The sequence below is a fragment of the Numida meleagris genome, chromosome 2 (assembly GCF_002078875.1).
Source record: "Numida meleagris isolate 19003 breed g44 Domestic line chromosome 2, NumMel1.0, whole genome shotgun sequence".
Lineage (NCBI taxonomy): Eukaryota > Metazoa > Chordata > Aves > Galliformes > Numididae > Numida > Numida meleagris.
In genome coordinates, this window is record NC_034410.1 from 46,334,861 (window position 1) to 46,479,039 (window position 144,179).

At 41.6% G+C, this 144,179-nt stretch overlaps 3 protein-coding genes across 17 annotated transcripts in view; 1 reads left to right on the plus strand and 2 right to left on the minus strand.

The window, feature by feature from the left end:
• LOC110394614 (probable G-protein coupled receptor 141) lies at positions 20,556-24,925 on the minus strand. Of its 3 annotated transcripts, XR_002435743.1 has the most exons (4): positions 24,487-24,925; positions 23,852-23,983; positions 23,447-23,640; positions 20,556-23,059 (listed from the first exon to the last, which is right to left on the minus strand). XR_002435743.1 is itself a non-coding variant. In XM_021388565.1 (2 exons), the coding sequence occupies exon 2, from the start codon at positions 23,030-23,032 to the stop codon at positions 22,169-22,171; it is 864 nt and encodes a 287-aa protein (XP_021244240.1). In that variant the 5' UTR covers positions 23,033-23,059; positions 24,487-24,868; the 3' UTR covers positions 20,556-22,168. The 3 variants fall into 3 exon arrangements, 1 of the variants encoding a protein (XP_021244240.1); XR_002435742.1 differs by lacking the exon at positions 23,447-23,640 and having other exon boundaries at positions 24,487-24,883; XM_021388565.1 differs by lacking the exons at positions 23,447-23,640; positions 23,852-23,983 and having other exon boundaries at positions 24,487-24,868.
• Positions 39,719-64,302, minus strand: GPR141 (G protein-coupled receptor 141). Of its 7 annotated transcripts, XM_021388176.1 has the most exons (5): positions 63,971-64,302; positions 63,035-63,214; positions 49,816-49,976; positions 43,368-45,229; positions 39,720-43,274 (listed from the first exon to the last, which is right to left on the minus strand). In XM_021388176.1, exon 5 carries the CDS (start codon positions 43,269-43,271, stop codon positions 42,327-42,329), a length of 945 nt encoding a protein of 314 aa, XP_021243851.1. In that variant the 5' UTR covers positions 43,272-43,274; positions 43,368-45,229; positions 49,816-49,976; positions 63,035-63,214; positions 63,971-64,302; the 3' UTR covers positions 39,720-42,326. The 7 variants fall into 7 exon arrangements, with proteins under 7 accessions (XP_021243853.1, XP_021243851.1, XP_021243847.1 ...); XM_021388172.1 differs by lacking the exons at positions 63,035-63,214; positions 63,971-64,302 and adding an exon at positions 58,429-58,535; XM_021388173.1 differs by lacking the exons at positions 63,035-63,214; positions 63,971-64,302 and adding an exon at positions 58,277-58,534 and having other exon boundaries at positions 43,368-43,433.
• Positions 127,558-144,179, plus strand: part of ELMO1 (engulfment and cell motility 1) — a 302,503-nt gene continuing 285,881 nt past the window's right edge. For 3 of the 7 annotated variants that reach the window (XM_021385867.1, XM_021385872.1, XM_021385873.1), the window contains exons 1-2: positions 127,961-128,020; positions 128,373-128,443. The gene's annotated coding sequence lies outside the window, so the exon portion shown is untranslated. Of the gene's footprint in view, positions 127,697-127,960; positions 128,082-128,147; positions 128,291-128,372; positions 128,444-144,179 lie in introns of those variants that run through there. The other 4 variants (XM_021385868.1, XM_021385871.1, XM_021385869.1 and 1 more) reach the window with 4 other exon arrangements.

Consider the following 144,179-nt stretch of genomic DNA (forward strand, 5'->3'; position numbering starts at 1 on the left):
TCTTAAAAAGAAATCATTTGTTATTTCATAACTTGGGGTAAATACATATATACTTTTAAGAAAAGACATCCTGGAAAACATTTCAAACTATTCTCATATCATAGATCAAAAGTAATCATCTTGGATACCCTTATAAATAAATGAAATAGAGTCATTTGCCATCCATTAGATTGTGTTTAGCACTACTTGCAAGCTTCCTCTGTACAGTGTCCATCAATGACATTAGAATAATTGAGATTTTCATGAATAACACTTTCTTTTTATGAAGTAACTAAACCAATTACATAAGCCTGTTTTGTTTTAGAATGGAAGTAGATACATTTAGATTGTCTGCTGCTCCAGCAATTGTCAGAATTGCTGGAGATGACTAGAGCACTCTGCAGCAATTCAGCTGCACAATGTATGAACCATGGGTCCATTGAAAGTGTGTAAGGGTGTCTTTCAAGAGCAGTTTTATAGGGATGGTGCTTATTATTACTGCAGGTTTATCACAAAGTTCAGCTGTACCACCATGAAAAGCTATGAAGGCATACTGCGAAAACATTTCTTTTTCTTGGTGCTAAAACATCGTATAGAATTCCCCAAAAAAGTGTTACAAAGCATCAGATTGATTAAGCAGTCGATAGGCAAATGAAAAATTTGTGTCAACCACAGAATTAAAGCTTTTGCACCTTGAGATTGGTCACCTGATATTCTTACAGGATATTTTTGTTCTTCAAATGGTAATTTTCTGCCTCTATTATATATTCAGACCTTTCTGACCTCCTCAAAAGAGTTGGAAGCTACTTGGAGATTTTGCTCACTACTTGAACAATCTTTCAAGGTGCTCTCACAACTTTGGCAATTCATTCTCAGCCCTAATGGAGTACAGCACTGAAGCAGATCATTGTGCCATATCCTGTTTCTCACCACAGTTTTATGAAGGAATCGGCACCAATTAAAGAGTGGCAAGATTGATTTGTCATCCAGAATCTTGAGAAAGATAATAATTCCCATTGAGTAAGGGATCTCTTGAAGATTCTCCCAAAGATTATCCCCTGCCATACTCTTTGAATGTGTCCATTGTTGGCCTCTCTGTGACATCAGCATAGGAGGTAAGAGTTTTCTACCGTAAAGAACCATATGAGAAGACAAGAATATATTCTTGGTAAAAAAATAAAGCAGAAAACTATTGAAAAGCAGAAAGACAAGTTTACTCCTAGTTGACTTATCAGTTAAATAAATATGTTCTTCAGTTCCAACGCCTTCACTTGCTGTAAAGTAAGAATCAAAACACTTTACCAAGTGTGTTCTGCATTAACTAACATTTGACTGACGGTAGATGTTTCAGTATCTTTGTGATTTCATCTACTGATTGCTTCTCCTTGATCTACGTGTTCATCTTTATATCTTCCTGTGAGGTTTCATGTTTATATTCATACTCTATTTGTGTTCTTGCATTAAACTCTCAGCTTTAGCAATAAGTCATGCACTCAGAGTTTGCTGCTGTACCAGCAGGAACGTTTACCTGATGTTCTATACAATATGTTGAGTTACTAAGTACTAGATTATGTATTTCGCATTAAAATTAATGCCTCCTATTTCCATGGAAACTACAACAGATACGAAGAGCACAATAAAACTATTTGATAGAGAAAATTCATACATACAAAACACTATTTTTCACATAATCACCACAATTAGTCATACATTTTCAGACAGTGATGAACAAGAGCCTGTATGCCATGCTTGGAAAAATCTGCACCAGTGGAAGTGACACACTATCACTGTCACCACTGCTGAAATGCATCACCCAGTGTTTCACTGTGCTCACATCTACAGTTTGGTCTCCATAAATGTTCAGCAAGTGTTGATGAATGTCAAAGGGTGCCATTTTTTTTCTGCATGGAGGAATTTGATTTCACACCTTTGCTTCATACCCACTTCCATGTCAGATACCACTTGGTCAGACTGCCCCTCTGCTGCCATCTGTCACACAGCAACAAAATGTAATGGAATACTGATGAGAAAGTTCAACCTCTACTGCCATACCACCATCATCCACCTCTGATGTTGTGGGCCAATATAATAAGTTAGGAGGTATTGCTTTTGGAGAAGCCCTCATATATAAAAAAGCCTCTCTTGTTCCAAAATTGAAATAATTTCAGATCTTTGCTATGCATTCAGACAAACTCTGTCAGATCATGAACCTCTTCTGCACACTGAGTGGTCTTGGTGCACTTCCTCGTTCTTGGATAGTGCAGCTCAAAATTACATGATAGCAAAGATACAAGCCTGGATCTGAGAAGTATAAATAAACCAGTTACCATTCCTCTTATCTGCCTCTCTCCCTGCTGTTCAAAACTAATTTAAATGAAGTTCTTAAAGCTTCTTTCCTTTCATACTTTGGAAACTTTTCACTCTCAGTCTTGTGTTGTTTGGTGTTGCTTTTTTTTATTTGGGGGGGAAGGGGCCTTGTTTGTATTGGTTGTTTATTTTGTTGTTTTTATTGTTCTGTTTTTCCTACAGATGCAGAAAAGCTCTGTCTCCAATTCTGTGATCATGGAGGTACTATCTATCCTAGGCAGTAGCAACAAATCTCGTGTTCCACCACTTTACAGGACCTGTATGCATTCATCAGTTAGGGTTAGGACAGTCAGACTCCAAGGAGCGACATTAGACCTTTTCTGCTCTGGAACAGTATTGCTTCTTTGCAAGCAAATCTCTCCATTAAGTTCTATGGTCATTAGTGGGTACAGGTGAACCCTTCTTTCTGAGGGACAGGGCTGTAGCAATTTCCTGTCTGCCATAATGTCCTATCAGTTATATTCTAGCACGCATGGTGCTAGCACAGCCAGTATGCTAACAACATCAGTCCTCATGTTCCTACAGTAACTCTGTGGCATAGAGTGATGAACAGAAGCAGGCAGAGTCCTGTGGCAGAGCCTGTTGAGTGTCTGGGGACTGCTGGAAGAGCTGGTGCTTGACCAGTGCCTACTAGAGTTGCCTAAACAGGTAGCAATACATCATGTGTGCCAGAGCATGCTCCCTCTGCAGTGCTGTATGGACACAGCCGGTGTAAGGCAGAGACAAGCTCTATGCTATGTTTGTCCTCTTGGTTCTGAGAACTGCAATCCTGAGATCCATCTGAGAGTGCTGAGGGAACTGGTGGAAGTGATAGCCAAGTTGCTTTCCATTATCTATCAGTGTTTCTGGTCAACTGGAGAGGTCCCAGAAGACTGAAGACTTGCCAATGTGACTCCCATCTACAAGACGGGCAGTAGGAGGATCCAGGGAACTACTGGCCTGTCTGTCTGACCTTGGTGCCAGGGAAAGTTATGGAGCAGATTGTCTTGAGGGAGATCACACAGCATGTGTGGGACAACCAGGGGATCAGGCCTAGCCAGCATGGGTTTGTGAAGGGCAGGCCCTGCTTGACCAACCTCATTTCCTTCTATGATCTAGTGACCTGCCTGTTGGTTGACTGTCAGTGTGGTTTACCTAAACTTCAGCAAAGCCTTCGACACTGTCTCCCACAGTATTCTCCTGGGGAAGCTGGCAGCCTGTGGCTTGGACAGGTACACTCTTTGCTAGGTAAGGAGCTGGCTGGAGGGCTTGTTTAATGTCTTTACTGATGATCAGGATGAGGAGATTGCATGCACCCTCAGTAAGTTCGCAGATGACACCAAGCTGGCAGGAAGCGTCGATCTGCCTGAGGGTAGCAAGGCCCTGCAGAGGGATCTGGACAGGCTGGATCGCTGGGCTGAAGCGAGTGGGTGAGGTTCAACAAGACCAAGTGCCAGGTCCTGCACTTTGGCCACAGCAACCCCAGACAACATTATAGGCTTGGGGCAGAGTGGCTGGAAGATTGTGTAGAGGAAACAGACCTGGGGGTACTGGTCGATGCTTGGCTGAACATGAGCCAGCAGTGTGCCCAGGTGGCCAAGAAAGACAATGGCATCCTGGCTTGTATCAGAAATAGTGTTGCTAGCAGGAGCAGGGAAGTAATTGTCCCTCTGTACACAGCACTGGTGAGGCTGCAGCTCGAGTACTGTGTTCAGTTTTGGGACCCTCATTACAAGAAAGAAACTGATGCCCTGGAGTGTGTCCAGAGAAGGGCAGTGAAGCTGGTGAGGGGTCTGGAGCACAGGCCTTGTAAGGAGCGGCTGAGAGAGCTGGGATTGTTCAGTCTGGAGAAGAGGAGGCTCAGGGGAGACGTTATTGCTCTCTATAACTACCTGAAGGGAGGTTGTAGTGAGCTCGGGGTCAGCCTCTTCTCCCATGTAACTAGTGATAGGGCTAGAGGAAACGGCCTCAAGTTACACCAGGAGAGATTCAGGCTGGACATTAGGAAATACCAGTTTTCTGAAAGAGTGGTCAAGCGCTGGAGTGGGTTGCCCAGGGAGGTGGTTGAGTCACTGACCCTGGAGGTGCTCAAGGAACATTTAGACATTGTGTTGAGGGGCATGGTTTAGTGAGAACTACTGGTGATAGGTGGACGGTTGGACTGGATGATCTTGTAGGTCTTTTCCAACCTTGGTGATTCTGATTCTATGATTCTACAGACATGCCTTGTTAATACCTCTTGTTAAAAACCCTTATTTACATAGTTTACATACACTTTGGAATAACTTCTTCAGTGGGACTTCCCTTGGATTTGCATATTCTGTCACGCTTTCTTCTCTCCCACTGGTATTTTCATACAACTGTAGAAATTTTGTCCAGACACATCTAACACAACACTTACCACTCAGGTCAGGATGGTTTAATGCAAAACTAGCCTGTTTGCACAGTGGTGTTGATTTCTACTGCCAGGCTGTTTATTGAGACAATCTGTAAATGTTAAGTTAAAGTATTTCTTTGGAACTCCTATTTTATCATAATACCTACTTTAGAATTTACTGAAGTGGATAGGATTTGCTGAACTTATTCCCGAGATCTCAGTGCTGAAATCTGTACTGGAAGCTGTAAACCAGAAGGTGGCATTAACTGCACTGGAGCAAAGGATCAGAGACTGTTTCCTTACAGGCAGAAGTTGTAGGAACTTGCAATGCACATTTTTTCATAAACAGATGGGTTGTGCACGATGATGTTACAGTGCTTTGATACATACTTCGTGGAAGTCACTCCCTTCTCTGGCACGATTAAAATTATCCTTTAAGTCAAAGACGTCTGAGGTCAAATAGAGTATGTTCTTTCCTGTATACGTTATCTCTTTGAACAGTCAGATTTGAGAAAAGTTCATAATCTTTTTCTATCTACAAGGGAAGCCTGTGTATTTTTCTTTCAGATATAAACAGTAATTTTTAAAATAACTGTACAAATAATATATAAAAAAAGAGATGTATCTACTGTGCAAACCCACATTCTTCTCATATTTCTTTATTTTGTCACAAAATAAACTTTCAAATATTGCTTCTTGAAAAAGTTGCCACAGTGTGTGTAATTTATTTTGTGGGCAAATATTCCTTCACCACTCTACCTTTTTTTCACTCCAGTCTCTGTGTTATGTTTTTCTCACATCTTGATTCTCATTCTGTTCTGAGTTTGGACTGTATCATCGTTTCATGTCTTTCACACACTGGAAACCATGCTGCTGCACTGGATTTCGGTCTGCGTAGTTGCAGTTCATGCAAGTCTACTTCTTGTCTTGAATTTTTGTTTCAAGAGAAAGAATAAGTCACAACTGAAAAGAGGGGTTTGCTTTTTAAAGAAAATTGATTTATAGGCAGTTTCCAATTACAAGTTCTGTTTTTCATTTAATTCTTTATTCATGACTCACTGAAATGTGTCTTTTACTAGTAGCTACTTTCAGCATAATCAAACTTTCTGTCATCAATCACATTGTCTGTTCAGCCAGCAGGGAAAAATGTAAAGAATGATAATATTGCAGTAGCATTGATGTAGATTCTCAGGGCTTTAACAGGATAAGTGTCAGTACTGATGCGCTTAACATGAACTACTGCAGCAAAACTGAAAAGTGAAGGAAGAAGACAGCCAAGTTAGTTGACATTTATGATTGTATCGTTGTACAATCGGCTTAGTATTTGCTCTCAAGTGAAAGCAAAAGTGGATAAAGGAGAAGATTATGTAAAGTGAAGATTAGGACTCTGAAACCATCACTTACTGGTTGAAAATTATTCATCTACCTTTTTTTGAGGAAGGGCAAAAAGACCGATGCAGACATGAGAAATTGCTGTGCACTTTCCTAGTTGATTATCATCTGGGGGAAAGATGGGGTAGGGAAGGAATAAATTCTTGAAGTGAAAACAACACACAAATCAGCTCAATTACTTATATCTCACCTCTGATACTGGGTTTGGTGTTTGTTTTTGCTTTTATATGTAACGATGTTCATATCAGACTGGTTTCAAATGTACCCTGCCTCTTGTGATATATTGTGATTACTGATTAATGTTGGAGTATATATAACTAGATTACACCTCACTATCAGCTTCAACGTTATGCAATTAATATTGCTTACAGATTCTGTGTAGCTCCTTTCAATGAGCTCTGATAATTCTTGACAAATTTAGCAGCATGGCATGCATCACTACAGGTTTGGGGCTGATCTGCTGGGAAGAAGCTCTACAGAGAAGGACCTGGGATTTCTGGTGGGCAGCAGTGTACCCTTGTGGCCAAGAAGACCAATGGTATCCTGGGGTGCATTCAAAAGAGCATGACCAGCAGGCTGAGGGAGGTGATCCTCCCCCTCTACTCTGCCCTGGTGAGGGCACATTTGGAGTACTGCATTCAGTTCTGGGATGCTCAGTTCAAGAAAGACAGCGAACTTCTAGAGAGAGTCCAGCAGAGGGCCACAAAGATGGCGGCCTGGAGACCACTCTGATGAGGAAAGACTGAGAGACCTGGGACTGTTCAGCCTGGAGAAGACCGAGAGGAGATCTTATTCATGTTTATACAAAGGCTACTCCAAAACTAATGCTCCCTATTTTATGTCAGTCCACAATATCAGAGGCAGATGGTGGTGGTATGGCAGAAGAGGTTGAACCTTCTTACCAATATTCTGTAACATTTTGTTATTGTGTAACAGTTGGCAGTGAAAGAGCAGTTTGACAAAATGGTGTCTGACATGTAAATGGGTACGAAGCAAAGGTGACTCATTTAATTTCTCCATGAATAAATAATTGTACCCATTGACATTCATCTATGCTTGCTGAAAGCTTATGGAGACCAAACAGTGGATGTGAGCACAGTGAGGGGGTGAGTGGTGTGTTTCAGCAGCTGTGACAGCGACATGAAATACAAACCATATTCCAGAGAGCCATAAAAATTTTTACAAACATGACACGCAGGCCGTTGTTCATCACTGGTGAAAATGATGGCGGTGAATATATTGAAGTATAATATTTTGTAGGTGAGAATTTTCTCTAATAAAATAGTGTTATTATACTCTTTGTATTTGTTGTAGTTTCCCCAGAAATAAATAGGAGGCATTACTTTCAGAGCAACCTACATAAACACCTAATGGTTGGGAGTCAAGTGGATGAGAACAGGCTCTTTTCAGCAGCGCCTAGTGACAGAACAAGGGGCAATGGGCTGAAATGGGTTCACAGGAAGTTCCATAAGAACATGAGGAAGAACTTCTTCACTGTGAGGGTGGCAGAGCACTGCAACCAGCTGCCCAGAGAGGCTGTGGATCCTCCTGCTCTGGAGATAGTCAGAACCTCCTGGATGCTTTCCTGAGTAACATACTCTAGGGAATCAGCTTTAGCAGCAGGGTTGGACTAGATGATCTCCGTCTTCCAAACCCTATGATTCTGTGAATCTGTACTAGGCAGTGTAGCTTGCTTACTGTAAACATTTCCAAGAGATTACAAAAAGGTCTAACAAGGATATGAAAACTGAATTGTAAAACACTACAAATGTAGTCAACTAAAATCTTGACACTAATATGTGTAATGGGAAGTGCAGAAAGCTCAGACATTTGGCCTAGCAGAGGCAGAGGGGGAAACTACAATTTTTAAGACCTATCAGTTTGGTTGTTAGTCAAGTGTGGATAGAGATCAGTTGGGCAAAAGCTGACTTCCCTTATAATGTCAGCAGTACGTGTATTTTCCTCAGCTGGTTTCCAGAAGTTAGAAAGAACAAAGGAGATATCTGGAAACCTTCAGTAGATCAAGATAGATTGGTGCCTTCAAATTTTAATTCTCCTATTTATCTTAAACACTTATTTTAGAGAGGGTTAGACTGCCTGCTGGAAGTACCTATCTCTTCAAGACTGGCTAAAACTATACAGCTAACTTTTGGGTGGCCACAGTTAGCTGCAATGAGTGATTTTGTGACGAATGGGAAGTTTAAACACTGGAAAGACAAGGAGAGATAACACCAACCACAGTGTGATTCATTACCACCAAATGGAAAAAGATTTTGTAAGCTTTTCTAATCTTTTTCAAAACACTCTGTTAAATGTTATGCACTGGTACTCTTTTTCAGTGTGTGCTTTTCAAACAGAAGATAACCCGACATAATTGTTACATGGCATGAACAATACTCTAAATTCAAATGTCTTTTAGTGGCTTTCTTATCTAAGCATGTGAGTGTCTGAGGGGTAGCAAACAGGCAGCCTATTCAAAGGCCACCCCGGCTCATTGGTGAGGCACCAGACAGACCTGGACATTTAAGAGGGACTAAAATGTAGGAAGCACAGAAACTGTCCAGACAAGTTAAATAATGTCACATGGTGCCAAGGATAGTGCCGGGAAGGAAACACAGCTGCAAGTGTAAAAGAGGCTTTCCAAGAGTCTGACAAGTGGGCAGATACATCTGAAGACACTGAAGAAGGACGAGAAGGCAGCACTGATGAGTAATCCTGCTTAGATCCCACCTGAGTCTTTCATGGCACTGACACCAACAAAAAAATGTCACGATACCATCAAGTATCATAATTCTGCTAAAGAGAGTAGAGAAGAAATATGCCAAAAAGCTTCTAATGGTGGCACATTTTGAGTCATCTAACACAACTGATTATGGTATCAAACATACAAAGCAGTTATTGGAAAATGTGTCTGAATGACTTGACTTAATAATTGCATTGTTATGAAAGCTTCATAATGTGGCACTCTTCCTGCTGTCACAGCTAGTGCCTATGCATATACAACATTCTGCACAATAAAACTAGCAAATCGCTTATAGTGTCAAAGCTGAAGCCTTTTTTTGATGTGACATTACAGGAAAAATGACTTGATAAAGCAGGACTCAAGTCAAAAGAGAAAAAGCAGTTATGTGACTCGATTTCCAGTTGTTACAATGGTTGTGTCTAACCTAACTACTTTTTAAATCAAAGAACAAGTGTGATCAGGTGCTTAAAAGAAAGTTGGATGCATGCTAGATGGCGGATAAATCCAGAAATATCACACATTATCTACTGGAGATTTGACATGGGGCAACAGACATTTCTTTGGCACTGCAATTATTGGGGTAGGGGAGAGTTTGCTGCTACCTTTCCTCCTCATCAGTAAATCAAATGGTGTTGGCACTACTTCTGCCTTACTTCCAGCTGTGTTTGTATTGACAGAAATAAAGTGGCTTATAATACACTTTGAGATTTTAATTCCCAGCAGTGTAACCAAACTGCCTTTTTTTTTTTTTTCCTTAGACTTGGTGCATTTCAGCATGGTTTATTCAGTCAATCTTCAGAAATAGGCGGTTGGTTGTTTTTTTCTTTAGTTGTCTGAACTTTCTTCAAAGAAGATGCAAAGTTAGATTCTGACACACCATCATGACTTTGGCAGTTTTATAGTTGGAGAGAAGATATGGTCCTGCTAGAGTGCAAATGTAACCTTCTGATTCTGATGGAGTTTGACACTTCCAATGGCATGATGTACAAGGAGAGTACACATTTGAAGAGCTCATAGTAGAGTTGGTATCTAGCTAGATCCTGCTACACAGATAACCTCTTCACGTTCTTCTCTCTGCTTGAGTAACTAGTTGTATCAGAACTGCTGAGTCACAGCCTGAACCACTGATTGAGCACCTGGAGGAAAGACCCAGTCAGCCCAGGGAGCACAGGTGAAGGCAATTCACTGTGTGACCAGAAGGGGTGGAGCCTGCTTCTTAAGCCTCGTTTAAGGGCTGACTGCCCCTGACAAGGATCTCCTTCTGGGGGATTGCTCCTTGGTGGATCCTTTTCCCTGCAAACCCAGAATCTTCTGATACAGGTAAGTGATTACAACATGAAGTGCTATCAATTCTCGTGCTTCTTCTGCAAGTCTTACTTTATTTTTCAGGGTCTGGGGGTAGTCAAGAGAGTTTCTAAGTCAACAAATCTAAGCTATAGTTTTCCTTATCTCCAAAGCAAGAGGTCCACCTCCAGATGACCCCAATCTCTTCTAAAAAAAATTAATAAATTTGTATGTGCTTTTTCTAGCTGTTGATGTGGTCTGCTTCTGGATGTCCAGGAATGCTACCTGGGTTGAACAGTACTTCCACGCATCCTGAACAGCAGCATTTCTTTCCCTGTAACAAGTAGGTAATCAACAACCACTGCCAGAAGTATGTTGACAGTCCACTGGTTACTATATGTGAAGGCATTAAAGGAGACTAAAGCCAAAGAGTGGTAGGGGTGCTGTATGAAACTGGAGTTTCAATTCCTGGTGAGAACTTGTTGGTTGATATTTGGTATCTTTGTAACTTTCAGAAAGTTCTGAAATATTTATTTCACAATGAAAATCCAAGCAGTTTGTTCTAGGTGATGTTACTTGTGTAGCTGGTCTAGACCACATGACCTCCAGAAGTCCCTTCCAGCCTCAGCTGTTCCTTAATACTGTGATTTTTTTTTTCTTCTTGCCAATAAAATCTGTAGAAGTGTACTGGGAGTCAGTGGGTGTCATGACCCAATCAGATCAGGGTTCTGGAGGTTTTGAAGTTCTCTCAGGTTAAGTTAAGGTGAAACAACAACCAACCAGTTAAATGCTTATTTATTTCCCACTATGACATTTAGCACAAGATGTGGAGTAGATATATATTTACATATCTGTACCTTACTGGCAAGAAGCTATGATTGTGTTACTTCTAATATCTCTTGTCGAGAGAGCGAGAGGAAAAGAGACTGGATATGTGGGGAAGGAAAATCTAGATCACCACTCTTGATTCCACTATAGGCTCTGGTCTGGTAATATTCAGGTGGTGGATGCACACCCGATCATTGAGTTGCATTCTTTTCTATTTACTGCAAGAAGTTAGTGTTTTGCATATGTGTCTATGGTTTGTGCCCAAGATGGGAGTAGGTGGGATTCAGCATTTGCACACAAATAGGGGGGGGGAAGGATTACAATGACTCTTTCCTCCGACTGAGTTGAGGGTCATGGAGACCATGTTCCTTATCACATAGGTCATGTAGGTCTTGCAATTGGGAAATTTGCATCTGGAGAAGGGAGTAGGGCCATCCATTCTCCAGTGTACTCTGCACCCTCCTCAGCAAGCACTTTTAGTTCCCTAATTCCAGCTGCAAGCAAGTGCACAATTTCTATTTCTTCTTTACTGTTAAGCAATGCACTGATGGTTGGGACATTGAAACGCTTTAGAGGTTTTCCCCAGGACTTTACAGTGGGATAAGTTCTGTTAATCCTTTGTGCCACTTACTCTTCGCTGATATCAGCACAATTACCAGGCCAACGTCCTGCCAGTCTCGCCTTCCTAATGTTGTTGCTCCAGGAGTATAGTATCCAGTCCATCTCGCTTGCATCTGTGGCTGAGACAAGTAGAGAAACAGTTGCAAAATGTCTACCTTCCCTCAACAAGCGGGGAGAGGAGCTCTAAGCATTAAAAATTAAAGAGAAATCAAAATAGGACCGTTTTTTCCCATTGTTGTAACAGAATTATCATGCATCTGGAACTGCTCAGGCTTTGGTGCATGTTGAGGCAGTGCTGAGCTATACAAAGTAGAATTATGTGATAGTAGCGCAGTGCATATTGCAGTAATGGCCGTGCCTAACAGTAGTCTTCCTCAATATCATTTAGAATCAAACTACTATAATGCTAATATGTGATGCAGGAGATCTGGCAAGAGAGGAAGGGGGAAATTGTCTACAGCTGTGATGGATAGAGACAAGAGATGTTAATCCTGTAAAGAAGTCTTAACCTTTAACTCCACTGAGTGTCTTGAAAATTGATTTTTTTTATGTGCATTTCCATACTGCCCACTGTTTTATCTGAGGACATGCAGCACTGTAACAGGACCCCATTTAAGTGCGGTGAGTCACAGAATGACAGGCTATTGGCATGGTATTGTGATGTGGCACAATTGTTCCTCAGTTCAGTGGTTAATGATTTCTTTCCTCTAAGTCTAATGCATGCTCAAAGAGGTGATTCCCTGAGCATCGAGTGTAGTTGTTTAATGATTTAAAAAACTGAGTCTTTTGGTCATTACTGAGTCTATTTGAAATGTTTCAGCAGTACCTCTTCTAAATCTACATATATCTTTCTCAGGTTACCAGATGGATTAATGGCTTATTTTGAACTCTCTTCTAATTTACAAACTCAGCAGAAAAAAACAAACTGTACCTTTAGCTGCCTGTGTACTGGCTCTTTTCTTATGGCCCCAAGAGGCTTTGGAGATAATGAGTCTGCAACCTGACTGTGCAAAGAAGCAGTCACTCACTTACAGAGAAAGCATAGTCTCAGGCATGAGCCAGATTCCCAGAGCAGGCAATATCCTTAAAGTATTGTATCCATTGTTGTGGTTCCCTTGCAGTTTTTTTATGTGTCTTGAATAACTTTTCTAAACTTCACAATTTCTGGTTTTCCCATCTGATGAGTGACAGAACCAGCGAATACTAGATGAATTCTGATTTAATTGGATGATTTAATTGGATGATGTAAGGGCCTTACCCCTCTCTAGCCCCACACTTTGCTCCTGTGCTGTGATCCTACAGGTGGAGGTATTGCAGGCATACTGCTGCACTGTGTGGTTATATTACAGAGAGACACCACTGGAATGGAAGTGTTTCTGTGATACTTCAGTGGTAGTGCTCTCTGATAACAGCAGTGCAGGGAAACCTCAGCATGAGGAGACAGTACAGCAGCTGAGAGCCTATTATCTGTTGGCAGACAAGGGAGGATGCTTTGATCAGACTCCCACTGGCTTATGCCACCAGTGTGTGTAGGAATAGAAGGTGAGCTGAGAGCTTTTACCCCAAGAGCTGCTTTATCAGAAGCAAGCTACTGCAGAAATATCTGAAAATGTATTGCTTTCTTGTTAGATTATTACTGTGTCTGATCAGGTGGGATCTAATTAAACAGATTTTATTCCATCTGATAATGACAGAGAGCTGTTCTTTTAAACTGAATTCCTTTTCAACATCTGTGAGCAGTAGTAAAAGAATAATTCTTGGAGAAAGCTAATGGAATTGGGTATGTTATATTTAATAGAGATTACTCTGATTTGGGGTGACTTTAGGGAGCAATTCAACTTCTGCAAGTGTAATCCATGGCTTTGGTCTACTTAGATTCTCCTGAAAATGCTTTGATTTTTTTCTTAACAGTCAGTCTTCACCATTACTGCTTTATTTCAGTTGCCTCTGCTTATCAATCAGCCATGGTCTTTAACTTTGAACCATCAGATTTTGCTAGCTTGCTTCAAATATATATTTTTGGGCTATCTCTTTTGTTTCTTTGCTTTTTAAATAGCTCTTTCTCTTAAACTCTCTAAACTTCATCATTTTAAATATGCAACTCAATGATTTATTTGTTTCCTTCTCCTTCCACTCTCCCTTGCTTTGTTTTGTTTTGATTTAGAATGATCTGAGTTTTGTAATTGAGCTGTTTCTTTTATAAAGCATGAGGTGGGTTTTTTCCTGTTGTTCATTCTTGCAGACCTCTCAAAATTCATTCACTTCCGCTAAGTTGCTCGAATCTTGCTCTAGTGCTTAACATGAAGATACTACTATGTGAGATCATTTTGTAAATGTTTCTTATATTTATAGAGCCTTTATTGTTAGAGGAAACAACCATCAACATTGCTCAGTTCTGATTTAAAAAAACATGTTTCTGCATAAAGATTTCCTCATGAGCCAGAGGACCATGTCCTTTGTATGTACGATACAGTTCTTAAAACAGAGTTATCTAGGTAAGGTATTTGCATGGTGGGGTACTTCTTAAATGGCAAGTTTCTGCTGTATGCCAGAGAGAGCAAAAGGGTAAAATTTCAAGGCAAGGAGGAGTTTGGGATAAAAAACATTAGCAGTTTTCAAGACCCATTTTTCTGAAATGTTTCTTCTTTGCAGAGTTCTAGGGCTTAAAAGGAAAGATTCCTACTAACTAGGATAAGTGTCTTTTTACATGAAGAAATGTTTTTAGTGTAACTGTAGAAGATAATAGCAAAAATAAAACAGGAGTGTGCCTAGTGACTTAAGTTGCATAGCTTGTTCATGGGAAAAGGCTCTTCTAGTCTGCACACCTACACTTCATGCTTTTATAGAAGAACCAGAGGACAGAAAGGGAGAAACAAGGAGCAGCAGATAAGTCGTAGAATCCTAGAATTGCGTATTGGGTTGAAAGGGACCTTAAACCCCTTGCTGTGGGCAGGATTGCCTCCTACCAGCTCAGGCTGCCAAGGGCCCCATCGAACCTGGAAGAAACAGGCCAAAAAGCTTCTAATGGTGCACACATGAATGCCTCCAGAGATGGGGCACCCACAGCTTCTCTGGGCAGCCTGTGCCTCACCACCCTCATGATGGATTTCTTCCTTATATCTAATCGAAATCTACCCTTTCAGTACAAAACCATTACCTCTTGTTCTATCACTACATCATGGACATCATGATGTTCATCATTCTGGAAAAGCCTCTTCCTGAATTCATTTCTTCATATGCTCCATCCACAACATACAGGAAGTCACTTGATTAGGTTAAGCTTTGGGAAGGGAGGCTGGTATGCCAATGCTAGGGGTAAAATAAAGCATGGTGCACAGGATCAACATTATCCCTGACTGCTGCTGCTTAAGAAGTCTGTATTTCTCCTGGCTTCTCTCGGTTTTACCAAGTTCACTGGCTCCTATAAAATGCTGAGACTAGAAGAGATGTTGCCAAGTTCCAGTTACTTCTGTAATCTGAGGTGAGCTTGATTGTTTTGTTGTTTTTGCTTTTCAGTGTGCAGGCTTTTTCTCATTAATCTGCTTGCTTTTATTGCAAAATTTAGGTGGGGATTTCCACTGAGAGAGGATATGAAGGTGAAAGAGGAAGAATTGCTATAGGAAGAGGTTTTATTAAAAAAATAGCTGAAGGGCTTTTCATCATATTTTTGAGTAAACATTGTCAGGGTAGTGACAGAGTATGTGTCACTGGATTTACTTAGCGTAAGACTGTCCTGCCAAGTAAAGTATGATATGAAAGCAGCATGTATTTTTTAATAGAACATAAAGAGTAACTTATTGCAGTGACTTTATTTTCTTGTTGTTTGATGGATTGATGCCATTTATTGCCACTGAGTAATGGAACCTACATTGTGTTTTACACAACAGTAGAATGTCTTGGGCAGCATAAATCAGCCTCACCAAGTGTTCAAGAGAAATAATGAAAGAATTGGCATGCAAGGGAAGGGTCTTCTAGTTTGTCTCCTGCAACCTTCCTTCCTCTGAAACATTCATCATCTTTGTTTGTTTGCCAAGATCTAAAATCAGGCAGATAGTTTCTTACTAATACTAAGACAGGGCACTGAGAGCTGCCATCACATCTTTCTTTAGCAGAGAGAAAATTACAGCAGCGAGAGCCCAACTATCTCCCGCTGTTCGTAAGTCTGGTGCTTCACAAGCTACATTAACTGGCTTGTATGCTATGTGCACCTCGATGATTTTACAAGTATATGATCAGTTATAGTAAAACATATGCTTAAAGCAGGAGAGCCTCTGCAGGCTGGCATAGAATCTCAGTCCCAAATGGGTCAGAAGCTAGGAGGTATCTAAAGGGGTAAGAGACAGCAAGAAATGCAAGGGACAAAAACAAAGCTACCAAGGAGCTGATTTCATGGAGAAATGAATTGATTTGTAAGGCCTTCACATGCTTTTGGAGAGAATTTCTTGGGACTGGTTGTCAGCATACCAGATGAATCAAAATATGAATCCTTTCAAGAGTCTACATGGAAACCATGGAATCTAAGATTCAGAAATAGAGCTGCTCAAGGCACTTGATTTCGTGGTGTCAGACTTTTTCTTTCCCAGAACTCTCAAGAGTTTTTGTTGTCTTCTGTTCAATACAAGGAACCTTTTTGCTGCTAAGGAACAGGTGAAGCAATTTGCTGGCAGCTCCTTACCTTGCCTCTTGTTCTATCAAGATAATGCCAGGGCATAGATCACTTAGAGCAATTACAATCATCAGCAACTGAATTTAGAAATAGCATTTTTGCTGTTAAACACTTGTGGTTACATTATATGGCCTCTGCAATGCAGGTCTTTCTGGTACAACACCAGCACCTTCCTCTTTAGCTATGACTCCTGCCCTTTCCTTGTCAGTCTGGTTCATCGAATTGCCAATTGATGTACAAATGCTCTGTGCATGACAACAGAAGGTTATGCCTTACTATATATTCATTACAGCAATTAACCAATAGCTGAAAATAATGTAGTAAAAAGACATTAAGAAATTTTGTTTTCTGATAGCCATTTGTACCTTGAGGAGGAAGGGGAGTATTTTATTGTTTTACTTAATTCTTTTTTTGTATTTCTGTGTATTTAGTTCTGTCTGATATCTATTCCTTGTGTAACAATCATAGCTATAAATGCTGCCCTCTCAGATTTGTGCAAAGTTTTCACCTGTTCATTTATAAATAGAAGTCATTTTCAACACAAAACCCCTTTCACAAACTTACTCATGTGTGGTTGTTCTCTGTGTGCCAGATCACTGCTCCCTGGCTTATGTTTTATAAAATGCCATGGCACCGAGACCCCAAGATGGATTATACATGATAAAAGGCAGGGGCTGTAGTTGGTCTCTATGTATGTGCTGTAGTGGAAAAATACATGGTTGTGAAAACTGCTGCTCTGAACAAGAATACCCTGCTGTAAGTAAATCCTTGGTTTGGGGACCAGTTCCCTCATATCAGAGAGTCACTCTGAAACATGGGGTATCAGGACAGCCAGGAGAAGGGATTCAGTCTCAAACAATGAAAATTCAAGGCACTTGTGAAATTGCAAAGGAAATGATCTTCATCTATTGCAGACAGCAGAATGGGCAATGTAAACAGTAACGAGCATCCTGCTGTGAATGATCTTGGCAGCTTCTGAGGCAAATAGCGTTACCTGATCATGTTGTTTTCTCCACCGAAATCTGTTAGTGCTCAAAATACTAATGCTCATGTGGAGAAGAAAAATAAAGGAAGAGGAGGGCTGTGTTTCTTCCTAATGTATCTGTTCCTTCAGCTTGTTTACAGTGAGGGCCATTCTTGTCTGACAGCATCATCAATATGCCCTTACTGTATAAGCAAGCAGAAGGAATAGATGCACATGAAGGTAATGGAGACTTTTTTCATCTAATATTGTCATGCTGGATACTAGCAGATTAGAATCACAAAAATATACGTCCCTTATGCAGTTTGCCTGTGAGTGGGCTCACATCCCCCTCAGCTCTTTTTAAAAGGGGATGTCTGAGCTAGCTACAAGAGGCCAGCCATAGCAGCTCTGTAGCTGTGACAGGAGGGAGTTCCAGAAACGCTTGTGAACATTTGGGCATGTGTAGTAAATGAATTTTTATTGTTTTCTACATTCCATTGAGATGTCCAGAGTAATCTTACTACAGAAGGCAGCATTTATGCTCTAAGTGTTCAGCGGAACTAAGGCTGATGTGGATGTAAAACTAATTGAAGTCAAACTTCTCATTTCTCAAAAGTGCCTGGACTGTTGGTCTACCAGTTCTTCTAACATATACTATAGCAGAGAAAATAATTTACTGTGTGTGTTTTCTAAGCACACTTTATCAGAGGGAATGCAACCTCTGGGAGAATAAAATATATACCCAGAGTCCTGTTGACAAACTACTTCTTGATAGAAAGCTGTAGGCAGAGCAAGAGAATTCTTACTATTACCAAGCTAATTTTGGAAGTCAAGGTATACAAGTGGGCTTTTGGTTTTGTCTTGCTTACCTGTTATTCTTCAGGACAATTCCATGCAAATAGCAACATCAGAAGATGCATTTAGCAGTTTGATATTCTTTCCTTTAGAAAGTCTGGGGATTTTCCCAATGTTCGTATGAAAGCATTAAAAATGAATGGGCTGACTAAATGGTTTATAATTTTACGTACTCAGTTAACATGAAGGCAATTACTAATGTGTGTAATTATCTCCAGAATTACTTGGATTGTATAAACGGCATTCAAATCAACAATTTTAACTGTTTTCCAGGGGATGTCATTACATCTTACATAGTAAGAACAATCTCCTACAGTCTGAGCTCAGTTCTATTGCCCTTTCAGAATTTACTTCTCAGATTATTCTACTAGAGAATAACTTCCTATTTTAATCAGTGTTTAGAGTGCGTACTGACTTCAGGGGCTGACTGGGTATTGACTATGGCCTATCTCTATCACATCAATGTGAGTCTCAAAGCTAACAACACTGGTATCAGTGCTCAAACCATTACTCTCTGAATTAAGAGAACGATATTGAGATCAGTGAGTGGTTTGACCTTACCTGGTTGAGCCCTGGTCAGTGAGATAAGAGACAAAGTGGCCGAGCGTGGAAAAAGTGGGTTAGGTTAAAATATAGGACAGATCCTTGGTGAAGGTCAAGAGAGAGGGGAGTGTTATCTGTGGACAGGATATGATGTTATATGGTATGGAACATAACTTTGGCAAGTTTGGGAGAGCTATCCCATCTGTGTCCTCTCCCAGTGTCTTGCCTAGCCCTAGCCTACTCACTGGGGTGTGAAGTGAGGAAAAATTGAAAGTTTTAATGCTGTGCAAGCACTATCCAGTAGAAGCTGAAACACTAGTGTGCTGTAGTAAAACACTTCTAGCCCCAAATCGAGAAATTAGCATCAAACAGGCTGCTAGAAACAATGTTAATTTTGTCCTAGCTAGGGCCAGTGCAACATGCGGTCCCATAGTACCTAAGCAAGGCAAATAGAGCAGGTCTGATGGTGGCCAGCTATTGCTAGCCAAATATGAAGTGATAATACAGCTTCAGAATCAAGCCAGGAAATTGTGTCAGTGGGTCAGGATTGTTTCAGAAAGTTTCTCAGGCAAGAACAGGAAAAAATCTCAAGCAAAAAGCCAAGGGCACGGCCACCAATTGAAGGTGGATAGGCCATGATGTCAAGGTGGGGAGGCTCCTAACAAGGTGCATTTTACAGCTCTTTCTCACACCATTCTGTTAATAGCAATCTGACCTAGCATTAGAGAGCGTCTGTGTATCACGTTCGGCCTTCAGAACAAGCAGCCAAACCTCTAGGAGACCATGGAGAGAGGTTGAAGAGCCTGTTGGTACACTCAGAGTCCTGTCACTTCTGTGCTGGTTTGAGTGAAGTTACTTCTGCTTTGCTTCCTTGCTCAGGTAAAACCTTTCACAGCTAATTTCATAACTGTACAAAATATTTGTCCTTGGAGTTACTCTACTGAAAAGATTTCATTAATTTTGAAGAATGGCTGAATACAGACATTATACGAAGGAATGTATTAGCAATTTAACTCATCAAATATCGTTATGAAATGCTTAGTGTGATTAACATTATACCAGCACATGGAGCATAGGATTCTTGTGGTCTTCTCAGTTGTGGACCTGAAAAGATAAATGATTAGTTTTGTAGAAATTTCAGTCTGACCAGAACTTAACACTTACACCATTGCCCCTAAAATCTAGGAAAATCTTGTAGGTGTTACATGGAATGTTACCATAGCTGAGCATGTGCATGTAATTCCTCTTTACCTCTTCTATACTTGCACAACGTTGTACTTGACCATTGTACTTCAGTGCCATCAGGCATACAAGCAACATGATATGACGCCAATCCTCGCCAGATAGGCTGGCCTGGAAACACTTATTATCAGCAAGAAAAGGCAGTGAGAAGGGCTACCTCTTCAAGCAACAGATCTTTTTGCTTAGTTACAGGAGTCCAGTCAGCAGAAAGGGGAAACAAGGTACTTATTGCACAATCTAGGGCTTTGCCAGTTTTCCTAAAGACTTTAGTAGATCCAGCTTAAACCCACCATTTCTGGTGGCAGATACACAAACAACTGTTCTGCAGGCCCTGTCTCTAGTCCAGTTTTCTTCAAAATTCTTCTAAAGTACCAAAGCTTTGTTTAAGGTCTTTCACCTTGAGATACCTTGAGTTTCTTATCAGGTACTTAAGGAGCATCCTACCCAGAGAAGGATTTCAAAAAGCTCATGATTTGGGAATCCTTTTTAGAATCTGGCCTTTTGCATTGTATCTATGTTGTGCAGTATTTTATTGTACCTCTGTCTGCTCTCTTTGAGAATCATGGACTGAAAATACTGTATATTGAGAACAGGAGTGGACCTGGTATCACAAAGGAAAATATGGGATTTTCAGAAGGCTTTGGGACTTGCTAATAGTCCCCTATTTAAAGTCCCCTGTTATTGAAAGAGGCAGAAAAGATCCTGGAACCACTGGGAATTTTAAACAATGTTTTTAATGGCAACGATTAAAAGTAAAAAATCTTTTCAGCATTGACAGAGTCAATCCGTACTCTTTTGTTAAAAATAAAAAATAAAAATGCCAGTCTGAGACATTACTAGCATTACTTGATAGATGTAGCTCTTTAACCCTTTCAAATCAACTTTCAACCTGATTGAATCCAGGCATCATAACAGTTCTATAGAAAAGATTGCTAATGTACAAATTATGACAGCTCATGGTGCTATGAAGAAGGAAATATACTCTTGGGTGAGTCCTGGGAATCTGGAATGGGAGAAATCTGGCCTTGGGCTGTTATGATGCAGCAAATGACAGTGGGGCCTTAGAAGGGTTAGAGACCTTCTACACTGAACAGAACAAGCATGCATGAAAATCTCTTGCACATAATGAAGAGAAACAGCCATTTCCATGATGGATGTAGTTCCTGAAGGAGCAAGACTTGAATGTTTAATTCCACTTTTTAAGGTCACAATAATATAATCAGTCTAATGGAAAAAATATACACTATCAAAAGTTTATATACACATGCAGGAACATATGTTGAACTGATTAAACACAGTTCAGTCAGTCTATTCTGGGTTTGCTTTGTTACATCTATAAATGGAAAAATATGGCACCTGATAATAAATAACATGCAAATGAAAGTGACCAGACATCAAAGATGTTTTCTGATAAAAGGTTTTTGGAAGTCTGATAAAATATTTCCCCGTGTCAGAGAGCAGATGATCATTCAGTGGAGTACCAAAGCCCCCAGTCCTGAATTCTAGCTCCAGTTACAGGCAGGGAACTGTAGTAGCTGTGATGGACTTAGGGAATAACAGCCACCGAATCGGTCCTGGTGGGAGATTAACCTAAGACAGTAGTTTTTTGTAACTTGTGACCTGTTCATTTCTTGCTCACTCTAGAGGCATAAGTACCATAATTCTGGAAGCTGCTTGTATTTCTGAAATGACGCAAGTAAAGATTGAGTTGTTAGAATTCTAAATACTTTCATTTTATTTAATATACACTTTATAGAGGTGAAGAAAAGCTTCTTCTAAAATATTCTGCTAAAACTTTTTGTTCATGCCCTGTTTCATGCCTTGAATGTGTTTTTTTATACAGTTTATGTCCTTGTTATCTAAAATCCCTTGTGGAAAAATATTGTAAAGAAATTTCTTTCTTTCCTCTTCCCTTTGGTATCACAGCTACAAACTAAGTTGTTAGATTTTCACAGTGGACAATTTATTAGACACAATAGCTTGTTATTGAGATGCGCTGAGGAAAAATAGATGAAGGGTCAGATAGTTGTACTGCAATGGTTAGAGAGAGACAGCTGAGGAAAATCTTAATGAAGATTCACGGCATGACATTTAGATCAGAGTCTGAAGCAAGGCTCTTCTGTCTGTCTTCAAGGGAGAAGGTGAAAAACAGTAGCTTCTGAAAGATGTATCTTTCTAGTCTGTGAAAGCCAGAAACTACTACAATCCTGTGTAGTTATGCTGAAAACTCAGCAGTCTCCCTGGCCCAGTAAAGTCCTGATGCAGTTTTATTTCTGCTAAGAGCCAGTATTGACACACTGTTGGTTGGATTCCTTGCTAGTTCTTGGTTCAGTGGGCTATGCCTGCTATGAAGCACAACATATCCAAGCAGCACATTGTTGTTAAAGCTAAGAAAATTTCATTGTACGTGAGAAGTTTATGGTCTTTATCCAGGTGGAAATTTTGGATGTAATATACTCTGAATATGTGATGAGGCATAAAGCACACTATTGTTACCAAGGTGAAGAAGAAACTCTTTGCCTGAGCCCTGAATTCCACATGGGAGTTGATGTCAGGCCAGTATTTCACAGTCAGTCTGCACATCACAGGTAACTGGATTATGGTGAGCAAACCACAAACTGCTAGCAGAACTCCAACCAAGCAGTAGTTTACTACCACCATGGGCATCTCTTCCATCTCCTTCTGGAACTGAAAGCATTGAGAGGAAGGGTATGTTTTTGAAGTACCATAGTAAGAGAGAAAAACAGGAGCAATCACCAGCGCTCCTAGCATCCAGACAGCAGTCACCCAAATTGAAGTGTAGCACTTGTTGAACTCAAGTTGGAAGAGGCGTATTATGATGATAGCAACATAAAAGGTGAAGCTGGTGTACATATGGAGGTAGATAATGGCACTTACTAGCTTGCAAGTGAATGCCCCAAATTTCCATTCCTGTAAAACGTAATAGCTGAGGCGAAAGGGGATGCTGAGTAGCAGAAAGGTGTGTAGCACCAGGAGGTTGATGATGATGATAATCATCACAGATTGGGATCTTCTTCGATACAACTGGTGAGTCATCACAATGACACCAAGAGTACCCCCAACTAGGTCAATGCTGTACAGGATTATGAGAATAAAGTGAAGCCTGTCAGAGGTGTCCAGCGCTGTCCTGTTGGAAAAATGATTCTCCTGGATTAAGCTGCTGTTGTGCATCCTCCTTAGCACCTCTTTTGAAGGTTACTGAAAAAGAAAAATGGGAATTAGTAAAATAGACATGTTTTGTTTGTTCCTTACTTTGTTGTTAACAAATGTCCCAGATTCATGAAGTAATATTTAAGTGAACTGTGTTTGAAATAACGTTATCTTATGTATGCATAAACTTAAAACAGTTGTCATGCTGTATATGACAGCAATAAGCTGCATCTCTTAGTGTTAAAACACAGTGTTTATAATAATGAAAGCGTTTTAAATTCAGTAAACTGCATGACAGGATATTTTTTCAATTATTTGCCTCTATCAGCCTTCTGAAGTAATTAAGACACTGACTAATCAAAAATTCCACAGGTTTAATTTGCATCTAAAATTGGAGGAGGGGAAAATAATGAAATGTAAAGAGGCTGCACATACACTTTATGCATAATTTATGAAGACGCCAAGGCCATATTTTTAGCATTTTGCTGGATGACTGCAGGGCACGTGTAAGGCAGCAACAGTTTCTAGATTTGTAGAGTGCACTGGAAATAAGGATTTGCAGATGAAAAGTCTATTTCTTCTTGCTTCATTTCCAAGACTCTTTGGTACAGAATTTCTCTTGCACTGCTCTATTATGAAAAGTAAAGAGAAGCCAAAAATATTTAAGGATTCTTTATTATTATTTTTTCAAGGAGAAAAACCTATTGGCACTTGTTGAACATAGCCACATACATTGATGTTCATATTTAGATGTAAGGCTTGCACACAGGTTTCTATCTGCACAAGAGTATATGGGTGTAGCATGCAGAATATGTGGATATTTTGCTAATGAGGTCTCACCTTTTAGAGGGTATCAAAGGAATGTAGTAACCGCTGAAAAATGGTGTCTGGGAGAGGTAATCTCTGATTACTCTTTCGTTTAGAATCAATAACATGGCTTTAATCGGCAGTTCTTAATTCTGTTGCACTCATCTGTGAAATGATTACAAAGCTCATTTCCATTATTAGGGTCATGCTTTTCCCAGTAATTGATTGTAACTGAAGAACACTTTCAGAGAGAATTCTTATTTATGAAGCATCAGTCAAAGCATCTTTAGAAGACCATTGGAGTGCTGTGTCCAAATCTGGTCTAAACAACTTCTGTTCTTTTAAAATGCATATTCTTAGAAGAATTCCACAGAACTTAAAATTTCTCATGCCCACTAATATTCTTGAGATAGACATGAGAAATTTGCTTCACTGTTGACTTTGCTGTAAGAACAGTTTTACGAGGCTTATGAAGATGACTTTCCGCTTGTGGTGTAAAAGAACATTCCGCTACATGTTAATATTTCAAACTGGCTTTAAGTAGGAACAGTCATTTTTTAAATTATAATAAACAGAATAATTATAGCCCAGATACCAACAGTTTATATTACTCAGAAATATATTAGCTTTTTTACACTATTTCGAGAAATAAAATTCTTAATTTTTACCTTGTAATGTCTTTGTTTGGCGATTTCTCCTCCCTTTGTTGCCATTTCATACACCCGTAGCATACTGCACATATAATCAGTGTGAAAAAAAAGAGCCCTGGTTGCTGCTATTCACCCAAGAGCAGCTGAAGGTTTTCTGACGTTTTCTCAGCCCACATACAGGAAGGAAGAAGTTGGTTTTTTTTCTTTGCAGAGATAGCAATCAAGTAAGTTCAGCTTCCAGTGTTACTCTGTTCATGCAGAAGAAGATGCTGGAAAGTTGCTGAGCTGTCGGAAATAGCCATTGTGCTTGGACATGTAGGACAGAGTCACGTGGCAGGACTGCTTCTGTCTACAGCTTGGTCAGTTTTAAGATGGGCAGTGATTCCCTCAGCTGTACAACTATTACAAGGTACTGGATTTTGCCATTAAGCAAGTAAGTGAAGAAATATGCATCTGAGTAGAGGATTTTTCATTATAAATGAATTTTATCCAGCACTCATTTTAGATTTAATAGTTAATCAAAAGGTGCTGGAATAGCAAAATGTTTAGCGTTTAAAAAAAAAAGACACCACTTGAACAGTTAGTCTTCAAGATTACAGGGGTGGCTACTCACTGCCAAGTAGCACAAGTAAAGTAACTGTCACATATATAAAGCAACTTAAGAGTTTCTGCTGTTAAAAAACATGGGCAGAGACCAGCAACTCTTGAAGGTTATTCTGAACTACATGAAGGCTGACCCCAAGCCAAAGCATGGCTCTGAGGTAAAAAGGGAAGCATTGAGTCAGGGATTTTCCAGAGACTGTAAAAAGCAGTTTATTAATTAGAAATGAAAGAGAAAACAAAATACATCATGATTTTTTTTCAATTAAATTTCTAAACCCCAGTCAGAATTGTCAGTACTCAAGCAAGAATGGATAATATACAAGGTCTTGTGAATAGTAATGTAAAGCCAATACTCCAGCAGGGCTGAACTAGCATCACTTCTGCAATTGTAAATGGTCATCTTCTGTGGACTGTCCCCTTTGGGACACTTCTCTCCTATTATTAAGTACAGTCATTAGGAAGAACAGGCTAGAGAGTAAATAAATGCAGAGACACACACACACACACAAAAGCAAGGGCACTAAAAGTCGGGGAGGTAAACTTAAAGAGTTTTGACCATGAGCAAGAGCACACAGAGACTGGTCTGTAGGACATCCTCAAGATAAACTATGGAAGCTTTGAGAAAGAAGTTAACATCTTGTTTAGACAAGGATTCGTAGCCCTTGTATTTCTGAATCTGAGATTCAGATTCTCCCCTGTTTTGGAGACGGCATGTATTTGTGGCTTGGGGATAAGAGAAATGAGTAACTGCTCCAATAGACAGAATGAGGATGGAAAACAGTTGTGTGAATAATGATACTCACCAGGTATGGTTCCAGCTTCTTAATACCACATAAGGACAGGCTGCTTCCTGACATAGTAGTAATAATGTTTGGACATCAAAATGACTGGCTGGGTCTGCAGAAACACATAGGGAAATAAGGAGCAGCCTGGGTGTCAGACACCAGTGCTTTTGGCAGGTTAAAGTGCCCATGAAACTACCTGCCTTCACAGTCTCTGCATAAAGCAGGGAAATGCATGCAGCCTTGTGCTCTGTCTACAGACAGCGTCTGGAGCAATCCACAGATTGAATTGCTAAGTGGTACTGAAGTAGAGACATGAAGAAACTGATTTGTTGAAATGACAATTATGTAACAGTAGGTGCTCAAGGCAGAGCCAAAACAAATTACAACATCAAGAGCGTTGCATACTCTCTCGCCTTACCCAATCAAGTCTGAGCTCTTTGGATGTATAGTAATTCCAAAAACTACACTTTTTTTTTAATAGATAATTCTCTTTTTTCCTTGAGAGGAGCACCTTTGGCTGACATCAAAACAGCTGGGGGCCGGAAACTGAACTTCCGAATTGATGTTTCACATCTGAGTTGCTATGTCCTTAAAGTGTTCCTTATATAGAATCATAGAATTGCTCAGGTTGGAAAAGACCTTCAAGATCATAAAGTCCAACTGCAACCTAACCATACTACTCTAACAACCCACCACTAAATCGTGTCCCTGAGCACCACATCCAAATGGTTTGTAAACATGTTTAGGGATGGTGACTCAACCACCTCCCTGGCGAGTCTGTTCCAGTGCTTAACAACCCTTTCTGTAAGAAGTTTTTCCTGATATCCATCCTCAACCTCCCCTGGTGCAACTTGAGGCCATTTCCCCTTGTCCTGTCACCAGTGAGAAGAGACCAACCCCACTTTCACTGCAATCACCTTTCAGGTGTTTGAAGAGAGCAATAAGGTCTCCCCTCAGCCTCCTCTTCCCCAGCTCCAGTTCCTTTATAGAATCATAGAATAGTATGCTGAAACTGTTCAGTGCGTTAAACTTTTATCTTCATGTTCTGCTTAGAAAAAAGGAAAAGAAATATAACGCGCTCAGTAAAACTAGGTCTTACATTTTTTGTCAGATTCTCATTAGGGTACAAAAGGAAATTGAGTCACCTCAGCCTGCATCAATGAACATTAAGATCTTACTTTTGCTTCTTTCGTTAAAGCATAGTTTGCCACTGGGGAGAATTAAGACTGAAAGAGAAGTGCATGTATACATGTCAGAGATCCAGGTCAAGACTAGTATCACAAATAGAATTTAAGGAGGGAAAGAACTGGTCATGTCTGGCTCCAGAATCAAGGAAACAGAGAAGACAAAGAGGAAAGGTGAGTTTTAAATTATTGAGAAAATTAGAAGAAGTGACAGTTGGGGGAAAAGGAACAAGACTTACTGAATGTTCAGAGACTGGATGAGTTCCTCTAAGCAATAGAATTCTCTGTATTTGATTTTATTGCATTTCTGTAGGATTGCCTCTACATTCAGTACCACTGAATGAGAAAACGTGTTTACTGGTCATTATAACAGCAACTGTAGTTTCACATATGAGCTCAAGAGCTCCTCTCTGTATAGGATCTACCATAAAGCTATGCTACCTTGTTTTACTGGATGATTTTCAATTTTAGCTACTTCCAACTTAGTGTCATAATTATATAATTTCAGCTGTTTGTTAATACTAAATATTCTATAGCTAGTTTGTTATGGAAACTTAGCTCCATACATGCCAATCATAACATCAGAAGGACAAGGAATGATTGTGTTGCGTTCCAACTTACCTCTTTTTCTATGACTGCAAGTGGTTCTTGCTGTCCCACTCCCAATCCATCAGAAATGAGTCACAGGTACTGGAAAATGAGCAAACCACACTCCTATGTTTTAGGATAGTTGCTTTAAATTGCAAATCCCACCCACTCATGCTTCATGAAGAAACGTATAATTTCAGTCAGTAACTGATAAGAAAAAAAATCAGATTTCAGATTCTTAGGCTAATCCTCTATTTATTTTGTTGCAGATTTCTGGAGAAGTCTCTCAGGCTTTGTCATGATGGAAGAGACTATCCGTCTTCTCTGTTCACTAGAAATAATAATAAAACAGTTGCCGTAGTCATAACTATTTAATATGCTCCAAAAATACTATTATGCTTTACATAACAAGACAAAGTATATCATGGAGTTCTATAGAGGAATTTGACAAGGTATATCAGAGGCAGGTTACATCTTGCTTTCTGAAACAAAACATGCTTCTTCAGTTTGGAGTATGGAGATAATATTTATTATTACAAGCTGAGAAACTTGTGGTCATTATTGTCCTGAGTGGTATATACCAGTATAGTAGTAATATAGAAGATTTATGAAATAGTCATGTCCTATTGTTTGGTCTGGCTGTTCTCAGTGCTTGTAAAGACAATTAAAGTTTTCTCCGCTTTGTGTTATTCTAGAAAATTGATCATGCTAGCATTAAAGCACCTTTCAAGGAAACAGTTGTGAAGAGCCACATGTGAGGAGGGCTCTGGCACTGACAGCATAACCTTTCCCTGGCCTAAACTTCTTTCCTTTCTGTTTGAACATGCTGCCACTAATCCTCCTCATTACAATTAATTTCTGCCATTTAGTGTCCTACGCTCTTTCTCAGAAGTCTGCTTTTTGATAGCCACACTCAATACTGCTGTACGCTGTTTCTCACGTTCTTCTACTTGATAAATACAGTCATACAGTCACAATAGTGACTTCAGCTACCAACATGCAGAATTCCCAAGGCCTCTACAGCGGTTAAATTTCTGCAATTTTCTTGACACAGAGGCAAACAGAAACAAAACATAAACCAGTTGACTCATTCCAGAAATCAGAGATCCTCACTGCACATACAGTAGTTTTCAAAGTATTACAGAAAGCATGGGCAGTGCTCAAAACAAAGAGGTGCTTTTTAAGGCAGGTTATGCTGTCAGTTTTGCACTTGTTTTATTCAGTATTGGGTTGTTTTTCCAAATTCCCACTGATTTTAAACTGTCATAGATCTTGCAGTTTGGTATTTGTGATTGCCTCCCACAAAAATAAGCCTTATCTTTTCTGAGGGAAGTTTCCTATTTTTCTGGAAGAAAGATGAGTTCTTATGTTCTGGATGGATCCACAGGGAGAGCTCTAGAAGATAGGGACTAGAACTCTGAAAATAAAAAATGTGTACTTTTTGTCCTATTTAATTACCTATAGGATTTCAAAGGAATCCCAGAGAAATCTGCGTATTTCAGCCAGTGACTTCCACCGCAGAAGCTGCTTCCTTCAATATCTTGGAAGGAAGGAAAGGGACAAGGTATAGAAAACCTACAACTGGGAAAATCCACAAGCAGAGGAACTTCCAAAGCTGAGGCTATCTGTGCAATGGACTAAGTCCTGTGTTTACAAAAACTGACTTCTTCATCATTAGAGTGCCTTGTACGCAGCATGGCCACTCTGTGTGAAAAGATTAAAAAACAGTTCTGTAATTCAGTGATGGAAGCGGTTTAGGAAACACAGCATTGTGCAGGTAGGAATAATCTGAAGGGATTTAAAAGGAGATGCTCGCTATGTATTTAAAGTATTCCTCCTCTTTGCCTTGCCCTGGAAAAATTTCTGTTGACTTCTTCAGAGGTATGCCAGTAACAAACAGCAATGAGTGTTTGAGCTGATTGGCTCATTACCCTGGGAAGAGCAGTAGTTCCAGCAGACATTCCTCAGGTCAGAGCTGTCCTTTTATATTCCAATAATAAATCTCACTGGCACAATCAGATCTAGAAATTTGGTTGTTTAATAAAAGACTGTCAAAGTTACCAAGCAAATTGCATCTCTTTTGAGGTCTCTTTATAGTCTTCATGCTTTTTTTTAGTCCAAAGCAACCAGTTTTTCATCCTCTCAGGAAGAAGTTGCAGACCTCTTAAACGACAGCAGTGAATACCTTAGCTGCTCTGACATACATGCAGGCCAGCACTTCTGCTACTTCTAATGCTGTGATAATGAAGTGACTGTAGCTTCCTTATAGCAAGCTATTCCTTTCACAGAAAACAAAAAATGGCATTTAAGAGGAAACAGATTAAAATCAGCAAAGCAGACAAGAAGACTGTATGTATATATAGGTCTTACCTGGGATTGCTGTTTAGTGAAATGTGAGGAAAATGTGAGGAATCATTACTGGAGAGCTTATCCCAAAGCAGAAAGGCTCTTTGTTCACTATATTAGATTATGTATTAAAATTTCTTTTTATATGGTACTTAAATAATTCAGCCACAGTCAGCATTTGGAAAAATGAAAAAACAATGTCATTTCTGTTGTTTTTATATTAATTGGGAAAGTTCCATTACCCATGGTGTTTGCAGGAACAAGTTAAAATGAATACCATGCCATATGCCTGTTTATATCCCATACTCTCACCACATTGTAAACAGAATATAGACAACAGATCAAAATCCTCTTTTACTGAAATGATCATGATCTCAATAATCATCAAACTGTCCACATCAATGGATTCAGTAGCTTTCACTGTTTCATTGTTTTCTCGGTTCAAGGATCTGAGAAATTACTGTAATTGTACGAACATTTTCACCCTCAAGCATAGCTGGGCCATGCAGCTAATTAACGTACTTTAAGCTAACTCTATGAGAATGAAATATATGATAGGTTCCAAGTGAATCATTTAGCAGAGTCCTGCTGGACCTATCTTTCCATGGTGACAAAAACAGATTGTAGAAAAAGGAAATGGGATGGAAGGGAATGTTCAAGTGATTGAGTAATTAACTTAATTACTTTTCTTTCAACCACTAGCAGTTCCTAGATGTGAAGTATAGGGGAAGCCTTTGTTAGTGCAAAAAACACTGGTCTTTTTTTCCTTTTTTTTGCACACGCAACATGAGGTTACTTTACATGGTCTTGTACTCAACTGTCATTTTTTGAATGACTGAAAGTCAAATGAATACAAAATGTCACAGTCTCAACACTTGAATGATTAAAGGCATCAGTTGCTAATTGATTTGAAGAACGGAGCAAGGGAGTCTAGACCAAATACCTCAGATCCATGTGTTGTCCTACTTTAGTAATCTGTTTTAGCTCATCCAGAAAGTTGATAGGTGAACATCCCTTGGTCCAGGAAGAGTGTTGAATCCATAAAATCTACAGCAAATAAAACACTTGCTAGTGATATGCTACATTCCTGAAGAGTAGAGGGGAAGACTGAGGTCTGTTCTCTGGAGAGCAGACTGCTAGATGTACTGTGGTTCCTGAGCCCAAAAGGAGAGATCAAAGACACAAGATGTTTAGAAATGGATGGGAATACTCAGCTGCAGGTATAAGATAGAGGAATGAGGGTAGAAAAGTTCTTAACATTGGACAAGACAGATGATAAAAGAATTTTAAAAAAGAAAGTAAATCAAAATAAAGTTTAATAGCATGTCTAAGAACAGTGGTATTTCCAGTGCTCAAGCAAGTGAGCGGAAATGAGAACTTTCCCTCTTTTATATCCACGTATAGCAGGAGACAGGATTTGACAGCACTCATATTAGATTGCTACGAGTCTGAAAAGGCTTTCCATGGTAGTACTTTTTCATCTACCGAGCAAATGCTTGTTCTGGCAAGAATTAAAAGGAAAAGCTTGTGGTTCTTAAATCATAGCCAGTGGGCTACTAAGATCCTTGCAAGCCTGCCTAGATAATCTCCTATTGCACAGTGACGCTGTTGTCAGTTGGCTTTTCAACCTCCAGGATCTCAGAGGGTACAAAGCTTTCTGAAGGGAATGCAGTCATTTGAACCATGAAATTATTGAAAGAGCCTGAAGTCCTTGATCTTAAATAAAAGTGAGAAAACGTAATGACTGTACTGCTGAAACCAGCTCAGGTTTTATAAATCACAACACTTTTATTTCCAGTATAAGTATTTATCTGAGATAAATAGAAGCCAAAAACCAGCACAAGAGTTTCTCCGCGCTGCGACTACGAGTTCTTTCTCAATAGAACTCTCTCCTTTGCACATTACAAAACCTTGGCATTATGTAGGCTGCCTTCCAAGCGTGATGGGGCTGGTGGCTGCTCCCCACAGTCATTACTGACCCATGTTACCCCAAGGTTTGTTTCTCAAAGAATTTTACTTTCAGGATGACTGCCACCACACACACTTGCACAAGCTGCTAACGCAGGACAGCTTCCCATGGTCCAATGATCATATTCCTTCACCTCCAAGCACATATAAGAAGCCTTCAGCAGCCACTCCCTTGCTCTGAGAAATAATTGCATGAAGAAGACTTTCCTTCCAAGAGGTCCTGTTTTTCCCCTAAGTAAATCCTGAACTATTGAGGAATTTATTTTTCTCATGTCTGAGAGAGAATAAAATGTCTTAATTGTGACTAATTGATGTAAAACGCAGGTGAAAATTGGGGATGGAGTTTATCTACAGGTTTCAGAGGTACATAGATTTATGTACAATTCTGTAGATAATGCATTTCTGTACATCTTCAATGTACAGAATAGCTGAAGTAATTGTGGTAGAAATGACTGTGTCTTTAAAAATGTTATATTCATCTGTAAAGCTGGAGGCCTAATTTATCTAAAAATTCGAAGTTATGTTCTTTGGCAATCAGAAGATGTAAAGTCTCAGAAGTAAATCCAGGGATTCAGTCATCATTTCAAAGGACAGTGGAAGAGGCAATTAATGATCTTGCTGCTATTTTGCTGCTGTTGTTTGGATGTTTGCTCTGTTTTGCTTTGTTTTTTTTTTGTTTTCTTTTGTTGTTTTGCTTTTTCAGGAGGGGTGGCTTAGGCATGACTTTCAAAGCTTTGTTAGTCAGTATTAATCAGTTGTTATCTGCAAAAGGCTGAAAATTTATTGGCTTCAAAGTTTCCTGTTAAATCCTTCTGATACTTGAAAATCCACCTGATTAAACTACAAATATATAACATATTTTTCCTGTTGGAGATTTTTGATTTTTTTTTTTGCTTGATATGCTCAAATTGAACAACTTGAATAAAAGTGTTATTGTATTAAAATCCAATTTAATTTTCTAAACTAAAGTTCTTTGGACTTAGTGCAATCCAAAGCACTGATTTAAAGAATTTAATGCTATTTTAATGCCTTGTTTAAAAATGTAGCTTAATTTGGAAGTGTAGTATGTTGTCCCCAGCTGGCTGCTGAATTTCCATCCAGTCAGTCAGGCAGTCACTTCCCACAGTAGGAGAGGAGAGAGACCTAGAAGAGCAAAAGAAATATATATATATACATTTTTACATATATATGTAAATCTTGTGGATCAAGATAAAGACAGTTTAATATGTGAAAGAAAAAAAAAAGAAGTGATGCAAAACCACTCAGCACCAGCAGGCCAGTATCCCGCTAAGTAGCAACAGCTACTTAGGAAACATGCTTCCCTCTGCAGTTTTATTGCTGAACATCATGTTGTGTAACATGGAGTATCCCTGCGGTCACTTTGGGTCATTAGTCCTGGCTTCCTCACCCCAACTTTTAGTCCACCCTATGCCCACTTGATGAGGGTTCAGGGTGAAAAACACAGAAGGCCTTGGCACAGTGCAAGATTGTCTCTCAACATGAGCTAAAACACTGCAGTATTATCAGCGCTGTTTTGTTTGTTAAGATATAACATAGTGCCATACAGACTGCTGTGAATAAACTAACTCCATCCCAGGCAGAGAAAAGAAAAATACAGTTTTGAAGAAAATAGCTGAAATATTTTGAAAATGTAACAAAATATTGACCATTTCAGAATCAAGGATTTTCTTGGAAAAAATTAGAGAGAAAGAGACAAATAGAGAAAGAGGGAAAGTAAAGTAGGAAGAAAGGAAGGAGGAAGGAAGGAAGGAAGGAAGGAAGAGAGAGAAAAAGATGGAAAGAAAGATGGAAAGAAAGATGGAAAAGAAGGACAGAAGGAAGAGAAAGTAGGAAGAAAGGAAGGAGGAAGGAAGGAAGAGAAAGAAAGAGAAAATACACATTCATTCAGAAAGTCTATTTGGAGTATGGATTATTACAGTAAAAAAAAAGGCATTTTATGCTGCAATTTTCATCTGAATGGGACATATAGGCTTCTGTTGCTTAAAGAACTATATACTTAATATTTTCCCTGAGATGTCTAGCTTTTGTGGAAAGAAAACGTAGCAAAAAGTCCTCTTACTGTTGTACTTTACTCTGCAGAGGCAGTGAGGTAGGGTACAATGACGAGTAATTACTTCAGTCACTGGAAAATGGGGTGTATCAGGTGAGCAAGGATGTCAGATGTGAGGTTCAAACATGGCACTGAAATACCACTGAACAGGATCAGATAGCAATAGGTGGCAGTCAGTTATAAGCAATGCTCCTCAGCGCTGGTTTTGATAACCTTCAACATAGCACAGGCTTTTTAACAGGATTTAGCAACATGACCTGGTAGTGATGGGGGACTGTGTCATACAGTGCTGTATTAGCCAGAGCATGGCCAGGCGATGGAGGGAACTGGGTTTAACTGGGAGAAAATAGGGCCAAGGGCTGAGGGTAGGTTAACTAGCTGTTGCCTTCCTGTGCATAAAGGGGCTTATAGAGAAGATAGAGCCAGACTCCCTCAAATCTAAATAGTGGGAAGTACAAGAGACGAGTCTTGAGTTGCAGCAAGGGAAACTGAATCTGAATGATGTACAAAAATAATAATGATAATAATGTGAGACTGTTGCAGCTATGGGTCAGAAGCACAGATAAGGTGTTTGGTTTCTCTGTCCTTGGAAATTTTTAGAATGCAAACAGACAGAGTCCTGGGCAGCCTCGTCTGACTTTGACTTTAGCCATACTTGACAGGGAATAGGACTACAGGACCTCAAGAAATCTCTTCCAATCTATTTTGAGTATGATTTTATAGTTTTAACTAGTCTTAATACAACAGCAAACTGAGGTGAAACTCCTTTCCACGCTTGTTTCTTTGTGTTCAGAGCTTTGTGATGTTTCAAGATACGAATTATAGTTAATAAATTTACTAACTTGCAGCAAATATTAATGGGGAGCATTTATTAACATAAACGTAAGTTAACATTTGCTCTTAAACATTCTGACCTCCAGAACAAGATTTTGTCCTTGCTAGTATTTTATCAGTTTGTGTTTTGTTTTTTTTTCTGAAATGACGAAAATAACTCTTGAAAGTATTTTAACCCAATGTGTAAATATATATATATATATAACATATATAACATATATGTTTATGTATTTATTTTTACTTCACCAGTAGATGCAGAGGTTTCACACTCCTCCATGCTTTAGTAAAAGATGTTGTGGTGATGTATTTCACATGCTGCGTTTTTGCATGTGCCTCCATTACCATTTTGTCATGTCCCTCATGCAGTTAAATATGCTCACCAGTGACCAGTTTGGGAAATTCAGCCAGGGAACAGCTGGTAATTTTCTTACAGATTCATTTTTGCCTTGCAGCTTGGCTTTACTCGTTTATTCGTGAACTGCTCGCTGCCTAATTTCACTTGTCAGGTTTTTCATCTGTTCTTGTAGTTTTGCTGCTTCATGTAGCTCACATTCATGGGGTGAAAAGTTTGCTGGTATTGTTTTCCAGCCTTGTTTATGCAACATCCACTGTTGCATTTCAAAGAACTTCATCTCTCCTAAAGTACTAAAGAATGTTCAGCCTTTCAAGTTGCTTAATTGTTGGAACATTAATATTGCTCAAGGAAAGAGATATCAGCTTGGGTTTGCAGTCTGCTGTTAGTGGTGGAATGTTGCGGTTTAACCACGTTAACAGAATGAAAACACCACCCTCCTCTCATGGTTTTTGCTGGTTTTTGTTCATTTGTTTTTTGTGACTGAGTTTGCAGGTCGATTACTGTTGAAGTAAAATAAAATGCACACAGATGCAATATCCACTCAGCAGCTCTGAACTGAGCATATTCTTGAATATGAATATCGGAAGAGTTCTGTGAGAAATTATCTCATTTATTTTAAGATTGCATGGAGGGGAGATATAGCAGAGATAACGAGAATGTGCATATGTATGGATTACATTAGTAATGAGAAACAGCTATGCTAATTAACTCCCTAATGAAATTAAATGCATTCAGTAAAATACATTTAGAAGAAAGTCAATACAAAACCATACTATGTCAGTTTCTGATTCCTTCATAAGGCAGACATAAACTATATCATGATTAAGTATTATCTTGTAATGCAATCACTGGCAAGGAGGAAGGGGAACTTTCTGTTGGTAGGCTGAGGTTGCTCTAGTTTCCACCAAAGAAAACAATAGCTGCCTTCCCTACCCCCTTTCTCTCCTCCAGACATACAGACTGGTAAATTAGCAAACTGTTATTATCTCTCACTTTTTAAGTTAATGTTGGAAAAAATATCTTGATATATTACTTAGCGTATGTAAAATCTGTTTAAGTAATGCAAGCTCAAAACCTAAGCTCGGAAACATAAAGCAGTACTTTTTCTCACTGAGCTAGCAATTATTTTCATGATTGATACAGTTGTGATGCATTTATTTTGCTCTGTAACGTTCCACTTGTCTTCCTTGATGGTCCTTTGATCAGTCTGAGAGAGAGACACGTTGTCTCCATTGTTGCCAGCTGGATGTTGTCTTGGCCAAACTCCCTCTTCTTGGATGCTGACCTGTATTGTTCCACCTGGCCAGCCTGGTCTGCCTGTTCTCCTTTGTCCTGCTGGGAGAAACAGATGGGTTTTGGAGGCTGGGATAGCTAACAGTTGTGCACTGGACATGGTCTCTGTTGGCAAAAGGCCACATGTCTGTAAGGTCTATGTGAGTGGAGGTTTCAGAAGCTGTGGATGAATTTCTTCTAATGGAGACCTGGATGAAGGCTCTGTAACAGCCTCAGCTCCGGTGGCAGTACCAGTGGGCTCCTCTGGATCTGCATTGGCTGTTGGTATGGATGGTGCAGCAGGAACAGTCAGCACAGAGACCAGGTCCTTCTCAGTTATTGGGCAGTTGATCATATCTGGTACAAGAGAGGTAAGGGTGAGCTCACACCTGGAGCCTGCTCCAAACAGAGCTGAATATGGTGAACAGCTTATTCCTGAGTGGTGATCTGAATTCTTAGAAAACTGCACAAGGCGAATTCACAAAGAGCACTCCCACGAATTATTGTCTGTCATACACTCAGTGCGCATTTCCTTAATATTGCCACTTGAATGCTCTGCCAGCTCTTGACTTTGAGACTGTCCTGGTTTTCCATGTACCAAGCTGAGCTGAGACCACAAATATTTCAGTTCTTGCATGACTTCATTAATGAATTCAATTCCATCATGACCCTGTAATACGACTGGAGCTCCAAAAATGAGAAAGATGTCAAGAAGATGTAGAGCAACCTCAGCTCCTTTTTTTTATAGAAGTGGATGGAGAACACAAAATTTGGTGACTCAGTTCTGGTACACCATTTTCCACTTAAAACTGCCTAAAGTCATCAACTGCATATCATAAAGTCAATTTGTCCTGTACTAAGTGCTCCTTCTTTAAAACAGATTGGTCAGCAAACTGTTCAGCCAAGTGATGCTTTCCTTTTTCCTGGAAGACTGTATAGCAAGTTTTGAAGAGCTCAACAGTGCATCTGATGATGTTTGCATAAACCAAGGACAAATGTTTTGCCTTCTTTATATTAGAATCATAGAATCATAGAATGGCTTGGGTTGGAAGGGACCTCAAGGATCATCAAGCTCCAAACCCCCTGGTGCAGGCTGGGCCACCAACCTCCACATCTAATACTCGACCAGGCTGCCCAGGGCCCCATCCAGCCTGGCCTTGAACACCTTTTGGTATCACGTACTCAGAGTATTTCTTGTATCTTTGTAAAGTTTTTCTGTAAATTTAACTTCAAAGTCCAGAGGCATCTTCAGCACTTAGCAAGTGGAGAAATCTGGTTTGACTACTTCTTTTATGTATAACTGCTCTTGGACCTATTTCTGGTATATGCTACAGTCACATAATGAAACCAGTCATTTTGCAAAATGACTAAAATCTTCAACCATTTGTCAAGATGACTTCCAGTTATTTTGTAAAATGACAGAAAACAGTAGACAAGTATTATAAAAAATGTGTAATCTCTGGCTTTTTGAAGTTACTAGCTTAAAAGACAATAGAAATAGCTATTTTGCTTCATTTTATTTCCCAGACTGTTCAGAAATGCACAATAAATCACAGAACAAATGCTAATTTCTATAGTAGAGACTATTGTGAAGTCATTTCTGCTTTGTAAAATTTTCAATTTCTATCTTCCACTGGGCTGATATTTGACCTCCCCATTAGAATAATGCCTATAGGCATTTCATTAAATGTTAGATATTTCAGGTGGTCGCCAAGTATGGAGTTGAACAGTGCAATAACATGGCCAGTATTTTCTGAAATGCTTTGAATCTCCAGTCACTTTCTGTAATAAGTGGCTGAAACAGTCATTTCTTGAAAGAACTGCAAATTTCTATTTATTTATTTTTTTTTAGAATAGCTGCTTCCACAGTATCATCATAATATATAAAGATTATGTTCCATTTGGGTTTAAACTTCCGATGGCAGTTTACTGCAGGGATGAATTTGTTCTTGCAAAATGAATTTAATTTACAAGCCATTTTTTGTTACATCCGGTGATAAGGGTCTCGGGTAAAACTGCCTAAAAGAAAAAAACCAGAGCCTGAGAAGGATGAGACAAGTAGGACTGAAGTCTGATAAATACCCTAAACCAGCATTACTGCAAAAAAAACAAGCTTGTTGTATTAACATGATTTTTCATGACTCACTGGTGAACTAGTGGGGAAACTGATGCAGCTGAAAGGATGATGTAGAAGTAAGAGCAAAGAGTAATGGAAGTTTAGTTTGCTCCTGTCAGTGGGAGTTCCACTTTTTGGCAGCTTTAGGGGTTTGGTAAACAGTACGAGATACGTCCAGGGATAGCCTGTTACCTTCTGTCCGCATGGCAGAAACATGTTTATATTTTGCCTTCCTATCCTCTTCCCCGTCATCTTCTGTAGGGCCCGTGCCCTCTATGTCCTGCTGTAATAGAGCTCTTCTTTTTTTTGTTCTTGTGTGTTTGTTTTCTAATCTCCTCTGTAACTGAAAGTCAGCGAAATGAGAGTGTCTCTTTAGGCAGTGGTACCTTTGACCAAATAGATGGTGGTGACTGGAAATTCCCCTTTCTTCTGTGGACTGGCTCCTCCATGTTTGCAGCTCCCCACTGCTGCCTCCATCATCACTTATCACAGGAGCTGCTCGGCTACATTTCAGATGCTGATCTGGCCTTGTCTACTCTTCAGCTTTCAGGAGCTTTTCAGACTTTTCTCCTTCCACAGCATTGCCTGGCAGCACATCCAATCCCTCCTCAGCCCTCCCAGGGGGAGTAAACAGGAAGGATGCCCAGGAGGATGGGACGGAGCAAGAACAGAGAGAACACCACCTCTGTCACCAGCTGGCAGGGCAATTCCTGACAGGATTAACAAGGACTTCCTTCTCTTTGAGCAGGGGGAGACTTTCTCTGCCAGGCTCACAAAGTGAGAGGAGTGGCTGATATAAAGTTTGAAAGATTGTCCCATAGAAATCTTAACGCTATATTGACTAGTATTGCCAACTCAAAGCATGGAACTGCATCCCCCTAATTCTGGTCATTAGCATCAGGAATTAAAATTATTAGCATCAATTTCTATTTGGAAAAAAAAAATGCACCCACTGTGTGGTATTTTTGTGATGTCACAGTGTTGCAAATATATACATTTTTACAAAAATTAAACTACTCACCACTTTACGACATACAAGAAGGTTAGTTAAGCTATATGATTAGGATGTACTATTTGAAATATATGCTTTATTTTTTTGAGCAGAAAGCCATTTTTTTGATAAAAAACTTTATTATATAAAAAGATTTATAATATAGCGTTACAAAGTTATGCAGTGCTTGCAGAATGCACATAATACATTTTTGTCCACCAAAGATGTTGCTACAAGAGGAAACAGAAATGTGCCATAGGATCATAGACTGTTCCTAGTTGGAAGGGACCCATGAGTATCACCAGTCCAACTCCTGGCTCCACATAGGACCACCCAAAATTTGAGCCCTGGGTCTGAGAGCGTTGTCCAAATGCTTCTTGAACTCCAGCACTGGAAGAGGGTTGCTGTATCCCAGGTGCAGAATCTGGTGCTCTTGTTAAACTTCATGCCGTTGCTGACTGCCCAGCCCTCCAGTTTGTCAAGATCTCTCTGCAAGGCCTCTCTGCCCTCATGGGTATCAGCAGCTCCTCCCAGTTCAGTGTCACCTGCAGACTTCACTGAGTATACCGTCAAGTTGTGCATCTGAATCACTTATGAAAACATTGAAGAGAACTGGCCCTAGAATGGAGCCCTGCAGAACCCCCGTAGTGACTGGCTGCCAGCCTATAACCCCTTTGAGCCCAACCTGTCGTTTCTCTCTTCTCTCCCGCCACAGGGTAAAACTGTTTGGTTCATGTATTTTTGAACCAAATATGGATCAGAGTAGTTTATTGCTTTCTTAATGACACAATTAATTGGCAGTCAGCGAACTACACATTCAAGCTGACTTTTTCCATGTTTTAAATGTCTCTGTAGTTTTGCAGTTACTGTTTAATATGGCTGGTGGTCCTCTTCCTCTTTAACATGATCCTCCTGAGGCAAACAACTCAGACAGTTTTGTCTCAGATTCACACACATTGCAAACTTTCACACTTTTCTCTTATCAGTTGTTGTGATACAGGCAGTTTGCCAAGAGTGGGCCATGCGAGCATCCCCACATCTGCCTTGTGAACTTCAGTGATTTCCAAGTATTGTTGTCATGTAGCATTGCTCAGACTGACCTGAAAATAATCTCTCATAGTCAGATCTACTGAGAAATACAGTGGAGATTGAAGCAGGAAGGAAGACAGGGAAAGAAAGAATTTGGAATAGATGGGATCCTGCAACGTAACCATCTTGGACATCACTCTTTGATGGGATCAAAAGCAATCAGTGTAGCAGTAAGACTGCGCAGGTACAGGAAGATCCAACAGTTATTATCTGATTGCTGTACGGTGAGAAAGAGATGATGAAGTAGAAAGAAATGGAAAGATTCAGAAACAGGATAAGGTAGATTTCAACAGCATCATGAGAGGAGACTTCCACTGGAAATTAATTAGCCAATAACCTATAATTTGTCAAAATATCAAGATATTATTCTACTGACTAAATTAAGAATGTGACCTTTTAAAGATGTCAAGAAGAGGAAAGATAAATTAGTCACTGCTGTCTTGTGTTACAGCAGTCAGAATTTTATAGTCTTTTTTGGGTTGGGTGTGAAACAGCAGAGCTATGAAAGCCTGAATGTCTCCCATAGAATTATTTTGCTGATTTTTTTCCTCTTTTCAAAAACAGCTTAATTCTGTCTTCAGAAATAGCAACTCGCGCTGTCTCACTGAGATATAATAAGCTTTTTATCTTGACTGGGTTTCTCTATCCCTCCAATCTGAGCAGTATCATTTTAATTTCTTTTATCTCTGTGTCCAAGGTACAACATTTATAGAATTGATTTCATGATAAAGATACCAAGAATAATTATATACAAACTTCAGAATTGCACAAAGTCAATACAGGAGAAAAAAAGTGCTTTACATTTACCTTGCAAACATAAAATATTTGACGTTTTAAGACAGGACATCTGTTGCCTGAATGACCTAAATAAAATGATTCTCAGCATTAGCTACTTTTTAAAGATTGAACAATTCTGTAAGTAAAAATGGTTCAGGCTTTTGGTCTGAACATACAATATTCAGTGATGATGTGTAACTTTTGCTTCTGGAGATGTTTTCACAGTATGGGAAAGAGAACAAAACTCTTTTCTGTTGTAATGGTAACATCTCCAAGAAGCAATTTTGAGAAAATCTTTTAAAGAAACAAATATGTATTGATAGTTTGTTTTTTAAGAGTTGTCTGAGTTGCTCGGTTCATTTGGGAAGTTACTCTTGTCTTTACAGTGAAGTAACAGACCCATTCAAGTGGAACAATAGCTTCACCAAGATTTTATGAGAGTTTGCAGGGAATAAATAAGATATGTACACAGGAAATGTTATAGATCTTTACATCTCAAAAATCTGTCCCAAATTCCATACAAAATTACTTTTTTTTTGTCTGTGTTTCAACACACTTTGCAAATTCTCTCGAGTTCCATTGTGGTGCCTTAGATTTCACAAATTTTGATGTAAAAAAAGCAAAACTGATGAGCCCATGCCCTTTCCTCCTACTCTTCAAGGTGTATCCACTCCTCACAAAGTAGGGCTGTGAGGAAATCCCAGAGGTAGCCTCCCAGTCAGTCATCTGAGATGCGAATGATGGTTTACGCCATTATTTTGGAGAGCAGGTTTACGATGTCTCCAGCATCCACTCTGATGTGCTGAGGAGTGGATTTGCCATGTCTCTCCAGCACTGTGCTCTGCCAGATCCAGGTCACCACACTGCAGGTAGTTGGAGCTAGCAGCAGGACAGCCTGCTTCGAAGCATACCAACCTTTTGTTTGAAGAGACGGCTTCCACTCAGCACAAAGGACAGCAGATCCAGGCAGCTGAGGGCTGTCAGACTCAAAAAAACTTCATTGTAGCTTTCTAACTGTTCATTCTCACTCACATGCTTTATGTAGTAGACTCTAAAGAGGTGATAAGGAAGGAAGCAAATTATGATGACACAGATGAATATCAAGTTTTTCACCTGGGCCCAGAACTCTTGGTGTGACCAGAGAGAGGTGGAGAGTTTTCTCGATACTTTTACCAGAATAAAGATCTGCAGGCCAAGGAGAACAGAAGTAATTAAGGCGACAGCTGCAATTGTTAGGTAGTTCAGGACTTTCACGCTGTCCTGTTTCAGCTCCTTGTGGAACTTAAAGCATGCTTTATCGTCATAGATCCCTGAGCGTCCATACTGAATACCGAAGAGCGGCAACACGAAGATGATGACAACGACCCACACGGCAACGCTAGCAGCGATGGCATGCAGCTTCCTATAGAACTCTACCTTATCCTTCCATTGAAAGAAGATCAACCACCGGATCACCAGTGTGATCACATAGAATAGGAATGTCAGATACATGTGGATGTGCACCATAGCACTCACCATTTTACAGAATGGCATGTGGAAGATCCACTCCTTATTGACATAGTAGTGCAGACGGAAGGGCACTGTGAGGAGAAGGAGACCATGTACCACGACTAGGTTAATGATGGCTGTAGTTGTCACAGACAGACTGTTCATCTTGACCAGCACAAATGACATTGCAGTGGACCCTATCCCACCTCCAGCAAAGGCAATTGAGTAGACAGTAATCAGGATAGCTCTCGTGGTGTTGGTGTGGGCAAAGGCAGAGAAGGAGCCATTGCTGGCTATGTTCTCTTCAGTCATATTCGTGAAATCTTCCTTGTACATATTCTAAAAATGAAAGAATATGTAAAGACTAAGGTAAGATGAGAGTAAGAGAGCACCCACCTCAAAAGCCAGTAGAGCTTTCCAGCTGGTTCTTACTCGAGAGATAATTGTGGAATCTCAAGCTTGGAACAAGCTGTGATGGTTATTCAAAAATCCTCCAGCCTGGAAAAGAAGGTTGAAAACACTGGGAGTAGAACCTGCAGTAGATTACAACACTGCAAACCATTCTCTTAAAAACAAGCATGATCTAGTAGTAAGTGGAAGAAAGAGATCCTTAGGGAAATGGTGATTGTGGAGGGTTTGAACTCTCTGTGTTACTAGTTCACCTCTTTTCTGAGCATCTGCATGTTTCTTCAGTGATCACCAGATACACTGTTTGAATTCTGTTATTCACTCATCCATTTGTTTATCTGCAACACAAATCTGCCCTTCCCAAAGCCAGATAATAACTGTAAATTGTTCAGTCGAAGCTATATATTTTGTTTGTTACTGTTTGCTGAGTTTCGAACACATTACAGTCAACTCCTTCTGCATCTGAATAAGAAATTAAGTACTATGGATATGCAGGCTCCATGGAGATCCTGCTCAGATCCTGCCAGCCTGAGCAGCGTGGGCTATGCTGTGCTCAGGGCCATTTCACATCTAATATATGGTGTCAGGGTGTTACAAAATAGGATCTCAAAACATGTTAGGAAAAGCCATCCTGGGTTAAAGCAAATAAGCTTTCCTGGCTCGATCTGATGGAGATTAATGGAAAGTTTAATAAGTATGCTGTACATTCTTAATATAATGTCATTTCAAAGCGAGATTAAATACAATTTTGAGAAATCTAAATATAATTTCCGGTAGCATTTTTAAGTATTACAAAAGTATTTGGGAGAAGAAGTGTTGAGGGCGTCCTCCTGAAGCAAGAATCTATGGAAGTATCAAGAGGATGTCCACACTAGAGTCACAGAAAGAAAGCTTAAAAACAATTATGCTGGGCTCTGTGCTATCCCAGATGTACTGCTAATGCAACTTGAAAAATCTAATTTAAAGCTGGCTCCGGTACATCTTCGATTTCACCAGTGAATCTTGCAACAGAAGGTTTTCTTCCTGGATGATTTTTTGGAATCTTTTCTTTTGATACTGCAAAGAAGTTAACTTCACAAAGTAGTACCTGTATCTCTTTGTCTGATTGGTATTTCAGCTTGTTTTCATAAATAGGTCGGGAGCGAAAAAGTTGTTTAGAAATTCCTTCTCTTGTGGAAAATCTATATCGTTTTATATCTATATAAATATCTATATTAGTTTTATTAACTGATTTTACTTACTCTGAGGTGAATGTATCTCTAATGCATCTCAGATATTTTTATTTTTTCTTAGCAATGTTTCTAGAAAATCACCACTACGGTAATCAAGATATCTTCACACACTGAAAAATCAGTTATTCTCTAGTTACAACAATGAAACTAAGACTTCAGATATTTTATTGCATTCAGCATAAATAGAACTCCCATACCTTGAAATCACATGTAGTGTTTGTTAGTACATACTGACCTTTTATGTTAGAAAGTAAAATCAGATGCAAAAAAAAACTTTCTTCTCAAAGGTGCTGCTTATTGGCACATCACACTATAGCTTTTGCATCAGAAACCGTAGAAGTTCCTTCCTGTTCTGTTCTCATTTCTGAGATGTTGCATCTCAGCCTCAATGCCATGCAAGCCAGAAGACATTAGCAATAGCAACTCATCAGTTTCTGAAGCTGTTAAACTTTAATTTGAAAAGATGTCTCTAAAAAGTGGCATTATCACACTGTTTTAATTTAAAATGCATATTTAAAGTTTAAAAAGTGTCATAGCCCTAAAGGCAACATGCTGCAAGTGTAAACAGATGTTAGGAACCCCAGTAGCAATGCTGTGCTGTGAGAGGAAGGACCTCTCGTGGTCACTGTTCAGAGTCCAGCAATGAAACTTGATCTGAAAGAAGGAAGGAAAAGATGAGCAGAAGTCAGATAACTGATATTATCCTCACACAGTCCTACTAGGTGCATAGCTAGTGACCTATTAATGTCCACCTAGATACTAAAATGCAGGCTTCTGCACAATTGTGCAGTCATTGCTAACTCCCTTTATTGTAAGATTCTGCTGGAAATCTCATTTTCTTTAATCTTCCAAAAAAAAAAAAAAAGTTACAAGCAAATAGGATATATTTAATAAGCTTATGAGCTCCTCACTGCTACAAGCATCCAACTGAAATGTCATTGCACAATGAATACAGAGTACTGCATGATTCAGGGTGTTTCACAGAGGAAATGCTGCTCTCAGGTAAGATGAGGCTTCCTGTTGTACTGATAGTCACACTGCTACAACACCCTGACATGAATTACAACTAGAAATTCCTTTGGCCAGTATTTTACAGGGGGTACATGCAATGAGAGATGATGCACATCTTACAAGAGAGCAATTTCTTACAAGTAGCTGTTGGAGTAGGTCCAGAGGAGGGCCATGAAGGTGATCAGAGGGCTGGAGCACCTCTCTTACGAAGAAGAGCTTGGGCTTGGTTAGCTTCAGAGAAGAGAAGGCTCTGAAAGACCTCATTGCAGCCTTCCAGTACTTTAAGGGAGCTTATAAACAGCAAGGAGACTGACTTTAACAGGATCTGATAGTGATAGGACAAGGGGGAATGGTTTTAAACTAAAAGAGAGGAGATTTCAATTAGATATTAGGTGGAAATTGTTTACTCAGAGGTGGTAAAGCACTGGAGCAGGTTGCTCAGAGAAGCTGTTGATGCCCCATCCCTGGAGGTGTTCAAGGTCAGGCTGGAGAGGGCTCTGTGAAACCTGATGTGGCTGTAGGTGTCCCTGTTCATTGCAGAGGAGTTGGAATAGATGACCTTTAAATGTCCCTTCCAACTCTCACAATTCTATGACTCTTTGACCAGTCATGAGGCAATGATGGCATCTCCTTCATTTGAGTGCCATAGCAGTTAAAGAGATATCTGCTGGTACCAAAGGCTCAGGGACGTTGCTGGAAAAGTTACGCTCTGTTCTGACAAAAAAGATAGATTGCCAGGAGGCCAGATGCTGGGTACTTTCAGAAATATGATCAGCAAAAAGGTTTGTATGCTTTCAAGAATCATCAGTTACCAGTGTGGATAACACCATTACATTCATTTTCTGTTACTTTCTGCGCAGCACAGTCCGCAGAGCTTCCCTGGACTTCTCTGGTCAGGCTAGAGCATGTTATTTATAAAAACAATTCAGTCTCTATCAAAATTGTCCCAGTAAAAGCATATTCATTCCAACCTACAGGAACTTATTTCTCTTTTCTCCTATAGTTAATCGTCCTTCCTACTGTTAAAAAAAAAAAAAAAAAGATGAATCATATTTCTAGACAGAATAAGCATGTTTAACTTCCAGGCATAGTAAATGCTTATATTTTTACCTTTAGATTTTAAAACTTTTGTCCAATTTTGTTTTCCCAATATATAAGTAGAGATAAAAGATACTTATCCTCTCTTTATTCCAATCATACTTGTGGGTCCTCAATGAACTGCCTCTATGTCATCAACACCGTGCTCCTTTTCTTTAATTCTTAGATGAACAACTTTGCATTTCACAGGAGTAGAATGCATGTTGTTAGTTTGCCCCCAACTTAGCAATCCAGATCAGTCTGTCACTGACTTGCCCTCTTCACCGCTAACTGTTTTCCCAGGCAGGTTCAGCAGTTACCATGATGTTATATCAACATTATATCAGCTTATCCACAAATAAATAAGTAAATCACATTTGTCAGAAAAGATGACAGTCCTACAGTCTCTGCCAAACAGTGAGCTCTGCTGTCTGTATAACCAGTGTCAGCAAAAGTTAGCCCCCTGTATACATCTGCTGAGGGACTGGCAGGCTTCACACAGATTTTCATGTGTTCTGACAGTTGGATTATGCAGAAGAAGCTTTTGCAGCCTGCATGCAGCCAACTAAGAAGTTTCCTTTAAATTTGCAGGGGGGAAAAGTTCAATTCGGAAGAAAGGTTTCTATTTTTGACATACTTAACAAAATGGAAAAAGAAACATTTGTCAAAACTGACATCTCTGCATTAAATTAAACTGGGTTGGTACCAGTGCAAAACACAAATATTGTTTCACAAAAGCCTGCTTAAAATGTGCATTTGTTTCACAAACATCCTCATTTAGTCTCAGAGCTGCTTTCTGTTGAGAGCATTATAATTGCTTTTTGATTTGCTCAAATTCCATGCTGTGTTATGGTAGTGTAGGCTATGTCACTAGAAAAATTGCAGTATTCTCTTAATTTCAAAATAACCACACACACCTGAATTTTGAAGTGTAGATGTATTCTTAAAGGAAAACGTTTCACATTAAAAATATGAAATGTACATTCACTCTGCATTTAGAGATTGATTTTTTTTTTCACATAGCTTTTAGTGATTCCTCGAACTCATTCTCAGTCTGTAACTCTTTTACTCATGTCTTGTAGGCTGTGTCATCATTATCCTGGCCTTTTTTAGTTTAAATTCAGTCTACTGAAGCATGAATAAGATGCAAAAGCATGTTGAGTCCTCTTTGTTTGTGATTTTCATTGTTTATACATGAAAATGGAAACTATGGAATCTTCCTAATTATTATTGTTCAAGTTACCGAAGAGAACAAATTTACCCTTCTGTTCTTTACAGAGGTTGCATGGTAACACACATGGGCACATGAAAACCAAAAAAATTTAAGAGCTACATGTCATCATTACAAAAAAAGGTTGAAGCAATGTCTTCCTGTGCTGCGAAATTACAAACACAAATGATGAAAACAGTTGTGCAGAAGAGCTTTAAAAGAAGTTCAAAATAATACTAGCAGATTGGGTACTGTTATTTTTAAAGTTGCAAATTCATTTTAAAAGCATTGCCAACCAAGTCTTTTGTTCATTCTATGTGTGCTTATACTTTAGAGTTTATCTGCACTTGTCAAGTGTTGTTTACTTGGCTCTTCATTTCAAGTAAGCTGTAAGAACAAAAAGTAACACACCTGCTATTTTAAAGTGCCATTGCTTTACTTATTCTTTAGAACCTATGACAAAGCAGCAACCATGAGGCTCAGCTATGTGAGGGCAAGGCTATCCATAAGCACACAACCTCAGGATAAATAGTGGTTGCGTTCCCAGTGATGAGTTCACGGGGAGAAGACATGGTCCTGTGACTTGCATGTTACTATTCCCTACCACTGATGTGATGTCTTGTCAGAACTGGCGTTTAGGGAATTTAACACAAGATCCCTTAATTCATAGCACTTAATTAGCCTCTGGGAGTCTTCAGAGCCTCCTATTTCTGAGCAGTGATGTTTTTCTATGGCCTAAAATAAACAAGTCTACACACATATGTAAGCCCCACAGAGATGACTGTAACTGACAAAAGAGTGAGTTTGGATATGCTCAAAGGATAGATGTCCAAGTGCAGGGGATGCACTTTGCACCACACCTCATCCCTGCTTTCTGCCAAGATTGCTGCTTGTCATTTGGATCTCTTGGGACTCAGTGCCATTGCTACATGTGTGCAGTGCTAGAAAAATTTGACTAAAAGATTTTAGTAAATAAACATTAGCCATGTCAGTATTGAGGACTTAACAGGAACAGAGATTGTCGTGTGGGGCGTATAATAAGAGGTGACTTACTGCAGGACAGAGACTCAGTTATGAGTCTGAGCAAGGTCAGCTTTGCCCTCCTGCAAGCTTTACTCATTTCTGTCAGAACACACAGTTATATTTGGGTACATGTCATGGTTTTGTGATTTTCGGTTATTGGTATTCCACATCATAACATCATGTAGTGGACATACCTAGTTCTCAGAAGAGAAGGACTACTACAGTCCCCACGGTACTTTGCTCCTTTGTTACCATTTTCCAGCTGGAGGGAAAAGATAGAAGCTTGCAGTATAAAAACTTGCAGATCATGAGACCTCGTCCCTTTTTCCGCCGTCTCTCGTCTTGGCAGCACCTCGCTCTCCAGCCGTCTTATCGTCGGTAGTAGAGTAAGGCCTACCTTGATTTTGGGACATTCTCTCTCTCTGTATTGGATTTATCAGCTTAAATTGTAATTATATTGTATTATAGTGTCTTGTTTTGCATTCCGATATCTTATTTAGTAAATTAGTTTGTTTCTCCTCAGATTGTTGCCGCTGTTCTTTGCTCTCAGGGCCATCTCCCTACCCTTTTCCCCTTTCCCCTTTTCCCGGGACGTGGGCCCGTGGGTCCCCCGTCCACTTTGTCACGGAATCGGGCCTAACGCCCGTAAACCGTTGACAGTACAGTACTTTTGAAAGCAAGGGTATTAACATCCAACATTTAGATATAGCCTTACATAAGAACGCTTTAACTGACTACATCCTATTGCTTCACATTGGTTAAAAAACACCAGGGACATGCTGTTCTCTGGTTCTTCACAACAAACTGCTCTTGTTAGACACTTTCGTTCTCACATCTCACAATTTTAATAGTGGCTAACAGCAAAAGAGGTACAGATAGTAGTAATAAAGTGGTAATAATAGTAATAAGCAGCTCTTACCTAAACCTTTCTTCATTTGATCTCAAAGCCCTGTTAAAAGGTACACATATCATTCTTTTCATGCCACAGCTGAAAAGCTGAAAACATCATGGCAAAGCCAGAAATAATCCTAGGATATCCTTAGATCAAGTGCTGTTGTCTTGGCTCCTTTAGTTCTTGTTCTAGAATAAATACATGACAATAACAGTGGTAAGAAAGCAATGATAACATTAAGATCTGCAGGTAGCATCTGATTTTTTTTTCATGTTCTATAATATTATTGATTCATAGAATAAGTTAATACATGCAATATGTTAATACATTTATTATTGTTGATGCTTAATTACATAATGTTTAAGTTATATAATGTTGATACATAACAGTACTGCTTTCCTGAGTTATTATCACAAATGGTACTTCCTGTGTTAAGTTCTTTATGCATTGTTTGCACTCTGCAACAAATTTTCAATTCTTTTACTGCTCAAAGTGAAAATAAATATCGAAATACCAGAGTTTGCTCTGGGATAGACATCATTATCTTTGTTTGTCTGTAAGCTGTAGTTAGTGTCAGTTCTGGGTAGGTATAAAAAATGTAATACACATAATTGCGATTCATTTTCCTTGCTAAATTGATGCAATTTTGCCCAAGATTTTAGCATCAGACTGTTAAATTTCTGGAGTATGTTTCTCTCGCTGCAGTTCAAATAATAGATTTCAGACTAATACACTCAGATTTTCACCATTAATATTTCAAGTTGGTGAGAGAATGTGATTATTGTAGAACATCATATATCCACTGAATTTAAACACATGTGCTAGAAATGTATATATTTTGTAAGATTTAAGTAATTTCTGTGGGTCTGAGCAATATCCCAAAATATTAAAGAAGTACAACAGGAGTTTTGTGTAGTCCCATTATGTCGCCTGTATGAAGCCTTCAGCTAGTTTAAATTTGCATTATAGGAACAGTTCTGTGGGCCAAGGGTGATTTAAAATAGTTGAGAGTCTGGCCTAGATTTCAAGTACTACTTGTCCTGAGCTCCAAGTAACATCAAAGCTCCTTTGCTCTGGATCGTGTGAAAGATCCTTGAGAAATGAGAGCTGTTTTCTTTCTGCTCAGGCATAATACAAGCTGTCAATGATTTTTTCAGCTGTTCTGAACTTGGAGATGTACACAGAATAACCATGGCAACCCAGGTGTTTTGATTTTCTGCAGTTATTATGTCAGAACTCAAGATCAGGAGTGCTAATTCAGAAGCAGACAATACATGATGGTGGGAAGTATGCAGGTGTGGTGTTTTGGTCTTTTGAAAAACTACTTTCCTTCACTTATGTAGGTGGCAGAAAGCAGAATGTAAGATTCACCTGAACACCTGAAATTCCTTGCAGGGAACCTGACTTAGTTACTTGATGGTAAAACTGGACTGACATTTTTGAAGACACTGAGCTGATGCCATGCAGAGAATCAGGCCCCCAGAGGGATCCCTTGACCAGAGATAGAGTGGGTTTCAAAACATTACCCAAAGTGCTAAGGACTGTTTCCTGTGTAAATAAACTTTGCTAGACAGTCGAGGAGACTTCTGCTAGCCAGAAAACTCTACTAGAAATAGCAGAGTATACCTTCATTATACTGTTTAATTTTACACTGGAAGAGCTAAATCCTGCTCCCTTGCATTCATGAAAGCATCAGGGCTTGAACTGCCAAAAAATATTTTAATACTTGACATCTAGCCTTCTTCTAGTCTCTGTATATATTCAGAGCCAGCACTTCACCTGAATTTATACTAATAAACAGGTAGGTTGCTCCAAAAGTAATGCCTCCTATTTATTTCCATGGAAATTGCAACAAATACAAAGAGCACAGTAACACTATTTGATAGAGTAAATTCTCCAAAACATTATTTTTCAACATAGTCACCACCACTAGCTATGCATTTTTGCCGGAGATGAACAAGAGCCTGCTTGCCACACTCGTAAAAATCTGCACCAGCGGAGCTGACTCACTGTGGCCATCACCACTGCTGAAACACACCACCCACCACCTCACTGAGCTCACATGCACTGTTTGGTCTCCGTAAATGTTCAGTGAGTGCCAATGAATGTCAATGGGTGCCATTTCTTCTGCATGGAGGAATTCAATTACATACCTTTTGCTTCACACATACTTCTATGCCAGACACCATTTTGTCAGACTGCCCCTCTGCTGCCGTCTGTCATATGGCAACAAAATGTAATGAAATATTAGTGGGAAGGTTCAGCTCCTACTGCCATACCACCAACATCTGCCCCTGATGTCGTGGTCCAACATAATATAATAGCAGGCATTACTTTCAGAGCAGCCTTTGTATAACCGGAGGCTTTGTCCCATAGTGGCTTATTTAGTCCTGTAATAAGCGATTCTTCTCTCTACTATATAATTTTAATACAATGTAGTTCCAGTTTCACTGGTGGCACCTCTGGTAGAGTGCAGTGGGACAGCAGATTAAGGTCCTGCCTCTTCACTTTCCCCTTTGAGTTATGTCTGAATATAAATCAGCCAGTAGCAATTATGGCATGAAGACAGCTTCCTCTGAAACCACCTTCCAAAATCCTGCAGTAGAGATACCATGGAGCTATCCAGATAACTAAACAAGGTTTAGTTTCTTGACAATGGATACGATTTTAATCTATCCTCTGATAAACTGGGGAAAATTTTGCATTTCAATGTATGTTTGACTGAAAGAACTGGTTTTAGTAGACTTATCTGTGGGATGACAAATCCCAAGCCCGATCCTATTCCATACACCTTTTCTTAGGATGAGTCAGAGCAGCGTCCTCAAGCAAGGGCAGTGTCTGGTACAAAGATGACACGAGGGGAGTGCATCTTCTGCTACATCCTGTCCTCCTTACTCAAAGCTGAGATCTGCTCAGAGAATGTCCAGTGCCAGCTATGAACCAGGTCCTACTCTGTAAGAACTGGCTGAATCAGTAATTAAGCTCTAATTGTGACAGGTTAATTGCAATTTATCAGTAAGCAAAAGATCAGCTGTTAATATGAATAGCTGAAATTTAATATGCAGTTAAATTAACTTTTAGTTGCTACTAAGACAATTACATTTTTGACTCATATTCCTAATGTACCTTATTATTTCAAGCACCTGAATAGAAAGATAATAATTATCTATGAAAAGAAAAATATTCAGTATCAATATCAGCTGGAAACATTTTGTAGGCAATAGGTTTCTTAAAATGTCTCTATCTGGGTTCTGAAGCAGTTGTGGTTTATGGCTGTCACCCAGGTGGTGTAAAGCATCCTACGAGAGAGAAATACTGCCTGTGACACATCTGAAAGAACATTTTGCTAAAAGTATAAGGAAGAAAATGTGACTTGCAATTCCTCATTTCACACATCTTTGCACAGCAGAGAGATAAATTCAAGCTCCTGTGAGAAGTGGAAACACATCTGGGTTTTCCCTTCTAGTTCCCTTTTCTAGAAACAAAACAAAACATTTTGCAAGATACTAACCCCAGGCATCATTACTCAAAAGAAATTAGCTTAAAGTGGTGCAGAGAAAGACTGCTTCACCCTCAGTCTCTCTCACTAGCTTTCCCTTCTTTGCAAGCACTGAAACTGCATGCCACTCCATGCTGAAGAACAGCGTATCAGTAAAACTGCCTCAAATTTCTATTCAGGCCTTTCCCTAACCCAGTTCTCTCACTAGAGGACTACAGCAACAACAGCAACGAAAAAAGAAAAAAAGAAAAAAAAAATCCATATAAAAATCGGTTGTACTACTTCTTTGATAGTGTGGGTAAGCATCTCAAACCTAGAAAAAAACCTGTTCTAATTCTAATAATTTGCCTCATTTTCTCCATACCTTATATTTTCTGTTGGCACTCTGCTTTGGCTACAGTGTTGGTTACTGAGGAAGGCAAGAGCCATCAGAATACAGACAAAAGCTATCTGTGGTGATTCTAGTCTAAAGGGGCATTTTCAGAAGGTGTCTGATTTATTTTTAACAGCTGCACATTTCCAGTAGTCTATCACCAGCTTTAATATTAACTTGTTCTGCAGAATTTTACCAGTTCCCATCTCTCACATACCAGTAGCTTTTTCAGTAGATACTCCTTTCATCGAGAATCCAGCACAACTATTCATTTATCAGAGCTTGTTCTCACCAAGATTAAAAAAAAATAATGGAGGGAGGAGCTGATTGACAAGGAGATGCATTACTCCTGCCATAAGGTTGACATTAAACTGCATAGAATGAAATCACATGTGCACTGCCATGTAAATCAAATATGTATATATGCCCTTCTGAGAAGAAAGAAAGAAGTTTAATCCATCTGGAGTCAGTGGAGCGTGGTGGAGAGAAGGCCCAAATAAGAATTTGGTACAGTATGCGCATTGTAGGAGATAGCCCATGCCTACATGAACTCTGATCCTCAACAGTATTTGTTGGACTGGATATAGCAACGTGCTTCTGTAACTCCATTGCACCTTGTTCTCAAGTTAGTAAATTAAGTACCAGTTTGAAGACATCCCAGAAATAGTTCCCCTGCTGATTTCAGCGATGTTAAGGATTCAAGAAAATAAGGAAAGTAAAGCACACAGTTAATGTGCTTAACTGTTCTATTAAATTGGAAATGAGAAGCATCAACTCACTGTGGAGAGATACCTGTTGTTTCCCAATTCTTTTCTCTTTCCACCATGAAATCAGGATCATTACCGGAAGTGATTCAATACTTCTACAGCTTTCATGGTGAGAGGTCTTATTATTCACTGTGAAGTATCATTAACATGATGCAAAGTGCAGATACAACAATGCCTACTGAGTATCCATTGCAGATTTTCTCTTATGCCTCCCTTACCTTGGGTAAAATCTTTTTCCACTTTCTTTCACTTAAGAAAGGAAGATTTCATTCTGTTCAGTGAGCTGACAATAACAATGAATTCTGTATCATGAGCTATCTCCATTTTCAGATTCACTTTTCACTAGATAAGCTACTGGACATCTCAGCTCATCTGGTTATCAATCCCTTCTCACTCCTGAGATTATTCTCACATTAACTTCATTTCAGCTGTGTATCAGAGACCTCTTCTAGGTTAGGAAGAAATCAGTTAATCTGGTGAGAGGTTCCAGCATTATATTTTGTTATTATTTTTTTGAACTATGAAGGCTGCTCCAAAAGTAATGCATCCTATTTTTTTATGTTGGCCCATGACATCCAAGGCAGATGTTGGTGATATGGCAGAGGAGGCTGACTCTTCACATCAATATTCTGTTACATGTTGTTGTTGTGTGACAGATGGCAGCAGAGGGGCAATCTGACCAATGATATCTGACGTGGAAGTGTGTATGAAGCAAAGGTGTGCTACTGAACTTCTCAGTGCAGAAAAAATGGCACGCATTGACCTTCGTTGATGCTTGCTGAATGTTTATGGGGACCAAACAGCGGATGTGAGCACAGTCAGGTGGTGGGTGGTGCGTTTCAGCAACGGCAACAGTGGGTCACCTCTGCTGGTGCAGATTTTTATGAGTGCAGCATGAAGGCTTTTGTTCATCTCTGGCAAAAATGCATAGCTACTAGTGGTGACTACATTTAAAAAATATTGTTTTGTAGCTGAGAATGTGTACTGTTAAATAGTGTTATTGTGCTCTTTAAATCTGTTGCACTTTCCATGGAAATAAATACAAGGCATTGCTTTTGGAGCAACCTACATATTTTTCCCTGAACCTTTTTCTGATTAAGAAACAGCCAAAGCATGTTGTTTTAGTGGCAAAAGAACAGAACTCATGCAATCATTTGATATAGCACTGGCAATAGAAGTTATGTATTGCACCATGTGAGTCTGAGGTATGCACGCAATTCATAATGCAATGCTATGCAGAAAGATCTTCAGATAGGTAGTTGGTGGTAAGACTATATTGTTGTGATGCTCCCTCTCATCTAATTTATTCCAGTTTCCTAGACGTAGGGGCTATAGTATTTTTGATGCTTCAGTTAGGTTCTGTAGAGCTAGTTTAGGTACCTCTACATAACACTGTGCATATACACATTCGAGTTTGTGGCTTTTGTGCCTGTTGAATCCTAAAAACACCCAGGTTGGCAAGGATTTCTAAAGACTGTATGGTCAAACCCCCCGCTGAAAGTAGAGCCTTAGAATGGGTTCTCCAGAGTCCCATCAAACCAAGTGTTTTCTATTTCCAGCAAGAGAGATTCCACCACTTCATATTTCTCAGAGTCCGCTTGAGAAGGAGATGAAACCAGGACACAATATCCTAGGTGTAGCCAAACAGGTTCTAATTGGAGTGGAATAATCACACCCTTGTCCTGCTGTCTATACTCATGCTGATGTGATCTACAACAAGGTTTCCCTTCAAAGCTAGCTGTAAGGGCACACAGCTGGCACATGTGCAGGTTGCCCTCCACCAGGACACCTCAGGTTGCACCCTAGACAGTCAACTCCCTTTCTTCCCAAAACTGCTGCATGGGACTACTTGGTCCAGAGCACAGAGTTTCACATTTGCCTTTGTAAAACATAATGCAGTTCTTGTCGGCCTGATCTTCCAGCCTATCACAATCTCTCTGTTTGGTGGCCCTTCCTTTCAGCATTTTCCATTTTCCAGTTTGGTGTCGTCTGCAAACTTGCTGAGGATGCATTCAAAGCTGTCATTCTGAGTTTTTATAAAATGATTGATAGCTTTAGGCCCAGTATTGACTCCTGAGGAACACCATTTGTTCTGGCTGCCTGTTAACAACAAAGCCATTACTCACCACCATTTCAACTAGCAGTTTAGCCAGTTTTCCACCCATTTCATAGTCAGTCTGTCTAGTTTGTGTCTTGATAGACTGCCAGTAGGATGCTGAGGATGATCATGTCAAACACATTGCTAAACTCAAGGGAGATTTTGCCCACAGAACTCACCTATTTAGCTAATTGTTTCATCATAGAAGGCATTGCAGAAAGACAAGTAAAGACACGCAGTGCTCTTTGTAGGTTGATAGATATTTTTCTCCTAAAGAAATCATTTTTACATCAATCTTTTCACTATTTGATAGCTCTTGGCCTCAAAACTTCCTTCAAATAGTGTCACTAACACTGCTAATGCTTTCTTATAACCTCAAAAACATAATGGAACAGAATTTCAACTATTTTATCCAGTTACTGGTATTGCTAGATTTTTGACATATAAAATGGCAGGGGAAATTTTCTCAGACTCTAGTTGCTTCTGACAACATACTTAGATCACCAGTAGCTTCACATACCAGAATGAATTGCAATCATATAGCATAGAATCATGCAACAAGGTAAGGCAGAATAGACAACTATGCACAGCACCACTTTTCAACAACGTTGTGTTCTTGCAGCAGTTTTCTTAGCAAGATGAGTCTGTGCTTGATTCACATCTTGCAGAGCAGCAGACACAGGTTTTTTGGGCCAAATATAGACAGCGTATTCAAAGGGGTGATGCCTTTCTGTGGGTGCTAAGAACAGCAAGGAGATTTAAGCTGACATGTAGTGAGAAACTCCTGGACAGCAGCATGGTACTGAGGGGTATACGGTGCCATTAAAGTTTACAGCGTAGTTTTCCCTGCTGGAAGTTATTTGTGTGCTTCAATTGATAATGTTGGCACAAAGATGTTACAGTTCAAAGTGAAAGGTGAGAGAACTATCCTGCTAATTCCTGCCTTCCCAACTGTGAGTTTACAATAAGGGTGAAAAAAAAAAAAGCTGCTACTGTTCCTACAGAGGTAAAAATCATCACCCTGGTACATGATCAACCAGCAAAGTTCCGGAGTCCAAACAAACTGCAGAGCTACCTGAATAATATATGCATTCATCAGCCAACATTTGGTGACACAGGTCGCTGTGCTGTGGTACCTTCTGTTTATTTTTCTCTTCTTTTCAGCCACAGCTCTGTTCTATGTGATTTATATGTACCTCTCCATTCATTCTTTTCTCTGTTCACAGAGGAAGGCACTTAGCTGCTCTTCCTGGCTAATGAGAAAGCTCTTCAACATCAATGACATGAAAAAAAACTGTCATCCACAATTCCTTTGTTCACTTCCTGATGGTCTCTTGCACACACTGAACAAGAGGAGGAGAGTGATGTAAAATTCAGTATCAGAGCAGATAACCAGTGGCTAAATCAGCTACCCAAAGGCCCTCAAGAAGTGGATGCTAAGCCATTCTTGCAGGGCTGAACAAGTACCTGACAGCATCAGAGAAGGTGTCCAAAAGCAACATAGAGATGGCAGAGCTTACAGCCCTCTGACTGTCAGGGAGAGTTGAGATTAATTTGGGGGAAGTATTTTGGAAGTGGAGATGTTTTAAAAGGATCCCAGGTGCCTTTCCTACAACCCTGATGCACATAATACACATGTAACTGTCTTGTGCTTTGTTTCCAAAAATTGCATAAAGAGAAGTAAAAACCCGAAGCACTTCTTTGATCTTATAAATTTTCTCCCAGCTTGAAGTATAAAGCGTTAAGCTTACCTCCCACCAAGAACCTTTATGGTCCATCCAGATCTGCAGCCTTCTCAGCTGATTTTAACATTTCCCTCCTCTTCTCCAAGGTGAGGGAAGAAATTTATCTTCCTTCATGTCTAACTCTTAACACCTCTGCTGAGTACCTTTCCGGCACTTACCTGCAGACTCTCCAGGGGCACAGCAGGAGACTTCCCCCGCTCTGCACATCTCCCTGACTTCACAGAGAAGTGTTGTTGAGGAACTGCAATTGCAACAGAGCTCTTTCTGCTTCCTGAAATATCATCCACTGCCCATAAACCGCAAGTGTGCTCGGACCAATTGTGTTCGCATATCTGTTTTTTTTTTTTTTTAATTATTCTTGTTCTGTTCTATGCCTATTAAATGTTGCCATTTAATGCAAAATGTATCCGCTTGTAAGCCATTACAGTGGCAGGAAAGAAAAAGTACTAGTAGGACTGAAAGTGAAAAAGTGCATGTACAGGAATGAGCTTGTAAGCAGGTGTGTGGATTTATGGATACAGACATCTCTCCTGTGGTATGAAGGTCACTCAGCCTCTCCACATTTCCATGGTTGCTCAGATAACACTTGAATGTGAATCAGCACTAAGATTTTGTGCATTCTGTGGTCTGAGTGTGCCCACTCTGACGACACTTACAGCCCCATATGTAGGATTGATATCGTGTCAATGGTGAACATATTGATCTGAGAGCCCTCACAGGCACTTTCTTCATGATGCAGCAATAAAACATATGTAGTAAACATGAAGCAGGGCAGCCTGCAGGGTTCAGTGCTTTCTGGCACTCTTGAAATGTTTCTGTCTCATTCTTGAATGACAGAGTCTTCCAAAGAGAGAAGTTCTAATGTAATGTATGTACATTACAGTCTTTTTATTAATGAAAAATATTGACTTGTTTATAAAAGAAGATAAAAGTAATGTGAGGAAAAGGAGGTTTTGGCAGGGAATTGCTATTATAATTACTCTCTTCACTATACACTATTGGTGGTATTCTTAATTGTATTCAGTGCATGTACCTGTAACCAAAAATCTGGCAAAGCAGCAGAGGTACATGCAAAGGCTCTAGAAGGATTCCTTCACCCTCTTTAATTTATGAATCTTGTACCAGTGTTGCAGCAGTGTATCTGCAAAACTGGACTACATAGGAAACAGCAGAACACTTCTCTTCAAACCTTGAAGATACATTCCCAGGAGTTTCAGTATGAATAATGAAAGTATTCAGAGTAAGGATTTCTCTTTCTTCCAATTAAGGGGATATGCTTGGGGACTTTTAAATTCAAAAGCTCATTAAATGTTCTCTACTATCCCTTTGTCAAGATTCTCTGAGATAAAAAGTAATAGAGCAGGAAAATATAGCACTATTCTTAGCAATGTCTAACTCTTCTTCTTAGTTTTTAACAAGGAAACTATTGCTCCAATTACTGGTTGAGCTTATAAAATATTATTGTAAGATTTCAGTGATCTGCAGTTTAAAACTTAAAATAAATTCAATATTAAAATTTAGTGAGGCTTCTCATAAAATAAAAAGTACAGCAATATTTTCCACTACATCTAAATGCAAAAATTCAAAACAATGTTGAATTTGTCTAAACTGAGTAATATCCTACTAGTCCTATATTAGATGTTGAGAAGGTAAGGCATAAATAGATCAAATGATTTCTTCAAAGTCACACAGCAAGTGTGCTACTGAATCAGGTTTAGATTACATATCTCCTAATGCTGTGCCTTATTGCTTTAGTGTGTAGGCTGCGTTTTGCCTTTCAGTAACAATCAGGAGGGCTTCCAGAACTAAACTTCTCACATTAACTTGTGAAATACAATAACCTCACTGTTGCTTCAGGCCAAAAACAGCTGTAAGTTTTTTAAGAGCTGCTCATCCTAAACACTGATATATAAAAGGGCATTGAAAAGCCCTGAGACTTTGATTCTTTGAGGAGTAAAGTTTGCACTGTCCATGGGTATGTAGTTGTATCCACAGCTCATAAGGACTGATCCATGTTCAGAATACTAAGGTAAAGTGGATATGGAAACAGGATATGGACTTTCTGGAGATCGTTTGTTTTAACTCATCACTCAAAGTAGGCAACTTTATGCCAGGTTGTTCAGTGCCAGTCCAGTAGTTTGAATAGTTGAGCATATCATCTATGGCATTTGTTCCAACATTTGACCACTCTCACAGTGAAAATACTTTTTTCTAACATGTAAGTGAAATTTCTCATGCTGCAACTCATATCCATTGCCTCTTGTCCTATTGCTATGTTATCCTGGGAAATATCTGTCTCCATCTTTGTCTATTGCCTCTTATGGGGTAGATGAAGACAGTGATAAAACTAACCTGTGCTCTTGGTAATGTAGCCCAAAATATGGTTGGCTTTTTTTTTTGGCTGCCCTGGCTCATGTTCAACTTCTTGTCTACTGGGTACCTCTTGATTCTTTTCTGCAAACCTTGCTCTCTAGACTGGCAGTGCTCAGCCCTTACTATTTCATGGGTGTATTCAGTCCCAAGTGCAGGGATTTGCATTTTCCATTGCTGTCCTTCATGATGTTCCTTCAGCTTTATTTTTCCAGCCTGTCTAGATTAGCCTTGCCCCCTTGAGTATACCAGCCACCTGTCTAATTTGGCATCAGCCTTAAACTGACTGAGGTGCACTCCATCCCATTAGCCATGTCATTAATGCAGATGTTAAATAGTATTGACCTAAATATCAGCAGAGGAATGTTTGTTGCCCTCAGTCAGTCCTTCTTGACTAGTCCCAGATTCCTCAATTTCTGTGAGCCCGGATACTATTTCCAAACAGATTCGCTCCATAAGTAATTGGTACAATCTTCCAAAGATGGTTGAGAGAAACCTTATAACAATATCAGGAATCTTAGCAACATGAACATCATGATAAACACAATGTCCTGTGGATTGGACCCCGTGGGACATGGGACATGAGAAGTCAGTGATGCTAGTGGCCCTTGGTGAAGGTGTACACAAGATGAGTGTCAAGCATGGAACCTTACAGAGGTGCTCACTGTTTGCATCACAAGGCTGGCAATCCTTATGTGGCATCTCCCAGAGACTGGCTCCCTGCAGGCGCAGTTACCTCCATGCTTCTGACAACATAAAACATTGCTCAGGTAGGCAGCGAAAAATATAGAAGTGAGTGAACAGCTGTTGCTTATCTGCTTTATTTTGCAAGTAATTTGTCCTGGTGGCTTGACCATGCCCATCAATAAATCACACCAGAAATCTGAAAGACTTCAACTGCTTGCTTGATCTTTACGAGGAAAAACAGCCTGGTTCATACTGTCACTTCCAGAGAAGCAATAGGACTGTTTCTCACTAACTACAGAACCAAGAAGAGAGAAAAAAAAGTTAAAGCAAATGTGTAGTTAATACAGTATGTAACTTTCATGGCTTAGTGCTCCTATTCTCTCTATTTGCTGACTAGTTCTACTTGGTGCAAATAGATTCTTACAGTATTACAAGATAGAGAAGTGAGAATGGATTAAAGCATAAAGATAGAGCAAAACGGAACAAGGAAGGTCTGATGTATCGTGACAAGCTGTCCAATGTATTGTGAAGAAAATACTAGCAACATTGATGTTCTCCTGGCTTGGGCCAGCCAGTTTTCAGTCAAGTTCTGTTTCCTATTTTGTGCAGTCCAACATTTGTATGGGGACTATAGTTGCATCTGATGAAAACGAGAGTTGTAAGCATATCTCTTGTGTAAGCTGCTGAGAAAGATCACTGGGTGTCTACTCTTTGCCTCTGACTATCATCTTGAGCAGTGAAGAGAAGGACAGTGGATAAGCCTTCGAGAGGCTCAGCTGGTAAACAGAAATTGCCCATTGTGATTTCTGTCATTCCAGGAATGTTTTACTAGTGAGTGAGTGACACAGTTCAATCTAGATTGGAGAAGGCTGTAAGAAGACTGAACTCCCAAGAGATGTCCTCAGCAAATAACATGACATTTCTGTATGTTCGTAGGCCTCACCACACATGTTCAGTAAATACGGTTGATGCTTGATGTTTGCATTAATTTATACTATTTTCTCCAATGTTTGTTTCTTACAAATCAAAGATATCAAAGATGATTGATACAGAGATAACTGGATCAGGGGCAAATAGTTTGGACACTGAATAGATTATTAAACTTCTTCAGAAAAGCCAATGAATTGTCTTAGAGGAAAATGTGAACAATTTCTGCAAGAATAGGACACAGTTAATTTTAGGTGACCTTTACTAGCCATAAGAGGCATGGATCTGCTTTACAAATTTCATGTTATTTTCATTGTTCATGACAAGTCAGAAGTGAAGAAAAGGCAGTGGACATGAGCTGGTGCTGAAGTCTCGAGTTATCCACCTTGGTGATGAAACTTCTAAGGGTGTATCTTTCCTGTGGTAAGTGTGATATGTCTTTTGCTGCAATGCCTGAAGAACAGTGTTCGTTGCTTTTGTGGTGCAATGCTGTGCAGAAAATGAAATCGAAAGCATACTTTGCTTCTTATTGTGGTTGCCATGCTTGGGAATAGGCTTGCCTACGGGCGGATAGAATCAGTTCTGAGGCAATGACAAACTATATTCTGATGTTTGGACTTTCCAGCACAACTATCAGTGAAACATAGTCTTTGGTCAGTTAGGAGAAGGAAGCAACTCAGATACAAGAAAGCACACTAGAAGCAGTGAAACCACTCAGAGCAAGAGGAATGCATAGAACTTACAACATCAGCTCCTTTGCTACTACATTGAGTGACTTACATTTCTAAAGCAAACTGGAAACGTGAGGAGCTGAAAAGCTTTCTGTGATGCAGTCACCTTCTGTTTGTCTTGTCGTCTGGAAGAACCACAGAAGTCTTTGGCTGCTGGGAGGGTTCATCCCTCTCAGGACCCATTCTCAAGCAATATGCCACGGTTCTGGTTACCATCTGAGGTGAAAAGCTAATCCAAGAAAAGCATGAAAATACCTTTACTTTTATCACAGAATCACAGAATGTCAGGGATTGGAAGGGACCTCGAAAGATCATCTAGTCCAATCTCCCTGCCAGAGCAGAAACACCTGGATTAGGTCGCACAGGAACACATCCAGCCAGGTTTTGAATGTCTCCAGAGAAGGAGACCCCACAACCTCTCTGGGCAGCCCATTCCAGTGTTCTGTTATCCTTACTGTGAAGAAGTTTTTTCTCATATTTATGTGGAACCTCCTATGTTCCAGCTTGCACCCACTGCCCTTTGTTTTATCATTGGATGTCACTGAGAAGAGCCTGGCTCCATCCTCCTGACACTCACCCTTTACATATTTATAAATATTAATGAGGTCACCCCTCAGTCTCCTCCAAGCTAAAGACACCCAGCTCCCTCAGCCTTTTCTCATAAGGGAGATGCTCCCAGTTCGGTTTCTGGAATGTGGTTTTCATGGTCGCCAAGTCTAGTTTAAGAAAAGAATATTATAGGAAAATAACTCTTTCCAACCACATGGAAGGAAAAGCAATGTGCTTTAAGCACTGTGTCTACTTAAAACAAGATGCAGGCATCCACTATTTGAGCATTCATGGCAGACATTCTTTTTTTGTGCAGGCAGACTTGGAAATAACAGAGGAATTTTTTTAAAATACCATTTAATAAATAATGGAATAGCACTTTCAAAACTCACAAGAGATGCAGAACAATGATGAAATCAGATCTAGGGTTACTTACCCATACATAAGCAAGAAATCTCTGGATAAACGAGATGTAAATGACCATTCAGCTGCTGTAATAGGACAGACAACCGCACCCCAGAACAGTCAAAAAGCTTGCCTTGATGCATCTGGAAGCCACAAGATTTCACCTCCCTCTGAAGGAAGCAACAACTGTCTTGTGAGCTATTGTGGGTGGCAGCTCAGTGCTTTCTCAGGGTAAATAAAGTATGTTGTCTGTAAAGAGACAGTGATGTTCTACAGAAAGACAGTAGCCATAACGTGTAAAGGAACACCAAGCAGAAAAGGAGAAACTAGAAGTAAAGACATGAAGTGAGGAATGTGACATGACTGAGACTGCAAAACCAGGTGCTCAGAAGTCAGGGAAGGGAGAAAACTGAGCAGAACAAAGTTCACTCTTCCCATCTAGATCTGTCTGAGTCAGATTCCTCTGTTTGAGATAGAGCATTTTTAATTTGCTAAATACTGGAAGGATGGAGAAGAAGGGAGGGATGACACTACAGTCACCACTAACTGCTGGAGCTACCCAGATCGGTATGGGATGTGTAGCCTGAAGACTATGTCTCCCTTACCTTCATATTTTTATGGTGACAGTTCTAGGAGATCTGATAAATGGAAAGTTCAGACTGGTGCTTTTGTTGAGCCACTTTAAGCTATACACCACACTGAACACTCAGCTTGAACATATTTTACTTTAACTATAGTAGCTAAAATTGAAATCTTTACATGAGTGCCTGGGGACTGGCATTCACTGTGAGAACCCCATACTGCTGGCTGTGCCTTGCACATTGCTGAGAGACAACTGCTGCCTGACAGAGTTCACAGACTGAGCTGGCAGTTAGGGTAAATCTTCATCAAGGAAATAGCTCTTCCTATTTTAAATTAAGACAAGACAATTCCTCCCAATTACCTAGGCCCCTTGTCTCACCTCCTGCATCACTAGTGCTTCAGTCAGTAACTCTCTGTACTACGTATAGGAAAACAGTCTTAAGCCTTCACTTACACTTCCTCTGTAGCCGAGACATATCTCTTTCCAGAAAGGCAGTTCCTATTTCTAGATCTTCTCAGACCTGGAAGTAAAGCTTAATGTATTTATACTTACATAGCTGTTAATTTTCTCTCCCTACCCTTCTACGTGAACATATTTACACACAAATGCATGTGCACATGTGCAAACATAAACACAGACATATCTTGGTTTAGACAGACTTGCTTCACAATCTATGGCTGAACATAGTTGAATATAGTATTTGTATGTCTGAATTAAAAATAAATGCTCACTGCTAACACATCACGTACCCACACAACTGAGACTGCATGTTGATTATGATAATAGCCAGGTTTCATAGAAATGTAGAATCATTGAAACATTTGAGTTGGAAGGGACCCTTAAAGGTCATCTTGTCCAACTCCCCTCCAGTGAACAGGGACGCTACAGCTGCATCAGGTTGCTTAGAGCCCTGTCCAGCCTGACCTTGAATGTCTCCAAGGATGGGACATCCACCACATCTCTGGACAACCTGTTCCAGTGCCTCCCCACCCTTACTGTAAAAAACTTCTTTCTTGTACCCAGTCTAAATCTCCCCCTTTTAATCATAGAATCATAGAATGGCCTGGGTTGAAAAGGACCTCAAAGATCATCAAGTCTCAACCCCCCTGCTAAGTGCAGGGTCGCCAACCACTAGACCAGGCTGCCCAGAGCCACGTCCAGTCTGGCCTTGAACGCCTCCAGGGATGGGGCATCCACAACCTCCCTGGGCAACCTGTTCCAGTGCATCACTACCCTCTGTGTGAAAAACTTCCTCCTAATATCTAACCTAAATCTCCCCCGTCTCAACTTAAAACCATTCCCCCTTGTCCTATCGCTATCTACCCTCACAAACAATCGATCCCCCTCCTGTTTATACGCTCCCTTCGAGTACTGGAAGGCCACAGTGAGGTCTCCCCGGAGCCTTCTCTTCTCCAAACTAAACAAGCCCAGTTCCCTCAACCTTTCCTCATAGGAGAGGTGCTCCAGCTCTCTGATGGTTTGATGGCCCTTGAAGTTTGAAACCATTTCTCCTTGTCCTGTCACAACAGACCCTGCTAAAGAGTCTGTCTCCTTCTTTCTTATAGCTGCCCTTCAGATACTGAAAGGCCAGTATCAGGTCTCCTCGGAGCCTTCCCTTTTCCAGGCTGAACAGCCCCAGCTCTCTCAGCCTGTCCTCATAGGGTAGGGAAGTCCAGATAGATGACATCAGTGGCTCTTCCATTGTCCACTGATGCAGTTACACCACCATAGAAAGCCACTAGGTTGGTCAGGCAAGACATGCTCTTGGCGAAGCCATGCTGGTTGTCTTATATCACCTCCCCGCCTTCCATGTTCCTTAGCATAGGTTCCAGGAGAATCTGTTCCATGATCTTCACTGACACAGAAGTGAGGCCAACAGGTTGGTAGCTCCCTGGGTCATTCTTTTTGCCCTTCTTAAAAATGGATGTGATACTGCCTTTTTTCCAGTCACCAGGGACTTCACCTGACTGCCATGACTTTTCAAATATCATTGAGTGGCTTAGTGACTATACCAGCCAGTTCCCTCAGGACTCTGGGATACATCTCATTGGGACCCATAGACTTGTGGATATCTAGTTTCTTCAGGTGGTCACAAACCTGAGCCTTGCTTACAGTGGGAGGAGCATTGCTTCGCCAGCCCCACCTTCCAACCCATCTGCTCAAGGGGTGTGTGAAGAGCAGCTGTGAGTGAAGACTGAGGCAAAAAAAGTTGTTGAGTAGCTCAGCCTTCTCCTTGTCCGTTATTATTAGCCTGCCTGGGTTGCTCATTACAGTGTGGTATGACTTCTTGGACTTTCCTTTTTGGTTGATGTAACTGAGAGGCCTTTCTTCTTTGCACCCCTTGCCAAGTCCAAATTCAGATGGGCCTTGGACTTTCTGACCCCATCCCTACACAGCCTAGCAGCATCCCTGTCCTCTTCCCAGGTATCTGCTCCTGCTTCCACTGCCTATGCATTTTCTTCTTGCTCTCCAGTTTGACCAGCAGGTCCCCATTCATCCATGCCTGTCTCTTGCCTTCCTTTCCTGACTTCCTACCCCTGGGAATGGAGACCTCTTGTTCCCTAAGGAAAGTTTCCTTAAAGATCTGCCAGCTCTGCTTTCTAGTTCCCATTTTGCAGGAGACTTTCAAAAAAGACTTACTGTAGTACACCACACTGTTCCTAGAGTCTAACACGGAGGACATCTCAAAAATGGAAAGGGGCACAAAAGCAGGCTATGTGCTAAGTCTAGAATAGCAACACCAACAACAGCAAAATTGTTCTTCTGTTTAAAATGAAATTGAATAATTCACCTGGGGACTAGTGGAAATAATGCCAGCTCCTGCTGATCTGGCACGGACTGAAGCAATAATTTTGTTCAGGTTATTGAATTGCACACATTAGCATGTAGCACTGCATCTTACTTTACTACCTGTAGTTCCTCAGAGACCCTCTCTGAAAAATAAGAGCGTAGCTGAGCTACTCACCACAGTCCTCTGCAGTAGCGTGGCAGATGAAGAAGTGAGCCAGTACCTTGCCACATGAACCATTCCAGCCACAGGGGCATCACAGCTCTCTTTTTGTTTGATTTGTTGGCCTCAATTCCGATATCATATTTAGTAAATCAGCATTCCTCCTCAGATTATTGCCGCTGTTTTATTTTAGACCCATCTACTATTCCCCTACCCTTCCCCCTTTTCCCTTTGTTTTCTCCAGGGCATGGGTCCATGGGTCCCCTGTCACATTAGTCATGGGACCAGGCTGGGCTGGCCTGTAAATTGCCAACACTTTTTTTGTCCTCCTTTCTTTCTTTTTCTGGGCCGGTGGGCCTGTGGGTCTGCTGTCCCCCTGTCATGGACACAGATCCATAGATAACTCCGTGACACTGTGCTATCGCTTTTAATCACTATCTTTATCTGCATAACTTTGCAGACTATGTCCTGGCTTTCTTGCTGTTTCCTGCTTCTGTCACTCAGATGTACTTTCTGCTGGGCCTGCTTTGATGCACACAAGAAATCTCAGAATTCATGTGACATCAAAGTACTTGGTTTTCAGATTCCACTGAGATTGCCTCAGGGGAGGAGAAAAACTCCTTGTTTGTTCTTTAATATATAGTCCATTTGTTCATTAGAGTATTTGTCTGGTTGTCACTGAAGTTCTGGCATGCTTCATTTTCTGTTTTGCAAAAGTTAGCAGGAGCAGGACAACAGTTTTGATCTTTGCTATGATACTACAGAACACAGATGCATTCTTCAAGACCTTATCTGCCTCCTTTTCCCCTTTTGAGAAAAGAATGTCTGGGGCATGTATTTGTTAACTGGAGCTTGTAATGGAATAGATTAACGATTTGATTGTCATGATACAAGGCCCAATTTTGAAAGCACATTATTAACTTTAAACAGTAATATTCTCATTCAAGTCAGTCATTATTCCTTTGCTTAAGTACTTTGTCGAAGTGGGTCCTGAACATGAGGCAGCCCTATGCTATAAAATTAATTTCCTGAATGTCTCTCTGCCCCAGGGACTCAGCTGCTTTGCTAGCAGAACCAACACAGAGAAATTACATATACCATGCACAATGAGAATTAATAGCACAGCTTGACGTGACAGCTACCTGAGAGAATGACCAGCAGGAGAAATGTTTCAAAGCGAAACTGAAAACTAACAAGCCAAAACCAATGAACCCTACAACTTCTTGTGGTCAGGCCCAGTGAGCCAACAAAGGCTGCAGCCTCTGAGAGCAAAGTCCTGCACTGCAGAGTGCGGGGTGAGGAGACCATGGTGAGGCTGAGGGCAGCTGTCCTCCGGCCTCACGGCTCTCAGAGCTCTGCTTGTGTGGCAAGGAGCCCCAGCAGTGAGAACACATGGCTGCAAGGGGGGAAATACCTCCTGCAGAGGCCGTGGTGGAAATCAACCTACCTGCACCAACTTTGCAGGTAGAGCTGCAAAAGCCAAAACAGGTTTCAGATGTTCTCAATTATAGGTCCCTAATGCCATCAGGGCATTGATGACAGGATGGTGTGCAAGTGTAGAAGAGGATTCTGATTGCTTTTTTGTTTGCTTGTTTGTTTTGTGAGCTCTTGCCTGGTTTGTAATTCTGCTTGCTTGTTCCACAGTGGAGAATTTTGGTGAACTCTGAGCAGGGACAATGCAAACATCTCTCACTCCCCCTGCTCCTCCACTACTTCCGCTCCCCTCCACAGTGAAAGTATTTACAAGGGAATACAGAGAACAAACTTCTGGAAAAATCTAAGTTTGTCTCTCTGCCCCAGTGGCCAAATTGAGGAGACTGAAAGCTGCTTTAAAGAGAGAAGGAGGTGTGGTATTTTTTGACCCCTAGGAGCAAAGTGTGAAAGTTTGAATTAGCTAAGATTATCCTGCATTTTAGAGATCATTCATACGGGCAGCTTTCCCACATTTGTCCCTCAGTTTGTATCTGACATCCTTGTCACGAAAACCAGAGGAAGAGCTCGATCCCTTCACTGTATAAACAGAGTGGCGGAGTTATCCCAGGGAAGTGCCTCCAGAGTATCCCTTTGTACAGACTATTTTGTCCTGTAAAGGCTGCAGAATTTCAGCAACGTTTTTTTGTGCTTGGGATGCAGAAAAATGCCAAAACTTGTTCTATGGCCTCACTTATACTTCCTACCACCAAGCAGTGGCCGGCTACATTACCAGCGACCTTTCTCTTGCAGCAGCTCTCCAGGCATGGGTATGAAGCCCTGTGCCCGTGGGATCCTGCCAGTCAAAGATGTGGATGGAGATGGTTCTTTCTGGCCGAGTCCCTCATATCCTGCACGACAGCCTTGAGCTTCTTTGTGCCCAAATGCCCTGTCAAATAAAGGAAATGGAGATACATTTCATAATTGAAGTACTAAATTAACATTTTCATTATCAAGGATTAATTAAAAAAAAAGCCAGCAGGTTTTTTGTTTGCCTTTTGTAGTTTCATAACAAATACGAAATGTGGAATATATTTTATTTTATATTTTATTGCTTTGTTAGAACTTGGTGTAAGGACTGTATTTCTACAAGCCCATCTCAAAATCTGGAAGAAGATAGCGTTAAATATATAAGAGACAGCCCACTGTGAGGTCTGTCAGACATGAAGAATTTGGGAGAGAATATGTGGTCCACCTGAGTATCTCAATCCAGCTACGTAGGAGATGGGATGGGACATGACTCAGTGTTTAATGCAAATGAACAGAATTTCCTGTGCAAATTTTTTTTGTGGGAGCATACTGTTTTCAGATGTGACGTTATCTACAGAAACTAAAAATTGCTAAGAAAGATGGTTTCTAAATTTCATGCAGAAAACAATCAGCCTCTCAGTGAAAACAGACATTTCAAGAGGTAAATGGTGTTTGAACAGGTGTGCTCGTTACCATGTCTTCCAGAAAAAGTGGAAAGCAAATAACTTTTAGAGCATTTAGCATAATAACATTGTAAGGCGGACATTTTCTGGCATTATATAGGCCTGAGTATAACCACATGTACTTTCCAGTACACTAAGAAATTGGGAAAACACTATTGCTTTCTGAGATTTTGTCCACTTCATTTTTTCTTAGTAGGCTAAAATAAACGTGAGACAAGGCTGTTCCCCATAAATTTTAGTGCACCTACTTCCCAGTTAAGTCAGATAATTAAAAAGTGCAGTGAAAAGCTGTTTGGGGTGTTCATCAAAACCTTTCATCAATTAGAAACGGGACTAAGCTGGCATTACATTAACAAAAATGTTATTTTATTATTAAAGCATAACTGACCAAAATGAACACCTTAGGTGGGGGAAAGAGTAGAGCAAAAGGTGTAACATGAAGCTTGAATTTAGATTTTAATGGTCACGGTCCTGCCTTGCCCTTATTCATGTAGCCAGAATGGCCACCCAAGTTGTGATCCTTCACCTGTCTCTGTAATTCTGTAGTTTTCAGGCATCATCTGTGTCTCCAAGGACTGAGATGAAAGAGGAAGATGTGGGCTCCACTTCTTCAGAGGTCGAGGACAGTCTGCAGTGCAAGGAAGTAGTAAGGCATTACAGGTTGTAGGGGGCTCCTTATGTATCTGTGGCCAAGGACATGCAAGGTATTGTAGTTCACGCAGCCAATTAATGGTGAGGCCATAATCAAGTTGCTTATACTGCCTTGGTCTCACTGCAGTTGTCAGAATTCTTCCAGGTGATTCAGAATGGATTTCAACCTCTGTTTCATGTGCGCCAAAATACTTACTAACAGCATTGCAATAAAGGACAACTTGTAAGGTCAGGGATATTCTACTTCAGCTAATTGTAAAGAAGCTAGTGCTCTGGAAAAAAAAAAAAAAAGTTTTATTTATGTGCTCTCCAAATACTACTAACTTCCTAACAACTAAAGGTAACACGACAATATGACCAAAATGTACTTTATGGTATTTGAGGACTTACCTTGAAAAAAACCTTCATCTTTCCAGTAACATTACATGACATTTGTTGTTACCTTAATATTTCAGGCATCTTTTGAAAAGGAAATTATGTCCTTGATTGAAAGCGTACCTAAAATGGAAGTTTCTGCAGTGACACATCTTCAGATACTTTTACATTTTGGTTTCATTGTATTTCTTAACTAAGTCTCACAGGGAATCTTTGTCATTTTTAATGAAAAAATAAATTCATGAATAATCAAGAACCCTTGAAAAAAAGAGAATGGAGAAAAAAACTACTTTCCACTGAGTTGTTTCTTCTCCATACATATTTAATTTTTATTTTCAGATGTCTGAATTCTGGTTGTATAAACTTACTGAGCATCAAGAGCTTCCATGTTTGGAGGACAGTAATCATTTCGAGGTAAGTGGTCAACAGATCTTGCTATTAATCATTTGATAAAATCTGTAGTATGCACACTTTACATTTTGACTTGATGCACAGAAATGTTCAAACCAAGACATCCTTAATTCCTAAGGGCTGGTTAACTTGCACAAGAATATCTTTTCTGGGGAAGAAAGCAGGTGAAAGATACCCTGATTAGTGATAAAAGCAGAAGTAAACTGTGGTATGCAGGATTCTTAACCTGGGATCGCATTTGGTACACCAGGTATTTTTCACACGAAAGGAAAAATCCTGTTCCTCATCTAAAGTCTTTGCAGTTTAGATACATGCATAAGAGTACTTGAGACCAGAATTCCTGCTATTGGTAGAAAAAGGCAAGAGGCCTCTTTTTTTTTCCATTTAGCTGGCTGTTCCATGAGTTTCTACGTGTAACTGCATGTAACTGAAACAGTTGTCAGCTGAATGCATGAATAAACACACACGCACACTTCCTCCATCTTCCTTTGATTGTAAAACATCCACAAATAACTGGCACAAGAATTATTTGATTTATAATTTTCTAGGAGGAGTTAACATTAAGAAAGCCTACAGATAGCGAGACATGCAAAGTTTACAGCACAATTTGTGTTTGGTTTCCCATCTTGCCAAACCCATGACTTCTCCCTCTGCCTCACTTTGCCCAACCTCACCCACTCCTAACGTTTTTCCTGTGACAGGTGTATTTGGAGGAGATAATGGAAATTATGGAGAAAATGGAAGAGGCCATTATAGAGGTATCAAAATGACCTTATGAAAAAAGAAATAGGCATGAGATGTAAAGAAGAGTGTGAGAGTCTACTGTAAGATTATTAACAACTATAAGTTTGGACTTCCATCAGAGCACTGAAGGCCATGTCAGTGTAGCTCTGTGATGCTTAACTCTGTCAAGACATAGGCCCACCAAAGATTTTGCTGGTTGTAATTGCCATGACAAAAAATCCCCCAACATTGCTGTCACTGGTGCTGGGATCACATAAAACCTGCCTTTCCGATGAGTTGGAGTAACTTTATGACTTACTGAGTCTTTGTGGTCTCTTCCAAAGCTGTCTAAAGTTCATCACTGATCTGTTACTCCTGTGGCGGGCTCTTGTCCATAAAGAGAAGTATACGGCACACTTTTCTTTCACAAATATATTTTGTGGACATAATAATGATCCATTCCAGCAGCTTTCTTCTCCTGTTTTGACTCAGAGCAAATATGAGCACTTGGTAGCTAATATCTTGGTTTGTCCCTCCAGTGAAAGGAGCATTGGGTTTCTGAACATAAAGCTGGGATTTGAATCAGCCTCTTGGAAATAAAATCCTCTATATTCGATCAATCATCATAAGACTTAAAAAAGCACAGTGGTAAACAACATAGACTGTTTTGACTTATAAATGCCTTTTCCTGCCTTCCCTTTTTGACTGCCTGATACTTTCTTATTGCTCAGTATGAATAAAGGAGATTATTTTTTCCCAGCAAAACAATGAAGTGCAAGCATAACAAGGTCTCCAGCAAAGTTCTGAAATGGTGCATATGTCTGTGATTTCATGCTGAGTTACAGAAGAGCAAACCTTTTACTTAGGAGGGGCCTCCATAAACCAAGCTAACTTGATTTATGAGACAGCAGAGCCATGAGGTCACAGACTAATGCAGATGGGAAGGGAACTCCTGCTCAAAGCTCAATCCAAAGTGCTCAGGGTTGTATCCAGATGAGTCTGCAAAACCTCCAAGGATGAGGCCAGCACAATCTCTAGATCACCTGGACAACCATCCTGGGGGTCTTCTCTGATCTCACTCCAGCTCAGTGATGTCCATCATATATTGAGGGTGATGCAATGTCCACATGTAGTCTAACGAGTGCCAAGTAGGGATAGATAATCTCTCCCTTCAACCTATGGGCCATGCTCCTGTCCATAGGGGCTGCTGGCCTCTATTGCTGCTCACACTTAGCTCCCTACTGACTGTACTCGGGCCTTTCCTGAGCTGTTGTCCACCTGAGGATGCTTTTATGCTCAGGGCATTCTGCATCTCACCAGCTACTGAGTCCACAATCCATGTGTTTCTATTAGTTTCCACTGATAATGAAAAAGAAATCATCCCACTGCTTGCTTCTGTGTAGAACCTCTGGGGTCTGCTAAAATAGTTACACGCTGTCAAAGAAGTTGTGTCAGCATGGGCATCAGCTTCAGCTTCTGTCTTCTATCCTGTTTCCTATTTTTACCAAACATTTCATTTTTGTGTATTTCTCTTCACTGCTGATATCAGACAGAAATTCTGGGGTTGAAAAGACTGTCAAACATACAGATCACATAATACTCACTCCTGCTAAATACTGGATTAATAGAAAGTGCTTGGTTTTAGCTTTTTATTAGAATCTATTGAAAGTTGAAAGTTTAGCCAGTGCTAATGTTTTAATGTTAATGATATATTTAATTTTTTTGGTTTTTAGGAAAAAAATGTAATATTGAAAGAAAGTAATCGAAGCATGCAACTTGACAAAATCATGGAGGTAAAACATCCCATTACATATCGTAGTACCTGTTCTTTATTTGTTTAGATCAGTATCGTTCAGTGACAGCCTTTTACTGAATTAATTACAAGGCTGTCAAACAGCAAAGCAAGCAAGTGAAATACAGTACAGGTAAACATGCAGGGAGTCAGTCTGCTGGTAGCTTCAGGAACACAAAAATAATGCTAATCTGAGAAACTGTAGTTTTGTAGTCCATAGCCTACAAACCAGCAAGCGCACCTTTAAAATCAGTAAGCTTATGTTATCTGGAACATGTCATCAAGAAAGTCTCTCTACGACAAACTAATACTGTGAGCACAGATTCCTTTAGATTTCTGTAATAGCCAGTTTGGGAGAGGAGAATATAATATTTTCAAGGGCAGCACAAATGCTGATCTCATGTTAATAAGCTGTGACTTGACTTTTATTACACACCAGACTAATAGACTAATATTAACATTGTTTGCTTTTCTTTTAAACTTTTAAGAGCATGCAGATAAAAATAACCGAATTCTTAGAAGTGCAGAACTCTAAACCAGTGGAGGTGTAAGTATTATTAATGCCTTCTATTCTGGGTTTATTATTTTATAGTATCCATAATATTTCCACATCAGCCATACCTGAAGCATGTGCTATTGATTGTAAGTTAATACTGTTACACAACATCAAACAAGTTCCTCAAATTTATGTAGGATAGCCTCTTTTTCTGTCATCTAATTATCCAACCACAGAAATGCAAATGAAATTTAGATGTGGAAAGTCTCATCACACTCTTAGCAGACACCAGGAGCAGTTTATCTTTTCCTCAGAAGATAAACGTTGAGGGTCATAACCTGGATATTTATTTCAATTCTCTTTCTTTATAACCTGCACCAGGTTCCTATTATTTGTAGAATAAAAAGCAAAAGCAACAGCTTGAGCAGGAGCAGCAGATTCTGCAACCACACAGTTGTTTTCAGAGAAACTGCTCTCTTTTTTTTTGGCCAGAGTTCAAGTGCCATTAAAACCATGTCTCCTCACCTCACTGCTGGACTGTAGTTTCCTGTATGTAACAAGTCACATAAAATCTCTGAATTTCAAAACACTGCATGCTCACAGCATGATTGAAATACAAAGACTATCACAAGCACCGAGCTTTTCACTCTCCCTCTTCCCTTTCTCCAATGTTCTGCAGTTCAGAAACCCTCTAAACTCAGTAAACACAAGGGATTAAATATTCCTTCTGGCAATCACCCCTAAATTAAGCACAAAGTATGAAGTGCTGGCAATAAGTTTGAGCCCTGCTTAAAAAGTCCTCTTTCAGTCACATGAAGTGATTCAAGATTCAGTTTTGTGTTCTCTATGTTCTGAAGAGCTGTGTAAAGACATTATGTATGCACCACATGAACTGTAACAACAAAAGCTGAAATATAATTTAAAGTTTAAAATAAGAGTTTTGGAGGTGGTTTTTCATCTCCTGTGCTGTTTGCAATGGTAGGGCTACTCTACAACTAATGGGCAGTACACAGCCTCTACTTTTATTTATTGTAGTGTCTCCATCAGGCAAAGTTGGAGGGCATCATAAAAAAAAAATACCAGATCCTTTTTGCCAACTTGCTGCCACTTAACATAAGTTTGATGATATTAATACAGCCGTACTAATGCTCTCCTGCAATATAATAATCTAAAAATCATTAGCTCCATGCCATTGGTATCCACTCTTATGACTGTGTGGGTTTTTCAGAATTGCAGAGTTTTGCTTGTTATCCAAGACTGGATGAACCATATTGTTCCATACAGTAATTCCTATTAATTACTGCAAAAGTAAAGGAGTTCTCAGTACAGGAGTTTATAAATACGTAAGGGACAATATCTCAGTAAAGAAGTCTGGGACTCTCTGTAAATTATTGTATAACAAGTAGCAGGAAAATATATAGCACAGCAGGCCTGAAATGACTCTGAGCACAGCTAAGCAGATGGAAATCACTACTTTTTTTTTCTAATTTCAAGAAACTTTCAAATCAATTGCAGAGAGAAGTCTTGGGAGCAGAAAACAGGTAGAAAAAAGAAAGGGAGATGAAAATGGATACACAAGATAAAAGGCATATGGATTGGTGGAGGGAGAAGTTTGAGCAGTCTGCCTGACAAAAAAACCCAAAATCTTTAATACAGGCCATAAGCACAGTCAGCTGGTATCATTGCTTGGCCTGGAAGTTCAGCATGTGCCTCTCCTTGTCTCTGCTTCTGCTCCTGAGGGTTGACTCTGACCTGGGAATCCTTACTGCTTCCCCACTGCCTTGATGGCTGTTGGAGAGAAGTGGTTTTTGCAATTTGACTGCCCCGACACAATGCTCTTAAAGGCTTTGCTCATAACTAGACAAAGTGAAGTCGAAAGATCTAACATGAAGCCTAAAATGTACTTCAAGAAGAATCTACATACATAAGATTTAAGATGGAGAGAAATGGGAGGAAGGAAGAAATAAAACATTTCTTGTGAAGTTCTCAAACTGCTTGGCTTTGACATCAAGCTAGACTTCTCCTTTATGCGTTTTTCTGCAACTTTTTTTATGAAATTGCCTTTGTAATGAAAATCAATAAGAAGCATCTCTTAGGTTGCAGCTTCTCTTCTTGCCATAGTTTCATTGTCTTCATTAATGAGCGCTGCTTGTGGAGAGTTCAGCCAGCTGCAATTTCCATTGGTGTTTCTTTTTACTCAGCAGCCAAGAAAGTGAGAAGGTGGATGACTGCACAAGCTTTTCCACTCAGAAGCCAGTCATGGTGAAAGAGGTAAGAGGGAAGTTCACTGCGCCCTTTACACCTGTGCTTTCTTTGTTCCAAGAGGAAAACCTCCTTGTTTCATATGACTCATCTTTAAGGTTTTCATCCTGAGTGGTTCCTTATATAATCTCAGGCTCATCACTCCTCAGTTTTGTTAGTTTGCATCACATTTGTAATTTCTCAGTGTTTGCACTTCACATGAGAAAATTTCATTTCAAAATGACTCATATCTCCTCTTTCCCTTTCTAGACCCAGAAATCAATGACTGGCTACCTAAAAAAAATCTCTTCCTGTCCTAGGTAGGTGAAATGTTCTCACTGCATGCATATTTGTTTAGTTACACCTGGAGCAGAGCTCTGTGGAGCTGAGATTATTCTAATGCTGGAACATCATGGGAGACATGGCAGAAGCAGTGTTCCAGTTGTAGAGCTGTGCAAACACAGTGGAGTAGGAAACTGAAGTAACTGGGGAGCAAACTGTTCTGGTCCTGGAGTATATTCAACTATGAATCTGCCAGCTCTGAAAATGCAGCACCTACCTGAATGCAGGCAGTTGTCTCCTTCTTCCTTCATCACTGAGGAAGAAAGGAAGACCTAAGGTTTGGACATGTCATTCTCTCCTTCTGGGTGCTCCATTATCAGCCTTCCACTAAGCCACTTCTCTGCAGCACTTCCCAACCAAATAGGTCCTGGCAGCAGCTGTTCATGGGAACCATTCTTCTTTCACCTGTCTGGATCAAAGTACTATGGACTCCATGAGCACCAGGGCAAGTGATGCCATCCCTCTATTTTCTTATTCTTGGCAGAAGGTGCTTCGAGGAAAAAGAGCTTTTTATAGATGAATTCTTCAGTTAGTTATTTTGTTGTCCACATAGAACTGCTTTTGAAGGTACTTACGTAGTATTTCATGAAAGCTGTTGGTATTACTGTCAGCAACCATAGTTTGCTCTGTCCCCTTCCACCACTCCAGCACCCACAGGAATGTCTTCTGAGATACATTTACCTTCCTGTGATGATCTTATAAAAGGAAAACAACCTTCAGTTTGCTTCAGTATGGTAGGAAGATTTAGGATGGATCTTGCAAGTAGTCATCATTGATCAACTGTTGTTTCCCCTCCCAGGAGCAGAGAAGCCTTTTCACAGCTGCACAATGAAACACAACTGGGAGGTGCTTCTGGCATGCTTCATTTGTAGGGATGCATTTCCATTTAAATCTGTGCATTTTATTGTCAGGAAACTGTTTCTAATAATACAGGACATTCACGTGTTGAAATAATATTTCAAAAGGAACAGGTAGAAACAGGTAGGGTTTCTTTGAACAAAACAATAGAGAAGCTATATTAGCCGAGAATATGGCTAGGCTCAAAATGAATGTTACACGTTTCACATATGACCTCAGGCAAATTTCTTCCCTCTGGGCTTCAGTTTCCCACACGTAAAATTACAATAGTTTTCATTTTTCTTCATTTGGGTCCTCCTCATGTGCTTACATCACAAAACCTTTGGTGTCCAGAGCTGTCATTATGTATTAAACACTTGCTAGTGATGGACACTGTGGTAATATTGCCAGCAACAGGAAGGAAGGAGTCTGCTTTGACTGGGGCAAAGAAATACAAGATTAGATACACCAGTAGGCTTTAATTGTAATAGAGCTGTTATGCAGCATCTCTACTTATTTCTCTGTGCTCTTTTCTTGTTGCAGGAACTGTTTGCGGCTGTTTGGCAGGCTCTTACGACTCTCTGGCTGCTGTTGCATAGGACTGTTCCTTCTTTACAAATGCTTTCCTGATTTTGTCTGGATATGCTGTCAACTGAATAGCATCACCCAACAGTTCCTCGAAATTTGTGAACACCCTCTCTAATGCTAGAAGATTTGAAAGACTCCAGACTGGCCTTTAGTATGGTTGTATTGCTTCTGCAAAGACCTCACTTGATAATAAAGCTGTCATGAGTGCTAAAATCATGTGAAAATGTATGTGTGAACTATATCAGACCCTCAGAGGAAGAAACTTAAGTACTGCTATCTGGGGAAGAGAGAGCGTGCTTAAATGCATTCAGTTGTGTGCATTCAGTCTGCTTGAGCTGGATCCAAGATGCAAAAACTGCTTCAACTTCCACGTTCTGATTGCCCTCAAATCCCTGACAGTCCTGCCCCCATCGGCACAGGCATGACTGCAGGAAATCTGTAATTAAATCTAAATAGGATCTTCTGTTGATGCAAATTGAAATGACCCCATTATAAGTGGTGCAGTGATAATTGATAGGAGCTGAAAATTTGTTCTAAAAAATGCTTCTTGCGGACAAGCAAGCACCTTGCTGCCTAACAACAGCAGACCTGCAAATGGCTGCTCTTGTACATACAGAGCTATATCAGTGCACACACACAGCACTGTCATGAAGGGTATGAAGGTGCCACCTTTGCCTGCAGCAGAGGTTCTATCTGCAGGCTGTGGCAGGCCTGGATGTACTTTGGAGGTGTCTATCTTGCACAAATCACGTGTGTGACAAGATTTCAGATTTCAAATGCCAAGTATGTTTCCTGTGTGCTCCACTGAGCAGCTGGGCCATTCCCATCCACCACAGCATGCTTAAGTCTCTCCTTTCCTGCAGGACAGTTCTTTGTGGATCCTTAAAGAAGACTTCAGTACAAACGTCCTTCTGGGCTTGGCTCTCTAGGGATCCTCAGTGTTCTAATTTCCACTCTCTAGAAGGATATTGTGCACCCTCTGTCCTGGTTTTGAAAAGGATGTTTCAGTGTTTCAGCATCTGCCCGTGTCACTGTCTCCAAGTCTGGCTGACAGCGTGTTTTCCCTGCATCCTCCTGGTTCACCGCACACTGCCTGTGTGTGATAGCAATGGGAAGGAGTCCTGCCAGCTGTGGTTACTAAGTCATGCAGCGAAGTAGAGCTGCTGAAGATCAAAATACTCCAGAAAATGGTTTTAACTTCCTTCTCATGTTATCTCTTGCTGCAGATTTTTTTTTTTTTTTTTTACAGATGAGTTGGAGCATGAAAACTGCTCTCTAAAGAGACATTATCTTGCAGGGCTGTCTTGTCATACACCCTGTTGCCTTTCCTGGGAAGTACCTGATGTGCAAAAGGAGCTGAAACACCAAAAGTTGGGAAAATAAACACGCACTAAATGCTTACGATAAAGTGTGCTGAAAGCAAAGCATGGCACCAGAACGTCCTGTTTCTGTGTAGAAAATGGTAGTTTTCAAATTTGAAAAAGAAAATTCATTAAAGCTATGAAGAGGAAATAGGACTGCAGGGACTCCATTTTACAAGACAGAATGCTTGTAGGAACTGGTATAGAGCCTTGGTGTATGACAAACGTGAAAATCTGTGAAAATATCATCTATCTGACATGAGATGTTACATTTTAGACTCTATAATCCTAACGGGTCCCTTCCTTCTCAGTGAATTCTGTGGTTCTGTGGTTCTTTGGTACGTTTTCTGCTGTGTTCTGCTGTCTTGCATCCAGCTCAGGGTGTGCTTTTAACACAGGCACTGACTGACACTGTGCTGGGCTCATGTAACCTGGGGGAAATTTGGAAACGTGCCCTGAGATGAACGTTTGTTACTCTCTCAATTAAAAAAAACCATTGTCCTAAGCCTATGTTATTCCCTGTAACTGCTATAATCCACAGGTTGTGATCGTGACGACATAAGCCATTAATAGAAGAAAGTGCTGTGGGGAATAATTTTAATACTGTTGTTCAGCTTTGTGAGTGTAAATCCTTGTGGTCAATTGACCACAGAGTTTAAAATGCAAGGAAAAAGCAGCATGACACTTGATAGTGACACAAAGGAAAAGAAAATGCATTGAACGGCCCAGCTTCCAGCTGTGCCAGGTGGAGTGAGTGGGGGTTGCTGCAGGGAGGGCATGTGAGGGCAATGATACAGAACAAGAGAGACCAGTTCTCTTTTTGCTGATAGAAGCCAATGTAACCATCCTATCTGACAGCTGTTCCTTCTCTCTCTGGAAAGGAGGAAGGAAACTCTCTGTGTAAGTCTCATGATGCCATGCTGCATAGGATGGATTGCAAATCTCTCCAGGTGATGCAGTGGAAGTGATGGTGGTGCTGGGAATAGCCTTTCAAACCCCAGTAAACAGCTGCAGATACATCTGCCTTGATTTAATGGATCTGCTAGGAGGCTCAGTCAGCTGGACTAGGGTACACCATGCTTTTATATATTGTCACCTTTACGGTGGTAACATCAGCAGCGGCTTTACTTCATGTTCCCTGCACCACCATCTTGGTGCCCACCATGCTTTTTGTGCTCAGGGGCACTGACGTTTGTGATCTCCTTTATAAAGTTTTGTTCTTTCTCCACTTTTTCCACCCTTGGGTGGAAAGAAACCAGATCTCAGTATCTTGAAGGATGATGTGGTCATGTGAGTTCAGACTGACTCACCCAACAAGTCCTTCCAAATTTCAGCAACTGCTTTTGTCTGAACCAGTAGAATAAATTGAAGGGTTTTCTTTATAGACTTTGAACACAATGGTGATTAATACTCACAGTCCCTTCTTTGAGGATCTGGGAGAGGTGTGAGAGGAGCAAAGATGTATAACTAGGCATACTGCAAAGCTGGGCCCTTTTGCTGACTGCAGTAGAGCCACCCAATCACTGACGCTCTCTGGGGGCCCTAGACAGTTAGGATTGTTATCTTTTCTCTCTTCCTTTGCTGTTGTTGCCCTAGATGGGTTAAAAGAACGTTAAAAGAAGGTCAGTTAATTGAGGCTTACTACTGTTGACAAGTGCCTGTGTAGCTACTGTTTGCACGACCTAGCACAACACTGGGCCCTCCAAATGGCTTTCCCTGCCCTGCAACTCATGAGTGGCTGAGTTTAGATGGGTACAGAAAGCTCAGGCAGATTTGTGCGTGAAAGCCTGAATAAGTAGCTGGAAGAGCAGTTTCTTGGAGACGACTAAATAAGAAAACTGTATCAAGCACTGTAAATCCTCTGAGCTGAAAATAGCTGGAGGACAGCAGTCGGGAAATGCGATGTATCTTTGTCCTATTCTTATTTTTCCATGGGTGTCTCCTTATGGACATTCTTCTTATACACATTCTGCATATTAGATATATTTATCAGTCCAGTCCTGAAAAGGGTCTGAGTATGGATTTATATGATTTATATAAGAAACACCAGCCTCTGGAGAAGGACTGCCTTGCAGGAGTATATAAACCACTCTGCACGCTGGCCTCATGGACACTGTGGACACTTTGGTCCGCCCCTTCCCGACCTCTGGGGGTAGTGGAGGCATGCTGCCCAGGGTGCAAGTGTATGCAGCAATAGTCTTGCTGCAGCCCCTTTAGCTGGATCTTGGAGCATCAGTGATGACAAACATGACAAGGTCGCCCTCAGGACTTTAGTCAGCGAATGAGTCTACCACAGGTAACACAGTGGGGATGCATCATTTTCAATTATTCTGGTGCATCTAAGTAGGTATGCTTATGGCTTCCAATTTAGATATCTGTGTACATTGTCTGTGAGGGTACCTGCAAGCCTGGGAAAACGAGCAGCAGTGATTTATCAGATCTTGTACAAACGCAGTCTTTGTGTTGGCAGGTGGGGATACTCAGATATTACCAGAGAATAGAAAGGATGAGTCTGAATAAGAACAGTCCAAAGAGGAACAGGAAGCCTGTTGCTCTGTGATTACAGTGGGCTACATGTCCAGGCATTTGCATGCATTATCTGAATTACTCGGGAGAAGCTTGAGGCTACAGGAGTTAAAGCCAACGATTTCCATATCAAAGGGCTTTTTGAGAAAGTATCAGAACAGATATTTCTCTCTCTAAGTGTTTTTGGGTGCTTTTTTTTTTCTTTCTTCCAGAGGTCAGACAGAGTAACAGCTTAATCTTCTCAAAGAAGCCCTGATAATTTGTTAAGCAAAAATTTGGCTTTGGGATGATGTTCATAACTTATAGCCATAGGTGGCACGCCATGGGCAAACAAGAAATGTCTAGATTCAGAAAAAGGAGATAATTTCTGTCATTTTCAGAGGAAAATTGCCTAATGTCTTCTAAAATAAATTATACTTTTGGAGTATATTAATGTAATTGCCGAAAACTAAAAGAGCTATACTTTAAAGTCTGAGCCACACCATCTGGTTCTGTCACTTCTCGGTGCCCTAAGCATTTGTCCAGACAGAGCATATTTATTTTCTCCTTTCTTCTATCTCCTTTTTCATTTTGCCTAGACTCATTACCTTAGATTTCCTTGCACTGAATCTATGTGCATAAGACGTTTGTTTGCCTTCTCTCTTAATCTGTCTCTGTGATTCTGAACATCACATAGGCTGGACTGGCAACGTCACAGTTCACCTTGTCAGAAAAATTATTCACCTTAGTTCATATGCATTCTCCTAAATCATGACGTGTGAGGAATAAAATTGGTCCTAAGGATGTTCATAATGCCATTTTACTGCTTGTCTGTCATCACCAAGGACCATTTTCATGTCAATTTACTCTTCTGTTTCTGAACTCCCACGTACAGAGGAATTACGGTGATAAGGTAAAGCTGTTATCTGCTGATAAAAATGGCTTTGAGCAGCCCTTGAATGCATTTTTTTTAACTGCATGGTTCTTCATTTGGATGAAACTCCCTGAATAAGTCCTTTTTTTCTTGCTAAACAACTTGAGAAGCACTCTGAAGAGCATTTTTTTTGCTAAGACCCCTCAGTTGTTCTGTTCTTCAGGTGTGGATCCACAGTGGGTATACCTCTCTGTCTTTGAATATATATTAACATTAGTGAGAAGACGATACTGCTTTACCCATTCTTGTCTTTTGGCTGTCTCACTGAAGCACTGTGAGCTTTCCAGCTGTGAACACTTTCTAAAGCCAGTAAGAAACAAAGCTTAATGGAAGTCCAGCTGCCTAATCCTTGTGGTGGTTGTAGTGATGAAGATACTGCCAGCACTGTGCAGCTCATACTTCCATTATTTCTCCTTGTTACTTTCTGCAAAGACCTCACTGTTGTAGAGGATTTGGTTAATACTTCTCCCTGTGCCATGCACAGCTTCCATCTGGGTTTGTGTGCAAACATGAGGAATTGCTGCCACAAGATCCTTGTGCATTGTCCCTCCAATGCAGGTCTGCTGGACATTGCTCATAGCTGTTCACACAGAATCTGCAGAATTAGAAGCCACAGAGCCCTGTCAGAGGAGGTCTGCTCACAAATTTCTGTTTCCATGGAAAGTAGTTTGGTTACAAGGAGATAAAACAGGTCCTGTACAACCATCTCTCCAGCAGAAACTGCATATCCTCAGTTCTCTTTCTGCCTATCATCCTTGACTAAAGAAAAAACGGTTTTCTGTGCCCTGTAGTAGTCCTTATTACAATGATATGTCCAAAATATGGAATGGAATTTGAATCATTGTTTTTGCTTCAAGTGAGTCGCTGTGGTGGTATTTCAGTTTTACTGCTAATCAATACAGCCTAGCATCTATCAATCTAACAGCGTGAGGAGAAGCAGATGATGTGGTATGTCCTTAACAGAAACCAGGACTTCCTTGATAAAGGGGTGTTTAACCTGAATTGGCTTACCCAGACACAGCAGGGCTTCACAAAATAACAAATGCATCAACATATGGTACAGGCTTGATGTTTTCATTTGACTTTCATTGGTGACAAAATCTAAAGGTTTGGAAGAGAAATAAACCACCCCATCTTGAACAGAAAATACAATACAATTGCTCGGTAGGAAAACTACAGAGGCAGCCTACTGCTGTCAAGGATGAGGACAATTTTGCTGCCTTTCACCAGGAGCACAGGGAAAGCTGAATGCTGCTGAGAGAGCATTAGCATTACTGGCTATTTTCTGTGGAGTGTTATGCCTGCAGTAGGGAACAATAAAACCAAAGCTGATGTCCAACAGAACAGCCAGGAGTATTTCATCTCCCTGGTATAGGAAATGCTGTGGTAAATGTAGCAAGTACAAAGTTTATTTGATGGAAAGGTGGTCTTCAAGTTAGAGCTTTGGCTTGGCAGTGTGGATATATCAAGTGTCTTTCTACCTCTGTCTGGTGCCGTGGGCAAATCATTTAGTATTTGTGACCATGTGTATCGTATCTATAAAATTCTGACCCTATTTATTTGTTCTGCCATCTTCCAAGGTGAACAGGGACTTCCTAAGCCTGAAATACACAACTCAGCAACAGATTCACTGTGTGTTTGAGGAGTGCCCTATGTAACTGCACTACAGCAGTGGGATAGCTGTCCCTAGTGAACAAAAAGAGAGATAACTTCTCCAAAATGGGTATTCAGTGCCCTCCTGAAAGACCTGTGGTTCTTCTTCCTCTGGCTGCAGAGCAGCTGATGGCCACCACAGCAGTGATGGAGCCTGGAGCCGTGGTGCCTCTCCATGAGTGGACTACAGAAATGCTGCCTCCCAACATTTCCTTTTCCCAAATGACTGTGGAAGAAGAGAGAAAAATACCATTTTTATCTGCATTGAAATTCTCTGCAGAAGAGAACTGAAATCCTTTTTGACCTGTTGCAGCCCAGCTCTCTGCCCCAGGTAGTCTGGCTGTCACACCTGGTGTGACAAACACATGGGCGATAGATCACCTCCCTCCTCCCACCACCCAGAGAGGGCAAGATGCTCGCCGGAGCCTATCCTTGCTCCGTGAGCATCCCAGGGAGCCCTCATGGTCCAAACAAAAGACTGAGGCTGGCAAAAACACAGCAGATGTAAAATGCCTCCACTTCAGTCAGTTTGGTAAATTGCTTCTGTTTTGATGGCCATGAAAAATATCTTTCTTTTTATGCTGGAAAATTATTAACTGAGTTGTGAGTTGCCATGGATGCAGCATTGGGTTTATTGCAGACTTTTTCTGTTACTGTGCAGGACTTCACTCTCAGCACTCTCCTGGGCTGATAAATATTGAATAAATTGGCCCACTTTTTCTCAGAAGTCAGAGGCAAAAATGCCACTCATTTAGATGTGTGGACTCAGGCTTGTTATATTGCTTTCCTTTATTTTACAGCATTGATCTCCTCTATTTTGGCAGTCTCCAGATTCTGTCTGGCAGTTCAGGCTTCCATTCAGGTATAAACAAATCTTCCAAATGATTTAAAAAAAAAAAAAAGGAAACTAAAATATCTACCTTTCCCTCTGTAAACGTGCACTGAAAGCGCTTGTCCCTTGGACGGGTTTTGGCTGGGACTCCATGGCGAGCATTCTCGTGAGTATATGGAAAACTGTAGAGAAATTGTCTCTGCATTGCAGTGAGGTATTTGAAGGAATCAGAGTGATCTGCATATCCTGTGTTGTTTAGCTGCAGTAGTTTTCCAGGCGGCCACAGTGTCAGGAACTGAATGGATGGTGCTGACAGATAAACATTTGAGAATTTCTTGGACTGACTATGGCTGCAATTACTGTAATGAAACAAAATTTGTCTCTGGCCCTCTCAGAAGTTATTTGCAAATAAATAGGTAGGGATAGGGTATAAATCTTCAAAGCCAGTTGGCAATATTGCTAAAAAAATTATGGAAATTGCCTTATAGTCAGTGTTTCATTCTTCTTTCTTTTCAGAGGAAGGAGCTCTGCAGATGCACAGCCTTTTGTATAAATATTTTTTCCTCTGCAGTTAGATCTTAAGTGTTTCTTCATGATTAGACCACAAAAAAAGAAAAAAAAAAAAGATAAAGACTCTCACCACTTCAAAGACACTTCTGAATTTGAAGCTGCTTTTCCTGGGCTCTAGTACAAGCCATCAGAATTTAATCCTCCTCTTTATCCATCGGAGCAATTACAGCCATGCAAGGACAGCTTGAACTGCAGTGGAGCATGGAGGCTGACCAGAGCAGGACCTGCTCTACGAGATGCTCTGCAGTAGGAAGCCTGGGGCAGTTCTCATGTAGGCCTGCTTCTGTGCATTTAGTAAGAAGTCTCGTGACACTTGCCATGGTAAAAACCTCTCATCAGAACTGCTTGTTTTCTCAAAAACTTTGAAGCTGTCTGCAGTCGGTGACCCTCATCCTACAGAAGTGACTTCTGCGTGCAAAATTAAATGCCTGAAGTAGAGAACAAGGATAACATAGTGACTTGGCCAAAGTCACTCTAAGTAGTGGTATCCATTGTTATTTTTCTTTATTCAATTTTGACAGCTTATTTGGCTTATTTTATACAAGGAAACAGAGGGAAACATGGCATTTCAGTTGTCCTCTCTGATAACCTCTGTAGAGGTATGCTGTGTGCAGTGTACTAGTGCTAAGAAGTACCTGTGCCCTGTTCCATCCTACAAAGAGTATCTCTGTCCCAGCAGGATGCCCTTTGTAGGAGTCAGGATGAGGAATCTGGACTCACAACTTCATGTGATTAAGGTTTTAAACCTTCAGATCCTGCTAAACTTTCTTTTTCTCAGAGTTGGCATCCTTCCAAAGGCACGTTATCAACTGGAAACTGGGGTATCTGAGTCAGACAGAATGGGACAGAGGGAGCAATGCTCAGCACTGCTTCTTGCAACTTGGACTGCTCAAACAAAAAATTTCATCTTTGCAAACTGGGAGCTTTTTTTGTCCCGCACTGACAGAAGTTTTTCAGTAGTTATTGAAAACTGGGGAGAAAAAGTGGATTCAGGAAGAGAGCAGCAACAGTGCACAAAGGGCATCCTGAGGATTACTGGACCATACCAGGCTCAAGGCAGTTCGAAATACTGTAGACGAAGGCAAATGCCACTTGACAAAAAATGGTGTGGGTTTGACTTTAAATAAGATTTCATAAATCCAGGCTTTGAGAAGTGAGAGAGAACTGGGAGAATGAATCATCCCAAGCAATTTCAGGGTAGTTTACATAGTCTGACACTTTATGTCAAGCCACCCAGCTCTTCTATTTTTAGTATAACTAGAGATGAGTCCAGAATGTGAGGATTAGCGGTAATACTTCCCAGCATTTGCAGATCTTCGGATAGAGATTTTTGGCTCATCTGTCAGCAAAGATTAGGTACATTTGCAGAGTTTGGAAGCAGAAGTACTTAGGGTTTTCTCCAAGGTTCAGGTTGCATTGTGCTTCAAGGCTTTGGATCAGGACATTTTTGACAAATCAAAACCCTAAGTATCAGAATGGTGAGAACAAAGAATGAAAAGATTTCCACCTGATGATAGGATTTCTGTTATTCAGTAAAACGCAGAAACAGGATTGAAGCTATCATATGAAGTCCTGGGGTAAAGAAGCAATTAGCAACACGCTGCTGTTATTTCCTAATTGGGCTATACAATAGCTACACTTAATTACAGCAAAAGTTTAGAAGTACCAAAGAATTTTCGTGATTAATCCCAGTTTGTTAAAATACAGTTTAATTTTATTTCTGTAAAGGTTTAATTGCTCAAACTCTCGTGGCTTTTTCTTAGGCTTACTTGGGTTTGGAGGGAGATTTCAAATACCCCAAGCAATATTGATTCTTCCACCAGTAAGACCTTGGTCTGTCATGCACTACCGACAGCTTTCATTGCTTTTCCCATTCCCTGTCTTGGAGTAAAAGAATCTCACCCATATAAATGAGATAACTGTATGTGAAGACTGGTTTGGGGAGAAACACATTTTGTTTGCTTTCCCATTAAAACCATACATATGCTTGTTTTGCTGTGATTTGTTTTGAGTCTTTATTGCTGGGAGGGTTGTTTTTTCATGGCATAAAATACGAGCTGGTGTCCTTGACACAAAAGCAGTTTGTATTATCAAGGATTTTGCCTGGGAGCATTTTCTATTCCTCTTATTAAGCTGAGATGGCACAGCACAGACTCCAACCCCACCATGGTGGTCACTTTTCCTGTGGCTCCCAAGCAGCCAAACTTATGTTACCTGTGGAAAGCCAGGCTGCTCTTTCAGCTACTGCAGCGAACAGTACGAGTAAAGGGCAGCAGCCACTTCTGCCATTCCTGAACCAAATGACAGGCTTCACCTATGTGCTAACTAGCAAAGATGACATGGGGTAATATAATCTTAGGGTATTTTTTGAGAGACCGGTCAAAAAAGGGAGTGTTTCCTCCAAGGTTTTTATTCAGATGATTTTACAGTCATTTCAAGTAAAAACAAGGCTGCTTTAGCCTTGACTTGATTAAATGATTTCACTTCACTGCAGCTATACTCTTAACAAGCACATGTGTCAGAGCTTATTACATTCATACCCACAAAGTGAAGAATAAGTTCAAATTTATGCAATTTAATGAATATCCAGTTTCAAAAAGAAAAAGAAAAAGAGAGGGAAAAATAAGAAAGAAAGCAAAAATAGTAAGGAAAAAAACAACTCAAATCCCAGTTTGTGGCTTTGTCTGGGAGTCAGAATATCTTGTACATTCATGCATCTACAACAGCAGAAGCTTAGTTTCCACAATAGTTTGGCTTTTCTTTATGGATACTTATGGGGTTGGAGGATTGTTTTGGTGGTTTTTGGGGGGGAGGAGGATGGCATACTGTGAGGCATGGGAGATTTAAATGAGAATTAGCTGGTTAAGAACCAGTGGTCATGAGAGTCTCTTCAGAGTATTGAGGAAAAAATATTTTCTTCAGTGCATTGTTCACTACCTTGTGAGATGGTTATGTTGCCCACAGAGCAAGTAAGACTGGATTAACACTGGATACTGTATAGCATATACAATCTTCAACTGCTTTTAAAGGATTTATTTGTTTTAATAAACAAGCTTCTTCCAGTAGCAGCTTCTCAGGGCAGTTTTTCAGCAGGGAAAGCTCCAGGAGTTTGCCTGGAGGCCCCAACAAGAAGCTTGATGAGTTTCCCTGGATGATCCCTGTGCAAGTGAAGGGACAGAAGGAGGTGCCTCTTGCACTTCAGAACGTGAAGGGCTAGGGGAAAGCTCAGGAAAAATATCCCCATTGGGCTGTTACCATTTCTCCTCCAATAGTGAAAGCATTTTACTCCAGCAGAATTCAAGGAGTGTTTGGACAGTGCTCTCGGACATATGGTCTAATTCCTAGATGGTTCTGTGTGGAGCCAGGAGTTGGACTCAGTGCTCCTTATGGGTTACTTCCAACTCAGGATATTCTGTGATTCTATGATATTAGGCTGTGGCTGTGGGGTGGCAATACCCCACATGGTGGCATGTGGCTTTGCCTTCCCCTGAAGTGCACGCCATAGTGATCTTTGCCTTATCTCTCAGCACTACACAGAAATCTCAGGATTCATGAGCCATAAGCAGGAGGACCTGTTGCCTTCTCTGTCCTCAGGAACAGATCCTCTCTTGCTCTAGGCTACAATGTCCAGGCACTCCTCCACTCACTTCCAGGCTCTCCTCCCTTGATCTGCCACGCTGTGTAACTGCTACTTCCTCTTGTTTTTCTTGGCAGAAACTCCCAACAAAAATGGAATGACCTGCTCTGAGTATACTTCTCCCTGTGGACAATTCCTACAAGGCAGCATGGATGAATTTGTACTAGATTGGCTTTCTCCCCTTTATACTCCCCCAAGGCTATCTCAGCAACGTTTTCAGAGATAAGCAACAGATAACGTGAATTTCATGCTATAAAAAAAATTCCCTCTGAAAAGTAACAGCACAGCCCTCATATTCTTATGGGTACTTCAGTTGGAAGAAAAGTCTAATGCGAAATAATGACTGTGTCTGAGAGCTGCAGTGTTGTCATATGGGACCCAGAGGATCTGCATGTCCAGGTGTTACCCATGAGGACAGTGCTGCCTCTTCTTAAGAACCCATCTGCTCCCCTGGCCTGGAGGCCAGGACCCACTCACTTAAGCAAGTGCACTTCACAAGGTATTTGTAATCCTAAACAGTGGGAAACCACAGCCTTTTATTATAATAACAGTCATTACTGTAACTAACTATTTAACTGATTTCTATCCTTCAGCATCTATTATGAGAGGTTTGGCACATGTGGCATCTATTCCACTGCTATACTTGCCAGTCAAAATATATTGAGGATGCCGATATTTAAAACCAAGCGTGTAAAACTACCATCATCTGTCTAAATTTAAGATATAGGTATAGTATGTAGTAAATATTTGCAATCAGTAGAGCTGAATTCTTGAAACTGAATCTGATGTCTTCTTTTGCTGCCCCACAAGATGCCTCTAGTACAAATACAAGGGTTGGCCAATAAAAGGCAGCAAGACATATTCTTTGTCACTAAGTATAGGAAAACCCATGCGCTGGCAGTCCAGTGGCTGAGGTTTGGCACGTTGAAGTACGTCAGGATAATTCAAGGTTATGGTTCCCTCAGCAGCAGTATTTCAGTCACAACGCATGTATATAATCAGATATAAAAGTTAGTGTCTCATACTGCGATACAAAATGCTACAGATGCCCAAGGGGCTTTGAGTTATGATTTTTGCCAGAGTTAATTTGGTGCTGTTAGTGGAGTGATTCCTTTAAAGATGCAGTAAAGGTAACTTTTTACTTCTAATTTCCCCATTGCCATTCTCTTAGGCCTTGTCAGCTGTAAGAAAAAATCAATGCTGCATAAATATGTGATCATGCAACTAGGTAGTAACAGTAGAAGATGCACAGTAGGGAGGGCAGAAACATGACTAAAAATACTTAAAACTTGGAGCTTGATAATATGTTATCTTAAGGATCTCTCTTTCTTTTCCAGGTGCTTAACCTCAACTGATGGAAAGGTATGAAAAGAGAAGTATGGCCAAAACAGAGAGAGGCAAGATAGTTTTTTGTCAAGTCTAACCATTTATTTTTTTTCAGTTGTTGTCTGTTTCATAGTTTCACTTTCAAAGAGTCTTCTTCTGGCATTCTTAAATCTCCAGCAAGTTATTGTCCATACAGTAATACAGAAATACTCTTCAGGTAATATAATTCACAATGTGGCTTAAAGAATTATTCCATCTAGGGGTTTATCCTGGAAGAAATACCTAACCACAAAGCCAGGGGGTAGCACTCTAACACTAATGCAGCTGGCATTATTGCCCCACGTTCAGGATGCTGTAGACTGGTTTCTCACATAGCAGTACTCGCTCTCTTTCCTTGCTCTCCTTTCCTCTTGAATATAATGCTGATGGTAACTGGAATCAGGAAAATCAAATGTTGTTCATAAGAATGTATAGCAATAGGCAGAGAAAACCTGTTAAATTTAGTCCTTCTGATTGGTTGTTTTATACGTGACAGATGTACTCAGTGTAATGACCCAGACATGAGCGCACTTCTCAAAAAAGCAACAAGATCCATGCAGTTTCATTAGTAGAGACACGACAGATGTGCTGTGAAATTTAGATTTTTGAAAAGCAACAGGGATTTGTTGGTAAAGCTCATGTTTCCAACTGATAGAAGAGGATAGCAAACCTCCTACCACTACTGTACAATCCTTCATCTGTTGCTAACTGCAGCGGCTGGTGTTTTACATATTGCATTTCATCCACAGAGCCAAACAGCAGTGGGTATGAGTTACTCTCAGTAGTCCCAACTCAATACATGCAGTAACTGAAAAGCAGTGGTTCTGTAAAACTGAAGATGGAAGCCTGTCTTTGTGGACTTCACCAGGGACAAAAGATCACGCCCTAGTTAAACAGCTGCAGCTACATTTTCACATGTGTATTACAGAGGCCTGTTTTCTTGTTTCCAAAAAAGGAGCAAGTTCACACAGATCTACTGGGAGCTGCAAGCACTTGATGTCTCTGGAAAGTAGGTCATGACTATGTACCTAATCTAAGGTAGCCAAGGTTTCAGCACTGCCCTGATTGCAACAGCAAATACTACGCAGCAGATTAGAATACAAGCTGTCTATCCCACTTTCCAGTTCATGCCATTGATAACCTTGTGTTTTCTGCTGGATACTGATGGAGAGAGAGTCTGAACTGCTTCTTATTTTTCTGTGAATCAATACATATATTCTTCTTAAGAAAGTGCCTAAGCATTACTGCATCCATATTGAAAGATAATTTAATTGTGCTTCTGCTCAGAGCACTCTCATAACCACAGAAAAAGAAGACATTCTTTTTTGTAATGAGGATTTTATGACTTCTTTGTCTTCTCCTGCGTCTGCCCGAGCTGATCATCCCCTTGTTATCTGAGGCAGTGAGTCTCAGCTGATGTAGCAATTGCTGTGTGGGTCCACTCTCGCCCCTCCTTCTGAAAGCATTGTTATTCTGCATCTGCATTCCTCCTCTATCAGAGTCTGCTGCTCACAGCTTGGGGGATTCCTGCTCCACAGCAGTCCTGAGGCAGAGATTTATGAGAAACACAGGAAGTCCAAAAAGAGCAACCTATGCAGTGGTACAACATTTCTAGTACTGAGTCTCAAAATGAGGGTTGAATATCACAGAGTTTTTGTTCACAGACAATTACTAGTGAACAATTATCAGCTATCAGATGTGAATCCACAAGGATCTTCTGATTATAATCAGTGCAGAGATTCAGACTGCACCTCAGCTGAGTGGTCAGCACTTCCCATAGCATACCTTGGGAATGCAGTTTTATGAGCATCCAGACTACCAGTTTTTTGGCACAGGCTGCAGATCCCTTCTAGCCCATAGACCCAAGCTTCTGTTTAGGGAAAAATATTGACCAGAGAAACACTGATCCAGAGACACTGTAGGAGTGAAGTGAGAGGGAGAGCTATTAGAAGCAGACTCATACCATGTATGAGCTATGTTGGGACCAAGGTATATACTCAAATATGGGAGCCCAGACTCTTCAAAAGGCAAACAGACATCAAAAAAGGTAGGCTTCAGCTAAATTAGAGAGAAATCCATCTGAGTGCTTTCCTGCAAGTAACCCCCATGCCTAACTTGATCACCCACTGAGGAAGACAAGCTCATTTTATTTCTGTCCTAGGAGTAGGGCTTAGGCTGCTGGGATGTGGTTCTTTGGACCTACCAAACCCCTGTTGCCAAAATAATTTGAAATTAAGTGCAAATTAAGCCAATTAAGTGCTGGTTCAGATGGAGGTCAGTGCCTCTGGTAAAAGATACATGAAAATAGGAAGAATTAAATGAGTCATAAAAGTAGAGAAGGTGGGAAGAAGCACCCAAGAGAAAACCATGTGTTTGTGAGGCCATTTCTGCTGAGTCATCAGCAGAGACCAACAAAGACCCAACAGGAGTAGGGTGAGGAAGATAGGGGCTATTTAGCTATATGGCCGTAGCCATGATGAAGATCTGCTGCACCTTTTTTGATTCCCTCTGTGTACTGAATATCTGCACTGTAGCCCAAGGTTAAGATGGGCTCCTTGCAGCTCTGATGACCCTTCATCCATCTCAGGTTGTTGGGAGGACCCACAATGCAGCTTCATCCTATTTTACAGAACAAGTACATTGAACATTGCAGCAGTGCAAGGGCTCTTCTCAGGAGAACGAGACAACTTTCAGTGCCAAAGGAGGAGTATGGTCAGCAATGTGAGGAAGCGTCCTGCGGCCTGCTATGCCCAATGGAAGCCAAGGTGAGGCATTTAGTAGTCTTGGGTGTTGAGAATCTGTAAATTATCCACATCCAGACAGATGAGAATTGGAAGCCAGCACTGCTAATGCTGCCAAGGGCAGGTGCATGAACCCAATCAGAGAGTTTGAGCACTTCATTTGATCGTGAGCAATGATGGAAGAAAGGCCTGGAGCCAGCAGGCCACAGAGTTCCCATTTGCCATTAGCACCTAACACTGCATTGTCTGCTTGTGATTGCTTTAACCTCACGCAGTGGTAGTGCTCAACAGTACAAACCTGTGTGTTTGGAGAATTTGGGGTTAGGAAATTGCTTAAGAGCAAATAAATCCAGTGCACGGGAGGATCTCAAACAGTGGTGTTTTTCCATAGTTAATTACATTTTGCTTAGTGAAATTTGAGCAGAGAAATAAATGCTCAACACCGCCTTCATTTATCACTGAATATATAGTCAAAACCTTAAAGTGGTCAACCAACACAAGTTAAAAAGTCACTATGACATAAAACAATACCTATCCCATGAAAGTTATTTGGCAGTGGTCAGAAATGTTTCTTCTAAGTCCTTGGAGACACAGAAAGCTAGTAGGGGGGTGGGAGGCATTGCCAAAGAAAGCAGTGGGACCCACTGAGAGACTCACAGACAGAGCAAAGGGCAGTTTACAGGGAGTTTCTCCCACTTGTCAGAGATTAACAGCAGAAAGCAGGAGGGTGCTTGTTAGAAAATCCTAGCATAAAGGGAAATGCTCTTCCTCATACGTTATGTTGCCAACATCCCTACCTATCTATCGCTCTGTCTCCAGGCGCCTGCTGTGTACAAAATGGTATTTTCCACTGATCTGCAATTCAGAGCTTCATCCCTCAGTGACCACACACTGATAGTGGTGATGACCTGAATGGTGACCAAGAGGGACAGACAGGCATACTGCAGGACCATTGCCTTTGGAGGAGCTAGAAATAGGTTTTGAGTTCACCCTGGAATTCAGAAGCATTTTGGAAAAGGATGTTGATGTAGGACTGGCAATATTGTGGGGATCTTTGCAACTGCGGTCAGCCACTTCTCCAGAACCTGCTGCAGATGGACTGCTGACAATCCTGAGTTAAGTGAGAGACAGCTGAATCATCTGTGCTCTGCAGAGTGGTTGATAGGGCTATGGATATAGACCTTGAAGTTAGACACAGTTCTGCCAGTCTTTCTATGACGCGTAAGAGAAAAGGAGTTCGAGAACACAGGGGACAAGAGCACTGGAAGAAATACAGCGTTTCTCTTGCTGCAGCTAGGAGGAAAACAGAAGGTTTCTGCTGTCACTTCTTATTAAACTGCAAAGTAATATTTCTTTGCACTCTGTAAACATGAATATTTCTTCTTTTCTGTCTGTGGTCTTTGAATAGGTATAAAACTTGGGTATATGAGTTCCCAGGAGAGATACAGTCTAAAATATTTTTCCAAGAAACATCAAAAAAATGTCTTCAACATATATTCTTCATGATGTACATGTACATACTGGATGAAAAATAGGAATTTTAGCCTAGGCTTGTATCCTGCCCATTTTGGAAAATATTGTGGATTAAAAATTGCCTGAGTACTCTTCAAAATATTGAGCTTTTATGGGGTTCCCAATCACACTTATTCCCCACCTACACCATCAACAGCAGAGTCTGCAGGGACTCTTCCTGCTGCTGTTTCTCTTTTCCTGTTGCTCTTCTTTTAAGGGATACTGCCATGCTCACTCATGCCTTCATTGAGTCTGACCCATAGTTTGCAGTGGGCTGTGTGAAACTGGGACCCGCAGCCAGTGCCATTCAGTCATTGCTCTGGAACTGGAATCCCTGGGTGACCCTTTTGAGTCATTGACCATCTCCTGCTCTGGCTGCACCAGAGGATAGACGAGGCCACAAAATCTCCTCCTTCCAAGTTTAAGCTGTGTCAAAATGGAGTTCTCCATGCCACAGAACTTACTGTGAAATCCCCCTAACGTGACTTGGAAATCTAGGTGCTCCTCTGAAATACACTCCTATCACCAGTGATTTTGGTGCAATGCAGTTACTTCTGATGAACTAATAGTGACTCATACAAGGGCAAGAGGGTTTAAATTCCCTTTAGTCCTGCACCTTGCATCATCTTCTGCTTTGGATGTTATGCTGGCGTGTTTTATTCAGTGTGATCACGTTTCCTCCCAGTTTGTACCAGTTTAAATGAGGGTCTCCACTGTAAACTCCGACACAGCCATTGATTTTAGTGACACAGCTGAAAGGCTGAGCCCACTTTTGAATATGTAGAGTCACCTCCTGCTTTCGGCATCAGTGACACCATTCAGGAACGGAGTATGACATTTATCCAACCAAGCAGAAGTGGGATAGAGCAAAAATGAGAAATTAATGTAATACATATGGCTTTATTTTCCCTGCAAATAATGTTCAATTTAGGCCATAATGATTTATTCTAAAAGTGCGTTTAACTCCAATTTGGTTCTATATAACAGAACAGATGGGGGAAATCCACAGAGCTGTGCTTTTCTGCATAAATAAGAATGACTGCATTCATATCCTGATTCTTTTTTCTTTTTCCCTCCCTTGCCGCTTGTCTTCAAACATTTGATTTTTGAACTTTAAGTAAAATAAATTGACAAATAATTCATGTCCTGAATATATGCTATTTGGGGAGGGAGCAGAGGGATGAGTTCTCAAATTAGCACGTAGCCATTGTTGTGCAAAAACAACTTTGTCATTCTTCTCTTCCCCCTTCCTCCCCTTGTCCTATATTCCCACACAAATAACATTGTTAATATAGGGCCTACATTGTTTTGTGTTCTGCTTGTGAAGAACACACCGACCAGTGGAGAGAGAGGGATTACGTGTATTCCCACAGCTGTGCTGGCACAAATGGAGATGCTGGTGCATCAGCATGGGAGCTATCAAAACAAAGGCAAACAAGGCTGCATTGTTTCAGTTTCATTGAGGAATACAAGAAAGATTATTTTCTTTTCCAGTCTTGAAAAAGGAAAGAAAAATAGAGTGTCTGGTCTTATGTTATTTTCAGTTAGAGTAATCAACATCTTAAGGAATTTCTAGAAGAACAAAAATCTCACCTTAAAAAAATTAAAACCAAATCAAATACCCTGCAGCTTCCTATTTCTTTTTATCTGTTTGCCAGGACTTGCTTCCCAGGCCAGGATCTCCCAGAAAAAGCAGGGCTAACAGCAACTGGCTTTGCTGGTTCCATCAGAGCTGTGCGTAGGTATCCATCCCAGTGTGGGAACTGCTTGTGCCAGCAGCCTACTCTGACTCTTTCCAGCAAACAATTTTACTGCCCTGGAAATGACTCTGGGCTGGCAAATGACATTATTTTTACAGTCCATTGCCTCATTGCAGCACTCTGCTCCATCCACTTTAGCGTAATGTGTCTTTTTATACACTGTTTTACCACCCTGTTATCTCAGCTCTTTATACAAGCATCCTTCCACAAGCAGTTTCTTACCATGCTGGCAGCATGCCTTGACAGCAGCATACATTAGCTTCAGCATCACTCTCCTGGGCTCAGCAGCCCAAGGGCCATCTCTGCCATGGGGGACGGATGGGAGGGCCATTAACAAGGCTCTGCAAGAGGTTTCCCTCCCTCATGCATGCTTACATCCTTCCCCAGTCACTATTAGCACTGCACCTTTGGCTTGTGTCCACGCTTTTCTTGGCCTTGCATCATTTCTTGTGGTCCCTCCAGGCTCTCCTCCCACCCAGAGTGAAATGTAGGCTTATCTTGGGAGGCTCAGGTTGGAATGGGAAAGTGCACATGAGAAATGGGAGGGTGAGGATAGCTGGGTTTGGTATAGTTGGCAGTTGTGGTGTACAGGACTGAGGGAGCTAAACCTGAGGTTATTCTTGTCTTTAGGAGAATAAATCTGAAGCCCAAAAGATCAATGGTTAATTTGCCTCTCTTACTTTACAGAGATTATAAGTTCTTAGCCATGCCTCCAGAGCTATGCTGTGCCAAATGCTGCTAGCAAATGCATAGCAATGCCTGTTAACTCTCTTCAAAAGTCCACGAGCAAATTAGGAGTCCAGAAATCTGCTTTTAGGAGCCCAGGAGCTCTTCTGCAGCAGTCCAGGAGTTCTTTTTTCCGGAAGCTGATTCATGAATCCCAAAGAATAAACTATTCAGAGGTACAAAAGTGAAAGACAATAATGTTGGGTGCTTTTGATTATTATTTCTTCCACAAGGAAATTAAATTGCAGCAAAGTTACACAGAGTAATGAATACTCTGGAAGTATTAGCTTTATTAAATATATATTTCTCAGTCAGTAAGTAGCATACCAGTGCAAAGAAAAAACAAATGAACACCTGCTACAGGGTCCTAACTCTGGTTCTTGGACCCACTCAGCAAATTTTTTTTGCAGAAATTTACCTGGCAATAATATAAGTGCAATTACATTCTGAGGATATCAGCTCAGCTTCTTTCTCCTTTTCTCTCAGTTGTCCCTGAGGAGAGGAAATTCTGTCCCATGCAAAAGACCTAGCCACAAGAAAGATCCTACATGGGTCAAGAGCTTGGACCTCACATCCAACTCTCTCATTAGGGAGAAGCAGTAAAAAGATTAATATCGATGAGCCCAGGAAAGACTTTATAGGTTTTCATTCATTCATTACAGTGAACCCTCTAAGCTTTCAAAGTCATTTTTGACTTGATGTTTTCAGGACTGTCCCAGCTGGCTGTTTCCTCCAACTGCTTCCTCAGCATCCTTTGATCTCAATTTCAAACTACATTTCATCCTGTTCTCTCTTACCCTCCTTTTCTTTCCCTTTCACTGTTCTTCTCATAATTAACCATCTCCTCTAGCTCTCCCTATCCTAACTTCACAAGCACACTGACCTGACCTGTGCTGGACTTGGACTGCCTTCCTTGCTTCCTGGGCATTGTTAGGCATGTCTTTGCTGCCCAGTCTCATGCAGAACCATAAGATGGAGTCATCTCTCCAGATGAAAATGTCACTGAGCCACAGGCTTCAGTCAGCTATGGGAAATGGTAAATACATCAAAAAAGTGATCTGACAGGAAAGAACAAGTTGGTCATCCCAGCCAACAACTCTCCTGTTTTCAGAAAAACAGAAATTGACTCTTACATGGCAAAGAGTGTTGTGAACCATGGTGGCAACAGTACTGAACCGGTGCAGCTTGTGGGGTATGTGCCAGAGCATGTGCCCTGGCTGCTCAGACACTGAAATCACCTGGACAAGCTAGTGAGAAGTAAATGCATTTCATTCTTCTATCAAACCAATTGTAAATCAGTTTTATTAAAAACAAAATGTCCTTTCTTCGTTTGTCCCATGGATCTGTGAAATGCATATACTTTTCATCAAATAAATGTAAGTAAAGTAAAAGAAACGATTTTTTTTTTCCATTAATTTTCACTAGTGTTGTTCCTTTCAGGTTCCTGACCTATGATGTACCTATTGCAAACTTCTGTGACCCTGACCCCTTCTCCGGACCCAAAGTGATGTGGCAGGGGATTGCTCTGGAGCTGCTCACTTGAACTATGGATAAGCTCAGACAACTGCAGTTTCTAGGCTGTATGTCTGCATGTTGTCATATCTGGGAGGGTACTGAATTGCTCATTTGCAGACACCTGCCTCCATGTGTATTCCATTGCTGATAGACCTCCAAATTAAGAACCCTGTTCACATGCACCAAACTAACTTTGTCTTCCCCATAGTCCTCTTTTGATCCTGCAGCCTGGAAAAGGTGTGGCTACTTTCACACCCCTGGGGCAAAGACAGCCCAATGGAGGAGGAGGAGGACTTCACACCTTCATTCCTGCCAGCCACAGCTGGTAGGAGGTACATCTGGGACAGAAAAGCAGGGAGCTGTGAAGGGAATACCAGACATTCCTCAGAGGCCAATACTCAGAAGAAGTGTAGCTTCAAAACATGAGAGTTCCTTAATTTTCAGAGACCTGCCATCAATTCACTAGCTCAGTTACATATTCTAGGAGTTACAGATTCAGATGCCTGGGGTTTGCATCCCAGCAAAAAATTCTGCAAAAGGGGGGGAAAAAAAAAAAAGACTACAATATATTACTGCTTAGAAAAAAAATAGGGAGTTGTCAGGTTTTTTAGGGTTTGCATATCTTTTTGAGGAGGATAGTAGTTGAAAAGTAAAGTTAGTAAAGAGTAAGAGAAGTACAGAGATAAATTTAGTATTCAAAATATCACATTTGTGAGCTCTTCATACAGAATTTGAAATATTCAATGTATTTATGAATGGAAGGACTCAAATCCAAAAAGCTGTACGTGGATCTGATCCGAGTACCACAGGGACTGTCCTGTGGCTTGCTGTGTACTCCATTTGCTCCATTTGTATTTGTACATAAACATCTTCAGCTATCAGAAACAACGATTCCTGAAAATTGTTAGGAATCCAGGACTGCCGTTTCCTGTCAAACATCTGCATAGAGGTTTGTTCAGCTTCAAAGCTTAAGTCAACTGAGTTTAATATCTGAATTTGTCTCTGAAGCAGCAGCAACAGCAACTGACAGTAATAAAACCCTACAGGAAATAAGCTCGGAGTACAGCATATGTGAGCCAGGTCTTGGTTAGATCTATCTTAAAAGCCAGGATAAAAGGCAAAGCCAAGAGGACTCTGCATCAGCAGGTTAAAGTGTGGTTGCCAATTGCTTGTTGGAATTAAAGGATCTTCTAGAGCTCTTCTATTCATCTCTCTCACACAGCGACTGCTGGGTGTTAAGTCAGCCAAGGGTCTGATATTTCTGGCTATTTTGGTGCATTCTGAAGTTGTTTCTATTCTTAATACTCTGTAGCCATTAAATTACAGCCAGCTGTGTCCTGTCATTGACATTTTTTTGCAAACTGCTTTTAAAATGTAGTGCTTGCAGTTCGTAGATTTTTGGTTATCCTGGAGTGGGATAACACAGCAGAACAGAAAGCAACCTGTAGGCTTGTCCTGCAGTATTTCATAGTTGATGTGAAATGCAGTAAAAGTGGATAAGGGACAAGATGCTGCAGAAAACCGATCATGAAAAGGGTTTAAGACATAAAGGAAATTAAAGCTCAAACTGACTTTGCTTAAATGAACAGGAGTGATATTTTGACATGGCATTTAACGTTTCCCATATGGCTTGAACTAGAGTTGATGTGAAATCTTTCAAAACTTTTTCCTTGTGTGCAAAATGAACCTTTACAACAGAAGAAAAAAAAAAAAACCTTAACGTTAAATTGTTTGACTGTTACAGCCATTTTAATTAAACAATTTAGCTGGCCTGCTCACCTCCCAGGTGGGAGGCCTGAGGTGCTGCTTCAAAAGGCAGCTGCTGGCCCAGGTCTGCTCGTTGCAGGGGGATGGCGGCCTGATGAGCTGCAGCCCCCCCACCCCACCCCAACTCCCCAGGTCCTGGTCCTGCGCTTCAGGGCAGCTCATTTGCTCCTGGCTACATCGATCTCGTTCATGGTACATGGCTGACCACACAAAGCTAAGGGCTTTTTAAAAGGGACTTCTGACATTGAGGATGTTGAAGTGTTTGTGCACTGAGTTTGCAGTGCTCCTGCAGTTGGGTGCTCTACACTTTTTGAAGACATGCTCTGAGGAGTTATGGTGTGGCTGGCAGACAAAGCAGCCCATTGCTTCTGTGAATCAGGAACCCAAATATATGATGACAGGGTCCTAAAGACTGGCAATTTCTTTTCCTCTTCTACATCAATCTTCCACCTAAAGCCCAGGTTGCAGAGCAGTGTTGTTTGAATGGCACTGCATGGTGCCTGCGTCTCTGGCAGGCAGGAGCTGTGGCAGGAACCGTAGACAACCCTGGTGCTGGCTGGCACCTGCCAGAAATAGCTGGTGAACAGAAAGAAGGAGCACAGGTCTTATGAGGAGCGGCTGAGGGAGCTGGGATTGTTCAGTCTGGAGAAGAGGAGGCTCAGGGGAGACCTTATTGCTCTCTACAACTCCCTGAAGGTTTTCAAGAAACGTTTAGATGTGGCACTGAGGGGTATGGTTAGTGGGCCGTATTGGTAATAGGTGGACAGTTGCACTAGATGATCTGAGAGGTCTTTTCCAACCTTAATGATTCTATGATTCTAAGGGGAAAAAAAGTGTGTGGGGCCAGAGCATCCTTGTAAGTCAGTAACCAAAGAAAAGAAGGATTTTGTATAAAAAAAAGTTATTTGCAACAAGCAGCCTGACCTGCTTACCAGGTGACCTTAATCTGCCTTGCAAGGGAACTTTAAAGCCTAATTAGCTATTGAGGAGCTTTGCTGAGGAAGGTTCTCCTGAATGCTGGATAAGATGAAAGGCATTATATGGCTGTGGGCTCTCCGTGTGCCATCAGTACTGCTCAGGAACACTGGGGGATGGAGTTTCAAAGGTCTTCTCTCCCCCAGCCAGTGTCTGAAGTCAGGGCTCTCTATTCAGGGAACAAAGGCAGAGCAAAATCCACTAAGGCCAGAAACTGTGGGGCAGGAGGGCATACCACTTTGCAAAAAGAATGGAGATTTTGACTGCATGGTGTAAAATGCTCAGAGCAGTGCTACTTCTTTCCTGTAGCACACCATTCCTCCATGGCTTTTGACAGAAGTTGATGTTTTCCCTGCCACGCATTTGGAGGCAGGGTCTGCCTGGTTGTGGCTTTTCCATGAAATATGTATCTGCAGCTCTTGTTTGTCTCCAAGGACAGCTGATTAAATTATTCAGTACTACTGAATAATGTTTGGGAAGGAGCATTTTTATTTCCTTGTCTTCTGCTTTTTTTTTTTTTTTTTTTTTTTTGAGTTACCTCAAGCAAAAAGATCACCTGATAACCCCCTGAAGAGCAGCTAATGTTCTGAGTCCCAGTAGGACTTCACACAGCATAGCTAATTTCTTCTTTCCTAAATTGTCTAACTTTTAAGCAACTGTTGCTGCCAAGCAATTTGTCAAATGGACTGAGACAGTTTGGGCTGGAAAAAGAAAGATAACTAAGATCCATTTTATTCCTTATTTTCAATAGAAGATCTGAAGTGTGGTCCTACAGAAAGCAGAAACGAAGGGAAGAAAAGCAATTATTTATTTTATTTTACTTTTTGTTTTTCTTAAGATGTGGGGTGCAGTCAAGGGCTTGAAGGCTTCTTCAAGGAGAGCTGTAGCCCATGTTACAAACTTACGCTTCTGACAAGAAAAGACTGCAAAAATCAAAGGATCTTCAGGCTGTGTGAATTGGAGGGGGAAAAAAAGTACATACACTTATAATGCCGAAGCATCAGCTCACATAAATTCTAATGAGCAGCTATAAAACAACTCTATCAGGCCGTAAGTCAACATTGCTGTGACTGCGTCCCCTCCAGTGTCAGAGATTGCCTAATATTGATATTCTTCTCATTTTACTCCTGTGTGAGTCATGCACTTGGCATGCTTTCCTCCCCGCTCCCCACATGCAGCAGCAGTGGGAGCATGTTCCTAGCCAGGCACAGGGAGCTTGGTGCCAGCTGCAAGCGCGGCTCCTTCTGCAGGAGGGGTTTTACCAATTGGCTCCAGAAGGCTCATTTCTTATGCCCTTCATTGAAGATGCCAAAATGCAGGCACAGCCCAAGCTCCCTCCCTGAGGAGCTGGGGACTGAACTTGCTCCATCGGTGCAGGTCTCGGGGTGTACCTTGTGGGACTTCACTGAGTCTCGCCCTTAATTATGTCACTGATGGAGCTGCTGCTGCTTGTCTGCAGGGGTTATGAGTCCTTTTAGCCCTTTACAGGGAATTCTTCTGGAAAGCATCCTCTGTGGTGAGAGAGAAATGCTTTTCTCTCCAGTAATGTATTCAGGGTTGTGGAGAATGTTGGATGCTTTTGTAATTTGTTTATGAACAGGCTGCAGGATTTGCTCTGTGCATTGTATTGAGTTGTGTTGGAGGTATGGGAGGATTGGTTTCTGCCTGAGAACAGGGAAATAAGGGAGAAAGTTCCTGAAATAACATTAATCTGTGAAAGCATGCTATCAGCAGTTACCAGGCATCACGTGTCCAGGTGGAGTGCTGCTTGTTTAGATAGGAACAGTGGTTTGAAAGTGAGAGAATTTCCTCTGGGAGTGAAGAAGTGCTGACACCCCTAGTCCAGCCAGGTGGATGTCCAGTTCATTTGCTGGGCATCAGCCCCATGTTCTGACCATGTCCTGGGATTGTGATGCCCTGGTGGAGCTACAGCTCTGCACTTTGTGCTCAGACTCAGGCATCTGTGCTCTCCTTAGGTCTCTTGTCACTTCAGTGAAGCCACAGCAGCACAGAGAAATACTTGGAAGAACATAGCAGGAGACATGGTGGGAGATGGTGCATACTGGGGCTTTGTCCCATGCAGACCTGTGCATGGCAGGAAGGAGAGGGCCTCAGATACCATGGCAGCACATGCTGGTTTAGAACATGGAAATGTGGAAATGAAGGCCATCTTTCTATTAGTGTAGTGTGATAGTAGTGTGTAACCCACTGATATGTGTGCTGTCCTCTGGTTCAGTGGACTGAGATATGCTGTATTTTTGGCAAAAGCCATATGCATTGGACATGGCCACTTCTAGTGATTACTCACCAGTCAGCAGAGTCCTCAGGAGCAGCTGAGCTCATTTGGGCTCAAGAATAGACAGCAAATGGAGGGTGCTAAAAGCAAAGGTAGGACTTCATCCTTGGAAGAAATTTCATGTGCAACTGCTTTCTGGCGGGATTTAGGGGAACTGTGCCTTGAGCTGAGATTTCAGCACCTAAGAAGTGAAAGTCTTCCTCCTGAGGGTGCTGCTTACAAATCCAGGATAAGCCAATGTTGGAGGCAGGATACAGGATGGAGCATGGATGAATGGATCTGAGCAAGTGATGCCCCTACAAGAAAGAATAATGTAGCCAAGAGCCAGAGGAATGAAGAGCAATGAAGACAGCCAGCAAAGGCCTCTGGAATGTTTGTGCTTTGTGTACTGCAATTTAAAAAAAAAAAAAAAAAAAAGCTGCAATCTTACACAAATGCAAATAGAAGGCAGACAGCTTGGCATAACCCATGTAAAGAATGGGAATGCGGAAAGGGTGCTGAATAAGAGATGAGAAATTATGTTAATTTATTATTATGGCTTTAAGGGAAATTGTGATTTTTCTGAAGCAATTTTAACAAGCAAATTGGGAGACAGAAGTAATTCTGGAAACGCAGCTCAGAATTGTATTGGGAATCACAGAATGGCACCCACCGAGCTTGCAGGAACTGCTGAGGAAGCTTGAGTGGATGCCAATAATACATAAGAAGTACCTGGAAGAGCTGACCCACACTCAGTGCCCTGGGACCGGGCAGTCGGTCACCTGGAGCTGGTGTCCTTCCCACTGTGCAGCAGTATTCTCCACCAACATGACATGAGATCCACTGTGACATGAAGAGCACAGGTCGTACTGCCGGACACCTGCAGCCTGTCAAACCTTACAGGGACAGAGAGAGGAGGAGCCTAGGCCCAGTGTCATCCTCCCATACCTCCTCAGTTACTGCAACTGGGAGCCTAGCAGGAGGGATGCCCTGCACCAGGTTCAGAATAGAGGAAAGTAAACTGCTTTTCTGGTGGTTTCACTTTGCACCCAGAGCATCTGCAAAAGCAGGGATGTGGGATGTGGAGTATTATGTCACTGCATTCTGCAGCCCTCTGTCTGTGACACCTTTACCTGGGGGGAAGATCTGAGCATCCTGGAAAGCTTGATCATTCATTTGTGGATCCTCATCACGTACCAGGCAGGAGAGACTGCTCACTTTCTCCAAGGAGCACTTTAGGGCATCATACAGATTCTGCTTGTTGCTTCTCAAGGTAGAGAAAAGGAGTGCGGGATGCAGATAGGTTGTAAGAACTATTCTGCCTCCCCTCACCACTTCTGTTTGCTAACAGTGGGTTGCCTGTCTCAGATAAACAGTAATTTTAGCAAGTTGGCAAGCAAGGGTACGTGTGATATGCTGCAACGCTTGAATGTACAGGTGGGAAGGGGATAATCCTGGTACCGGGGACAGATGCTCTTAGCTACTTAGAGCCAAAATATGAATCCAGACTCACACCTACAAACAGGTAAATTATAAGGTCTGTGAAAGCCAGGAAACTGGTGATTTATGATCAAAAGAACAGGATCTGCAAGTATTTTATAGACATAAACAATGCTCACAGTGATGCCACTTGGCGGAATGTTCCTGGAGGAAGATGCACTGTTCTCCAAGGAGCATTTGGCACTCTAGGAGATGGAAAGCTGGGGAGAAGATGGGTGGCCTATTTGCTACCAATGTTTCGTGGTCAGTAGCCTTTTTGCGGGAGACCGGCAAATCCTACTGATGGTTTCCACCTCTCTGAAAAACCATGCCAACTGATGGGCTCAGAGGGGCTGTTTTGGGATGGGTTCCACCAGCTGAACTTCGGGGTCTGGTTTGGGACCTGGTTTGGGGCTGCAGCACTAAGCTGAGCAAGCGATGCTGTTTTGCTTAAGGCCTGCTTCCTTCCTTCCAGGCTGAGTGCAGGGACTGAAGGAGAGTCTTCTGGCAAGGAGCACCGTCCAACAGAGCTGCCTGTCCCAACAACTTGCAGCAAGATAAACACATGGGCTGTTTCCCTTTCCAAAGAGCTGTGTGCTTTATAGATGTCTGCAGGGCAGGCGCTCGCACTGACAGCCTGCCACTCAAATCACAGGCAGCGTGCTCTGAAGGTCACCCTGTCACTTATAGGAAGTGAACCAGAATAAACAGTCTCTCTACCAGGCTTTATTTTCCAGCAGGCCTGCGGAAAGCTGTAGCTCTGCTCTCTGAGGGAAGTTGCCTGCCGTGAGATGTCTGGGGATTTATCTGGCTGCGGCTCAGCTCACTTGCACGCTTGGTCTCCTCTCCCACATCTGCTTCCTCTCCCACCTCGTGTTTGGCATATCCTGCTTCTGGCTGGAGAGCACAGACGCTCTGAGAGCCAATCTGTTGCTCCCTGAGTTCAGATGAAGACTGCACTGGCTATGTAATCCCAGGCTGATTTATTCCAGCATTTTCCCTCTGGGAAATGAACCTGTTAAAAGCATCTCACTCCTCCATGAGTTACTGGGAACCTGCCTAAGTTGCTGTGTACAGCATGTGATTTCAGCTGTTTTCCAGGAAAATCTGGGTGTGTAGGGGTGAGGGTAGCTGTATCTGCCCTTGTTCCATGCCCGAGGTGAGTGTGGTATTGCTTGCTTGAGCCCTGAGAGCTCAGTGACTAGCTGGATGCCAGAACATCTGCACGGGAGAGGAAACGGGCCCTTTTCTCACTTCCCACTCACTAAAACAAAAGCTTGTTCTCAAGGTCTCATGCCTTTTCCTGAACTATTTCTCCACAGCTGACTGCTGCAGACCAGCGTGTACTGATAGCATCAAAGTTTCCCTTGGAAATGCTCCAAGGTGTTCAGCTCTCTGGACCACACGATTGCTGTTCACACCCTTTGGGAGCTACTGATCTGCCTGCATCCGACTGGACTTTTCCTTTCTGTGCCAGTGACTTCACGCTTCTCTCAAGTACCAGAACACAGTGAGCTTTTCTCATCTCTAGCAGCTGAAATTTATTCTTTGTGTACTCGGTATGTACACATGTATCAACATAAGTACTCACATGCATCTTGGCATAACAATGGCACTTTTCTCTAAGACTAAACTCACTGGTTTTCTTTATAAGATGTATTAAACTGTTGCAAGTCTCCAAACTAAAAGGGAAAATTTAAGTGAGATTTCAGTAAGAACCTTCAAGGCTCACTGTGGATGAGATCACCCATCTCCAGAAAGATGTGACAAACACCCAACAGCTGAACAGTCCTTGTAAAATAGTTTAAGCTATCCTTGCCTTTGAGTTGCAACAGATCCCTCTGTGACAGCTCCTAACCCAGGGCTTTCTCCCAGTTTTCATCAGTCTTAATTTTCTCTAAGTGTTTTTATTTCTTCCTTTGCTTTTTGAGGGGCTGGAATTAGATGATTCTTGAGGTGTCTTTTGACTCAACCCAATCTGTGATTTGAAGCCATTCGAAGGGTGGAGTGGCTTGCTGGATAACCATCTTTGCATGCTTTTCTACTGGGATTATCTGAAACATTTGGTGGTGTGGGGCCCTTAAGAGGAATGTAGCCTTTTCAGTGTCCCATTGTGAGTGGTGTTGTTGTTATTGTTTTTTTGTTTGGTTGGTTGGTTTTTTCCCCCTATCCCCTGACCCCAGCTTCTGGGTCTGTGCTCTCGCCCCTTGCTCACACAGTTCACAGGGCAGTAGCTGCTGAGAAGCAAGAGGGAAGCTTTCCTGCCTGGCCTCCAGCAGTGAAGCAAGTATTACTCATTGCCCAGAGCAGACTGAACCTGCACTAGCTCGTGCTCAAACTGTAAGAAAAGTTTGGTTTTTATCTGTGCGTGATTTTATCCTAACGGGCCTGCTACTGGGACAATCCACATATCTTGGCAAGATTTGGCATTTTGGATCACTTTTTGACAGAAGCACGCAGTCTGAGAAATGGCTTGGTGGGCCCAGGTGCCAAAGATTCCCTGCTGAATGAGCAGCAATGGCTGCAGGAGGGGACAATCAGTGGGGACAGCAGAGCACTGGGGCATGACCACCCCATGGGTCTGCAGGGCAGCTGTAGGGGCTTTTCTCTAGGAAGCTGTTTCTGTGCCTGAGAAGGGAAAGCAGCCTGGAAGTGGTGCTCCTGCCTAAATTTTCAGCTTGTTCATACCAATTCTTCACTTCAGCCTGGCTTACACCACACTAAAAATAATTATGTACGTTCATTATATTGTCAGTGAGGTCTTAAGTGCCCAAACAAGTCTAATTGTAGTTAAGATCACAGCATAAATGACTTTGGAAAGCTTGTTAGGAAAGGGTTATTCTGTTATGGGCAACTTGTTTAGCAAGTCTTCACACAGCAAGTTTAGTTAGTCCTTACAGGACTAACTCTGTCAGAAGGAATGTGAAAGCAGTATCTTGTGGGGAATAGGTTCCCTTCAGTACACTCCTGGACTGTAGCTTGAATAAAACACTTCCATCTAGATAGTGTGATAAAGCTGTAATGTAAAACGTGAACTGGGACGTGACTGTTGCTACAGTTGTTCTTGTTTCTAAAGCTGTTCTCTTGGCAAAGTGAAGCAGGAGCATCCAGATCGAGCTGTGGGAGCTGCCCTCTGCCACTGGCTTACGTTGGAGCCCTGGGTACGTCCTCTCATTACACTGAGACCTTGTTTCCAAGGCCTGAGACCCATACAGGCACTGCCCCACAATTACACCGGGCTGTCTGTCACATGCAAAGTCAGTGGCCCATTCTGCCTTCCTCCTTCTTGCCTTCCTCAACCATGAGTTGCATTAATTCAGTAAAGTTGCTCTTTGTGATGGGGTTTCTGTGGATAAGGGCAGCTCGAGGTCTGCAGTGACCAGCCTGTGCTTGCAGATGTGTGGGGGAAAGGCACAGTGTCATTACCAACAACTAACTGTTAAGTCCGTTACTGTTTCCTACTGAAAGGATCAGTATTCAGAGCCTGATGCACTCCCACAAGAAATCAGTGGGATACAGGGTTTGTATTCATTTCTCTGAGAGCTCAGCTGATCCTTAATGAAGACAGTGAAGGGCATAAAATGTTACTTAAAAAGTGGTTACTGTGCCCATGTAGGAACAAAGTGCATCTTTTCAAATAGCGCAGTTTTATTTCTCTCAAGCAGCAAAAGCTCACAGCTCTCTCTTTCCCAACAGCTAGCTTTAAAAGGGCTTAAATGCACTTGAATATTACTCCTGTGTGCACTGCCTTCCCTCCTTGGGCTGCAGCGAGCATCTTCCCCACTTACGTTCCTCCTCTCCTTTCCCTCCCTCCTTTGACTCCTCTTGAAATAAGCAGTTCCAGGCCACATCATCCTCTGTCCAGACTCTGATGTTTCTTATTAACATTTGGAGATGCAAATTAACGTTTTGGTTATTCATCAGAGATAATTCCAGCATGCCTTGCAGAGGAACACCCAGTACTCAGATGGACAGGAGGGGAGGCTGCCTTATTCACTCCAGCTCTGGTATGCAACCCAGTTTTTCTGGGCCTTCCCTGCAATTAGGTAACTTGCCATAAGGATGCCCCACATCTAAGTGACTGACAGTGGCTGCAGCCCTGTCCTTTTTCCCAGAACGGGACACACACGCCAAAACTTCCCCTTTCTCAGTAACAGGGGGAAGCCAGTCACGAACAGTTGGAGGAACTAAAGCAGCACTGCTTTCTCCACCATCACCAGCAGTGCGAGTTCTTCTCTTGATGAGATGTCACACCTGCAATTAGAACTAGTGCAAACTTCACTGAGATATGGCTCATGTGCAGAAGTCTGCTAGGAGTGATCCTACCAAAGGCTGGTAACCTTACCAACGCACATAGTATCACAGAATTGTAGAACTGCCAAGATTGGAAATGACCTCCAAGATCTTCTAGTCCAATGGTCCACCTACCACCAATATTTCCCCACTAAACCACATTCCTTTGTACCATCTACCCTTTTCTTGAACACCTCCACAGTGTCGCCACCACCTCCCTGGTCAGCCAGTTCCAGCACCTCACCACTCTTTCAGAGGAGACATGTTTCCTAACATCCAACCTGAACCTCCCCTGGCAATACTTGAGGCCATTATCTCTAGCCCTGTCACTAGTTCAATGGGAGAAGAGGTTGAATATCACCTTGCCACAACCTCCTGTCAGAGAGTTGTAGAGAGCAATAAGGTCTCCCCAAGTATCCATTTCTCCAGACTAAACAATCCCAGTTCCCTCAACTGCTCCTTATAAGACTATGCTCCAGACCTCTCACCAGCTTTGTCGCCCTTCTCTGGACATGCTTCAGGGCCTCAATATCTTTCTTGTACTGAGGGACCCAAAACTGAACACAGTACTCGAGGTACATCCTCACCAGAGCTGAGTACAGGGAGATGATTGCTTCCTTGCTCTTGCTGGCAAGATTATTTCTGATACAAGCCGGGATGCCATTGGCCTTCTTGGCCACCTGGGCACAATGCTGGCTCATGTTCAGCTGAGAGTTGACCAATAACCCCAGGTCCATTTCTTCCACACAGTCTTCCAAGTCTGCCCCAAGCCTGTAGCAATGCCTGGGGTTGTTATGGCCAAAGTGCTAGACGTGGCACCTGGTCTTGTTGAACTTCATCCCACTGGCCTCAGCCCAGCTATCCAGCCTGTCCAGATTCCTTTGTAGGGCCTTCCTATCTCCATGCAGATAGACACTTCCTCCCAGCTTGGTGTCATCTGCAAAGTTACTGAGGGTGCACTCAATCTCCTCATCCTGGTCATCAGTAAAGACATTAAACAGGATGGGCCCCAGTACTGCCCCCTGCAGAACACCACTCATGACCGGTTGCCAGCTGGATTTGACTCCATTCACCACAACTCTCCGTGCCTGGCCCTCCAGCCAGTTCTTTACCCAGTAAAGAGTGTACCTGTCCAAGCCACGGGTTGCCAGCTTCTCCAGGAGAATACCGTGGGAGACAGTGTCGAAGGCTTTGCTGAAGTTTAGGTAAACCACACTGACAGTCTTTCCCTCATCCACCAGACAGGTCATTCAATCATAGAAGATGATGTTTGTCAAGTAGGACCTACCTTTCATGAGCCCATGCTGGCTGGGCCTGATTCCCTGATAGTCCCACATGTGCCATGTGATCTCATTCGAGATGATTTCTTCCATAACATTCCCTGGCACTGAGGTCAGGCTGACAGGCCTGTAGTTCACTGTGTAAATGTGATCACATTTACAAATAGTGCACAATCATTAAACTAGCAAGAGCAGAGGAAGGTTTTAGGTATCTTCATTAACTGCATTGTTGTTCTGCAGCTGAGTCTTCCTGGAAAGAAAATGATAAGAGACAAAATACAGGCCCACTTTGCTTCCTTTCCTGGACAGCTACATTTATTCAGGGTTCACGTTTGACAGATCCCCCTAACCATTCCAGAAGTCGTAACTGGCCAAATATGTGACTCGACCAAGCTGCTGACAGAGCAATTTCTAACAGCACTCCTTGAGATAGGACACAGGTAAAAACCTTTTGTTATCTGTGGACTATTGGCATTGGTTCCTGGCACTCAGGTACATAGGAATCCCTAAGAACACTGCAAAACAAAATACACAGCTGATCTTCAAGGTAGAACTATAGACCCCAGTTTACTGGCTCTATGATAGGAAACTTGATATTTCTCTGTGAATTTTTATTTAGAGAAGAGAAATTCTATCAATTCATTCAGGATCAAATAGAGGACTTCAAATGATTCCCTCCAGTGAGACTTGAAGATAGGTGTTAGGAAGGTACATTTGCTTCACTCACAGGATGATTGAGGAGTAATGGCAGTTTGTGCTTTGCTAGTGCTTATGTCCATTTGCCTTAAAGCCGTAACATTTTATTCAAAAATAAGTTAGAGGAATGAAAAAGTTTTGGAGGAGCAGTGACTGCCCCTGCACGTAGCCACACTGGCATGATGATGTGCTTTCATATCACGTGGAAATTGGAAACAAGGGCGGGCTGAAGCACTGCATAAGCTGCAGGCACAGACCGCATCTCCTGGAGCATTGCAAAGTAGCTGTGTGCCTTCATGCAGCCTCTGTGTAATGCTGCTCAGAAACGGCAGCAAGGTGGGCATGGAGAGACCCCGCCTGTGGCCTGTAGGACAAATCTCCTGATCAGCAGCCAGCAACCTGTTATTCTGACAAGTTTATTGTTCCACTAGTTCTGCAGGGAGAGATGGTATGAGAACAGGAGTTGCCCAGGGATACTGTGTGCTGCTGGAACAGAAGATAACTCTCCAGGTAGGCTTCCTCTTGTGAACTTGACATACTGCAGCATGCTGTGAGCTCATCCAAGCATTAACAAAGGAGAAAGAACAATTCCAATAACTTCAAATTTGCCACTGTTGGCATGAGCAGTGCAACGACACCAGATGAAGTTCTGCCCCTGCTCAAAGATAAGACATCCAGAAAAAGCCCCCCTCTGCCAGTGGAGCGACTCTGGATTTTCAGTAGAGCACATCAATATCCAACTCAGCCCACTGTCCTCTGTTTTGTTCATGTTTCTTAGACACAGAATAAAGCCATGTTCTGTCCAAGCAGCAGCCCCCAGCTGTGCTATTGTACAGGGCTGCGGCACTCAGGGACACGTGGTTGGCACTTGGAAGTGTCTCCAGGCAGACATCAGAAATCACAAGCAACTTTCAGAAACGCAACCCCGCTGATGATGTTACCGAGGCTGTGCCAGTTCTTGTCGAGATTATTAAATGAAAAGGTGTTTTCATTAGGATGGAAATTCTGGCCGTGCTGAAATCAGAGGCGAGGGTTTGGTTAGGCTGATTGGAGCCTGGATTCCTCATCCATGTTTTAACAGCTTTGCTGCTCATTCTCCAGGGGAAAAAAAAGCAAACTTTGGGGAAACATTACATTTGCCTTTTCCAGTGATTCTTGTCCCCTCTAGCTAGCAGAAAATCTGCATGTAGATCCCATTTGTAGGTTATGCTCTTGCCTAAGGAAACAAATGGGGAAATGAAGAACAGGGCAGAAATCCCTTCCCATTGCTTAACACGCAGTTGTGCTTCCAGAGCCAGCAAAGCCAGTTGCCTTAATTGAATGAATAATGTTTTTCCACTATTCCTCATCCTCTGTAAATTAATTACTAATTGTTTTCAGTAGCACCCATCTGTGACAAGCACGATCAGGAGACTGAGATCACTCTGAATTTACACCAAATGTAACAAGAGAGAGGGAACAGCTGCCATGAGGATTTCTGATGTGGAGTGAAAGGGCTTTGAAGTTGCTTTATGTCCCCAGGTGAGCAGATGTACAGTGCAAAACCATCTCCTGTGAATCACATTGTATTTATCAATTGTCTCACTGATGGGCTTTGCAGAATAAATTGAGTTTGCTTTGGTTCTTTCATCCCAGTAACCTTGCTAAAAACTATATAGCCACTTTCTAGGGGCTCTTAGGTTCCCTATTTTCAGTTCCTTTTTTTTTTTCTGCCTTTTCCAGAACTCTCCTCAAGGTTATTCTTTCATTTTAAGGTCTCCTTCTATCTCACATAAAAGAGATGACTATAAATGCAGCACCTCAAAAGGAACTGGCTCTGAACTGTTCATCACCTAGGGAAAATGTACTAAAAGGCTCTTGAGAACAAACTGCAGAGAGAAATTGGCAACTGTACAGCTGATAAAACTACGCAGGTACCATGAGTACACTGGGGTTTGTAAAAGATGCTGTTTTCAGAAATTCCCAAAAAGAACTGCTGAAAAAATGTGACCCTTCTTTGTTACATATTGTACAGTTTAGGTCAACAGTGTGCTCTGTAATCCTTCCATCCTGAGAAAAGACCCCAGAGATTGAGTCAATAGGCTTGGTTGGGAATAATACAGTTTCTCTGATCCTGTGGAAGTGTTCCAGTGTTCTGTTTTTCTTGCAAACATGTACAGCATCCCACATCAGATAGGTCTGTTTAAGACCCGTGATTGTAGTAGGCAGCCAAGCGCCAGACCCTCAGCTGGAAAAAAACAATTGAGGCCCCGTGATTTTAATGGGTAGCTGCAGAGTCATGCCAGTTCAGCACCCAGCCCCCTCATCTTGGGATGCAACTAATTACAGTGAGTAATTAGATTTCCTCATCCCCTCCAGATTGACTCTGTAATCTATTTTTACTATTCTTGCAACAATAGGCTGTCTGAAACTATCCAGAAGCTCCTGCCCTATAGTGTTCCTATTGAGAAAGTCGTTCCTATTTTCAATCTCAACATCATCAGGCTAAAATATAATAATAATAATAATAATAAAAAGAACAAGAATAAGAAATAAATCCCCATGGTTCTACTTGTAAATTCTTCAGAGAGGGAGAAAACAGATTTTCCAGCACCTTCATATTTCACAGAGAGCCTTTGATGTTCCTTTTTTTCGTTATAAAAATTGACTTTGCAGTGAGAGAAAAATGTGAAAGAAGCACGCTGACAATGGGACTGTACAAAAAAAATAAGTGTCTGGTAACTCTTTGCTTAGCCCATCTCTGGAGGAAAAGCAACGCCTTCCAAGAACAAGCGGCTGCCTGCCCCTCACCAGGCGTGCTGCCTTAATTACAGCACAGCTGGCAGCACTTGTGTTCATGAGCGATCTGCAGCACAGTGTATCCAACTGCGCAGTGCAAATTGGCGTGAACATTCCCTTCCCAGTTCTCTCGAGGTGTCCGTGTTTTTGACACATGTACACTCCTCATTTTGATATTGTGATTGTATAAAGCAAGAACCGAAAGCTAACCCCTGGGAAAATGTTTCTGAAGTGCTTTGGTAACTTTCTGTTTTCCAAAATACAGTTTGTAGTGGGCTGTAGAGGCAACTTAAAGGAGAGGAAAGATAATGTTTGCTGAGTTAGCATGAAGAATTATCTCCAAGTAGACACTTCGATCCTGTGAGTGTGCAAGGTGCAAAAAAGACCAAACAAGCAACAGTCTTCCCTAAACCACTGAGTGCTGGGAAGATTCTCAAACCAATAACATTTGATCTCCTGAGAGAGGACTGTCCAGAGCAGTGGAAAAAAAGAAAAAAACAAAAAAAAAGCCAGCAGCAGCCATTGGGGTTGGCTGTTTTAACATCTGTGAAAGAATTTGCTCTGCAAAATCCAAATGGTAGTGCAGAGGGCTCACCACCACTGAGTACAAAGGTCTTACAGATGCATAGGATGAGCAGAAAGATACATTTTATCAGCTGTGGAAAAAGGACTCAACTGGGTTTTGTGTTGCTGTGCCTTCACTGTGCTGTTTTATTGATGAGTGTCAGTGTCAGAGCCCAGGAGCTGAAATAATGGATGGCAACAAGTCATGGGAAGGGAGACCTTGGGAGAAAAAAGAAATGAAATCACTTGGCTCTTGTCTAAATATCTCTTTGATGATGAGATAGGTGACAGAAGATACAAGGGGGTGAGGCCACAAAGCTGCTGCTGTTCTGAGATCAAATAAGCCTCCCACTATCATTCCAAAACCACTAAGCCTTGGACAAATATGATGACTAAGAAAGAGAGAAAGATGACCTGATGGCTGGAAAAGCACTAAAATGAGCAGTTCAGATAGAGATGAAGAACAAAATACTGAGAGGAAGTATAGCTAGGGAAGTGCACATAAACAAAAAGGAAAACTGCCACCAGTATGATTAGGAATACTACTGCCAAGGAGGTGAGTGGCAAAAGAATGAGATTTGTCTGTTTTGGGGGACTCCCAAGTCAGATTTAATTTCCTGCTTATGGAGACTGCAATGCTCCTTTGGAAACTTTTGTTGTTTTTTTTTCTCACCAGCAGCTCCAGAGAAATGAAAAAAAAAATGGAGCAGAAGTGTGTTTAAATCACCTCAGTGATGAGACAGACCTTTATAACACTGAGAACCAGCCACGGGGAAGTGAAGCCATAAATATTGTCACACTAAACCAACTGTAAAGAGGCTCACTTCATCCCTTGTGATCTGAAGGTATTTCTGAGGGTAAGCAGTGCAAGAAGAAGGAATGACATTGAGGCATTCACTGGAGGAGAGTCAAGTGCATGAACATGACACGTCAGAGAAGCAGTGATGGAAAAGCCAAGCAATGCAGTTGGAACAAGCAGTGAGATAAAGGTAGAGAAATCTTCTGGCTTAAGTACAGATGAACAACGTTGTTCATTCCATCAGCTTGTCTTCTGTTGTTGTTTGACTTCTGTTATGCTAAAGGAAGTGCAGTTTAGTTACATTCTCTGAAAACCACCAAGACCAGGTCAAAGCTACCAGATTCTGCTTTAACATCTTTTTTTTTTAAGTTAAAAAAAAAAAAAAAAAGCGCTACAAACCAACCAAGAAAAATCCCCCCCCCACAACAACCAAACCTGTGATGCCTGAAACGTTTGATTAACAGTACAGGACATAGAATGAAGTCAGGGCTAATCCTGTACAGGAAAATGTAGATAATAATGCCAGCATCAAGACAAGATATGGAGACATTACAAGATAGATCATAGATGATTAGAATCATAGCAAGGGGTGTTAGGTTTCCTTTGATGACCAGTACTTCTTTCAAACAAATAACTAGCTGATTTCTCACAAAGAAATCAGGGATTGTAGGGAAGTGGGTAGGCACAGGGGAAATTTCAGCCACAAAAAATCCTCAGCCCAGGTAAGTGTTTCAGGCTAAGATGTGAACACCCATGCCTGTAGAGTGACTGATGTTGAAGAATGTGGACTTGGGACTGCCATCTGAGAATGTCCCTCTTGTGGCATGTTACTACTGCTACTACTACCTGCTACTAAGGAGGACGAGAATTCATCAAATAAATTTGGAAGCCAGAAGAGTCCAGCTTTTAGCTGGGATGGAGCAGAGTCTCTGTGCCATCTTCAAACAGGTGGCCTAATATGGAAGGTCTGCTTACTTCATACAGAGAAAGCTCCTCATCCTTTCTCTTCTGAACTCCTTGCCAGTGCTTTAGGCTCTGTTTCCCAATGGAAAGGGGAGAAAATCCAAAAGGAGTCAAGACCATGCTCACATCAGGTCAACTGCCAAACCCAGATGCCAGGAGTGCACGCAACACAATGCAGGGACTGAGAGCTGTTCTCAACACATATATACCTCACATGCATATAGCAGGACAAAAGCTGTGGGGGCCTAGCATGATCAAACTTTCTGTAATACAGACAACCTAAAAGTCTGTGAGAGGGCAAATTTCCCAGAAGAGTTTCTGAGGAAACAGGATCATCTAAAAGATTTTTGAAGGGGGAGGATGAGTTATCTTATTTAAGGGCTTTAAAAAAAGAAAAAAAGAAGATTTAACTCCGCCAGTAGGAAACGTCTTCATTGCTTCCTTTAGTAGGTTTATCTTACTCTTCATCAATGAGTGTACTGCGCTGATGTCCATAGGAGTAATCCAGACTCAACAATATTGTCCCTTTGAAAGTGCTATCCTGGTGGGCAGGCTTGATATGTTTAGCAAGTTCAGGCTGGGTTTGTTGCACACTCTTCCAGTGGGTTCTCCCATATATCACAGCTGGTGCATGAGAATATATCTCCTGAGAAACCGAATTGATAAGCTAGTTAACAAAAGCTTGAGAGCAGTGTACTTGCTGTTCTGATGCTGCACAAATTTTTGCAGCAGAGAATCACAGCGTTGATTTTTATCATAAATCATAAATCATTGTTGCTCTCTGTAAAGCCTCTGACAGCTTGCTTTGGGTAGTGTAGAGGAATATTCTACAAGATGACAAAGTAAAGATATGTTCAAGGATCTGTTCAATTGCAACAGGGCATGAGGACAGGTGTGGGAACACAGCATAGCAAGCTACTTTCAGTGACACAGAGATGATCAGATTCCCCATAGATTTTTCAGAAGCTACTCTGTAATACTATCAGAGACAGGAATGAGAAGAGAAAGCAGAACTGGCAGCATTTTAAGATATTTTATACTACTGCATGGCAGCGGGGAACCCTGGTTCATAAAGTCGATCAATGTTATAGTTTCTTCTCTTTGAACACTCACAGCCAGAACAGAAGCTTTGCCATCCTGTTCCTCCATCTGTACTCTGGTTCTGAATGAATCGCCTGCACTAGTGGATGGTGAAGAGAGTAAGTGCTTCCACAAAACAGTGCTTTTTAAAGAAAACCTTTAAAATGAACCCATGGCCATCTGTCAGAGGAAAGCGCAGATATGCTTTTAACCTCCAGAAAGCTTTGCAGACATTGACTAATTAGTCCTTGCGACATAAGAGGGCTGATTTTTTCCCAATTTAGAGTGAGAAGTCAGCAGGGGCATCTTGTATCCCGGGGCAGGAATTAAGGCTCCCTGTGAGGCAGGGATATTGCAGTCTTTTTGTAGTGGCCAACAACACTTCCAAGTGGAGTGTGTGAAGTTAGGCACTTCTAACCCTGCTTACACACTCCTGGTAAATGAAAGGCTTGTTTTTTTCCCACAAGTGCTGCACATCCAGATGCTCCCATTGATTTTATAAATACTAAATGTCCAACTTGAATAGGAGTTGCAGGTGCTCAATCCTTTGAATATAATGCCATTAAAAAGGGTGTGAATTAGAGCTACTCAAGTAAAGTGTCCATTGATTTGTTAGCTGAACTGGAAAATACTTCCCATGCTCTAAATATTTTTGAGTTGATCTGAAAAATGCTTTCTTTTTAATCAAAATAACTTCTTCTCCCATGCATTTTTTATTCTGCGTTGAATAGAATGTTTCACTGCATTTTCTGCATTGCTTTAAATAACAAGAGTTTTAGGCAGCTTCAGTCTTGAAAAATCACGAGATTTGCTCTGTTCTATCATTTAGAATTGCCAGATTAAAACCTTCCCCTTTTTACATAAATATATATATTACCTAAAGCATTCAATCAAATTCATCAAGTTTGAGTACATGAACAGTTTTTGTTGACTCAGAACTCCACATTCCAGCAAATAAATCACTCTCTTGTCTATAACTGTAGGCTTGGGAGCTGTACTGGTCACACTGGCAGCGTGATGGCTGCTCTGGTGAGAGCTTTGGATTCATGGTCTGCTGGGGCAGCCCAGGACCTACAGCCTACAGCCCTCTCCCTTGCCCCTTTGCTGCAGGTTACCAGCTCTGAAGCAGAGGCTAATTGCTGAGGGAAAAGATCACTGAAAACAGAGGTGAGAATTCTTACAAATGGAAAGTAGGAGAAATGTAATGCAGTGCCCATGAAAAATGTAGATGTCGTCCATAACTTCCGCAAGGCCTCACGCTGGCAGTTTCAGTTGAATAAGGTGATGATAGCAAAAATTAAAAGCCAAAAGGAGGTGTGAAAAATGGATGATATAAGTACCCTGGAGAAACACATGGACACAGGGGTGTGCGAGAATGGTTCATCCCTCCACTGGGTTACAACACAACAGGATATTACCAACACAATCTCAGCTCTTCAGAAGAGCATAAACCAATCTGCAGTCCAGTGGTGATGTGAATTGAACGTATTACTTAAGTCACTGCAATTTCTCTGAAAAGTCATATATATTGAAGTGGATTCTTTTGAAAATTGCAGCCCAATTTTTGTGTGTGTTCATCCTAAGTGAACTAAGTGAATACCATTTAGGATATGGAGGAAAGAATATACGTTCAAGGCTTAGGATGTTCAGATGAGTTTTTTGTAAACAGCTCTAATGAGCTTATTTCTTTATTTATTTTTTGCAGGGGTAAGAAATGGTTTTCAAGCATGAACACTGCACATCAAGAAATGTGCAAAGTAAGCTATGACAGCAAAACAAAATATTTTATAGACAAAGTGACTTTCCATAATAATGAAACAATAAATGCAGAAAAGGAAAAGGCTAAGAGCAAATGCTGGAATGCATCCAGGACTGCATTATATAGCTTCTGCAGCTGCTGGAGAGCCACATACACATGTGAATCCATCATCTCATTAGGAAAGTGGTCATCCAGGGCATCTCTGAGCAGTGAGCCTGTATTCCTCCTTTCCACTTAGCTGCCAGCAATTGCTTTTTATCAGTTAGTATTAGGAAAGGATTAAAGTGGAAGATAGAAAGAATAGTCTCTTATTTGTAGCAATAAAGTCACAAATCTGTCAAAAGTCTTGTGAATGAGTCCTTGGGACGGTTTATTTGTGCAGCAGTGTTCTTTGTACTTCAGTTTGGGACAGGAAGATTTGGCCTTGATTAGCAGCAAACCACACCGCACTTCACTGGAGAGGACATTGTGTTCCTTCTGTTACACTCTGTATTTGCCTGTTTTCCCTGAGTGTTAAAGCCCATGCTCAGGAGAGAGGAAGGCATTTACCACCAGTTTGTGTGGTGCTGAGCTGCCTCCATAGCCTATTGCAATATAAATGACACTGCTGTTACTCGGGAAGGATGGAACTGTTCTTTAATATTAAAGATCTGTAGTGGTACGTGATGTGGTTAGCATCCCCCTTAGACCTCAACTGCACATACAACACAGCTGCTCAATTGATTAAAACAGGCTGCTTTTATCAAATATTAATCCGTGTAGAACACAAGCTGACTAAAATCTGGTGAACATTAAAGGTTTACAGCCCACTGAAGGAGTGAACAGTCCCTCAGTTTTGTGCCTTTTCACATTTAAGTTTGTGCACTGTCCAGTGATGTGATTACCTACAAATCAAACAGAATGGTGAAGTGGTGAAGGAGTAGAAACCTCAATCAAAATGTGCTGAGTTTCTTCACAAGGTTAGGATTATTAATAGTAACTGTGCTGCAGTGGTATCAAGAGACCCTGCATGAAATTGGAGCTGAAATATGTGTTACCTACAAATAGGGGAAAAAAATGTCTTAGAGAAGTTATAGCTTAAACTAACAAAGCTAAAGGAAAGTACAGAACAAAAGAAATGGAAAGAGCAAGCCAGGGTAGGAAATGCATTCCTAAAGATGATATTGTTCACCCACAATTGTATGGGGGATTAAGGGCTCCAGGGCCAGTTCCCTGACTGCCCAGATCTGTCTTTTCAAAAAGAGGAAAACAAAATCAGTAGGAAAGATATTGATCCTTAAATGTGGTCAAAACAAGTAGGAGGCTGTATCATAATACATTAATCTGATGACAGATATAAGGAATGTCACTGTGTGGTGGAGAAGAAACATGGCATGCAGCAAACAACTCTGTTATGTCTTGAAAACACGATTAGAATTCCTCTGCCGCTTTCTCCAAGGATTTCTTTTACTGTCCCTCCTTTTAGCCAAGTCCTGTCAGGCATATGAACTCAGAGCTACAAAGGTCCCAAGATCCCTTGTCACCTCTGTGAAACTCTCCTCACTCGTTACTGACAAGCTGCTGGCATTGCATGGGGCAAGGGGCAAATATCTGCCAGCATTCAGGGACAGGCGGCTGGCAACATGTCCCGTTCAGAGGCACTGATGGAAGTGTTCTCCTGGTAAGGCTCAAAGTCAATGGTCTGTAACGTAAGATGATTGCTCATCAACCGTAGGTCAAGCACTAACCACTTGTCAGTGTTAGCTGAAGGTGATCCAGCAGTTTTCCTACAAACAGGGACCTGTGCTGGTTTCTTGGTATTTACAGGGATGTACAGAATTATCAGGATCAGTGAGACTACCAGGGATAAAGAAATGACAAAGTTATGAAGTACTGCTGCAGTTCTTCTATGCTGTAGATTGTCAAACTCCATTGAATTCCTGTTTGAAGTTGTAGAAGTGGTTTAGCTGAAGACAAATACACAGCAAAATGCCCAGTCTGACTTAAACATTTATGGTGAGGACCAACTATGACAGCCACTGGACAACTCTAATGAATGATTGTTTTCACAGAATCACAGAATCATGGAGCGTCCTGAGTTGGAAAGGACCCACAAGGATCATCCAGTCCAAATCATGGCTCCACACAGGACTACCCACATTCAAACCCTATGTCTGAGAGCATTGTTCAAAAGCCCCTTCAACTCTGGCAGCTTGGGGCAGTGCCCAGCACCCTCTGGTGAAGAGCTTGTCCCTAACCCCCCGCTGCCCCTCCCCTGACACAGCTCCATGCCGTTCCCTCGGGCCCTGTCACTGTCACCAGAGAGCAGAGCTCAGCGCTGCCCCTCCACTCCCTGTGAGGAGCTGCAGCCGCCATGAGGCCTCCCCTCAGCTCCTTTGCTCTGAGCTGAAAAAACCCTGGGACCTCATCTGCTCCTCATGTGTCTTGCACTCCAGACCCTTTCCCATATTTGTAGCCCTCCTTTGGCCACATTCTAATAGTTTTATGTCCGATTTGTACTGTGGCACTTAAAACTGCACACAGTGCACCAATTCAGTGCAGAGGGGACAACAGGAGAGAGGCTGTCCCCATCTGCAGCTTGCTAAGCTTCAACGTTGCATTGCTGTTTGTATCATTTTTAAACTTGTCAAAATTTTTGATTTTCCCAAGTTTTTCTCTTTCAAACCATGTGGCAAAATTACTTTTAGACTTATTGTTCATGAGCTCCTGAAGAGGTACTTCATAGGCATGCATAAGTATAGAACAGCAATAAAATGGCAGTCAGAGCAGTTTGTGGAGATGTGTTTCTCTGTACAGAAGCACGGTATGTCAATGGCATGACAACTCTGAGACCCACTCTTGGCCTCTTCATTTTCCTGCTTTTATATACTTGGGTTTCATAATAGGTGTGATGATTATAAATATTACAGCTTCCCTATGATAATTTTTAACAATTTATTTTATTATAAATCTGCCCAGATGAGATGGTAATGAGTCCATAAAAAGATCTAAACTGCTTGTTAGAATAGCATTGTTCACAGGTTTATTAAAACATGTCTTCTATGTGAAGTATTTATTTCTTCATTAAGCTGGCCATTCTACAAAGGCTGTCTTCTTTTCCATGTATGTTTTATACAAATGTATATACAGTGGCAGATTTACAGGTTGAATAGATAGATACACAAAACTCAGCCATAATAAACCTCACATCATTAGGGGCCTTGAGTACTCTTTGCTAGATGTTCACTAGATGTAAACATGAACATAAAACTCCTACACATATAGGCCTGTAAGAGCAAACTGACAACTATAATTTAGGACTGAAGTATGGAGATCTGTGAGCATACTGTAGCTTAGAAAAATAAGCTTGAATTTTCTGATACGGTCCATTTTTATTGATGTCACTGTGAATTTAGGTCAGATCTTCAAGACCTATATAGAAATATCTGACAGGTCACACTTGCACGTAGGCATGCAAACGTAAATGCCCTCACTCAGACACAAGAGATAGCTAGCGTTGTCACAATAAAGGGAAATTTATCTGTGGCTTCTAAAAAGACCAAATGCAGCAGTACTTCATATCACAGCTGGCATCGTGGTACGCTTTAGTGGCTGTAAATAAGATTCTGTAGTAATCGTGTTGAATACAATTAAAATACTGATATTATTAAGGATGATGCATAGAGCCCATAAGCACAATATAATCCATCCATCCTTGCCAATGAGCTTAACAGAAGCCATCTTGGATAATCAGTGCCTCAGGAAAGCTTTGGCCAGAAATACTGTGACAAAACTCTGCTTCTTCCAAAATTGTCAGGAGCTCCTTCAGCTCAGGATCTAAGGCAAAACTGACTAATGGCTGTGGTGCTCTCTACATTTTGGGACAGCCACATTGAGGTTTCTTCAGGTTGGGTTTCAGCAGGTGATTGGCACCCCCTGTGCTATCCTGACACATTCCTGCTGTTGGAGAGCCAAGCAGGACACCAGTCCTTCCTGGATTTACTTTTTTTTAAGGTTGCAGCTGAAATAGCCACACCAATTAAAATGCTTAATTCCGGGTGTTTTCTGTTCCTGCACTCCCTCTTCTGGCTTTCTAGAATTATTTAGCAAACTTCTTATGCCCTCAACATCAGAACAACTCCAGAATGTTATGACATAGCACAGTTATAATGACAGCATGTGTTTTGGCAGCAGATACCATGGGAGGGACTGCTATTAAATAAATTAGGACATGCCCACAGCATCCACACACTTCTGTAAATATGCATTCCAAGCAGGTTTTGGAGAACAAAAATAATACTGCTATTGGAGCAATAGTTGCAATGCTATCTGTGGGTGAGCAGGGGGCTTTGCTAGGCTGTGTGCACCAGCAATCTTGCTTGCTCTCTCAGGAGCATTCAGTATAATGGTGTGCTTACCTCTGTCCACAGAAAATGGAAACTACTTCACATATTTTCTTCTAAACTGAATAACAATAGCATTGTTAAATAAATATTCTCCCGCCCTGTTTAAAACCAAACTATTGTGGTCATGTACAGCTGAAATTGATTTTTTATGATTTTCATTGATGAATCTGAGAGACAAAAGAGGAAGATCAAAAATGTGGTGTTAAAGGTTTAAAATATAAAAAATTTAAAGTATTGCTCATTCTTAATATTCTTCCAAGCATCCCTCCTACCACCACTATATGTACTCATTTTCACAGCCGATGCCATCCCCTAAGAGAGCACACACTGAAACAGCTCCTGCACAAGCAGTGGAAGGTGAGGTAAATAAAACTTTCGTACATCTCACTGCATATTTACAATGCCCTTTTCTAAGCTGTAAACACATTCTGCCTTTGTTTCAGGACCATTATACAGGTACACAGACATAGAAAAAAATCTCAATATTACATAGTCCAGCTGCACACTGAACAGCCATCTGCTTAGGACTGCTCCCATCCTTCCTTCAGTAGACTATGTTTGGCCATCAGGAACTCTCGAGATGGTTTGATAAATGGCTTTGTAACACAGAATCATAGAATCATTAAGGCTGGAAAAGACCTCCAAGATCATCTAGTCCAACTGTCAACCCATCATCACTATTGCCCACTAACCATGTCCCTCAGTGCCACATCTACGTGTTTCTTGAACACCTCCATGGACAGTGACTTCACCACCCCCCCGGGCAGCCTGCGCCAGTGCCTCACCACTCTTTTGGAGAATAATTTTTTTTCTAATATAATATTTATGTGGATCTTGTTTTTTTCTGTTTTGGAGTTCTACCTTAACAAAGCAGTGTATAAAGGTGCTTTGAAATATATATTGACCATAGAAACCAACACATCCCAGTTTGAGTAATATGTCTAGCTTCTCTGTGGATTTTACCGTTAGAGGAGGTCCCAAAGCCCAGTGGCTCTGAGGAAGTGCCTCATAACTGGGGAATTCCTGCCATGGAGATGTCTCAGATGCTATGCAGAACCACACAGTGCCTGTGCTCCACTCCTATAAATACAGCAGCGCGTGGCTCAGGTGAGTCATGCCACTTTTTACCTCATGCCCAATTAACTGCTCAGAGCTCGCGTACCGTTACATGACATGCTGCAGCCTGCAGGACTCACTTTTGCCAGTCCTTGTGCTACTTGTCCTTCTTCTGTCAGAGGTGCAGCCCTGTGGGGTGCTTGTGGTGCTGTGGGGCCAGGAGCCCCCAAACACTGCTGTATCTCACTGCCAGCGGTGGTCTGAGGGACTGGGCTCTGCAGGGATGGTTTCAAAGAAAGCACCGGAGCTGTCAGCATGCCGAGAGCTGCTCTTATGTGGAATTATGGGAAGGATTAGAGCCAGTGGTTTGTTGTGTTTGGCCTTTGTGTCATGTAGCAGCCCTCCTGAAGAACAGTTTCTTATGGCAGAGAATCATAGAATCATTTGAGTTGGAAGGGACCTTTAAAGGCCCAACTGCCCTGCAGTGAACAGGGACATCCACAGCTCTGTCAGGTTGCCCAGAGCCTGTTCCAGCCTGGCCTTGAATGTCTCCAGGGATGAGGCTTCCACCACACCTCTGGACAAACTGTTCCAGTGCCTCACTACCCTTCTAATAAAAAACTTCTTATGTCCAATCTAAATCTCTCCTCCTTTAGTTTGAAACCTTGTCCTATTGCAACAAACTGTGTAAAGAGTCTGTCCTGTTCTTTCTTATTACTCCCCTTTAGATACTAAAAGGCTGCTATTAGGTCACCTTGGAACCTTCTCTTCTTCAGGCCCAGCTCTCTCAGCCTGTCCTCACAGGAGAGGTGTTCCATCCCTTGGATCATTTTTTGTGGCCCTCCTGTGGGTACACTCTAACAGGTCCATCTCTCTCCTGTACTGAGGACTCTACATCTGGACGCAGTACTCCAGGTGAGGTCTCACCAGCGCAGAGCAGAGGGGCAGGATCACCTTTCCTGACCTGCTGGCCACGCTTCTTTTGATGCAGCCGAGAATACGGTTGGCTCTTCTAAAAAGAGAAGATACTTTACTCCTCCGCTCTTCCAGCGAGGGGCACCGCTGTCACTCCCCGGGGGCCGGCGGGGCGGGGCTGTGCGGGGCTCCCAGCCGTGCCGCTGCCGCCCCCTCCCGGCCGGGCTGGGCGCGGCTCTGTTCGGGGCGCCCCGTGCCGGGCTCGGAACCGCTCGCAGGGGTCGGGGCGTAGCGGCACGCGTCGCAAAGTGCCCGTCGCGGGGCTGAGCGGCGGCGGGGGTTCTGCCGGTTAAAGGAATTAAACCAACTTTATTGTAAAGGCAGCGAGGAAGGTGGGAGTTCTCCGTAGGAGCCGTGCGGGAGGAGGGCACCGCCGTGGCCGAACGGAGGCGCCCGGGCCCGTCCCGTCCCCGCAGGTGCCGGAGCCCCGCGGGCTGCACGTCGCGGCCCGGCCAGCAGGAGGAAGGAAGAGGAAGTGCGAGCGGCGGCGGCGGGGGACCGCGGGTCCGGAGCCGCGGGATGGGATAGCGCCGCTCGCCGCGCTCCGAGGCTCCGGGGAAGGGGGCACGGCGGCGGCTGGCTCCGCTCGGCGGCACCGCGCTACGGGCACGGGGCTGCCCGCTGCGGGAGGTAGGCAGGCGGGCGGGCTTGGGGCTGCGGCGGCGAGGAGCGACGGGACGGGGCAGGGCGGGCGGCGAGCCCCGCACCTGCCCGCAGCGGAGTGGGCACGGAGCCGTGGGGAGCCGCGGCCGTTGCCGCGAGGAAGAGGAAGCGCAGCCCGCCGGTGTCAGCGCGGCGCGGCCTCGGCCGGCAGCTGCGGGCGGGGGGCGGCCCGGCCCGCGGGGGGCCCCCCCCCGCCGCCCTGCCCTGCCCTCACCGCCGCGGGCCGCCCCCGGCGCTCGGAGGCCGGCAGCGCGGGGCGGCGGGCGGGGGCAGCGCACCTCAGGGCGCGGGGTGAGTGGCGAGCGCGGGCGGCGGGGAGCGCCCGGAGGCGGCCAGCGGAGCCCGGCAGCAAGTGCGTGCCGCGGGCGGGGGGCTCGGGGCGGCACGCGGCGGGGCAGCCCCTCCTCCGCCCCCTCCTTCTCCTCCTCCGCCGCTCGGCTCCGGGGGCCGGTGGGGCCGCTGTTCCGAAGTTGTGTTCCCGGCGATAGCGGTGATGGATTCCGCGGGTTTCGGGCTGTGCTGCGGGGAGAGGCGGTGGCTGTGTGCAGCCCGGTAGGGCGGGTGGGTGTCGAGTCCTGAAGGCTGTGAGTGTTCCTGGCTCGGAGCCTTCGCAAAGTTTATTTTGAATATCTTTTCCTTGCAGAACTGAGACAACTGTCCAGCCCTCCCCTGGGAATGGTATAAAGTAAATATAGGAGTTCCTGAGAAATAACAGTGAGTATATTTCGAATCAGTGCTGTTTTGTTGTTAACTTTATAGGAATAGCCCATAACCTGCCGGTGCTCAGGGTGTGCAGCGAGCGCGCTGTGAGTGCCAACCATAATAAGAGCGCAGCAAACCCACCGCGTGTTAATTGCCTCGATATAAACATGGTTGCCTGTAAGCTGCGTGTCGTGATACACCATTCACAGTGTGATTTCAGCGAGGGATGTTTTCAGATACGTTCATAAACAAGTGGATTCTCTGTGGCTGTGTCCTCGGCTGCCTGATCGCCCCCTGTTAAAATATTTATCTTTGGTGAAGAGGGGAAATTGAGTAAGAGCTGCACAGAGCACAGTGCCGCTGTATGGAGACGTGGTTTCCTTCTCTTCCTCCGAGCTGCTCTCCTCCTTCCCCAAATGCACAGACACGCGTGTCGTGCTGCCTCAGCTCCGTTATGTAACTGTGTGGGCATTTATGGATCTGTCACCGTTTGTGTCCCTTCCATCCTCTGTGCCGTTTCTGCCTGAGTGAGGGAGTTTGTGGAATATTGCACAGGAAAGAAAAAAAATGTTCTAATTTTCATGCAGTGCCTTCAGTTAGAGCTGCAGGTTTGCTTGCTTGCTTTGAAGGTCGTCTCCTTAATTACCCCTTCCCCCTCCTTTTCTGAAGCTGTGTAAGTAGGTGGTAGGCAGCTAATCTGATGGCCGGCACCCAGAGAAGGAGGAGGAAGAGCAGCGGTGGCTGCTGGCTGGCAAAAGTCCCTCTCGTGTGCTGTCAAGAAAATACCATAACACACATTTCACAGAGCTGTTAGATGCAGTGCGGCAACTTTGACAACTCACCATTCAGAAAACAGATTCCTATGGCTAAAGCATGAAGCGTAACAGGTGTTGGTTATGAGATGCTGCTGTCAGTGTGGTCCATGGGTCCCTGTGTGTGAATGGGACATTTGGAGGTGTACCTGTGGGTGGGCAAGTGTTCCTGCTGGGGAGGCTGCATGAGAGAAGTTGATTTGCTTTTGTCTCTTTTGTAATCTGTGTGGAAGTCTCTATGCTTTCTTCTCTGTAGCTTGCAACTTAGGTGTGTCATTGTCTGAGTGTTGTAGAAAGAACAGGTGGAAAAAAAAATGAGGTTTATATCCTTGCTGTTCTGCTTTTTTTTTTCTTTAATGTTCTGTGCATGCCAGGAAAAACTTCATAGATATAGGTACAATTCAAATGGATTTTGAGTGGATAGGAAAAAATCTTCTTACCTACTTAGTCTGTAACAGTCTTATGAAAGTATCTGCAGTTCAGTAGTTGTGATTATGTAAAGAACTACCCTGAAAAAACCTTATAATGCCACAGAGCTTCTACCTGAAGGTGTTACTGTTACTGAACCGCTGCTGTGTGCAGAGCACTTCCTGACAGCAAGACCATTCTGCTGCAAATTGCAGATGGAGTAACGTTGTGCTCCGCCCTTCCTTCCGCCCTTTGTTTTTTTTCTACCTCATAGGAGCCTCTTTGATTTTGAGGTTTGGGCCCACAGACTTTCTTTTGCACAGTGTCCAGCCTGCAAAGTGATGTTGGACTGTGGTCTGTTTTCCATGTTGATACAGACGCAGCAGAGTTCTCTCGTTGACAGGATGTGTGGCTTTCTTTTTTCGGTCCCTCAGATGGATGTGTTGTGTGACGGACTGAGAGGCTTAATGTCTCTAGATATGGCTGGGACGAGGAAAATGTTTTCACAGAGCTCTGCCAGTACACGTGCGTGATGACATGCGGCACATCCTGGTCCAACATTGGGATTCTTTGGAATAGTTTGCCAACCACAACTTTTCTAATTCTCTGACTTTCAGACAAGGATTTGCACAGGACTTTGATGAGGCCTTCGATTTTCTTCTTTGTGACTTTGACATCCCTTGGTTGTTGATTTTCTGGAAGTAAATTATCTTCTGTAAAGTTTGGTAGCTGTCGAGCTGTGGTGCAGATGTGCAGTATCTCATAGTAAAAAAATGTTTGTAGAAGGTGCTGGGAATTTAGGTACCCTGGAGACTACAAACCATCACATACCCACAGAGCAGGCAGAAGTAGCACTGTCCCTAGTGGTTTATTCCATGCATAGCCATGCTGAGGTCCAGCAGGCTTTCTTCCCTGCTGCATCCCTGCACTGCTGTGGAGTTGCAGTGCTGAGGGAATGAGGCTTCCCTCCCTGTCTTGCCATTATCCTGTTTAAAAGGAGATTTTGCAAAGATGCTTTCTGATTACGAAGTCACTGTTTGATCATTTGTGACTTGAAATTAGAGCACAACTGGTAACTGGCTTTGTAACAGCCATCAGACCACTGCTCAGTCATGTCCGTGCTGTATATTTAAAATATTTCCCTGCTTTGAATGAGATTTTTTGAAAAAGATTCTTGCTTTCGTGGCAGCAGGAATGTGCCAAGTACACGTTGTTAAACTCGTGTCCATTTAACAGTGCAACTGTTTAAAGGATTTCGGATTATTTTCCTTCTATTGCAGTCAGCCACCTTTGTTTTTTTTTTTTTCTTTAATAGTATAACACTGGAAAAGGGGAGAAACGCTAAAATTGATGGGCAGAAGCCAGCATGTTGGCAAGCACTTGATAGCAGGGATCATCAGAGGTGATAATGCATGTGATACTTCACATAAAACAGACCGTATACTTATGATGTTAGAGATTTATATTTAAGAGAAGAATGGGAGAAGAATTGCAAAATCATGGAGCTGTCTTTCAGTCCGCATTTTTGCACTGAGATATTTGCAGGGGTTTGGTTTTGTGGTGTCACTTTTCATTATTGCAACCACTTTAAAACACAGAGGGGGACTGAAGGCTATGTGGCGCCCTTTCTGCTAGTTTCCTCCTTTTCCTGGTCACTTAGCATTTAAGAGGGTTGTCAGTGAGAAGTATATGCCTCAGGGGATGGCTAACAGGTTGCCTTTTCTCTCCATTTACCCCGACAGAGGTTAACTTCTCCGCTAGTAGCTTGATCTCAGCCTGGTGCCACGTACATAGCACCCATCAGTAAGCCACTCGTATTTCTAGCTGCTGAGTAAGTTGGTTTGTAAAGCACATGCTTGTGGTTAAGAGCAAGGTGAGCAGTGATTCACATGGTGCTTGTTTGCAAACTCTTGGAAATGCATCGATAATTTCTCCTCACGTGGTTTTCCGTTGTGAGGCTTTGGGTTTGACCATGCTGAAATTGTTTCCAGTGGCTGCTTAGAAGGGAGGCTGTGGAGAGCAGAAGGATTGGACAAGCTGTTCTGTTCAGGAATAAACCACGCTGTGAAAGTGGCTGAAGCCATGGCTGCTAGGAGCACGCCTAGAAAAGTCTTGTAGCTTGTGTGCAAGTGAGCTCACTTTGGTACGTTTCTAGTGAGCAGCCTTTGGAGTTCCTCAGTAAGGTGAATATACTGCTTGGAGACCTTATGCAAACATGGCAGGTGACCTGTTCTTACTGCTTTTGAGGACGTAGGCCTGCTTACTGCTGTTGCTGCTGTGCCCCATTTGCAGTGAAAACAGAGCTGCAGAGCTCCACAGGAGCTAGCACAAAGCGGAAGTGGGAACCAGCAGTGAGTGCTGACGGGAGAGATTGCCCCTTTCAGGTTGAGCGAAGTTTATCTGAAGTGTTTGTGAAACAGTATATTCAGTGAAGTGGCTAAGAGGGAGGAAAAAAGTGTTCCCAAACAGGTCCATTGCAACATAATAGCTGTGCCCTAGTTGTACCTGTTTTCTGGACTTTTGTTTCTGCTTTCCTTCTGGTTTTGTTTGATTGTTTTATTAAGATCTCTCCTGATCACTTATTGCAGATTTCCCATGCCTGTCGTGGTGCTTTATTCTTTCATCTTTGACATATTTATTTATTTATCTTTGTTTGCAGGTTTCACCAACTCTGCCCTGTCCTTAAATTCTTTCCCAGACATCTCCTAGCTTATTCCTCATTTAAGTCATTTTATTCAAGATTTGCAAGAAAAGTTGTGGACTGCAGTGTCTGTCACCTCCTATGTTCTTACAAAGCTCTAGGTGTTTATTGTGTAGTCCTGATTTAAGGAGACATATGAAATGTAAAACTCTCTGAAATACTCTGTTATTAGTAACCGAGTAATTTTTAGTAGCAACATGAATAGTAGTATGATAAAATCCAGATTTTTTTTTTCTTGTTGTGTTTTCTCCAACTGAAAGGGAGAATGGGTCACTGCTTCCAAGAGAACTTCAGATTCTAGAGATGTGATAAATTTAAACTCCCATTCTTTAACAGAGCAGGAAATGCTTGCTTGAAGCTACTCTAATCTCTGAGAGCTTTTTGCAAAACAGAGCCTTGTGAGTATGAACAAATTGGTCCATATGGACTTTTTTTCCTTAATGTGTGAAGCTGACAACTTGTAGATCAAGCACATTCAACATTTTGACATTAGACAAAAGGAGGGATACTCAGAGTATGTCAGCAGGCTCAAATAATGAACGCTGTCTGCTTTTCAGCCTTCCTTCTTCAGCTGAAATTTTAGGTATGCTTCCTAGGCCTAGATGCTTCATGCTGTTAAAAGGCGTTTTTCTTACTGCTTGTTGTCAGCTTGATGGTAAGAAAGGAAAGAGCTGGGGCTCCTAACTTAGTCTATTAGAAACTTCCCAAAAGTTCAGTCCATTAGAAACTTCTGTGAGGGTGAGCATGTAGCCACCTTCTCCTGTGGCAGTGCACGTGCTGAAAGTAAAATGTATGTTTTGCGTCCTTATTTGCTGACTGCATCTGTTTCTTCTGATGTCAACTCTATCTTCTACATAGTAACAGAAGATGCCTAAACGTTTGGATAGTAGGAGAATGGTTGTGTGTGTTTGTTTGTTGTTTTTTACATGATTAGGTAAAAGAATTTTTGCTGTGTTTTGGAGTGATTGGAAAAAGAGCTTATTTTTCAGTAAACTACAAAATGTGGATGGTTTGACCCTCTCTTCTGTGGATATAGAACTATCTTAGCTAGCTACTTATATATTCTTAGTATGTGTGTGAATTTTGGTGCTTGAATTTGTAGTCAGTCAAAATAAGACTTACCTGTCTTCATTCTCTTCAGCCAACGCACATACATTGTGTTGAAGTGTCCAGCAGAAGTGTTAGGGTTGCGTGAGTCTTAGCTTAAATGCTTCCCATGAAGCATCCAGGCTTTTGTCTGGCTAGACTGGCAATCTGCTGGGCAGGCTGTTGAGTCTCACTGGAGTGACAGTGGTGGGAGTGACTTTCAAATGCTGCTTCATATTTTAGCAGGCAGAGTAATCTGTTGAGGTTGAGCAATGAGGAATTTATAAACATTCACATAATACCCTCTGGCCAGACAATACACTTGATTTGCACATTTCTTCTCTAATAATAAGGAGGGAAAAATGCTTATGACACAGGTTGGTTATAATACATTTTTTACTGTTAGTGCCAGTGCATGTATTTGTTGTATTCCAATACAATCTTTTTCATTTCTTTGCTTTCTGGAATACAATTGCACATTAGTTTTCATAGCAACAGTCGTGGCTTCGGCTGGAAATTGAAACCTGATAAATGCTGGCTCAGTGCATGGACTTCTGGATAAACTCTTTCACTAATTCTGAGCCAAACCAACTTAAAAAAAAATTTCCCCAAACATAAGTACTGGTCCTTACGTTCTGGAAAGGGTGTTCCATTTGGTTGTTGGGGTTTTAAAATACTGGAGTACTAGCCTTTTTTTTTTTTTTTTTTTCTTTCTCCTCCAAGTTTTCTACTTTATTTTTCCTTCCTTCAAGCACCAGGGCACTCAGCTGTTGAAGGTGTGCGCCCTGTGGTTCAAGTGCATTCCTGGTATCAATTTTCATCCCCCCTCTCTTCTCATATGTTCTGACATCCCTTCAGCTAACCGAACTCACAAAATTCAGCTCTAGATGTGAGGTCCAAGTCTGATCTCTATGTAATGTAGGTCTATAATCTCTTATCCTATAGATTTGAGTACAAATTTCTTGTGTTTAATCTTCTTTTCCTGGTGGGGAAAAAAAAAAGGCAGAAAATTGGAACAAATGAGAGCTTTCATTGGTCAGCATAAGACTGAGCATTTGATGGTGGTTCTTAACTACTCAGGAGAAGTTTGTAAAAGGGGAGAAAAGATCCAACCAACCGAAAAGCCTACAAAGCTGATAGAAAATGTAAGCTCTTTCCCACTTTGTACCACTTAATGCAATTTTCACCATATCTCTGGCAAGCAATTAATGATTTGACAGCTGATGCCAGGTCCAGAAATGGAGGAATGATATAAGAAAAAATAGCCTACATCTTGAAGAAAAAATACCACGGTGGTTTGTTTAAAATTGTAGCTTGTGTTAGAAGTAGGTCAGACTTTTTTGTGTGGTCTTTTTTTGAAAAGACCAATTTTCATATTTTGTAGTTCAAGTGAAATTTTTACAGAATTGCATTTGTGGAAAGCAGCTTATAACATTTGGAAAGGGAGAAATTATGCCTTCTGATCTGTGCTGGTCTGAGCCCATCTCTCTGTTCTGGCTTTTTTGTTTGACGTAGTTGGACCCGACATACTGGATCTTCTGACTCTGTATAAAACACTGTGTAAAACATCACTCTACATTTCTTGGTTTTCCTTTAGGAAGTAATATAGACATGACTTTATTATAAACTTTTATAATATGCAGTGACCTGGGCTTTTATTTCCTGACCTGCAGAAGGTCAACTGTTTTTTCTTCAGCTACCGTAGGAAGCTAGCTTGTTGGAAATATGTGTGTTTGTTTTTATGCCCAACGCAGTGGCATTGCTCTGCGTTGGGATGGCATTCTGGAAGGCAGAGATTTTGAAGACTCCATTCCCTGCAGCTGTGAATGAGTCAGAAAACACATCATGGTAAAGGGGATTTGTGCGGAGAAAGGGAAGAAAATAATCTACATAATTTGAAATCCAAGTTGCAAGCACAAGTTCTATTTTAAAACAAACACATAAATAAAATGGTCCAAGGCTGTTTGCATTGGAATAGTGAATTGGTTTCCTGATCCATATGCCAGGGGGATCAGAGCCTCCACAGTTCAGTGGTGGTAGTGCATGAATTCTAATTAAAACGATGTGTTTTAGGATTTTTTTTTCTTATGTTCCAAATTTAAAGATTTTATAAACATCTCACTCTAGGGATAGTGTGGCTTTTTGACTACGAATTAATTTATTAATTTGATCTATAATTAACGCTATAGAAAGATTGAAAAAAGCCCTTGTGCTAGCCTATGGGCTGTTTTTCTGTAATCGAAAGTATGATGACAAAACAGAGAAGTAAAAGAGGAGAGCGGCAGTCAAGCTTCCATCACCTTCATCAGTATATAGAGAACACCAAACTAGACTAGAAAATCGGACCTAAATCAGCCTGCAGATCCTTTGTTTCCAGCTAATTGTTCTGGCTGTGTTCACCGGTCCCCATAAGCTTGCCTAAGGGGATAAGCCTTGCTTTCCTGTCTTGAGGCTTTTCTTTCTTATCTATTGAAATTCAGAGGGGGGCCCCCTTTAGAGAATCTCCTGTCTGTAACAAAGGGGCTCCAGCTGTGGCCCTGTGGATTGAAAAGGGAGGTAGCCTCCCAGGCAAGTGATTTGGTGTAATTTAGGTAACTGTGAGTTTCAATCTTGTTTGGAAATGGGAAGACCAAATCAGAGCAGTTTTCAGACTGTTGATGTCCCAGCCCTGAATTCGGGTGGAACTTGCTGCCTGGTCATGTCCAGTGCATTCTGCTACAGATTTAATTTCCGCAATACAGAATTGTAATTAACTGCATTATTAGTATTAGCCAAAGGGACAGAAAATTGTGTGTTCTAAGAACCCTAGTCCAAGTGTGTTGCCACTTCACGTGCATAATGAATGAGACAAAAGGCTTTACTTTAAAGACAATTCTTGGGAGAAAAGTATCATTTAAAAAATTTAATCTGGATTTGTTGTCTTGACAAAATTATTACCATTGAAAAAGAATAATCGGTTGTAATTCGATTAGCTTATGAGAGCTGCAGCATGATCTTAGGATCAATAGTAGTCAATAAAGGCAACAAATAAATCTAATGAGGTCAGTGTGGCTTCTGGATCTGTGTCCATTTCATGGAGAAGTTAAGTGGGAGCAAGGCATGGGCGCGCTCTCTGCTGACAAGCTGAATCAGTTAGAAAACCTGCAGACTTTTAAACAAAGTTCAATTAAATATTCAAGGAGAGATAATAGGTAGAATCTAGATACCGGGGGATATATTTGCAAGCTGCTTACTGAATTGAAGAGGGCAATTTGCCTTTCCCATGGAAACCATGGATGATATGCACCAGCAGTGGGAACTCTTTTCTCTTACTGCTTTCCAGACTGTGATGTGAAGTTACTTTTGTAGCTGTGGTGCCTCAGTGAGCTGGTTCAGCCTAACTGAGCAGTTTGCTTCTTCCTGTATCTGAAAATAATAGGTTGAAGATCTTCTCTGCTCCATCTACTGAGAGATGGTAGAAGAACCTCATGGAAGGTATGGGCAGCTCATTTAGGTCAAAGTGTCCACAATTTGTACTGAATAAATCTCTGTGTTAAGTGTAAGTAAAAATTCTGGAACTCTTCTAGTGGATGCTGTAGGCAAAGAGAAGAGTGTTTGGTGGTTGCATTCAACTGGGGATACCTGCTCTTGTTTGCACTCAGTGTTTAATCTCGTGCTGACATCAAGACTCATGGACATGAAGTCAAAGGAAAAAGGACTTTCTGGAAAGCATTTTTGTCAACAGATGTGAATGAAGTTGGTTAAAGTGTTAATGAACCACTGGTAGATGAACCTCTTGAAGGAGTGTACCAAGGGACTTTCTGGAACTGTCTGGACTTTACAAGGGGCAGGCACCACTTGCTCTTTCCTCACTGAGAAGGTGTTTTTTCCAGCAGCCCTGTGGGCAACTGCACTGTCTCGTGGTCAGTAGTCTCTGTGTGTTACTAAAGGTTGTCTACAAGCAAAAACAACGAAATAGCAATATGATTTAATTGAAAAAATGTTCTTTCCGCTTTCCGTAATTTTCTGGTTTGTTTTCATAGTGATTTCATGTCTGGATATCTAAACTTTAAACTAAATAATTATTTTACAGAAGAAGAACTTAATCTGCAACTCTTTGCTGGCTTAATAGAGAAAGCTGTGCAGGGAGTTGTGTTGGGCTCATATGATGAAAGCTGGTAGTACTGTGCCATAATTTTCCTAATAAAAACGTTAACCTGATAATCCTGAATTGCTGGCATGACTCAGTTCCTTCTGAGAAAAAAACCATTCAATTCAGTGGATGATTGAGCTTGGCCTTTAGGGGAGGAAGGAAGAATTATCTCAGATACGCAGTGCAGTAAATGTTGGCTTTTCAGTTGTGAGTGGTGCTGCGCAGGAAATCAGGCTGTGCATTCACACTTCAGCATGTAAGTGTTAAATGAAGATACTAGTTCAGGGAAGGGAGGATGCCTTCCTTGACGTTTATGAGAAGTTGATGCAGGTCATTAAAATATCCACAAATATGCTTTTTCCTTTGCTTGGTCTGGCCTTCAGCTACATCTAGTATCATTGAGGAATTCAAGAAATCGATAACAGTTGAGGGGGATAGATGCAATAATTGCAAAGTCTTTGTCATTATCAGAATAATTTGGATACTGTGAGGGAAGGGAATTTGTCCACTTCTTTCCCATTGATTTGCTACTGAAGCAGAATTTAGAAATGGATGTTTAGGAAGAGAAGGGCTTTCTCTGATTCTTTATCAGTAGAGCAAGAATGTACTTGGCTTGAGAGCTGCAGTTTCAATGTTGCTGCCCTTGCGCTCTGAGAGATTGTTTTGCTGGAGTGTAACGGTAAACTAACGCATCTTACTACAGTCATTCCTTAAATTATTTCTGACAAAAAGTGGCATCTTTCTACAGTTGTCGGTGGCTTGCGTTGTACAGCCATCAGAAGAAGGGCAAGGCTGTACTGGGAAGAACCAGCAGAAGTCATAGCATTTGGCCTCCCTATTAGTTACTGCACTAATAGGGCAGAGTTGCTGGCTGGTTATTTGCCATCTGTGAGTGTATGCATTTCATAGTGTAATGGCTTTCCCTCCTTCTCCACAGAGCATTTCTGTGTGGATAGGAGGAGCAGGTGCTCACTGCTGCTGAGTACCATTGTATGCTATCTGCCCTTTTGGAAGGGGAAAAACGTGTTGTTGTTTTTTTTTTTTAACCTTATTTTGGGCTTCCTTATCACTTCTTGCAAAACTCGAATTTACTCAGTGTTAGACTCTTTGCTGGAGCTGTATGTTACACATTCATCAGATAAATATTCCCCAGTAACACCTCATTCCTCTGTAAGCTTTAATGCAGGCTTATTTTTATGTAATGGGTCATCCAACCAGGTGCAAAATCTTTAGCTGGTGACAGGAGAAAGCCATAACATGTTCTTCAGCAACATTTGTATCTTCATGGGGGGAATGGTGAATGCCTGCTGCATCTCAGATTGTCCTGCAGGCCAGGAACTGTATGTAATGGCCATTTTCTCAGATCTATAACTTTGGCTTTTGTTGTTATTATTTTTTCAATCTCCTCCCAGTCTTTTCTGTCTGCTGTTGCAGAGCCTGACTGTTACCTCATCAGGTGGCTCTGTGGGCAGTCTACCACCAGGATGCAGTGGGAGTAAAGAAGGTCTTGAGTTAGGAAGCTTTTGAGCTTTTAAGGCCAATCTTAGATTTTTTTTTTCTAAATCTTTTAAGGTAGGTAGGTGTGTGTGTGTTTAGAGATGGGAAGATTTCTATTCCCTTTAGATTAAAATGAAACATGCTTAAGCTTTGTGTCTTTTATTTTTCTTAATAATCTTTTTGATTCTTCACAAACCAAGAAAGATGTGGTCATGTTCTTTTTTTTTTGCAGTATATGCATGAATAATGATGGAGAAAATGAATGCACGGGTCTGATCAGCTGAGTGGAAAGTACCCATCTATGCAGTTATGCTTCTGACAATAGCTAGTTTCTAAACAGCTTGGAAAGTTTTGCTAGGAAGATTGTTACTATGCAGGGGACAGAGATAGTAATTTGCATTCGAGAAGCATTCTTTAAACGTTTGGCTTTTATATCCATGGACATGTGCATTGTGCAAATAGAGTATGACAGCAGAGTAGGGCAATGGGATCTTCACTTATTTTTTTTTTTAATCGTTGTAATGTTTAGAAATTAGCTATTAAAACTGTAGATGGAAGTTGAATTCCTGCAAATTTGATAGGAATTGTGGTTGGAGCCTCAGAAGTCTGCTGGATTGATGGTTTTTATCTCATGTCACTGACCTTTGGCCCTGAGGATCTTGTAGAGCTAATACATTATGCCTCTAGTTGATTATTTGCTATTCATTTCAGAAATTCACTATACTACAGAAACCATAATGTCTGTCTGGTGATAAGGTGGAACATCGTGCAGCCAGGCTGCTCCCGGGTGCTGCAGGCATGCCGCTAGCTTACAGTTCTCAGGGCCTGGTTGGGTGGGTCCTGTTGTGCCTCTTAGAAAGTGCTGGCTATTGAGTTTTGTCTCTGAAGCATCAGTTGGAGGGTTCAGTTTTAAGGGCTGAATGTCACTTGTATTTGAGGGATAATAGTGTAGTTTCTTAAAAGCTGAAGATGAATGAAATTCAACAGGCATGTGTATGGAGAGAGGAATTTTAAGTTCTTTATCCTCTTCTGATTTCTGCCTTAGAAAAGGATTATGATATCGGGGTAGTAGACAACATATTTAAATTTTTTCTCTGTGGTGTGTGAAACCTATAGAAATGAGTGGGTCCCCAGAGCGTTAAAAGAGAATAAATTTTTATTGCTCATCATAAAAATACTGGTAGAGCGCAAAAATTGCACTAAAGAAAGACGAAGTTTAAATTTAAACCAACCTGCCTGTACTGATCTGTATAGATAGATCAACGTAGATATATTTCTTCTGAAATAAGCATCTTTTTATGTCTGGAGGAGGAGGAGCAGTGAGTTACTGTTTAGAAGAGAATCAAGCTGGTTTTGGATTAACCTGGCTTATTTTCTTGTGCTCACCCCTGAAGAGGAGCCACACTGACCTAGTGACATGCTGCATGCTTATGAATTTTACCCTGAAGGCAAGCTAATTGTGGAGAGAGAGCAATAACTGTTTGCTTGTATGACTTGTTGTCTAAGTAGGAGTGGTGTGAGGGGGGTTGGAATTACGGAGTCCTTGGAGTTGGAAGAGGGCTTTAAAGGTCATCTAGTCCAACTCCTCTGCCATGAACAGGGACATCCATAGGTCTGTCAAGTTACTCAGAGCCTAGTCCAGCCTAGCCTTGAAAGTCTTCAGGGACAAGGCTTCCACCACATCTCTGGGCAGTCTGTTCTGGTGCCTCAATGCCTTCACTATAAAATACTTTCTCCTTATATTTAACGTACATCTTTCCTCTTTTAGTTTGAACCCATTTCCCCTCGTCCTGTCACCACAGACCCTGCAAAAGAGTATGTCCCTTCTTTCTTACAGCTGCCCTTTATATACCGAAAGGGTTGTTGGCACCTCCCTTGAGCCATGTGCAGGTTTCTCAGCTCATGGCCACCAGTGAGGCAGCAACTCCCCAGTGACTAACCAGTGGGCCCTGTGACACAAGTACAAACCTTCTCGCCCCTCTGACATGCGTTGGCACTCACTGGGTGTTACTAAGCCGTGATGAACAACAAATATCTTAAGTAACCCTTCTGTCATTCCACTTGGGCCAAGTGCTCCTTTCCCAAACAATAACTTGTTTTTCTATTTAATAAAACCTTTTTATTATTTTAGGCATGAAGCTAAAAAAACAGTGAAATGAAACCTTGTGAGAGTCCAAGCTTACCTTAGTAGGGGCTCTGTACACTTACTTCTCATTTTCACCTCCATGTGTGATGATGTGAAAAGCTCTGGTCTGCACAGGTTTTGTCAGTGCAGTAATGAGGACAGGCCACATAGTGTGACGTATCAATTTTGAAGTTTGGATGCAAACTCTGTCTCCTCCCTGGAGGTTCACTACTCAGCAGCCGATTTCCATTGACGACTGTGCCCATCCCAGTATGGCTTGTTGAGTCAGATGGTGGTGACTGAAACTACTTGAGAGCTCCGCATTTCCTTCGCAGGAGTGGGCCTGAGCTGCTCCGGGATCCACTGTCACCACACCAAAGCGAGCCTTTCAAACCCTTCCTTTGATTTCCTGTCCTCAATTTGTGTGTGGACTTATGCAATTGGGAAAGATGAGGTCAGAGTGAGAGCAGCTATGCAAATAGTAGATGGGAATGTAACAACAGCAACAGCCACAGAATTGCTTAACTTTGGATATTCACAGCGTAGCCAGGCAATCGAAAGAGGTGATTTTCCTGCTGTATTTAGCCTTGGTGTGGCCTCAACTTAAGTGTTGTGTGCATTTCTGTGCAGCGGTCAGACACTGGAACGGGTTTCCTGCTGGGCTGTTAGATGCCTCGTGCCTGTCTGTGTTCAAGATGCACTTGTACAATGCTCTCATGAATGTGCTTTAGCCTCTAGTTAGCCCTGATGTGGTCAGGCAGTTGGACTCGATGATCTTCATTCGTCCCTTCCAACTGAACCGTTCTATTTACTTGAAAAGTTCAGAAATGCTAAGGATGGTAATAAATGCTGCATTTCACTGAGGCTGGAAGGTGATGTTTTGCAACAAAATGGAAGTGTTAACTGAAATCAAATATGAATCCCTCAGATGTAGTTGTCTTTGTTACTTGATGCTTCCAGCATTCATCAGCCAAAGCTTTACAGTGCGCTTCTGCTGTGGTGAAATGGGCTGCATGGAGAGCAAGAAGGGCTTCTGTTTCAGAAGCTGGGTCATTCCTCTACTCTCTCATTTTTTAATTTGATCCATTTAGAAACAGCAGTAGAGTGTGTTGCCTCTATGTATGGAATTTGTCTCTGTTTTCTCCTTTCCCCCTCTAGTAACTTTCGAACTGTTCGCTGATTCAACAGCACAGTGATAAAAGTCCCAAAGATACAAAGTTCAGACATATTTTGGGAAAATGAAGTTTTTCTGATGGAGCAGAAACTTCAAGGGAAGAACTCCACTGCAAGCCTTATTAAACAGCTGAAAACGTACAGCAGGGATTTGGGTCAGTTTGCCTTAGCCTTGCTTCTTGCAGGAAAGATGTTTGCTTTGCTTGATTAGACGGATGTATGACAAAGGGAATCTCTCACTTCTCTAAGGAAAATGAAATGCAATGCTTGAAAGCCAAACCTCATGCTAAAAACAGATTGCCATCTCACAGCTTACCTGGCTTGTACTCTGAAATGCGTGGGATGTGATTTTTTTCGTGTTTGCAAAGCCTTGCTGTCAGACTAGCTATAAAGGGGCTTTAAGTTAAGTGAGATTCAGGCTTCCCTAAAATTTTAATCAGTTTTTACATAAAAATATTTGGGAGCACTTACTTTAAACATAAACTTCAAAACTTTCATTAAAGCTCTCTTCACTTTTGGACAGTTCTGTGCTGGTCGTACAGCGAAGGAGTAGAACTGGGGAGTGATACTGCTGATGAAGAAGAATTAGCAGAAACATGAACAAAACCTTACTGTGTATCCATATGGGATAGTGCTGTCCAGATGGTAGACAAATACAAATGAAGAGTTATAAAAACTTGCTTTGTTTGGGGAGCTCAACTAAAAAGTAACTTTTTATTGCCCGGTAAAGATGAATTACAAATTATTTTTATGGGCTTGATAAGGACTCTGTTGGAACTTAATTACCCTACAGCATGAACACCCTGCTGTTTAGTTTTTCCTTAGCTGTGAAGTCCACAGATAAATTTTTTTTTTTTTTTTTTTTTTTTTTTTGTTTCCTACAGGGATGTGGAAAGGAAGTAAATACATCCTTGTCTGAACTTGATGGTTAAGGAAAATGGGATGTTAATTGTTTCCAAATGCTGGTTTGCTTGTAAGCTAGAATTTATTGCATATCTCCAACTGGAGTAGCCATATGATTTTGGATGGCAAGTGGCTAGCCAGGCATTGGTTCTGGGGCAGCTTTTTTAGAGCTGACTGGATGATAACTTCTGTCGTGGCTTTCCTCAGACCTCATTTTGTGGCTCAGTTCTTCCTTGTGCCCTGCATTTAGCCAAACCTGGCTGCTTTTTCCAGCTGGAACTGGGAGAAAGAATTTGGGAGTTTTGTTATTCCTTCCTTCCAGTAATATCACTGCTTCCTTCTGGTACCTGTTCCTAGGTGAAATGGCTGAGTGCTGGAACTTAACATCTTTTTATTTATTTTTCGTTAGCAATTACTTCTCCTCCCTAAGGTAGGCATAAATGCCCTCTTCTGGTAGAGGAAAGTGCACTTCCTTGAGATTTCACATGTCTCCATTCTGTTAAGTTCAGTTTTTGGTGATACATTTCTTTTCTAAGCCCCTGTGGCATAAAGAGCCAGGGAATGTTGTAAAGTACGTCCACAGATTGAATTGCAGTTGTCATTACTGGCTGTGTTTTAGTCTGCTCCAGACCTCGCTGCCTTTTTTGCTCTAGTCTCTAAGGTTTTGGTCTATTCTGCCCTAAGTGTTTAAATTCTCACGTGTCTGTTTCATTTACAGTTTTAAAAATTAGATTTATTTTCAAAGTCTTTTTTGAGAAGGAGTGTGTGGGAATGTGTGTATAAACCATAAAAATGTTGGTCCTCAGGGAACCACATCATTTTACAGTCTGTGTTCCTACCTCCTGGTATCTTTAACTAGGCCACACTTTTCTTTCCGTCCTTATTTTCCTCTCTTGGGGAACACTGTCTGA

Bases quoted from the DNA above. Each gene is read 5' to 3' on its own strand.
- LOC110394614 (XM_021388565.1), bottom strand. From the start codon at position 23,032: ATGCACAACAGCAGCTTAATCCAGGAGAATCATTTTTCCAACAGGACA.
- GPR141 (XM_021388178.1), bottom strand. From the start codon at position 43,271: ATGTACAAGGAAGATTTCACGAATATGACTGAAGAGAACATAGCCAGC.